We start from the raw sequence: 144,179 nt of genomic DNA on the forward strand, positions 1-144,179 counted from the left end.
GCTGCTTGTCACTGAGAAAACCTGGGAACAGAAGTTTTGCCCAGAAACCCCCACAGATGGTAACATGTCTCATGGGCCCACAAGAACTAAATCCATTACATCTTTCATCACTCTGCTTGCTACTGCCCAGCAGATGTGCATGACAAGCTGCTGGCAGGTGTGGAGGAAACCACAGCCACGAACAGGCATGGGAAACTCAACTCACTGACGAGGCTTGGAAGGAAAGATATTCCACAGAAGAGAAATAAAAGATGTCTCCTCCAGTAGAACCAATGGAAGAGACACAAGAGAATTTTAATGAAAATATAATGGAATCACAGAACTAAAAAAATTTTAAAATACTTGGAGAAAATTAAAAAACATAATTTGTTAATTAAAAAGTCAACACTCAGTGGAAAAAGAGAATGCTCTTGAAGATGCCACTAGTGGTCAGAAAAATCAAGAGGGAAGAAACGCCTTACAAGAAATGCATTAGCAGACATTCCCAGGGAGAAGGCCAAGCCACATGCAGATCAGATCCAAGGGACCAAACAAGGAGAAGCAGAGAACATGTGGAGACACAGAAATAACCAAGAGAGGAGAAGGAAACTTTCAGAACTTAAGAAACACTTGAGGCCCTGGACATCAGCACCATGGAGAAACAGGCAGTTCGGGATGGTGGAAAATTGCAAACAGAGGCACTGCTCAAAAACACCAGGGCGCTGACTCAGGGGTCTTGCTGCTGCTCAGTTTGTTCACATACCAAGGGAGACCAGTGTGTCTGCCAGGCTCCACACAGAAACATCCAACACAGACATCATCAAAGTTCTTCTGGGATCCGGAAAACTTCCCTCACTGCCTTGCCATCAGTAGCTAGCTATTAACGACTTCAGGGTTTTCATAGCAGTCTCTTCTTCCCACAGCCTATCTAATAAAACGCTGCAGCTGCCTGCTTTTAATATCATAGCTCCAAATCACTTTTATGAAAACTGAATGATAGGAAAGAGAGAAAGATTTGGAAATGAGATAGACGCTTTCCTGTTAAGAGAAAGCACTGCCCTGAATTATGAAATAATTACAAAGGTGATGTGAACACCCTTAACAGCAGAGACTGCATGGCCTGCTGCTTACTCGCTGTCATCTCGGGAAAATTATTTAACCTTTCTGTGTCCCACTTCCCCAAAAAGCAAATAAGTTAATACAAATCTGACACATAGCAACTGTTTAACAAGCAGGCTCGGTGCTACTGCTGCTGCTTCTGCTGTGGCCACAATAGGAACACAGTTTGCTTTTAGCACGCTGATTTGGGGATCAAAAGACCTTTGAGGATAAAAGCCAACTGTGAACTGGAGTTCCAGACTGCAGCCATGGCAGCCAATCCCTTCAGCTTACAGTATTCCTATCTGAAACAGGACTGTGTATACCTATCTCATTCAACATCCAACCATTCTCCCAAAAACATGAGTACCTACGACTGCATAGGGACTGGAACACAAAACAGCAGTGAGAGGCAGCTACCTCTTTCAGGAGCAGAGGCTCTAGTTAGTTTCCCTTCATTTTTTGGTGGCTTCTTTTGCCTTAAGAGAGTGAATAAAGAACCTGAATGGTCATTTGCAGTTTTTAGTACATGTATTGTGATTTAAAAGCAGGGGCACAGTGAGTTAAGCCACGGCCTGCAATGCCAGCATCCCATATGAGAACATGCTCAATTCCAGGTTGTTTCACTACTGATTCAGTTCCCTGCTCAAGTGCCTGGAAAAGCATGGAAAGAAGGCACAAATGCTTGGATCCCTGAACCCACATGGAGTGCTGGAAGAAATTCAAAGTTCCTGGCTTCCATCCGGCCCAACCCCAGGCCATCATGGCCATTTGGAGAGTGAGCCAGCAGATCACGTATGTTTCTTTCCCAATCTCTTTTTAACTCTACCTTTGAAACAAATACATAAATCTTTTTTAAAAGTTTCGAACAAAACTTCTAAACAAACAATTGATGGAAAAATTACAGCCAGTTTCCAACATATTATATGAGTGTTTTGCTATTTTAAGACAAAATACCAAGAAGCAGGTAGGTTGCTAGGAAAAGGTACCTGTGAACAACACAGCATTGTTGGGAGTGATGGGACAAGGGGAGAACAGATCAGAAAGCAGGCTAAAATATAATGGGGACATAGCGTAGTGTACAACCTGTCTCTATGAGTGACTTTTAAAATCTGACTGCTATTTTAAATAGATCGCTCTCACATCACTGCCCAAGAGGAGTCTTACTTGATCCCTTATAATCCATAGCCAACCCATCTTGGAGGGCCCTGTTCTGGCACACAGGGTGCGAGACTAAAGGGATTACATAGGAAGTTGTCTTCTTCATTCCAATAGTAAAGAACTCTTAAAAGGTTCTTGGTGTTAACAGTGCTTAGTTTGATCATCCTACATGAGTGAGTGCATCGGCCACGGGAAGGCTGGAAAAAGTTGTTCCACTTTAATCTTTGGTGAACTCAGATCAGGGACTTAAGAATGTCTACAATAACAATGGCAGACCATCACTACCATAAACAAGCTAGAGTGACCAGGACAGCCTGCATGCCTAGTCTCCATAAAGGAATAGCATCAATGTCATCAATGTCGTGTTACTATTTAGTAGCTATTTAGTATTTAGTATTTGGTATTGCACTTTTAAACTTAACAGAAATGATTGCAATCAGGATTTACCTGAATCAATATTAAGTATAATGAAACATTTGGTTATGTAGATAGTATATATTTATAGCATGATCAAAATTAAAACTTCAGAATATTTTCCTTTATTACATTTATACAACAGCATATATAAAACAATCATACACATTATTTAAAACCATGCATTTGGCTCATAATTGGCCTAAATGTATTACAAACTCAGTACAATGGAAGTTACAAAGATTATAAAGAGTGATTTTGACTTCTATGTTTGTATGAAAAATTCTAAAACCCATTAGTTTTAAAATGAATCAGACCACAGAGCTATATGAGAATGATTCCAGAAAAAAAAAGGAATATTAACAGTTATAAAGTTTTAAAGTTTCAATTAAAAAATAAATTATGTTTCAAAAGCCTCTACATATAAACTCTAATACTATTACCCATAAGTCCTAAAATAAAACAACTGGCAAAATATTTACTTACTTTTTATCCTAATCACATTTTAGAGTCATAATAAAAAACTACTGCTCATACAAAAGAAATTATACAATTTATCCAAACATTGTTACATAGGAAGTTTTAAGAAATTGCAAATAATTCTTAATGCTCTCGTTTTGACTCTCCGTCTTCTCAAGGCTATGTTGAATTTCTTTCAAACACACTTCCTGATGTTGAGCTTTCTAAACAAGACATACAGATAACCAATTAATATTCATAGCAATGAATAATTCATGAGTACCAATTCAATTTAAATAAAGAATACATCCTAGTAATTTAGAGATGTTCTTCTTCAAAATTAATAATTAAAGCACACCCTTGGCTGATACCTACTATGATAAAATTTACTGTGATATATTTATTTAGCCTCTGCTTATTATATATTTAACATGGTTCACTTAATGGACCTTGTTTGAAGCTGTTGCAATTTCCATGACATTTAGTATTTTCACACTAATTTTGTCTTTATAAAATTTTATTTTGAGTCTTTGCTATCTTAAAAATACAATTTTAGCTTTGATAATGTGATAATGTGAATAACTTAACTTTAGAATCCTTCAAAAATAGAAATCTCATCATTGTAACCATTCTTTAGCAAAAAAAAAAAAGAGCTTAAAGCCCAATTTTTTTCTAATTTATGTGGTATGCAAATTCCTAAGTAGACTTGTTCATTACAAATGGTTTAGAGAAAGCCAGGTTGCAAACACCACTTAGCTTCCAAGCAGAATGAAGACACCAGGGGAAGCTGAATCCTGCACAGTCTTCTCAATGGTGTTCCAAGGACTGCTGCTGTCTGTGACCTCAGCAAAGCCACTTGGGGGGTTGTGTTGTGTGAGACCCTGAGACACCGGGCATGGGCTGAGGCCTGGGTGGGAAGGGGCACTCAGGAGTCTGGGAATGTGAATACCACGATGCCTTACAGGTCATTATGTTTACCCAACAATCCAGAGAGAAAAAGTCACCCAAACACACTCACACTGCAGGGCAGAATGTAAAATATATGTGGCTATCAGGTGATGATGCATGAAACTTTGAAAATATTTCAGGTTTCTTGAGGATCTTCTTGAGTTAAGGCACTGAGGCCCTTTAGGGTCTGTGCATGCCTCTCTCTTCCTCCCCTGGAGGTCTAGGGTGGGAACTCAGAAGTGGCTGTAGGGTACCATCAACCAGCAGTCAGCCGCCCCCAGAGTGCTGGCAGTTCAAGTGGGGCTGAAACATGTATTTAAAGTAAATACTGAGCTGTCCCCGGAAGGCAGGGAGCACATGGCCCAATTTCTCAGCCACGTCTAAATCACTGGTATAAAATGACCAGATTTAACAAAGCATCAGATTTCAGGTGGTTTATTTCAGTAGCTGTAGTCCAGCAATGGGATCATTATAGTAAAGCCCATCTCAGTGTTTCTGAGGCTTCAATCACACAAGAAACATCAACACACATATTTTACAGCATCACAAACTATGACAGTGAAAAAGCAAGTGTTTCAGAAATAAAGGGAAGGTCTGTGGTAAATTAAAAATGATAACTGTTTTGTTCTACTCATCATAAAATTTTATGGGACTAAAACTAAACAGTGCATGTCAAAATTATTTTGCTTTTTGGACCTTTTAGACATTTAATATTTTAGACATTTAGCAATGAAAAAGGCATTTTCAAAGACTCTTTGGCTCTTGGGAAAAACAAAGTATCATTATGTGATGTCATTATTAAATAGTTATGAAGTAATTTATTCATGACTGATGCTAGCTTTCAGTGTGTCTTATGCCAATTGACTGTTTCATGAATGTTCAGGAAAAAACCATCAGAGGACTAATTTAGCTCAGTTGATCTGGTTTTCTCCTTTCATTAATGAGTGGAAATAGCACGAATGAATATTTGCTTAATACCAAATTTTAACTTTGTAGAAATAATTCGTGATCCAAGACAGATATAAAATCTAAATTTTGCTTTGTCTTTAAGGACTAAAAGCTTCATAGCACAAGGAAAACGCCAGGCTGAGATGTGAGACAGGGCCAGTGAAGACACCCTGCTAAGAGGGACCCAGGCATTTTTTTCAGCATGATCCTAACACTTGGATTTTGTGGCTTTATATTATTTGTTATTTTCAATATTATCAATAAAGCAATACCCCTCCCCTTTCTTCATAATGAAGTAACTTCTTACACTACATGGTAAGAGGTTAAATGCTACCTTAATACATTAAATCATACTAATACTTACACTGTTCATTTTGCAAATAAGTTGATTTTGTTCTTCATTTTTCTTTCTAAGCTCAGTTTCCAGATCTAATATTTTAATTTGCAAAGCCCTCTCTCGAGACGATATTTTCTCTATTTCTTCAGAGACCTGAAATTTTTATTAAGAAAATCAAATAACTTAAAGGCCTGATAGAGTTATACTGTACCTCTTTTTTCCAGATAGGCATTAGATTAATTTAATTAGAAAATACTGAAAGATGTTCTATCTTAAAAAATCAGTTTGTGTAAGTATGTATGTTTAGCTTTGTAGCAAAAATATGGTAGGATTAACTCGAGAGGGGAGGGATACCTTTCCACTGCTTTGTAACTTAGCCAGGTATTTTCACAACAGCCTATTTTTAAACATAATTGCCATTTTAAATAGTATTTACATTCACCATGGTTTCTAGGGTGGTGAGGCAGGATAGACAGTTCTCATTACACACTGATTATATACTTGGACAGAATCTGGGGACAGGGAAAATATATATACACTCTTCACAAAAACACACGGTACTGGTTTCTCATTTATTTAGTTCCACAGGAGTCTAAATTTGAGTTTTCATATTTCTGATTGCTAATTTTAGCAGAAACTCTGGCTTAGCTATGATCACCCAAAGATTAAGATATCTGGGGGTCTATTTTTAAGAATGTTTGGTTAGAGGTTGGCTCTGAGACAAGGAGCTAGAGGGAAGAACTGTCTTCTAATCTAATTCCCATGGACAAAGTTCTAAGTTACTACAAAGTGACTTACAAAGATCTCTTCTACCCAAATCCCAAAAGCACTTGGGAGTGAGTGCTGCCAAGAGAATCTAAAGCTGTGGGAAAAGGGGCATTTAGCAGAAACATCTACACTCTTGGCATTGTCCCCTCACGCAGAGAGGGATGGCAAGGCAACAAGAGCAGCCCATAGAGGGCAGCAACCATACAGTCACATGCCCACATGCCACCGCAGCAGGAGACAAATGGAGGGCACATACACCTCTGAGGACTCCCAGGAAGACTCCTTCAGGAAGGAATCTGAGGGCAACAGCCTTTTCCAGAGTCGATTCTGACTGAACTCAAAGTCAGTAGACCATGTCAATAATTGGCAATATATTTTATACTTTGATCTTCTACAGTATCTGTCAAGATATATTTAAATTGGTTTCCCAGAGCTCAAAGAGAGAGAGAGAGAGAGAGAGTGAAAGAGAGTGAGAGAGTGTGTGTGTGTGTGTGTGTGTGTGTATGTGAGAGAGAGAAACAGAGACTGACTGACTTGTGGGATAACAGCAACATTTTAAGGATGCCAGATTTTATCTTTTACAGAACTGCTATTAATGAACTTGTGGAAGACCTTGAGAAGAAGCAAATTTGAAGGGAAAATACAGAAATTACTTTTAGACATTTTGAATTGGAGGCACCCATGTTAAATACACGTGGAATACAAGTCAACATTTCAGTGGGAAGAGAAGACTGAGTGGAAAAATACATGTGAGTCATCGTGATACAGATGATAACTACTGAGCATCACTCAGTTCTTCAAAAACCTCATCACCCCATTTTAGTGATAAAGAAACTCAGGTGTAAAGGCATGAACTGAAATAGGTACAACATGCAACTGTCAGAGCCAGAATTTAAATCCTGCTCCTGAAGGCCTCCAAAGTCCAACTTTTGTTTGTTTTATTATTTTTTTTAATTTTATTTTCTTTGGGTAAAAATGTTCAAGGGCTACAGGAAAGTGGGTAAGACTATTTTTTTTCCATATTGTTTCCTTCATGTTTAAAGGGGGGTATTAAGGGAGAAGGCCCACCCAATAAGGGGACAACCCTAGCTGGGTTGAGCTTCTCACCAAGAGGTGTGTGACCTGGAATGGGTGCTGCATTCTGATCTTTTGTTTGTTTTAAACCAGGTTTTCAAGTGACTTTAAGTCACTTGCTTCTTCTCTGAGCTCTTCCTTTCTCACCCTTTCCCCTCACCTCCAGCTACAATGGCCACTGCCTCCAGTGTACCTTGAACCCACCCTCTGCCAGAGCAGTCAGCTGGGGGTGACATTCACTTAACACACCACTTTCTCCTAGACTGCAGGTATTCCGATAGCTGAGGCCAGGCCTTCCCTTCTTTGCAAATCAAGCTAATACCAAAGAGCTTGACACACAGGGAGGTACCGTGTTACCAATGATTAGTAATCTGATGATTTTAACTAGAATTTAATTGTTGCAGCTACTTATTTAATCAACAGTATATGTCAAAGGGATTTGAGCCTCAGAGCTCACCAAACTAGCCCAAATGCAAAATTTCCATTTCCAGTGCAACTTGTTTTATATTAAAAATGCAAGGTGGTTCGAGGTATGCTGCATCAATGCTACCTCCACCTAACTGCACTGGCATCCCGTATGGGTGCCTCTACCTATCCCGGCTGTTCCACTTTCAGTCCATCTCCCTGCTCATGAACTTGGACAGCAGCACAAGATGGCCCAAGTTCTTGGCCTCTGCATGCACATGCACACAGGAGATATGGAAGAAACTCCTGGCCCCAGGCTTCAGAATGAGCCAGCTCTGGCTACTCTGGCTATTTAGGAAGTGAACCAGCAGATGGAAGAGCTCTCTCTCTTTCTCTTTCACTCTGTTTCTTTTTCTCCCTCTCTCTCCACAACCCTGACTTTCCAAGCAAAATAAATAAATCTCAAAAGGGAAAAAAAAAAAATAGAGGGGGTGGTAGTGACTGGCTTCAAAGTGTTTTCCATCTCTGCTCAAGAATCTGCCACATCACCACTCATCTGAATCAGTAATGGACCTGTTTTGCTCCCCTTGGACAGCAGGCAAAAAAACAAAAATGTAATAACTCCCTTCACCCTGTCATCAGGACAAAAACCAATCACAGGCTTGGCAAGATTAGATATTGTCTGTTGAAAAACAACTCTTTGGTAAACTAATTAAAAAGTTTCTAAACAAAGGCCATCTGTACCTTTTGTCTTCCTTCCTCTAAAGCAGCTTCCAGTTGCCTGGCCAAGGCTGTGTATTCTGCAGACTTCTCTTTAAACTTCAGATTGCTCTGTTTAAGACACTCCTCTTGGTTTGCCAATTTCTTTTCAAGCTCTTTGTTTTCTGCATCCATTTGCTCCAATTTTCTTTTTCCAAAAAAATAATGTATTTTAAAATTAGTGTAGGAAAAAAAAATCTAACACTAACATTAAGTCAATTTAATACTTACTGTTGAAGGCTTTCACACTTCAACTGAATAAGGTAATTTTCCTCTTCCAGAGAAAGCTTTGCTAGATTGTTACTTCCTTCAATCTGAAAGGAAAAATTTTTTTCTTATCTATCTGTTCATAATCAATTTTCAAAAAAATAGACATGTTTCATTGCTAGAAAAACCATAAGAAACAAAAGATATAAATATGATTATTCCTATACGAAAAGACAATGACCAATGTTACAATGTTAAAATACAAATTCTTACATTTTTGGATCAGTTAAAAAAAAACAAAGTTTTCATTTTGGAAAATCATTAAATGTAAACATTTCTAGGAAAAAGTAGTTAGATTGTCCTTAACAATAATTTATGGGAAAATAATATGTATTTTATTAAACTTCCTATTTGGAGGATATTTAAGTGTCTTATTTATAGTTTTTTATTTTAATTTAAAAAATTAACTGATAACTATATCATTGAATCTGTAATTTTAAGTAAAAATCATGTTTTTGAGATGCAAAATAAATCAGCCACAGACACACTTGCCCATGAAAAGAACATTTCTGTTGACTGCTTCAAACACTGATTTATTTAAAGTATTAAGCAGCTTTGATAATAATAAAATTCACCTAGTAACTTAGGTTGACCTATGTAAAATGATATTTTTCTAGAAAAAATTCTTCTCAAGATCTTAAGGTCATCAAAATGTTGTGTGCTGTGTCTTTGTTTTTATTTATCTGATAAATTATCTGACAAATAAACACAAACACACTCACACAAAGAGAGAGAAAGAAAGAGAGGGAGTAAAAAATCAGAACGAGACAGAGCACCCAGTTGGTCCACTCCCCAACATCCTACAACAGCCAGGGCTGTCTGGTCAAGTCTTCCTCAAGAATGCAGGCACTCCATTACTTGAACTATCACAGGTGCCTTTTATGGTTTGCATTAGCAGAAAGCTGGGTCCAGGAACAAAAACAGGGAATCAAATCCAGGTATTCCAGTGTGGGATATGGGTATTTTAGCTGGCATCTCCATCCAGTAGCTAAATGCTTGCCCATGTATGGTTAAAAACAAAAACAAAAATCTTTATAATACAAGGATGAGGTCAGGCAGGTGTTCCTCCTTAAACTGCTTTGCAAATAAAAAATGAAAAAGACCTGCCACCACTCTTGAACATGCTTCTTGTGACTTTGGAAAAAGCAACTAAATAACTTATGTGATAGTCAAGGAGCTAGGATATGACTATGCGGGACTAATAGGACATACACAATATATGTTTTACCGTGATGTAGAAAAAAATAACATTGAGAAAAATAAACACTGAAAATACTTCCCAAAACCACAATACTCAATTACATTCTTTGTAAGGTAAATTACAGTAATTTACATTTACCTAACATCAGCAAATACGTAGGCACAGCTTTACTCCTTCTTTCATGCTATTATTACATCCTCAGATGTCTAAATACACATTTGCATGAAAAAGGTAATTTAACACTTTCCAATACCAAATTTTCACCATAAAATGCTAAAGGCATAGCTTGCAAAATATTACAGTGTCTGCATGAAAATGACATTTCAAACACCCGATGTATATGGGAATAAAATAATCAAGCCCTGTTCCAGGGGCGAGGCATTCCATAACCCACACAGCAGAGCTGAGGTCGCCCACAAGACACCTGGCCCTGCAGCTCCCTAACGGTGTGCGCCTGGTCCGCACACATCCCCTTGCAGCGCTGCAGGTTCTCCTGACACTCGCGAAGCCTCCTCTCGGCCGCCGTCAAGGAATCACGCACGTGCTCTAACTCCTGCATCTGAGACTCCATCTGGCCTCTCATCTGAATTGTGGCATTAGAGGAAACAAGTGCAAGATCACACATTCAGCATTAGTATTTTCACTATCGTAAGTACTAGATATGCTTGTAATGTAACAAGGGTGTGAGCTACAATGGCTTTGGCCAAAAAGATTTAATAGAACAAATGAGAATAAACACTTTTCAATTCTGACGTGTAAGAATATATATCTAAAACATGAGTTGGACATTAGCTTTCAAGCAGTTTGCTGAACAATGAAATATAGTAACATTAACTGGCAAGGGGGAAAAAAGAAAATAAATATGTTGTATCCTGACGTTATATTCCAGCCTAGACAGTGGTATTAATAAATAAATTAATAGAGCTGGTACAGTTTTTCTTCATCCAGATATTAGCTCTACGGGACTTATCACCTTTAGGAACTCAGAATTAGAAATCAGACTTCACTAAACCAGAGTAGCCTGGTCTCTCAGCTCAGCATGGTGGGTTCACCCAACTATTTCAAGACAAGAAATAGTATCAATTCTCACAAGACTACTCTTATCATTTCTGTTACGATGATGAAATCACTCCAATTTTATCTACACTGATGTCTTTGGCTGCTGTGCTTTTATGGAGATGTGACAAATAGCAACCTTCAGAAATGCCTGACTCAGAAAATAGTGGGAGCAAGAACCAAGGACACTCACAGAAGCAAAAACCAGAACTAGGTTATCTCCCCGAGTCAGGGAATACCTGGAGCTTCTAGGCAACACTAGGCATTCTTGATCAAAAAAGATAAAACCAGAACAAACTGCACCTTGTGTCCTCAAAACATCTAGGAGTCATAATAAGATTAGCACAAAGGAATGCATAGATAATTTAATCTCATTAAAACAGAAGCAAACTACTTTTCTGTAAAGTACCAGTAGGAATACCTTGTGACCTCCCAGTACCTGGCCAACAGGCTGCTGACCCTTCTGCTTTTCGAGTAGGTTCTTAAACAGGCAGAAGAGATATGTGCACTGATGAGTTTCATGAGAAGAGACCAAAGAACATGAAGTGGTTTCCCATATGTCTGCTAAAAACAGGAGAAAACCACTTTTCAGGGTGCAGGGACAGGTGCATCCGGAGGGTGCGGGTGCGGGCCAACATCTTCATGCCAGCGCCTCCCTCTGACCTCTCACTTCCAGAGCAAAGGCTCCCAGCGAATACAGAAACCCTACTACATGGGAAGTGACTGCTCACATCCCATGACCTGGCCAGCCTTCTCACCAAGGCAGCAGGAAACTCTAAGGAGAGACAAATCGTTTCATTTAAAAAGTTGGAAATATTCACAAAAACATCGTAACTTGCCAACACTAGCCTTCCCTTGATTCTCCTGCATTAAGGTAAATAAAATAAAAAATGATGGGGTTTTTTTAGAGATATAATTTTTCTCCCAAAAATGCATTCAACAGAAAATGCTTATTTTGCATTTTTAGACACAACAGATATACAAGCAGAAGAGAGAGATCAATCTGCAAACTTACAGTGGATGAAGGTTAGTGACAAACATTCTGTTTTTTAAGTCTGCTTTTAATAAAAATTCAAAAATTTATGCTGTTTCTTTAATATAAACAAATAACATTTTTAAACCTGGAAGAAATATTATTTCCCTAGGAAAGAAACTTATTCTAAGATTCAGAACTATACCTTGGTAAGAACTAGAGAAAATTATCAAAGTATACATAGTATTCATAAAGTTAAAAACATATCGGTTACTATTTGATTATTTGAAATTTTAACTTACTTTCTCTATTTTTTTATTTTTCCTTTTTGCTATTAGTTTATTTTCACATAGCAAATTTTCACATCTGCTTTTCACCACTTCAGCAGCTTCTTGTAACTTTTGTACCTGAAAAAATAAAATTACTAGAGTGTCATTTATTATGTCAGGACTTCATATGAAATAAACAACTAAAAATATGATTTTTCATTTGAAGAAATAATTATTTTCTTATAAATGATTGTCTAATGTAACTCTTTAAATATGAAATCACTAGAGGCCAATGTTGTGGAGTAGCAACTTAAGCCTTTGCCAGTGACACAAGCATCTCAAATGCATGATCATTCAGGCCCTAGCTGCTCTATTTCCTATTCAGCTCCTTGTTAATCCGCCTATGAAAGCAGTAGAAAAATGCTTGAACTCTTATATGCACACAGATGACCCAGTAAAAGCTCCTGACTCCTGTCTTCAATGTGGCCCTTATGGTCATTTGGAGAGTGAACCAACAGATGGAAGATATCTGTCTTTCTCTCTCATTCTCTCAATTTGTCTCTCAAATAATAAATAAAGTCCACATGGCCCTTGACAGAAAATAGGTTTTTTAGCCCTATTCTACGTCAACACCTTTAAATATAAAAGATAACAAACAAATACAATCAAGATTAATAGGATCATACATTAAGGTTCATATCTACATAACTAACTTAAAATATACCTTTAGGTACAGCCAATACATCCACAGGTAGTATTCACATCAAAAATTAGAAGAATCATTTATTTGGGAACTTAAAATTACCTCCTATGGCACCAGCATCCCATATGGGCACCGGTTCATGCACTGCTCCATTTCCAATCCAGCTTCCTGCTAATGGCCTAAGAAAACTAGTGGAGGATGGCCAAATTGCTTCAGCCACTGCTCATATATGAGAAACCTAGAGAACTCCCAGCCCAGCCCTGGTCACTGTGGCCTTTTGGAGAAAAAATCAGAGGTTGGGAAATTTCTCTTTCTTTCTCTCTCTTTAGAGAGTAAATCAGAGCTTGAAAATTGTGTGTGTGTGTGTCTCCATCCCTCCTCTCAATATCTCCTATTTTCAAATATATGAAACAAGCCTTTTTTTCTTAAAATTTATTTCACATATTTGAAGGGTAGAGTTACAGAGAAAGAGAGAGATCTTCCAGCCACAGATTCACTCCTTAAATGGCCACAACAGCCAGGTCTGAGCTAGATAGAAGCCAGGAGTTCATTATACCACAATACCAGCCCCAATAGATAAATCCTTGAAAGAAGAGAGAAAAGGGAAAAAAGGGGGAGGAAAAAAAAGAAGAAAGAAAGCAACGTTGTTTGGGACCTGGGACCTATCATATTATGCCACATAATAATATCCCCACCTCTCTTCAGTTTCATTCAGTTAAATGGCAAACACACACGTTATTTTAAATTATCTACCAACTTTAACAAATATTAAAATAGATGAAGCTATTACCTGAGTTTCATATACTTTAATAAGGGCTTTTTGCTGTTTTTCCACTTCTTGTAATTCATGTAGTTCATTTTCTACAGACACTACTTCATCCTTCAACGAAGCAAGTGTAGTCTAGCAAAGAATGCATAGATGCCTATAAGTCAGGAGAATGCAACCACAGCCCAATGCATTTTAATGTCTAGAATGCCTTTAATGTTTAGAATCCTAAAGCTGTAACTCACTTACCAACTAAGTTAATAATTTTACTAATGTATTATTACAATTCAAAATTCAGGAATTTTAAAGGAGGTGAATAAAAATAACACTTCAAAGAATTACATAGGAAATCACATTTTCTACAAAATTAACTGAGAAAATAAATCATATTCCTGGTTATAAAAAAAGCAATATTATTGATGTATCAGTCAGCCTTTTCCAGATTAACTTAAAAATTCATATTAACCAACCAAAACTATAACAGAAGAAATATGGAAAAACTAATTTAAAATTCACATGTACGAATACTTAAGAAATAATTTTGGTCCAAACCTCTGCCCTCTGTTCAAGCATCCTTGACCTCAAATCTCTCTTTACCCAATCCCTACCCCACAGTTCTGTCCCTTCTAAAATAAAGTTTTGTCTACTTTAAAAAAAGTTTTGAAATGAAATGTGAGTAGAGAATAAGTGCTTATTAGACATTAAAATGTATAAAGTGTTAAAGCTATTGAGACTAATTAATGATATAAAGATAATAATATAAACAGAAAAAATCCTCAAAAACTATCCTTAGCAGACAATAAAAGTTATGGTTTTAAATCAATGTGGAGAACAATTGTGTCAACATGCTTACCATAAATGGCAAGAGGACAGCTCGAGCTATTATGAGGGAAATAGGCTAACTATCGCCTCAACACTGAAGAAGCAGGGGAGGAATGACATAATACACATAAAAATATTAGTTAATATAAATCAGGGGAAATATAGGTTTCACCAAAGTGTAATGTGTATCTGCTAAACGGATATTTTGAGATTTGATTATTGTTTAAGCCCTTGTCTATATTTTTGAAGAACAGTAGGTTTTCCATTTTTTACTTGTTAAATTATTTATTTAGTGGAGTTAAGCTTGTGATTATAATGAAAACTGGAGTATATCATTGTAAAAGAAAAATGAGGAGGAGGCAACAATGGAATAAGAAGGAGTGAGGGAATGGTGGGAATTATTAAGCTTTTAAGATTGTAATAATGAAGTACAAAATTGGTATTACAAAAATGAACTTAGAAAAGAAATTAAATATTTATATATATATAATAAATCAAATACTTTTTAAAGATTACTGTAAACTGGAATTGAGGACAGGAAAACCTTTGTAAGCATAGTCAAGAAGATCTAGTGAACTGGCACCTAGGGTCGGGGATGTCACACTCTGACAGTGTCTCCTGAAGAGTCCCCTGAGTCAACAGAGCGGACTTCATCAGTCACCACAGGGACAGCATGCATGTGGATAGAAAGGCACCCTACGTCACTGCTGGGAGACATGCACAACAACTACAGAAGGCAGTATGGTGAGTGCTAAGACAACTGAAAATCGATAAATTATATGACCCAATTCATCCACTTCTGGGAATACAGCCAAAGGAAATGAAACTTATGTATGAGAAAGTGACCTGCAACCCTATGTTTATAGTAGCACGATCCATAACTGTGAAGACATGGAAACTCAGACGCTTGTCAAAAGAGGAGTGGATAAAGAAATGGTGGTGGGACAACTACTCCACAGAATACTACTCAGCCATTAAAAAGAATGAAATTCTACCATTTGCAACACAGTGGTCCCAACTGGAGAACATTATGCTCAGTAAAATAATTCAATCCCCCAAGAACAAATATCATGTGTTCTCTCTGACATAAGACAACCTTCATGCAAAAAAGCAAACAAAACAGATACATAGGTAAACATGTACCTACCAAAGGAACTGTATAATTGAAAGTGAAGATACGTTGTAATATGCATCTCTATTTCCAAATAAAAGAGGGACTCGCAATGACACTGTTAAATACTCATTAATGATACTAGATTTTCCATCATAGCCAATGTCCATAATGCCATGATACACTTAATTCGCAGAAAGTTAGACTTGTGACTCTTTTACTGAAGGACTATACTATTGTTATAATATAGGGAAACAGGAAAGGGAGGATGAAAGGGAAATCGCAGAGTCTAAGAAACTCTATTACATAAAATAAAAAATAGAAAAAAAAGATCTATTTTAAAATGCTTAAAATGAGTTCATACACATTTTATATTTACTTCTTCATTTTCTTTTAATTTATGTACTTTTTCTAGAAATATTCACTCCAAAACAGTGAAGCCAGTTTAAAGAAAAACAGATGTCATGAGTTTACATAACATTAGTTTATTATAAAAGAGGCACCGCGATTATTTACAGGATGAAAGATTTCAGAGTTTCAATGAGATGGCATCTTTATGTGATGTAATTTTCAAACAGTGATTTTAGTATACTTGTCTTCCAGTAGTCACCATCTCTAAAGGCAAAATAATCCTTGTTGTCCAGAACTACTTTAATGCTCCCATAATCCAGAAGAATTTTACCTCCAACTTTCCCACTACCTAGTTGAATCTCCATCATTTCCTTGGTGCCTGATCCAACAGGCTCCACTACTGTTGGCTGCAATGCTTTTCCTTGAGCTTTTTCTAAGCGCATAATGACACCTTTGGCTACAGTTTCTGTGACACTTTTCAGCCAACACTTTGTCAAAGAAAGAAACTTCCTAAATGCTTGCCCTGGCATGGCCCCTGTGCTAATTCCCATTCTGGTCTCACCACCGCAAGGAGAGACCAGATGTCCAGAAACATCCCTCATTTTACATTTTTAAGTAAACAGAGAAAGATGTTATTTTAGAGACAATTATAAAAAAAAAAAAAAAAAAAGAAATGTCACAGAAGATGGGCAACTGCGGGAGAGTTGGAATCAAAGATCACTTCATTTTTTCCTTTCTGTATTTCTACATTTTTTTTAACTGAGTACCTATACAGCCCTCAAAAGACAATACTGCTAAAAAAAAAAAAAAAAAGGATGAATATTGATAAAAAAAAAAAAAAGTAGTCAAAGCAACAGTATTCCTAAAGAAGCTAAAGTGAGAGAAGTAGGACCCGGCTAGTCCTCTACTTTGTGCCGTATCCTCCACTCACCCCCTCTAAGCACCACAGCCAAGGGGACTGGCACTGTCAAGTCCTACACTTCAAATTCACCACGTCAGTGCAGAGGGAGTTTATGAACCTTGCCCATTAATCTAAAGATCATGGAACTGAACAGTGAGAAAAGCAACCAATTTTATAAACCATTGGAAAGGCGTGTGCCTTCTGTTACAGAGGGTAAGCAACCACTAATTGACCATACAAGGTACAGTGCAACACCCTGCCTTCCCCACAAAGACAGACCAGGAGCTGGAAAAGAGGTCAGTCCCTGGGACAATATGCCAAAATCTCCAATGGAAAACAATTCTCCCTCTAGTACTTCCTGAAGATACAAGAGGAAAGGGGGTTTAGAATGGGTAAAGGAGACTTAGATGTATCTCCTCTTGGGAGATAGTAGGGAATTTTTGGTATTTTTCAGTTTTTGTTTGTTTTTTTTTAAGATTAACAATTAAGCAACTGAAAGCCTAGAATGTCATCATTTTCTCAGGATGGTTTCTTCAGTAATGATACGTAAAAGATGAACTGTATAATGAAGACTAGCATACTGGGAAGTAAAGATGTGCTGCAGTTATACATCTCCATTCCCGAGTAAAAGGAGGACTCCCATTGAAACTAGTAAGTATACCTTGACAATAAGATACTAGACTTTCTACCACTGTCTATACGCACCATGCCATGATACACTTAAATAGCAAAAATTGGAAGTGTGACTGTTGCTTAAGGATTATACCATTGTAGTAATAAAGAGGACAACGACAGGGAGGATATGGTAGGAGAAGAATCCCTGTACCTATGGAAACATACTATGAAAAATTTTAAATAGTAAAATTAAAAATAAGTCTATGTTTTCTCTTTTTTTTTTTAAAGATTTATATTATTTTTATTGGAAAGGTGGATATACAGAGAGGAGAGACAGAGAGGAAGATCTTCCGTCCAATGATTCACTCCCCAAGTGAGCGCAACAGCCGATGCTATGCCGATCCGAAGCCAGGAGCCTCTTCTGGGTCTCCCATGCGGGTGCAGGGTCCCAAAGCTTTGGGCCGTCCTCGACTGCTTTTCCGGGCCACAGGCAGGGAGCTGGAAGGGAAGTGCGGCTGCTGGGATAGAACTGGCGCCCATATGGGATCCCGGGCGTGCAAGGCGAGGACCTTAACCAATTGTGCCACTGCGCCGGGCCCTATGTTTTCTCTTATTAAAAAATATATAGAGGGCTTGGCATGATGGCTTCACCTTGTAAGCACTGGGATCCCATATGGGTGCTGGTTAGTGTCCCAGCTCTTCCATTTCCCATCCAGCTCCCTGCTTGTGGCCTGAGAAGCAACAAACAATGGCCCAAAGCCTTGGGACCCTGCACCTCTGTGGGAGAGCCAGAAGAAGCTTATTGTTCCTGGCATGGGATCGGTTCAGCTCTGGCCATTGCAGCCACCTGGGGAGTAAACCAGGAAAACGAAGATGTTTCTGTCTGTCTCTCCTTCTCTCTGTAAATCTTTCTAATAAAAATAAGTAAATATTTTTTTAAAAATTATAAGAGTAAGTACTGTATAATGGGTTAAGCTGCTGCTTAGGATGCTTGCATCAGATACTAGGGTGCCTAGAATCAAGTTCCCCATTTGTTTCCAACACAGCTTCCTGCTAATGTGCATGTGAGGCAGCAGATGATGGCCAAGTCTTGGGTCCCTGCCACCCATGTGAGAAACCAGGATGGAGTTCCCGGCTCCACGTTTCAGCTGGATGCAACACCGACTACTGTAGGCATTTGGGAAATGAATCAGTAGATGGAAGGCCTCTGTCTACCTCTCTCTCTCCCTCCCTTCCAACCTCTCCCACAGTGCCTTTCAAATAAATCTTTAAATAATTAATAAAAACAAACCATTGCTATTGTTACATAATGCCTACATAATTTTAAACATCCAGTAAGTTATAATTTTTTCCAAAAGAGGAAATGAGTAACTTCCTAATATGAAAAAATAAATAGAAAGGTTAACTCTTAAAAAAAGAAAAAAATGGAGTCTTAAGTGCCACACAGACACAATAAAGACCATGTAGTTGTAAATGTACTGCTAAAGTTTAACTGCTATAAATATGGAAAACCATGTTAGTCGCTAACTTCACAAACTTCTCTAAAATGTATTTTGTTACTGATAACACATTCTAATATACTATCATTTACCCTGTGCACACACACTTTATTTAATGGTTCAAAATGAGGTTTACTTTGTCCTGCAAGGAACTTCAAAAAGTTCATGAAAAAAATGGAATTAAAAGATAAGTTTGTTTTGATCATAAAAATCTTTTGAAATCTAAGCAGAGTATTTCCTATTATATATTTTCTATGAACTTTTTTTAAAAGTCCTCATATTTTCCGCCCTGCAATGTAGTGTCATGGAACTGGAAGCTATCAACTTTGGTCAAGTCACCCCATGTTACATGTCTCTCTACTCTCTACTTACTGAGAGCTCATATATCTTCTTTTTCAGAAAGTATAAAATGTTTTCCCCACTTCTTCTCTCATACACAGACAAACCAATCGCCGCTTGGATTTGTTTGACTAAGTTGGAAAATTCTTTCTGGTTATAAAGCAGCCAAGAACATACTTTGTGGTTTCAAATAGACCAGGCCTGAGGTTATACTCTATCGTAACCATGACACCTAGAAATAGTCTTACGCATTATACTTAATGTAATTTTGGATGATTCACTTAACTGCTAAAATGGAAGAATAAATAAATTTTCTTGAAGTTGAGGCATAGAGATAGTTATTTAACTTTAAAAATCTTATTTTTTACTACTGTAAGCAATTTTAGTTTTAACTTTAGTATCTGTGTATACAGCTATAAACAAAAGTACATATACCAGTAAGTATGTGTGTATATACGCATTAATACAGGTAGGTAGGACAGTTTTCGAAGTCACCTATCATAATGATACTGGTAAAGGACAAAATAATACAGGAGTATTATGTTAAACATGCTGGCTTTACAAGCCCTTCCATGAAACACAATAAACTGTGATCATACAACACACAGCACACATCCCTGCTAATACCTTTAACTTTGTATTCTCAAGATTCAGAGTTTGTTTTTCATTCTCAATTGATTGTAGTTTTCTAAGAATTTCTTCATATGAATTTTTACCGTGGGCTTCCATTTTCTTTATGTCCTCCGAAAGATTAACAATTTGCCTTCATAAAATAAATAACATAGTTGATTAAAAAAAGTCACATAAATTTTTATTCCAGCAACTCGTGTCACGTGCATTTCTGAAATCATTTTGGCAGGGTGCACCGTGTAGAAGCACATAAACAGGAAGTTAACAGAACTCACACAACAAGACAAAGAAGAAGAAGCTATCTGACATTACCAACAGAGTAATCATGACTAGAAACAACTACCCATAGGTGATGCCAATGAGAAACGTCTGCAGTACTCTCCATCCAGTAAGTGTCTCACCCACCATCCACACCTGTGACCATCTCTTTCCTACCAGTGAAGGCACACATGCACACACACAGTTGTAGGGATAAGGTGGAACAAAAAGATCACATAAGTCAATTACAACTAATCTTGAGAAAGTTTTCAATGATAAAACTGAATATACTTGAATTCTTTACCTAGTGGAGTGTTAAGCTTGAGTCTACAAAGTGAAATCAAAATATGTCATTTTTTTTAAAGGAGGGGAAGGGTGGGTGAGGAGCACTGTCAAGTGCCACCATGCAGCTAAATCTGTATCACGAAACACATGAATACATGTTCCCTTTATATAAATAAGATATAGAAAAGTGAAACATCTAAAAACAAATATTTAGAACTCACTACTGTTAACTTTCCAGTAACACATTTAAAAGCATGAGATTTTTTTTCACTCATTGGTTTTCTATAAGTCAGCCCAACTAAGAATATTACTTTTTAGAATTTCAAACCATTTATGTATCACAATCTTTGTTTCATGAAGATAAAGAGTTTGTACAAAATGGAATGAAGACATTAAGTTTATTTTGCTGCAAAGACAAAATTTAAGTCCTTTTCATGTGGGAAGGGAGCGTCTTTACAAAGCTCATGAGAATGCATATTATGAAAAAAAAACTATGCAGGAAGTTTCAAAAATGTTAGCAGCAAAAAAGTTATCTTTTAATTTCATTTTCTACAAGCTCTTTTAAGTTCCCTCATATAATCTTTTACATTCTTGTTTAATAAAGAAACATTACTGCCACTGAAGACACACTTACTATTAATATATACTAGAAATAGCTGATACGTTTAGTCACATAACTAACCTACAAGTTCAAAGTTGCAGAATGTGAAAACCAGCTCACTTTTAATGAATAATGACTTTTACTGTGTTTCATAGTGGAGTAATAAAAGCTTACAGTTACAAGTAGCAAAAATAAATCAGATAGCACCTCTGCTATATTAGAACCAAAATACAAATCACTCAAAGACCAAAGAACCAAAAACATTTCTTACTAAACAGTAAAGAAAGATCCCAAATTCTTACGTTTTCATTGTTTCAATCTGAACTTCCAATTCGGTTTTCTCTATTACAATTTTCTCGTAATGACTTTTCCAGGCATTGGAAGCTGAAACTGTTTCAGACAACTTGGCTTCCTAAAAAACACATAAAGTACTGATCTTGTAACTTAAAAAAAAAAAAATGTTGTTTTGTTCAGGGCTGTAAATACAGACACTTCCTAAACAAGTAAACATTCTTCCAAGACAGTATGAAACCCAAATGGAAAAAAGTCCAGTATACAGCATTGAATATAGGAAAGTTTTAAAGTCTACTTTAAACCGAATAGCAATATTGCTAATATTCTACATGCACATAATGATAGCTCCAAGGTAACATTTTAAAAAATGTTGATGCAGTTATTTTAAAGCAATATATCAGAATAAATGAAGATAATTTCCTTTCTATTTATTGAGCTTTTCATTTTATATCCTATATTCATAAAATGCAAAACAATTATAAAAGCTTCGGAGTGTGAGGAGGAAAAGAATCCTACTTTGGTAAACATGGGGACTACTTCTAATTCCACACTTCTTTTTTTTTGAGTTTTGAAGACGATTTATTATCCAATTAAAGCTAACTGATGACTTCAGAAACCAATGAACTGAAATGCATTTGTAAACTTATTGGCATGAACATATAATCAAAAAAAGTGTTTTTGATCAAGTGGTGATAGAATTCCATAAGTTAATTTAAAGGCTGTAAGTGACAAAACACAAATAATCACATACTTTTTGAGTAAGTTAAATAAAAATCTAAGAAGAAAGATTTAATACAAAAACTATTTAGTATGATTGTATGCATTTTCTGTCTTGGCTGCTCAGCATGATTTTATTTTAATTGACCCTTTGAAGGGGTACTTTTGAAATTGGCCTAAATGTCTTATATAGGGCAAATTTTTCATAAAAGAGTTCTTTAAATTTAGACAGTTTCTGTCCAAAATCAGCTGTAAATTTTTTTCAATAACGGTGTTTTTGTAATATATTTTTATTTTGAATTTTTAATTATGTGGTACAATTTTGTATAGGCTGGGATTCCCCCTCAAACTCTCAACCCCCATCAGATTTTTCCCATTTTGTTACACTAGTGTAGTCCTTCATAAGGAATGATAATTCTATCAGTCTCTTCTTTAAGTGTACCCTGACATTGTTGGTATAGACAATGTCAGACAGTCCAGCACCCCATTATCTAAACATGTCCAACAGTTTCGTTGGGATTCCATCTTTCGTCTGGATGCAGGGATGCATGTTCCATTATACCCCCACGTCTGTATATAATAGACCCCAGTACTCTATCACTATACATTACCATAAGTGAGAAGCCATGAAACAAGGTCAACCACTGGTATGAGTCAGAACAGCCACAGCAACTAGACATGTAATCATTACCTATAATTAGTGTGGAGAACAGTACTTGATATGACATGCCTAAAATGTAGCACTAGTCAGGGAGGGAATTACCTTCATAGAAGAGATGTCCTAAGGTAACCCACCCTTTTTCTCTTTGTTTTGGAGATATGGCACATTTAAGCCATGAGAAACACAACTGGAATGTGTCTGATTTTCAAAGAAATAAAGGAAATCATCTTCAGGATACAGAATGACAGGATATTTCAACCATGGAAGTTCTGCCCAGCACTTCCAAAATCCACATTCTTCTCTCATCTTCCTTATAAACACACAGACACACAGCAACAATCCATTTGCCTCCTCTTTTACTGCACCAGAGTTCTCTGAAGCCAGTAACTAGTAGACACTTCCAAATTCTCATTCTCTCTGATCTCTGTAAGTACTTGGTAAGCTTTGGGCATTGCATAAAGATGAGATGATATTTTATTCAGTTCCACCCAGCTCATATCGAACTACTCATGTTTTGAACTTAAGAGGCCGTTATAGATAAGGGCACTCTCAGGTGAATGGGATAGGATGAGCAAGCCCATGCCACCCAGGAGCTTACACTATAGTGGAAGAATTGCTACCAAAAGAAGTAAACTTAAAAAAATTAGTGAGACAGTTTCATGTTTTAATGAATGCTATGGAAAACAAATGTACGATTAATTGCTAAAGGACTCCTTAAGAAATAGCCAGGGAAGGTCTCTCTGGAGAGACTTCAGCTGCAAAGACCCCTGAACAATTAGATAATAAGAACCACAGAACGAGCTGTGTTGAGCCAAGTAACAGCATGAAAGCTGGAGGTAGCAGCAAACAGAACAAAATGAGCTGTCCACCTCAGAGTAACAGGAAGAAAGAGCATGGCAAGGCAGTGGGACAGCCAGACACTGGGCTGCGATGCATGTCTCACTTATCCCCCACTTCACTCAGGTGACATGAGTCGTACCGTTGTCCTATTTTATAGAAAAAAAGAAATGGAAGCTTGGAGAAGTTATGTTCCTTCTCTGAAGTCACAAGTTCACAAATGGGGAATGGGTTCTCTACTGTGACCTGGGGCCTGCGAGATGTTAGGGAAACGGAAAACTCATGAAGTCAGGGCCTCCGCAGGCTTTTACCATTCAACATTGTCTCTCGTGTTCAGTCACATCTCCAACCTTCCTGATTTTGGACCGAGTCTTCAACTCTTACCTAAATTCATCTAAACATAGGTTGAACATGGGGCCTTCAACTGTTAACACTTGAGTTGCAAAGTATTCTTTTATTTTGCATGAGTTTTGTAAAATGTTTTCATTTCTGAATGCCTCTAACAGTTCTATAAACTGTAACCTAAGTTCTTAAGGGGGGAGGGGACACCAGGGCAGCATTCATTAATTAACTGAATAAATATAATAATTTGTCAATAACAACAGTTTTAAACTTTCTTCCATACCCAAAGATGTCTTTCACATGGTTTGTTTACATCAGTATGCAGTTTTAAATGCATTACAAAGATCAAGTGAGGCAAATTACTACTGAATAAAGTCATCTGGCCTAATAACATAAATCAGCATTTCCCAAACTTATTCCTCAGAACCAGTTCCAGGAGTTGCTTTGTGGGTAGAAGAAGCTCTCTGTGGTTAAGTAAGGATGGGAAAGTCTTAGTTCAGGACCCTTCATTACACTGTGCTTCTGACAGTCTTTGCAGGACTTCAAACATGCTAATATGCATGGGAACCCACCAATGCAGGGTAGGGTTAGCCTTAGTTAACAGCCTTGACATTTCCCTTATGTTCCCAAGAACACGCCGATATAATTCAATGTGCCAAATTAGCATTTTATGTAATCTTTCAAAATAAAAGATTAAAGCAAAAAGTAGTAGGGTTTTTCCAGTATCAATCAGAACAAAACCTTGATATTAAGCATCATAACATTCATGACACAAACCCCACAAAGCACCATCTTTAGAAAAGAGCAGGTGTACTTACCTGATCTCTAATTTGGGAAGTGATGTTTTCAATGTCGCCTGCAAAATGCTCAAGCCGCTGTTTATAAATCTTAGATGCCTTTTTCAGAGCTATAGCCTTCTGCCTACTGGCTTTTTTCATTGCTACTGCCTCCTGCTTACTGGTTTTCAACTGTAAACTCCACTTGGCTATCTTGGTTTCTAAGCCCTGAAAAGATAACAGACATAGGATTTCAGAATTCTGTTTATATAACCATTTTTAAAAAACACATCATCTTTATAGATTTTTCAGTTATTAAACATAAAATTAATAAAAAGCAAAACAGTGAAGTGATTTCATCAATGCTTTTTCATAACCAGTTAATGTAAGTAAATTGAAAACATATATGCCCACATAAAACTAATATTACCCTTATTAAGGCTATTAATATTGGTGACTTTGCTACAGATACTAGCTATCTTAAAAAATCTGAGATTAACCAGAACACTTTGTGCATATTTAGAATCTTACACATAGCCCTAGTTTAAAAAAAATAGCATAACTGAGCTAGACATGATCCACATAATATGCATGCAAAGCTCAAAAGCACAGGTACCCCCCGAATGTGGCCATGCCTTTAGTTCGAAAGACAAGGACATTTTAGTAAAATCTGTAAATCATGAAGGGTTCAGAAGATATAAAGATAGACTGATTTATCCAGTTTGAATTTACCAGGATCAGTAAGCACACCCCAACTCCAGAGTTCCAGTAAGGACAACAGAAGTGCCACTTGAACCAGCGAGAGCTAAGTCATTATGACATCATCAAACTTGGATTTAGATTAGCGAGTCACTATCAGATCCCCAAGATGAGGATGTCTGAGGCAGTGTGATGTTAATCAGCACGATCGTGCCATGCCTCTCGGAGCATAATGACACAACGTTGGGTTATGGACATGATTAGCTGATGTAGTCTGATAGGTCACATTTCAAATGATTTCAAGGCTGTTTGTGCAGAGTAAAGCAGCAAAGGACGCCCCAGTGCTAAAGGCCCTGACACCCACTTGGGCGATGTAGTTGGGACCTCTTGTTCTGGCTTCGGCCTGGCCCAGCCGCAGGAGCTGCGGTCATTTAGGAAGTGAACTAGCAGATAGAAGATCAATCGCTAATTCTCTATATAACTCTATCTAATTAATTAATTAATTTTAAAGGCTTCATCTGTAACGCTCCTAAGAATGGGGACTCTATTAATTTGAAGACTTAAGATTTTAATACTTTTCTGTTTTGAAAGTAGATTAGTATTGGGGGGGGGGGGAAAGTACAAAATTACAGAATTTAGATTTTAGCCTCCAGATTCCGGTACTGTCATTATAATTTTTAAAATTTCAGAGGAATCACAGGGGAAAAAAATGTTTTCTACTAAGTTCAATAAAAACTATGCTTCTTAACTTCCATAAAATTCAGATCAAGAGGCACATTTTAAGATTCAGGTTTCATTTCTTAAAGAGTGGTTAGGTAACCTAAGAGAGGAGACAAAACATTCTTAAACTGACTTGAAAAAATCCATCTTAAACAACAACAACAACAAACCACAATGAAACACTGTAATAAGAAGCTGAGTGAAAACAGACAAGGGCATTGCACCAGATCCAAGACAAAGGAAATACAGCTGTCATTCCTACAACTGCCACAGGGTGTCAGGATGCTATCATGCAGGCTTGCTAAATGAGTTAAAAACCCATACCCCACGTGGAAGTGAGATAACCCTTTTTATAATAAGGTTCCAAACCAACTTTGATCAGTAGATTTATCAAATTTTGTACTAGGCACTACCAAGAAGCACACAGAAACTATCATATTAAACTAATTAAATAATTGCTTACCACTTGGTAAATGAATGAGTACATTTTAGGGACCCCCAAATTCTATTCTCAAAACTCTGTCACTCCAAGAGAATAATTAATCAAAAATCCCCTTAATTATACCACTGTGGCTTTATATAATTACCTGAACAGTGAAGCTGGATGAGCAAATTTAAAATTTCTCATGATTACAAACAAAAAAATCTGGTTGATTATAAAACGTATGCCAGCCCGAGTATCTGGGTTCCTGCCACCCACATGCAGACCTTGATGCAGTCCTGGACTTACACAGCTTTGGCCCAGGCCAGCCCTGGACATTGTGCCTATTTGGGGAGGGAATCAGTGAATGGAATGGACTCTCCTTTCTCCCAGTCTGTTCCTCTCTAACTATGCCTTTCAAATAAAGACATCAACCGTAAAATGTGTGTGTGTGTGTGTGTGTGTGTGTGTATGTGGTATGTACAGAAAAAAAATGCTTTAAATAAAACCTTTAAAGGAAATAATATAAGGATAATCTATTCAGTGCCCAGCGCGGTAGCCTAGTGGCTAAAGTCCTAGCCTTAAACGCACTAGGGTACCATATGTTTGCCCATTCTAATCCCGGCAACCCCACTTCCCATTCAGCTCCCTGCTTGTGTCCTGGGAAAGCAGTCCAGGACGGCCCAAAGCCTTGGGACCCTGCACCTGCACAGGGGACCTGGAGGAAGCTCCTGGTTTCAGATCAGTTCCGTTCTGGCTGCTGCAGCCACTTGGGGAGTGAATCAACAAACTAAGTATCTTCCTCTTTGTCTCTGCTCCTCTCTGTATATCTGACTTTCCAATAAAAATTTAAAAATCTTAAAAAAAAGAATAATCTATACAAAAGTATTAATAATGGCATCAGTATTTTTTTAAGTTTTTATTACCTCCATTAGTTTTCCAGGATAAACACAATTATACAAAAAGAGATTTTTAAATGTAATTGAATCACTAAAAATTGATTTGATTGGTTCTAAATATAGGTAGCATTTTTATATTAGTATTCATACCCCGATCATTAGGTGTGTCAGAAATTTTAAGATTTACATTAAATGTGTATTTGTCATGATAACACTTAAGTTCCATTTTCCAAAAATCAACAAATTTCAGAATTAAGAATGCCTTTCCATCTTTTCATTCATTTTATCTGAAACTTTAACAATGGAGACATATTAATGACCTTTATGTAGTCTTTTAACTTATCATTCTCTGCTTCTTTTTTATGAATTTGGAGCTGGAGTCGTTCATGCACGAGTTTTACTGACTGAGACAAGCGGTTTGCTTTCAAAGCATTTGCCTGTGAAAGAAAACACAAAGCAAACAGCTGTCATTTGCTTATCTTACTTCCCCTCAAATCTTTAATTGTGTCTTGATTTAGATAACAGATAAAAAGCTGATGAAACACATACTGTCTGCCCTTTGTAAATGTATTTTATATAAAGCTATCAGGAAGTTCTTTCCTTCCCCCGCTTTTATTTAATGGTACCTGTTTAATTGCCTCTTCTTAAAAATTAGCCCCACTCTGCTTGGCAAACTATAGGTTTGTCTATAGTGCTCCTAGAAATACCAAAATTCCTTCACTTAGCTGCAAATTAAAATAAAATCAAATTTGTACAGCTCTTAATTCGTACTGATTTATGCCAAGTACCTTGACAGAAACACTATACAGCTTCTTTAAAAGTTTAGATTAAGACATTACATACATAATGCGTAAAATGTATGAAATGTTCCACTCATCTAAAATTTTTTTTTTAAAAAAGTCTTGATTTCTGAGAACAGAGTCCACTGTGGGAAGAAGAAAAGAAGAAATCAACTAAAGAAAACATGATGGAATAGGGACAGGCTTTGGCACAGCAGTTTAAACAACCGCTTGGGCCACCCACAGTCCACTTCCCAGGGCCTGGGTGCAGGTCCCGGCTCCCTGCTAACACACCCTGAGAAGCAGCTGTCCCAGGGCCTGGGTGCAGGTCCGGCTCTGTCTCCAGTCCCAGCTCCCTGCTAACACACATCCTGAGGAGCAGCAGGTGACCGCCAAGCACTTCGGCATGCTGCCACCCACAGCATGAGAAATAGGAGTGAGCCCGGTCCTGCTCTGGGTGTTGTGGCCTTTTGGGAAGTAGAGCTCGCTCTTTCTATTTCTCCTCTCTATAAATCTGCCTTTCCAAGGAAAATAAATAAATCTTAAAAAAAAAACTACAGATAGAAGATGCCTTTTTCTCCCTCTCCTCCTCTCCCTTGTCCCTCTCTCCCTTCATAGAAAAGGGTATGATGAGTTAGGTAAAAAATCCAGGCTTTTGCTTACCTTTTCATCCTGAAACAAAGAAGAAAGTTCTTGGATATAGGTCTCCTTTTCCATTATTTTCTTCTGTAGATTCTTCAGCAAATGTAATATAACAGTTAGACATTTCACAGTTTGGACAATAGTAACTAATTTTATGAAGCAGAGCAGCCTACAAATAAACAAGAATCCTCAGAAAGAATGGGTGTAAGGCAAGACTTACAGCTTGTTCATCTTCATCATTGGTTAGATTCTCTGAGAACAAGGAGGAGGAAGAATGTCCTGTCTGGAAAAAGGATGGCATAAATCAGTGTTATTTCTCCACACAGAAAGGCAGAAAGCAGAGAAAGCATCATTCCAGAAAATGATACAGGCCACTAACACACACAGCTCAGATCCCTCCAGGCACTGGCTATCACAAGGATTTTTGCATAGGTGTTTAAGCCCTATCTGCCTACAATTGACGAAATCACTAAATTTGATAAATTAACCTCAGAAGAATACCCTGAAACACAGAGTGACATATGAAAGTCACAAAAATTCAGCACACAAAGCATGACAGGCCAAAACCTTCAACAAAAATTCTAGCACTAAGAAATCTAAGAGACTTGTAGCAAATTAGTGATGGACTTGAGACAGCCATTTTCTGAGTTCACAGAACCCATATTCACTTTTGCAAGGCAGTTTCCTGTTTGTGAATGTGAACAGTCTCAATGTTCTTTATCCGCAAGCTCTTACTCACACCCTGTTATACAGTGTAAAATTGTACCACAGCTTCACAGGCTTTGTGAGCTCTGAAGGCTCCACAGAGTACAGGTTAAGATTCCTTCCTACTAAAACAATATTCCATAAATGACAAAATATTAACGTTATGGTCAAAAATCAAATTACAAAGCAGTCCTTAAGAAGAGAATCACCTGGGCCTGGTGCCGTGGCCTAGTGGCTGAAGTCCTCACCTTGAACACACTGGGATCCCATATGGGCACCAGTTCTAATCCCGGCAGCCCCATCTCCCTGCTTGCGGCCTGGAAAAGCAGTCCAGGACAGCCCAAAGCCTTGGGACCCTGCAGCCATATGGGAGACCCGGAGGAGGCTCCAGGCTCCTGGCTTCTGATCAGATCAGATCGAACAGAAGATCTTCCTCTCTGTCTCTTCTCCTCTTTGTATATCCAACTTGCCTTGGGACCCTGTGCCCATGTGGGAGACCCAGAAGAGATTCTGGGCTCCTGGCTTCAGATCAGTGCAGCACCGGGGGTTGCGGTCACTTGTAGAGTGAATCATTGGACAGAAGATATTGCTCTTGGTATGTATCTGACTTTGCAATAAAAATAAATAAATGTTGAAAAAAAAAGAACCACTCATTTTTCTAAAACAATATACATTCATACACACATACAAAAGACTAAGAAAGACAAGCAAACGTGACCCTGACAGCATTCAGTACATGTCAGCCGTCCTCAGCCTTAAACGCCTAATGCATGAAATGTGTCATGTGAGTTGAGCATCTGAAACCTGAAATGCTTCCAAATCTGAAGCTTTCTGAGCACCAGCAGGATGAAAACAAGTGGAAAATTCCATACCTGACCTTACATGAATCACAGTCAGAGAGTGGATCCAACAAAGATATGTGCATAGCAGGCACACAACTCCCATGTTCCATTAGAGTCCCATTGCCAAGACATTTAATTTTGTATATTTAAATATTCCAAAATCTAAAATGCTTCAGTTCTCCCCAACATTTTGGATAAGGGATACTCAATCTGCACGGGCCTGTCAAGCAACTTCATCCCTAGGTCTATGGTCCAGAGAAGGCAAAGCATGAATTCACGCCACAGCTTCATAAATCAATGTTCACAGCATTAGCAATTGATCTGAAAGTCTACCAACCGTAAACAGATGGTGCAGTGGTACAACCACACAGCGGGCCACATTCAGCAACAACAAGGAGTGAAGTTCTGATGCATGCTACAGCATGGATGAGCCCTTAACAATATGCTAACCTACACAAGGCAGTTCTCCCAGGGTCTCACAGGAAACATCTAGCATAGACAAAGCCACAACACGAGAGTGAACAGCTGCCTAAAGCTCCTGAAGGAGGGGTGGCTGGGACAACAGGCGTACAAGGTCTACTTGGAGTGATGAAAACATCTTAAAAATTGGACTTTGTTCCAAGCTACACAATTCTGTGAACATGTTAAAAAAAAAAAAACCACTGAATTGCATAATTTAAATGGGAGAACTGAATGGTATGGGAACTATATCTCAATGAAGCCACTAAAATACACATGTGGAAACGCAATGCACACAGGAATAAAATCTAAAGAGTATCTATTTTATTATAACAAGCTATATATCCCTATGCTATTATAATTTGGAGAACAACACATAGTGAGCTCTTACAAAAGAAAATATTTTTCTCTAAAAACACTGCTTTCATAGAGAACTATTAATATAACTTAACAGTAGTAGTTCAATGATCCCTTTCAAATGAAAATTCCAAGAAGTTCTGCTTTTCAAATATATCAATATGTTAATTTCTATAGTTTGAAAACTAATACACCCTTTAAGCAAGAAATATCACTGCTAAATGAGTGCTCAGGACAGAAGCCTTACTTGTTCGCAGTCTGTGTCTCTAAGATGGTCTACAACTATGTTCTCATGTTTGAAAGCGTCTAATTCTTTTGTTAATACTTCTTTCTGCTTAGAAATCTTCAAATTGGATGCAGAAAGATCAGCCTGCCAGAAAAACCAAACACATATTTGATCATAGCATGAAATAATACACTCCAAAATACAGTAATAATAATAACTTTTTAGTGACAAAATAATTCATTTACATGCAATAACAAGAAATTCTGCCAAATTTACTAATAGTAAATAGGAACTATTACACAGGATATTCAAATAAAGTTAGATAAAAATAACAACTTAAACACAAAGTATTCGCAATACTGCTTCTAATCAAAGTTACAGGATACTCTCTACTCTTGTTCCTAGCTCAAATTTTAGTCAACCAACATTTTACTCTTTAACTACTGGAGATTTTTAAAATGTGATTTATTTATTTAACTACTCCCATTTATTTGAAAGGCAGGGGGACTTAGAAAGACAGAGATGGAATTAGATCTTCCACCTACTGAATTACTCCCATAATGTTCTCAACAGCACAGCCTGAGCTGAAGCAAGGCACAAGGGACACACAGGTAACGGGGACTCGAGGCTCTGAGCCATCACCTGCTACTGCACAGGGTACATGGCAGCTGGGTCTGAAGGGCTTCAGGACCAGAACCCAGCCATGCCGACACAGGGTGCAGATCGATCTGAAGGGAGTCAGGACCAGAACCCAGGCAGGCAGACCCAGGACGCAGGTCTCACAGCTGGCAAGCTCACTGTCAAAAACCTGAGCTTACAAAACTTACACAATATGAAATAGGTATGTTTTGTTTCTCAGGTTTTTAAATCCACTGCAGAGAAAAAGTGATCCTCTAGTTCAATTCTTAATTAAATCGAACCTCATATCAGGTGTGTACCTGATGTTTTCTTTTAGGAAAACAATTACAGTTAATGATACAGGAATAAAGAACACTGGTGGGCCTGGGGCAGTAGCCTACTGGCTAACATCCTCGCATTGCAAGCACCAGAATCGCAGCCAGCTCCCTGTTTTGTAGCCTGGGAAAGCAGTGGAGGACAGGCCAAACCCTCGGAACCCTGCACCCACGAGGGAGACCTGGAAGAAGCTCCTAGCTCCTGGCTTCAGATAAGCACAGCTCTGGTTGTTGTGGCCACTTAGGGAGTGAACCAACCGTCAGAAGATCTTCCTCTCTGTCCCTCCTCCTCTCTGTGTACCTGACTTTATAATAAAAAATAAATAAATCTTTTTAAAAAATTTAAAATAAAATGAACAGTGGTGAGTCCCTTTTGGGGGGGATCACACATGCACACGGGAGCATACCTGGCCAAGACACAGGACCTCCGTTAATGCACTCCATCTACATTAGCTTTCCATCCCACCAGTCGTTCACAGCTCCAATACTCACATTCTCAGAACTAATCTCTTCGGCGCTGTCTTTCAGTAACAGCACGAGTAACTCTGCAGGAGAGGCCGCCCGCTCGGCTTCTGTAAGTGTTTCTTTCGGGTCATTCTTTTCATTGAAGATGTCCTGCTGTGGGCTAAATGCAAACGCACAAGTACAGTTTAAGTTAAATCTATCACATAAACTAGCCATACTTTGGAGAGAAATATACCACGTCCTGGCTAAATAGTACAGTTCCATAAAATTTCTGCAAAATGCAGTTGTAAACTATCATGGAAAATGTATGTTCTGCCCTCTATATTTGTTTATATTTTCTATACTTTCTATTCACAGAAAAACATACTTTTTATAATGTTAAAAATGCATAAAATACAACATAAGCAATGTTTAAATTATTCTATGTTTGATCATTAGAATCCCTTTCTGGTTTACAAAATAATTTGTGGGGGCCCGGCGTGGTGGCGCAAGTGGTTAAAGGTCCTCGCCTTGCACGCCCGGGATCCCATATGGGCGCCGGTTCTAATCCCGGCAGCCCCGCTTCCCTTCCAGCTCCCTGCCTGTGGCCTGGGAAAGCAGTCGAGGACGGCCCAAAGCTGTGGGAACCTGCACCCGCGTGGGAGACCCGGAAGAGGCTCCTGGCTTCGGATCGGCATAGTATCGGCCCGTTGCGCTCACTTGGGGAGTGAATCATCGGACGGAAGATCTTCCTCTCTGTCTCTCCTCTCTGTATATCCGCCTTTCCAATGAAAAAATAATAAAAATAAATCTTTAAAAAAAAATAATTTGTACACAAAGGGGCTTCAGAAAGACTGGGAAAGAGGGATCACATAATGTGGAGGTGAGCGCTGTGGCAGGCAGCTCCCTGCGTTCCAAAGCCTCAGTGCCAATGATTCAGCTTGATCCAACTGCCTGTTAGTGCACTGACAGACAGCAGATGGCGCCACAGCCCTTGAGTTCCTGTTCCCAGACCCAAGACCAGGATCCTAGCTTTGCTTTACCTGCTCACCTGCCTATTGTAGGTGTTTGCAGAATTAGCCAGTGGATGAAAGCTTGATTTCTCTCTTAGATAAAAATAAACTGTTCTAAAAGGAAAGATGTACACTTTACATGTACTTTTTAAAAACACTAATATTTGCGGTTTTTTAAAAGATTTATTTTTATTGCAAATTCAGATATACAAAGAGGAAGAGAGACAGAGAGGAAGATCTTCCATCTGATGGTTCACTCCCCAAGTGACCACAATGGCTGGTGTTATGCCGATCCGAAGCCAGGAGCCAGGAACTTCCTTCAGGTCTTCCACACGGGTGCAGGGTCCCAGGGCTTTGGGCCGTCCTTGACTGCTTTCCCAGGCCACAAGTAGGGAGCCGGATGGGAACTGGAGCTGCCAGGATTAGAACCGGCGCCCATATGGGATCTTGGCGTGTTCAAGGTGATAACTTTAGCCGCTAGGCCACCATGCTGAAATATTTGTGATCTTTTCCTTCCTTCCCATCTCCCTTACTCTAAATTTAAAAAAGAAGTTTTTCTGGATTCCCAGATCTTTTCTTTAAACTTTTGGCTCTCCCTCCAGCACAATTAATGAACTATACAAAATGAAAAAAAAAAATACTACAGATCCTTGGAAACGGAAAAATCCTTCCCTTTTGACTTTAGAATATCACCATTCGAAATTAAACTGATGGGCCTGGTGTGGTAGCCTATTAGCTAAAATCCTTGTCTTGCATGCACCCAGGATCCCATATGGGTGCCAGTTCTAATCCCAGCAGCCCTGCTTCCCATCCAGCTCTCTGCTTATGGCCTGGGAAAACAGTCGAGGACGGCCCAAAGCCTTTGGACCCTGCACCTGCATGAGAGACCTGGAGGAGGTTCCTGGTTTCACATTGGCTTAGCTCTGGCTGTTGCAGCCACTTGGGGAGTGAATTAACAAACTAAAGATCTTCCTCTTTGTCTTTCCTCCTCTCTGTATATCTGACTTTCCCATAAAGATAAAATAACTCTTAAAAAAAAAGAAATTAAACTGCTGATATCTGCCTTCATGATTATGCCTTACCTAGATGCTGCCATGTATTAATAATGTAGACACATCAGACAGGGCAGATACAAGCCACATTTCCACCTCCTGAAAGTGGGAGAGTTTTCATATAATCCCTGTCAGCCAAAAGGCCATCTCCCTGCCTGTGTTCACACTCCAAACTCACGGAACGGTCATTCCAAGGTTTGAGGGCCCGCAGAAAGAGCTGTGGTACTTTCTTAAGCTTTAGACACAACCCCTGAAGTGGCAGAGAGGAAACTGCTGAAGCAAAAATGCTCAGAACACTTCAGAAGCAAGACCCCAAAGCAGGCGGGCTGTATTTTCTAACTCAGAGCTCAGCATGCAAACATTTTCTTTCATCTAAAGATGCTCCCAGGACAACACTAGAACATCAAGATTTATTAATAAGGACAATTTTGAGTCAAAAAGTTATCTTAAATGAGACTGGGTATAATAAAGACAGACTGTCTTAATGAATATATTTCACTTATACTTTTACATAATTACATGAGTTGTTGATTAGAATCTATGTATAATCAAGTTTGAAAGAGCCTTTTTAATATTTATAAACACAGTTCTAAGTTATGAGGAAACTTTGTGCTTTTATTTTTTTGCTATTTATTTATGTGTTTGAAAGGAAAGCTACAGGGAGAGAGATATTCCACCTACTGGTTCATATGACAGCAGGCCGGGGCCAGGCAGAAACTGGCACTCAGGAGACAATGGTTTATCAAGCTTCTCCACACAGGGATCCCTGGGTCTTAAATTGCCAGCTTTTCTATTTCCTTCACAAAAATGTAATAAAATGGCACATTAGCAGGTGCCAGAGCATTGGTCAGAAAAGAAGTTTAAGTAGATCATGTGCTTGAGTACCACTAGACTCAAAGCATTGGCCTACGGAGGTGCTGGCTGTCAATGACCCTGTCCCTTCTTAAAAATCATAAGCAGAAAGTTGAGAATAAGATGCAACAAAATAATATTATCCATTATAAGTTAAGCCAGAAGCTAGACTATAGTGTTTATAATGGCAGTTTAAGGTCATGGTTGGGGACAGGTGAGACTAGCAACAATAATTCACATAAATAATCAGTGTATTCCTCATTCCAAAGCAGCAAAACGCGGCAAACGTTTGTATGTGCACAGCAACCCAGGAATGCTCCGTAAAACTCGCTGGCAATGTTACTAAAAGGTGATGCACATTTTCCATGAACTTCGTTCTGAAGCTCCATTATTAACCAAATGGTACAATTAACATTCAACTATATTTCCAATACTCCATAACACCTATATTTTCATTTGCCTTAGTTAGAAAGCTTTACAAATTCTTAAAAGGTGAGGTTATTAATGTTTAATTGCTTTCATTAATATCCCAAAAAACTAGCTAGATTTCAAGGAGTAAATCTGTAATAAGATTAAATACATTGGGTCCTGCGGCGTGGCCTTGAAGCTAAAGTCCTTGCCTCACATGCACCCAGGATCCCATATGGGCGTCAGTTCTACTCCCAGCGGCCACCCTTCCCATCCAGCTCCCTGTTTGTGGCCCGGGAAAGCAGTCCAGGATGACCCAAAGCTTTGGGACCCTGTACCTGCATGGGAGATCCGGAGGAACCTCCTAGCCTCTGGCTTTGGATCAGCTCAGCTCCAGCCATTGCGGCCACTAAGGAAATGAACCAGCGGATGGAACAGTTCCTCTCTGACTCTCCTCCTCTGTGCATATCTGACTTTTCAATAAAAAAAAAATCATTAAAAAAAAAGATTAAATACATTTAGTGAATGAGTTCTAGATTTGAAGAATATTTTCTTGCCAAAACAATGCATTTGGTTCCAATAATTTACATTATGGACAAAATAAAAAAACCCTGAAATCAGAGAATTCCATTTCCCCTAATGCTGTGTACGTACCAGATGTGATGACCGTTATTGGCAGCTCCTGGCAAAGATTCTCTCTCGCACCTGCTCTGAAGATGACAAGACAGCTCTCCTGGACGACCTGCATCACTGGCGGACTTCTCCATCAGGTCGGTGAGCGGACCCACTGGTGGCCTCTGGGGCTTCACCTAAGCTGAAACCTGGGAACAGGTTAGTTGCTAAGACATCATTTGAGTAAGGATTTTTTTTTCTTTTCTGTGATTACTACATAACAAAAGATAAAGATCATGGCAATAAAAGAATAATACTTCAAAGATAAAATCAAAATTATAACATTAATTTGTTACAATAGATAAAATTGTGTCAAAATTACACATTCAATAATTGCCAGTTGACGTACACTTTCCCCTGAGGCCAGCTATTTCCCACATAATCACAGAAGTGTAGAAATATTTCCTAGCTTATTTCTTTAAAAAAAATTATTTTTATTGGAAAGTCAGATTTATACAAAGAAGGAGAGAAAGATCTTCTGTCCACTAATTCAGTCTCTAAGTGGCTGCAACAACCAGGAACTGGGTCAATCCAAAGCCAGGAGCTCCCACACAGGATTTCCAAGACTTAGGGCTATCCTCTCCTGCTTTCCCAGGCCATAAACAGGGAACTGGATGGGAAATGGAACAGCTGGGATACAAACCAGCTCCCATATGGGATCCCAGCACGTGCAAGGAAAGGACTTTAGCCACTAGGCTACCACACCAGGACTCTAGTTTATTTCTTCAAGTACTGCAATACTGCAATTCAGTGAGCCTAGAGAAATAATATCAACACCATGGAGGGAAAGCAGGTCTACAATGCTCAGCTTCATTGCGTCCGTCCAATAAGATATATCAGTTACCTACACCTGGAACTGCAGAAATTCAACATAGTTTTCAAAGTGCTTGTAACAAAAATTACAAAGAAAACAGGATATTCGGGTTTTTTCTTTTTTGGATGATCTTCATTTATTTGATTAGGGGGCAATGGGTCAAGTGCTCCAGGAAAGGGGGTAAGACCATTGTTTCCACTTTCTTTTTCCTTCTTGTACCTGGGGTAAGGGAGTAGGTAGATGGAGAAGCCACGCCCAGCCTCCCAAGCATCCCAGGTCCCCGATGTGGGACACGCTCCGAGGGCACTGCTCAACTGGTTTTGATAGTCCAACAGTTCTGAATTACTGCCAATCTCACCACTCCAAGCACGATGAAATCTCCAGAATTCACTGACAGACACGGTTTACCTGAGAGGCTCAGTTTGCCTAGATATTCACTGCTAACACTTGGCTGGGATAGTTGGTCGACTTGTTCTGTCCTCCATTCTCTGTTATGGTACCAGGTGTCCTCTGCAGGTTCTAATGTACCATCGTATCCTCCTATGCAACTGGCTTTGCTGTCTACTGTTTTGTCTAAGCCACTTAAGGAGACCTAGCTCTGACAAAAGCACTCCACAGTTGGACCATGTACCCGGCAATTTTCTCCCTGGTTGGAGTTCTGAGTCCAGCGGTTCAGTTGGGAGATCCCCGAAGAAACCTCATCTGAGGTGATCCCAGACCTGATTCTTGTGTGTGCTTGCCAATACAGGGTCCAGCATAGTCTGTCACTCCAATCAACTTCTATGCACACTGGTGGTTGTGATTGCTGAGTCGGTTCTGTCTCCAGGTCAGTTTTGTCCTCTATCCAAACAAATGGGTATTGTAACCCAGCCCAGTCCCACCCAACACACACTTGTCCACATAAAACAGTGGGAGCTGCAGCCTAGTTGGGGTGACCCGCAATAACTCCCACCAGGCCTGTCCCTGTCCTGGTTCCCACGCTTGCCAATACGTACAAGGGACTGCTCCAGTATGTCCCATATCCCATTCAGCTCTTACGCATGTCAATGGGCACTGAAGCTTAGTTCAACCCAACCAGCATCACTAGTTAGCCCACACATACACTGAAAACAGACCTCATCCTAGGATATTCTTGGGGTAATAATGAAAATAGAGGACATTATTTACAAATTTTACTAAATACTCTAATTCTTCTCAGTCACATTTGGACATGTTGTTTTGGAAATGTGAACACTGACAAATCCCTTCAAAAGTCACTCCATTTTAAATAATGAGTTAAGGGGTTAGCAGCCACTAAGGCTGTATTTTTACAAATTTAACACAGTAACGTATCTTCCTTTTTATGTTTATACAAATTAATGATGAACAATCATTTCAGATTTTTCAGATATTTACCTCTTTGTGATTTATTTAATTTTTATTTAAATATTACATTTATTACATCTCTTTGTGTCTTATATTTCTAATAGTGCAATACATATTTTGCTCATGAATACTGAATACCTTGGGTATGAAACAACGAAAATTATTTACAATCATGAATTCACAACTGAAAAACTTTTCAACAAGGCTATTAAATTGTATTTGTTTGTCTGAAAGTGATAAACATTGCAGAGCATGTATTCAGGATTCATGCCAATGAACTGTAGGCTCACTTTTTTTTAACATCTGTCCCTGAGATCCCAAGGAATTGCTAAATAACCCACAGAACGTCCAAGACGATCCATTTCAATGCTGTAACCCTGGGATGTCTATTACTTGGGCATAACGACAATTTGAAATATCTACAGAAGAATTTTTTTAAAATACAGATGTACAAAATTAAATGAAAAATCAAAGCTAGGGATTAGAAGAATGCATTAAAAAAAAAAAAGGTATACTGCTTTATTTAGCAGAGTTATAAAAGACAGCAAGAGAGAGCAAAAGAGACTGGTGCTCTCCCCTATGGAGTTCCAGGCCCCAGCTCTCAGCCCGCCCCAGCCCGGGCCACTGCAGCCATCTGGGACATGCACCAGTCGACTGAAGATCTCATCCCTGTCTTTATCTCACTCTCTGTCCCTTGCTCTCTCTGTAACTCTGCCCTTCAAATAAGTAAAACAAACTTAGGAAAGAAATGTGTTGAGGATTCATCGTGGAAAATTTGAAGCAGCTTCTTGGTTTTGTGGGCCAATGACAGCAGACATAATCTGTCTGAAGTTTAAGATAAATTAATAAAACAGAATTTTTCCATCTTATCATCTATAACTATACCTTATCATAAAGGATAAATAAAATAATTTCTGATTAGGTTAACTTTGTTCAATGACTCATTTGTACTTTAAAAATGGACTGAAGATTGGGTAAAATAGAAACTGGACTTCAAAAGTCTCCAATCTGTAAATGTGGGCTATGTACTCAAAGGCTCAAGCTCTGCTCCTCACCAAAGCCCTGCCCTGAACCCCAGCCCAGCAATAACTGTAAACCAAGATATTTTCAAAATCATAGTTTGGAACTTAACTGCTCCATAAACACTCATGATTTTTACATGTGCTACTACCTGTGTAAGAGCAGATATGAACCCCTCACTCTCTACCTCAAAAAAGACCTAACAGAGGGATGTACAGGTTAGGGTCTCAAATATAAAGTGGGGTGACCAAATCATTCAAATCAAATGTGGGCCACATCTGAGATGAAAGGGCACTCCTGGGGAGCCAAATTAATTATCCAGGAGGAATCTGAACCAAACACGGGCCAGAGGACCCGTTTTCTTCATCAGATAGAAGCATCTTCCCTTTGGCAGGATGCCAACCACTACATTTACTGAACAGGGCACTGCCTGACTTTGCTAACCTCACTGAGACATGGCTGAGGAGCTGACCTGGAATGCCTGCCTGCCTTTGAGAATACCTGGGATCAAATGCCCAAGTTGGAATCCTGACTCTGCTTCTAATTCCAGCTTCCTGGGAGGCAGCAGGTTCAAGCACGTGGGTCCCTGCCACCAGGGAGCTCCAGGCTCCTGGCTTCAGCCTGAGCCAGTCCTGGCTGTGTAGGCACCTGGGTGTAAACCAGTGGATGCAAGAGCTGTTACTGTCTCTGTCCATATCTTTCAAGCAAATGACAACGTGGTGAGCTGAGGCTGTGCTGGCTGAGGGGCTGACTGTCCTGCCAGTTCAAGAGCTTGCGTTTTCCTTCCTGAAGGTTAAGGTTCATTAGACAATCTGAAGTGGGGACTGACAGGTCAGCAGTACAGTTTTATAAGACCCAGGTGGTTGTGGTTTGGAAAACAAACCAGGCAGATGGACGGCAACAGAGTGGAAGCAGTGACGCTGCTTGGTTGGGTCCTAGAGAGAGAAAATTTCAACGTTCTTTTCCTATTTAAAAATGTTGAAGAAGCAACTAAAAATAATTCCTACTAATTATAAAACATGAAAAACAACAAGGGAATAACAATTCAATACTAAAATCGCAAGCCAGTACAAGCGGTGGTGGTCACAGAGCAATAACATTCCTCATGACGTGTGAAGACCTAAGGAGATCGCTCCACTAAAGGAAGTCAGTTTATGAATGAGCATTAGTTTATCCCTTCAAGTATCAAAATTAACTTAAGCCCCTTCAAGGAAAATCTTTGTAATAGAATCTCCTTCCTCCCTCCCTTTCCTGAACAGGGCCTACAGGTAAAGTGAAACACAATTTAACCACTCCCTGATTATTCAAAGGCAGCGTATTAAAACGAAAGGCTCTTAGGCTAGAATCACCTATTGGTAGTTCTTAATCCTTGTTAGCTGACAGAAAGAGAGAAAGAGAGAAAGAGACAGAGACAGAGAGAGGTTGGTTTCTCTTCAAGATAACAATAACCTTTGCCAGCTAATCAAACAAAACAGAAGCAGTACACGTCATGTTTGCTCTGAGTTTTAATATGAAGTCTCTCTGGGTCAGCAGCTGGGAACTTCTTTCTCACTAGAGCTTTAAAATTATTTTATCTTAAAAAAAAAAACTTATTCTGAATCAGTCACAATTCCTAAAATTACCTGAGTAGTCTGTGTGATGTCACCTCTACTAAATAATTATTGTATTTGTTGCAGAATTATTACAAATCCTCATCAGGGGCCCAGCGCAGTGGCGCAGTGGTTAAGGTCCTCGCCTTGCATGCCCTGGATCCCATATGGGCGCCGGTTCCGCTTCCCATCCAGCTCCCTGTCTGTGGCCCGAGAAAGCAGTGGAGGACGGCCCAAAGCTTTGGGACCCTGCACCCGAGTGGGAGACCCGGAAGAGGCTCCTGGCTTGGGATCAGCATAGCATTGGCTGTTATGCTCTCTTGGGGAGTGAATCATCGGACAGAAGATCTTCCTCTCTGTCTCTCCTCTCTAGTATATCCGCCTTTCCAATAAAAAATAAAAATAAATCTTAAAAAAAAAAATCCTCATCAGTGTAGTTGCAGGCTGTCAAAGAACCAGAGCCCAGGAAAAAAGAACCTTCTCAGTGGACAGATGCTAGTTCAACTTTCCTGCTATCTTCAACTCCATGACGCTTGCTCACTACACACCAAGCACAGTTAACAGCCATTTTCTTGTAGTATTTGAGTTGTGTGACGATCAAAGTATGAACACACCAACTGCGGTGCTCAAAAGCACTCCATAAACTTCATCCGAACCTTATTCTGCGTCAAATGGGGAAATTCTGAAACCCTTTCGTAGCCCACAATGTGGTGGCTATAAATCTTACGAACGCCTCCTGCTAACTGCCCCTATTTTAAGGCTACCTATGTGATACGGCATCTCCTTAATTTCTCATTGCAGGTGATTATTATTGTCCCATTTTACAACTGTGGAAACTAAGGACAGCCAGCAGAGCCCTATGAGTGGCAGAGCTGGGACTGAGTGCAGGTGGGCCTGGACGCTTCCTGGTTTGGGTCTCTAACCGGGGCTGGAACCTACAGAGAACATGGAGAGGAAGGCCCCGGGCCTCTCAGGAGCACACGCGAGCAGAAGCAGCACCAGACCGCCTCGGGGACCGTGCCGCCTGTCCGGGGACTGCAGGGCTCCGTGCTGGACAGGCCGGTCTCGCGAACACCCGCCCTCCCCGAGCCCGCATCCCTCCTCGCGGCCTTCCCACAACCCTCGGTTTCTGGGAACCGCAGGATGTGAAGCAGCCCAACGGCCTTTCTCCCCACGGGCCCTGACTGCCGGAACCGCCCCAGGACACCCCACTTCCCACACCCCAAAACGCCCCAGCCCCAAAGCCACGCCCAGGCCTCTGCCGCTGCGTCAGCACGTCGCCGGGACGTCGGCCCTCCGCGGCTGCGCTGTAAAGGCACGTCAGGCTTCAGCAGCGGGAGCGAGAGCGCCCTGTCCTACCTGTGCTCTCCGGCCGCCGGTCAGTCGGCAAGCAGCAGGACAGGAGGGGAGCGCCGTGGCTGGAAGACGGGGGAGGAAGGCCAGGGATGCGAGGCAGCCGCCAGGCGACGATTCTGGAAGGGCCGGTGGTGGGAGGGGTGCCCGCTCAGGGCGGAGAGACCGGAGCTGGTAACCGGCGGGTGGCTTCTGTGGCAACGGCCGCCCCGCCCTTCCGTGGGCGCCCAGGCGCTGCCCATTGGCTGCACTTGGACCGCCGAGCATCGCCGCTGCCTCGGTGGGCCGGGTGAGGGCGGAGCCAGACTCGGCTTCTCGTGGTGCTGACCCGGGAGGCCACTTTCGGTTGAAGGGAAAGGGCTGCCCTTGTGTGTGGTTCCCAGAGATGTTAACCAAAGGGGAAATAAAGCAAATTCCGAATTTGGTGACAGTTGGCAAAGAATCCTGCGTTTGCATTAGTTTGTTTTGTTTGTTTGTTTGTTTTTTTAATTTTGCACGATTCCATAGTCAAGGGATTTCCCTACTGTTTTCCCTCATAACTATAATATAGTCCTTAAGCAGCAGTTACAAATCCATCATCCTGCTGTTAAGTGTGTCACAACTATGTATAGACAATGGTAGGGACTCCAGCATCCTATTGTCTTGTTACGGAGAGCAGCCAGTGATTGCTCCTTCACCTCTCTTTGTATACTCTTCCTCCCCCCCCCCCATCCTAATTTGACTGGGATGTTGGATGCAGATGAGTCCAATTAGTCTTTTTAGCTACAAGCCCAGTTCCTGTTCCTTCCCATTCCAATGAGCGCTAATCGACTCCTTAGCCCACAACACTTAGGTATTCGCCCACCTATGACTCATCTATCAACTGAGAGGGGATGGTATTGCATTGTTGTGTAACCACTCCCCGCACAAGCCCCTCTGAAGGCCCATGAAATGGGGCTCAATCCCCTGAGCATGGTCCCTGTATACTGCTTTGACTGGACTTGTGATCTATTATTTTAGTATGTTCTGTTGTTATCACCAAGCTTGGTTAATAAAGACTCCTTGATAAAACCTTAGACATGTCTGGTTGATCTTGCTCCCACCCCATAACAGTCCAAATATATTCAACAGTTTTATGGGGAGTCCTGCTTTTACTCCGGAGTGGAGATGCATATGGTAACGTATCTTCACTTTTCAATAGACAGTTCCTCTAGCATGTCTGCTTTCTAAAGGGAAATTTTGAAAATGAGAAGGCAACTGTAGCCAGAGGAAGCTCCTCCCTAAGCTTAAGATTTTGGCTGACATCCTTCACTGGCCTCCGGTATTTTTCCTCTGGAGAAAGCTAGACCATGCCCCACAGGGGGGTATACAAGGTCTCAGGTTCTTGATTTTTGCGTTGCAACCAGCTGGGATGCTCTAAACATTCCTGAACAAGCAATGCAAGATTTTCTTTAGAAAAATAAAAACATATGCCAAGTCTCTAATGTTATGTTACCAGACGTACACCAACGTATTAGCTTCACAACTAATGCAACTGCTGATCAAACACTTTAATCATGTGGGCTTTTACATAATTATAGTTTAAGATTGTCTCCCATTGATGATTACAGCAGTGCTTTTTATTCCCCCAGCAGGGTGGTATCCGGCAGAAAGCTCTTGAGATACAAGTTCATTCATCATAAACACATTAGCTATCCTATGGATGCAAGGGCTGGAAAGCTCTGGAGATTGAGGTGAAAGGTTGTAACCCCTGGCAAGTCAGCCAGCCTCCCTGTACAGAGAAGGGGACTCAGGACAAGGTCAGAGCAAGAAATGTGAACGATCCTTGGCACTTTTCCAGGCTTTCTAGCTGGCCTGGCAAACATCCAACACACAGGGAAATAACAAACAGATGTTAGGAGCCTCCAATACAAAATGCTTAACTGAATTGCTCTGATATTGGTTATAATCACCTTTATACCACGTTCAAGAGGAGACAGCCTTTAAAATGTAAACTTAAGCTGTTTAAAAATGATTACGTAAGCTTCTCTGAGTATTTCAACTGAATTGTTCAAGTAAAGTAAACATGGCTTTGCTCCACATCTAAATGTAATGTGATCCTACAATCTGGTTGCATAGTGAATTTTTGAATACGAGGGTCTTTATAATTTAAATGGGAAAAATATTTTAGCTCATCCCAAAACCCTACACAATTTTTACAAATGTCTGGACCACCTAGGAAACAATCAAAATTTCCACAGGATTTAAAGAAAGGCCAAATAGTAAGTAATATTTTAGGTATTGTAGTTTTCTGTCATGCTATTTGACTACCATTGTTGCTCAAAAGAAACCACAGAACACTGTAGGTGCAGAGGTTGACTGTGTGCCAGGAAAACTTTGCTTTTGGAAAGAGAGGTAGCAGGCTAGGTTTGACCGCTAAGAAAGCAATTAATGCAGTATATATCTAAGCAATACCGAATCAGTAGCTGTGTGTTTATGTATGGAATGCAAAGCTGCAATGGTGGGTGGAAGTTGTGATATTCTTCCTCATAACCACAAATACATAGAAACAGCAAACAGATGTTTGATTAATACAAATATTTCAGCAAAATAAAAAAAATAGTTTGGTTGTGTCATAAACTACAGCATATACACAATGCAATACTCAGACAGAATAAAACACAGACGAAGCCTTGTCATTCTCCGCAACATGGATGAAACAGAAAGTCACTATGTTAGATGAAGTAAGCCAAACGTGAGAAGATACACATGTATAGTTTCACTCATATGAAGTGTTTAAAAAAAGTGGATCTCAGAGAATTAAAAACATAATGGAGATTACTCAGGGATGGAAGCAGGAGGAGCCAGGAGAAGCGAATCAGTGGATAGCTAGATAGCAGTAAGAAATTCTGGGGTTCCTAGGGTCAGAACTGTGACATACGAGGCTAATAGTCTGCCTGCAAGACACCGTCATCCCATATGGGTGCTGGTTGTGTCCTGGCTGCTCCACTTTTGATCCAGCTGTCTGTTTAAGGCCTGAAGAAGAAGTAGAAGATGGCTCAGGTCCTTGGCCCTTCCACCTGCATGGGAGGGCTGCCTTCAGGTCTCCTGGCTTCAGATCACCTCAGCTGCAGTTACTGCAACCATCTGGAGAATGAGCCCACAGAGCAAAGACCTCAGGGTTCTACTCCACAGTAGAGTGACTATAATTATATATTACTGCATAAAAAAGAAAAAGTCAAGAAGGAAGGATTTTGAATATCATGCTATTAAGACATATTATATGTGTGAAGAGGTAAATATATTTATCCTGATTGCACTTTTTGCAGCTTGCTCTCACTCTCTCGGTGTGTGTGTGCCTGTATGTTTATTGACACTGAACCCACGTCAAAAATAAAATTTAGAGCCCAGTGTGATGGCTCAGTAGGTAAATCCTTACCTTGCATGCACCAGGATCCCACATGGGTGTCAATTCTAATCCAAGGTGCCCCTCTGTGGGGCTCAGGGGCAAAGAGGTCACCAAGTCAATAAGATGGTGACTAACAGTCCAGGTCACTGATGGGCAAGATGGCAGCCAAGGACAGAGCCCTGGATGTGAAGCAGGGCAGGAGTCACGTAGCTCCAAGGAAATACTGATTGACCAGGGCCATCTCGCTCTCCTACCCCTGGCCTATGGGAGGTGGCTTTCGCAGTCATTCTTCGAGTAATTGGCTCCTAGTTTCTCCCCTCCTGGAATTCCCGAAATTCTTGGCCTGAGGCTATCCCTTACCCTATATAAGAAATTGAACTTCCCCAATAACTAGGAACTGCTTAGACAGAACCCCTGTCCGACTGTTTGTCTCTCATCCCCTCTGGCAACAGGATACTAAAGGAATCTGTGGGGAGACCCTGCACTCCACTTCCCATGCAATTCCCTGCTTGCAGCCTGAGAAAGCAGTAGAGGATGGTCCAAAGCCGTAGGACCCTGCACCCACATGACCACCTACCTAAGGTAGTAGATGCCTGAGGCAGATGGTGAAAGCCCAACGATGTTCCTGGCTGAATGCAGTACTGTGAGTGACTTTAGCCAACACCTTGATCCAAGGAAATACAGGGTGAGATAACTTTGAGTGGATAACCCAGTGTACTACAGACCAAACAATATTCACAGTGGAAGCAGTGAATTGAAGGATTTGCCCTCCACTCTGAATTGCATGTGCTGTTTCCAGTGGGGTTTTTTTTTTTCCCCCCATTGCTGTTAAATTGAGTAATTTAAAACAACAACCATTTTCTTTGTTCATGATTCTCTGGTTCAGAAATTCAGGATGGATGTTTTTTTCCTTCAACATGGTATAACTGAGGTCTTACCAAGCTGCATCTAGATGACCACTGAAGGTAGTATCTAAGATGTTCCAGCTCCCTGGTGACATTGATGGATTCTGTCAAGCATGCAGGACCCTCCTTACTTTATCATGGGGCTAGCTTAAACTTGTTTTAATAACTGATGTATCCCAAGAATCAATGCATTGTATAAGCCATATTGTGCAGCTGGTTGGAGTTAATGCCTATGCTTTGAAGGCAGCAGGAAAATGTAGCAAAATCCTGAAGTTTCAGAGATATACCTAGGTCAGAATCAAGGCAAGAAGGAAATATAAGAGGACACTAGAGGAAATGCAGCCCTGACTTTGGGCTTCTACTTCGATGAGCTGTTCTCTGCATTTCTACAATCCTCCTCCGCACCCTCTGCTTATTTCTGCATTCTCTTTTTTCCTTCTCTGAAAAATACTGATAATAGTAGTGGCAATACTTATACCACATGTTGCTAAATCCGCACATAATAAATATAGCAATATTTTATGAAAGGCAATTTTATGCCTATTTTGCAAAGAAGAGAAATCCCACACCCTGTCTCTCATTTTCTTATTGAGTTATTCAAAGTAATTCTAGTTTATTCATTTTGGTGAATATTAGAGGGAAGGCATGTGTTTGTGTGCATATGTGTGAAATAATCTGCCTAGCTGCTGTTGCACTGAATTAGATAAAGGATGTGAGGAGAAAGAATCCCATTAAATTTGAGATCAACCTCCTGTTTCAGAGGTGGCGAAAGCAAACCTCACGAGTTTCAGCGATGTGAAAAGATCCCGCAGCAAATGTGTGCAGCCAGGCTCTCCAGCAGTTTATGCTGCATGATATACTCATAAGCCTGGAATGCGTTTTGCAGAACTCATAAGCTCAATCTTTGCCTTATATGGCAGACAGATATGATGGGGGAATGGCAGTTTGGTGTAGTGGGTAAAGCTACCACCAGCAATGCTAGCAACCAATAAAGGGCACCAGTTGAAGTCCCAGCTGCTTCACTTCAGATCCAGCTCCTTGCAGATGTGCCTGAGAAAGCAATGGAAGTCAGCCTAATTGTTTGGGCCCCAGATACCCAAATGAGAGAGACCCAGAAGAAACTCCAGGTTCTTGGCTTCAGACTGGCCCAGCTCTGCTATTGGAGCCGTTTGGAGAGTGAACCAGTGAATGGAAGATTCATTCTGCCCTCTCCTTATTAATTCTTCCTTTTAAATAAGTTAATTAATTAAAAAAAAATAACCACCCCTACGCTTTAAAATAATTTTCACAAGAGAATCCATAAATTCCTGTGACTCAAGAGGCAAGATGTATAAAAGGGCTTCGAGACTTGTGAAGCATAAGATAAAATCTCAGAGATGGTGTCCAGCGGGATTGTTCAGTGATTAAACCCTCCCCTTGCATGCACCGGGATCCCATACCGGTGCTGGTTTGTGTTCCAGCTGCTCCACTTCCCATCCAGCTCCCTGCTGTGTCCTAGAAAAGCAGTAGAGAGTGATCCAAAGCCTTGTGACTCAGAATGCATGTGGGAGACCTAGAAGAAGCTTCTGGCTCCTGGCTTTGGATCAGCTCAGCTCCAGCTATTGTACCCACTTGGGGAGTGAACCAGTGGATGGAAGACTTTTCTCTCTGTGTGTCCACTCTGTAACTCTGCTTTTCCAATAAAAATAAGTAAATCTTGAGAAAAATCTCAGAGATTGCTTCTAATACTGTCTGGGGTCCAAAAGCCTTTATCAGTAGGGAGATTTTCATAGTATCCAAATGCAGTGCCTCCTTCTACCATGTAACATTGACCCTTCTCATTCAATAGTGTGATTTTTTTACCTGTAGACTCCCAAGCACTCACCACATCTTGTGCTTGAATTCTGGAGTTTAGCCGCCTGCTGGTGACTCAACAAACAGCAATGTTTTCCAGTTTCTATCTGTACCCTCCCTTTCTCTACTTCGCTTTGGAAATGAGTATACATTAGAAGTAAATGGCATGGAGACATGAAATGTGCCATGTGGGTCCTGGGCAAATTTAAGTTCTGTTTAAAGTCTAACTCTCTCATTCTATTTTGACATATCACAAACATTACATAAATTGAAGTTCTATAAATCAACTACAGGGAAATCTTCAGTTTCTTCTACTAAATAAGATGGTTACAGCAATAGCCTGAGAGAAAAATAATCCAAATGTTCATGGACTCTTCAGTATGTCAAATCTCTTCATTTCTCTGACGCCACTGGGAGACTTAGCCACTCTTGGGAGGTTTCTTGGAGATTTCATGGAAAGACATGGATGCTTCTGGAGTAGGCTAAACCACAAATTCAAGCAAGGAGCAAAGCTGGACTTGAGACTCTTCAGTTACTGAGACTGAATGACTCTCACTTTCCTGAGAACAAATGAAAGAAGAGTAGATTGCTAGTTTGTGGTATATCAAAATAAACACCTAAAATTGCATGCAGAGCCACAATGTTTTGTGGCATGGTCTTTAAGCCACTGCATATGACACTGGCATCCCATACTGGAGTGCTAATTATGCCCCAGCTGCATACTTCTGATTCAGTTCCCTGCTTATGCATTTGGTAAGGAAGCAGATGATAGTCCCAGCACATGAGAGACCCAGATGGAGTTCTTTGCTCCTGACTCCAGCTGCTTCTAACCTGTCTCTTCCTTTCTCTCTGTCTGTTCCTCTCTTTCTGCAACTCTGAATTTCAAATAAACAAGTAAATCTTTATTTTTAAAAAAAGCAGAGCAGAAAAAAAGTCATTTGGGACTGTCAGCTCAGGCTAAGCAAATTCAAGTGTGTTTGTTCAGGTTTTAATGCAGATGATATTAGACAAGATGGTTCATTCGTGGTTGTTCTTTACAAGTCACCTATCTGCACTTTCTGACCAATGCTGTCCACCTCCAAACCCTGAACAGGAGCCATTGCAACTGTTGACAAAAACAGAGAACAGCGCTTAGTCAGTCCTCAATTGCCATGACCAGTCAACAATTTATACGAGCACACGTGGTGACAAGAAACTCTTCTTCGCAAAGCTATTTATATAGTGTGCTTGTGATCTTACTTTTCTTTTTTTATTAATTATGTTGCATTATGCGACAAAGTTTCATAGGCTCTGGGATTCCCCTCCCCCCATGGTGGATTCCTCCACCTTGTTGCAGTATTACAGTTCAAATTAAGTCAAGATTCTTTCTTTGCAAACATATACCAAGCATAGAGTCCAGCATCTTATTGTCCAGATAAATTTAACAGTTTCTTGGGGAGACCATCTCTGGTCTGAAAGTAGAACTGGCAGAATATCATCCCAATCACTTATTACTTTGCTGATGGGAATGGAAGTTTTTCTTAAAAACAAGAGATCGTTATAAGGACACCAAGTTCCAAGAGAAATGGGAAAGAAGTGCAATGTTTTGCTCAGTGAGTCAGTTATAGGAAGAGCCTTTGACATTGCCACACCTCTGACCTTCCACTTTGCAGATGCCATATGAACCAGTGGAAAAAAACCCAGGTCTGGGAATCAGCGTCAGAGTACATGGCAGCTAAACCGATTTCCAGGTTGCAGGGTGAGCCACTTTGACAGCCATGTGGTAACCAAGAGCTTCCCATCCTCCAACACACCCAGGGTGAATACTAATTACTCAGGCAAGGTCTGTCAAGAGGGAACACCTTCAGAGATGAGCCCGCAGCAGGAAATAATGTGTGGGGCTACATGTCTCAACTTAACCCAGTGATTCAAATGTCTGCCTTAGTCTAAGAAAGGTCTTCATATCTGTGACTATACATGGAGCTCCTAATCACTAAGGCAGAAGAGAAAGAGAGGTCCTAGAATAAAATGGTGATTGAGACAGAACATGATACAGGGACAAACTATGGGACTGGTGTCAGAGAGAGGGAGAGACACAGGCAGAAATATTCCATCTGCTGGTCCCCTTCCTATATGATGGAATGGCCAGAGCTGTGCTGATGCTAAGCCGGGAACCAGGAGCTTCCTCCAGGCCTCCCATGTGTGGCCCCAAACACTTGGGTCATTCTCTGCTGCTTTTCCAGTTGCATGAGCTGTGAGTTAGATTGGAAGTGGAGCAGACAGGACTTGAACTGATATCCATATGGGATGTCAATATAACAGGCAATGACTTTATTACTACACTAAGAACCAATCCAATGATAATCGTCTTAACCTTGAATACATTTAGATCTTCTTCTTTTAATTCTGTTAATTTTTTTTATTAGAGAGAGAGAGTGATCTCTTCCATCCACTGATTCATTCCCCAAATGTCCTTTAAAAAGTCTGGACCAGACTGAAACCAGGAGCCTTGAACCCAATCAAGGTCTCCAAGTGGACAAAAGTAACTTAAGTATTTGATCTATTCCCTGATGATTCCCAGGGTGCAATTAGTGGGAATCTGAAATCAAAATCAGAGCCAAGATTTGAAATTATGCACTCTGATATTATAATAATCTCTATGATCATTATCATTGTGTTATAATCCAGTCTAAATTACTTAGGAAACCTGATATACACAAGATGCTAAAATGAACGCTGGAGAGATGGAAGACTGGCAGAGACTTGCTGAAAAATAAATCTATTTTTTCTTCTGGTGTACAAAGGGTAATAAAGGCCTCTGTGTCTTACATGGTCATCCATGCATGTGACACTTGGCCATCCCTGGGGGACACCTGACACCTGCACCCTGGCCTACACAGGAGCGATTGCCCACATTGCCTCACCCCGGTACCCCAGGGACAGGCCTGCAGGGCGGATTTCCAAGCCTTCAGAACAAAGGACTCTCACAAGCAACAAAACCTGACCTGAGTGCAGTGGGGAAGCCATGGGAGGCCTGATGGGGGAGGTTATCAAGCACAAGAGGAAAACTACAGTGCATCTCTGCTTTTCTACCACCAGGAGGAACCAGCAATCTAGGGATACCGACTGCCAGCCCAGTCAGCCAGGCCTGCTGCTTTTAAGCTCCTTTTGTCTTCTTGTCCTCTTCCCTCTGAGGAGACTGAAAAAGTGAATATGTAGCAGAAGATTTCTTGCTCAAGTATGATTCAGGAGAAAGCTCAGCCACAGAACAGGCCAGAGTGGCATTGCCTTAGAGAAGAAAGACGTGTCGAGGCAAGACTGCAGTTGATCCACCCCAGATTTTCAGAGAAAGCACCTCCTTAGAGTCAGACACTCTAAGAGCTCCGAAGCTCAGGAGGCAGCCATCAGCTTTGACACTGATCCCCAGCTACCATGTGCTCAGCAGACCCTTTGTAAGTTAACCAGAAGCTTCTCTACAACATGACCCACAGGGGCAATGCAGGTCCTCTCTGCAGCTGGAAGGTGGTGACCATCCTGGTTGCCCTAAGCGCAGAACTCCGATTTCTGGAAGCTGGAATACAACTTCGAGACAATGGCTATGACGGAGTGCTTGTGGCAATAAATCCTCAGGTACCTGAGAGTCAGATCCTCATCTCAAACATTCAGGTGAGTGGCAGTTTAGAAATCAACACCATTATCCCATTGAATCAGATTGGTAGTTTTCTTTATAAAGCTAACAACCATGCCTGGTTTCTATGTGAGTAGTTTGAGTACAGCAGCACTTGAAGTGGGCACCCAGAATTAGAGCATGACCAAGATCACTAAGGGTTGATTTAGCCTAGCCTCTTTTTGTTGTCATTGGTCACTACTAAGTTTAGTCTTCTTGTTTTCCTGCCTTAACTGTGTTTGGAGTAGCAAGGAAGAAAAGTAACAACCCATTGCAGAAGCAATGACTAATTTTTTGATGAGTAAGCAAGCTAGTGCTTATTAAAATCTTCTTAATGAATTCCATCCTGAGAGTGAGAATTATCAGCTAGAGAAGGTGAGAAGTCATGCAGAGTGCCAAAGAGTAAAAACCTTTCTGCTCACCCAGCTATTCTTATTTATTTATTTTTTAATTTGCTTTGTTATGGCAAGGGAGGATCATACTCAGCAACTTCTTTTGATATTGCTTGAATGAAATCAGGTCATAAGGGTGTGGTTTCAAACACATCCACAGGTGTGATGTAAGAAGGATTTGTTCTGCTAAAGCTTAAACTGCTTTCACAAAATCAGGAAACTTACGAAGGCAAGTCCAGACACTCAATTAGTGTACTAAAATCTCTTCCAGATAACCTTTTCAAATTTTTCACTTTATAGATTTTTCCCAAAGTAAAGTGTTTTCTCTAAAAACATGAAATAACAGAAAACCAAAGCATAAAGAAGAGGCAAGGGATAAAAGCAAGTTTTCTTTTGTCCTTCCTAGGAAATGATAGCTGAAGCTTCTTTTTACCTATTCAATGCTACCAAGAGAAGAGTTTTTTTCCGGAGCGTACAGATCTTAATACCTGCCACATGGTCAGCAGGTAATTACAGCAAAGTGGTACATGAATCATATGATAAGGTAAGAATGAGAGATTTCATTCAGTGAGCTTAAACTTCTCCTCCTGGAGGGGAAAAAAAATACCAAAGTATGTTGTGCTTAAGCTCTGAAAATGAGGATTTAAGCAAAAACAAACCACTTCTATTGATGCAAAAGTGATACTACTGGGCAGAATGCTGTTCAGAAAATAAATGAATAACACCTAATTCAACCACACAACTGTACTGTTAAGGCATTTTCATTTTTAAAAGTTAAAAAAGTGAGAGCAAAATAAATAATTGCAAATTACATGATAAAAATAATTGAGTAATATGCCTTTGTCCACATAGCTTCTCAGAAGATCAGTTTACTTTATAATTTAGTCTCCTGTCTGAAGTTTATGGTTGAGAATCAAAAATCAATTTCATGCTGCTGAGGATGAGCTGGGATGTGACCAAGCCCAGTTATAGCTTTCTTCATTTATGTTCTGTCAGAAGCAGCGGGCATGCACATCTGCACAGAAACTGGGACCACCCACACACAACAATGTAACTGTTCTCATACCTAATTAATGGAATTTCGCATTGGTTCAAATCCAGGATGTTGCTTTAGAACAGTAAAGCAATAAGAATGCAAGAAGTGTGTGTGTGTGTGTGTGTGTGTGCTGGGGATTAAGTACGTGTATGGGAGAGTGGGATGGAGGGCTCTTTTTCTGTCTCAACACAAAAGAGCTTAACCTTAAGGACTTCATAAATTTCAAATCATGGTTAACCATGGCAGCATATGCTGAAATATATACTATGAATAAATGTTACATGAGTTGGTTTAAAGATATATTTATTTATTTGAAAGACAAGGAGAGATTTTCCATTCCTTGTATTCCTCCTTAAGATAACAAAAGCCAGGTCTAAGCTCATTGAACAGAGCCTGAAGGAGTATGTCCTGTTACCTAGCACGGTGATGGAATCTGTGGAAAGTTGTTCGGAAAAGCCCAAGACACTTTATAGCACTGTCCTGAATGAGGTATAAGTGCTCTTAACATTTCCTCCAGTATTTTTATTTTACTTCCTTATGTTTTACAATACCAGACCATCACAGTCCTTATTTCTTACAAAGATGTATTAATCTAGAAATGGAGAGGTCAAGTGAAAGTAATGTAAATTAGCTGAGCTCTTAAAATAGAAATGTTTGTGCAAGTGCTGACTATCGATTTTTTGGCTGTAAGTGAATTCTAAACTCCATGGGCAAGCCTCCCCCCCTCCCCCCGCCCTTTAATCTGTTTTTAAATTAGAGTGTGGCTTTGCACTGGGAAAGGCACAGACCTCAAGTGTATTGTTCAAAATGCTTTAACAAAAGTACACATTCGGTCACCAGCATCATAGTTCCAGGGGTAGGGTCTTAGGTGGCACTTTTGTTTATGCAGGCCAATGTCCTTGTGACTGACTGGAATGGAGCACATGGAGATGACCCATTTGTCCTGCAGCACAGAGGCTGTGGACAGGAAGGAAAGTACATTCATTTCACACCTGCCTTTCTACTGAACGAGAAACTTACTGCAGGCTATGACTCACGAGGTAAGTACTGCCTTTCCAGCGATGTTTTGATCTTGTAACTCTTAAGTGTTTTGTCATCCTTTCCATATAAATACCACATTCTACACAATGTATTTTATAAAATTCTTCATGTAACTTTATCAAATCTGTTCTTGCCCTTGTCACCATAACATGGTGATAATCCTTGCACGAACATGGCTTTCTGAGCACCTCTCACATCCATGAGCATTCACAAACTTCCCTAAGATGTTCATCGTGGACAATTCCCATCCCTTTATTTATCCTAACTCCAAAAACTGCACAGTGTGCCACAGACTGAGTCAACTTAGCAGATATCATTGGTTCCCAGAGCTTAACACAATTAAGAAAGGGAAGAAGGCAGGAACCAGGAGAGAGAGAGGGAGAGAAAGAGAGAAAGAGAGGGAAAGAAGGAAAGGGAAAGGAAGGGGACCTGAAGGGAAGCATTGTTTTGGGAGAGGATATTATTCGGAAAGCTTTTGTGGAGAAGTCAATTTCGATTTAAATTTGAAAAGAGATGTATAATTTAGAGGCTAAGAAATAAAGTTGTAACTGATTTGATGCTTGGGATGGGGAGTTCCATGAACCAAGAGTTGGAAATAAACATAAGCATGAAGAATAAGGGATACAATAGAACAGACCACCCACGCTGGAGAGGAGCCTTTTCTAATCCTTCCTCCTTTCCTGACCCTTCAATTCCAATCATTTCTGCAGACAGAATTCTCTACCAAGGAGAAGGTATGCTTGAGTAGCAGCACTAAAGATGACAAAGGCTCAATTTGCTTTTCACACTGTCTTTTTTCTTTCGAAAGATTTATTTATTTTCATTGGAAGGCAGATATACAGATAGCAGGAGAGACAGAGAGGAGATCCTCCATTCAATGACTTACTCCTCAAGCAGCCATAAAGGCCGAAGCTGAGCCCAACTGAAGCCTGGAGCCAAGCTCCTCCTGCGGGTCTCCCACGCAGGTGTAGGGTTCCAAGGCTCCGGGCCATCCTCGACTGCCGCCCCCCGTCCCCCAAACTCCCGTCCCCCAAACCCCCGTCCCAGGCCACAAGCAGGGAGACAGATGGGAAATGGGGCCTCTGAGACTAGAGCCGGTGGCTTCATGGGATCCTGGCACGTGCAAGGTGCAGATCCCAGCAGATAGGCCACCACTTTGGGCCCCTCACTGCCTTTTTATGATGTTGGGGGTAGAGTAACAGGAACCGGAAGAGGAAAGTGGGATAGGTAGTTGGACTTCAACTCTTAGGTGTGGGTTCCTACAGAGATGTTACATTATGAAATGCTTAGCGAGGATCCTCGCTGAGATGGCAGGAGCTTAACAGCCAGAGTTCTCTCTCCCATAGGCAGAGTGTTTGTGCACGAGTGGGCCCATCTCCGGTGGGGTGTATTTGATGAATATAACAATGACAAGCCCTTCTACATCAATGGACAAAATCAAATTAAAGTAACAAGGTTAGTACTTTTAGTCATGTTTAAGTTTGTCATTATTTACTTGATTCTAAAATTAAGTTTATAGTGGCAGCTTAAATTTAAATAAGGAGGATAGCTTTCTACTTAGTTTTTTAAGTAAGTAAATATATGTGTGGTTCAATAGATAAACATTATAAAAGATTATACCTTAACTGTCTGACATTACCCACTGTCTTAAACCTGTTCCTCCCATAAATATACTTGGATTCCCAGAATTAAAAAAAAAAAAAAAAAACTCGTAAAAAAAGAAATGTGAGTTTTGGGAGAGAAGTTCATCTGGAAAGCTTATTGAGAAGAAGTAAATTTTAATTTCAATTTTGAAAGGAACATAAGATTGAAGTCCCTTTTTAATTTGTCTCTTTGGCTTTTCTTAGTTATTCAAATTCAAATATGAATGTATAATTTACCTTATTCTGTTTAAAAATAGCTAAATAGTATTACACTATGTAAAATTTATCAATAATTTATTCAACCAATCCCCTGTTATTGGACAAATGTGTTGTTCGCAATATTCTGTTACTATCAGTAAAGCTACAAAGCATAACATTGTACGTATGTTATTTCTCATGTACACAGGCAGGCAGGATTGGGTATATACTTAATGCCTTCAGAAACAAATGGGTCAAAGAGTTCCTTTAACTGCAATTTGAACAAATACTATTTGATCCTTTCCTGAAAGTTGCACTGTTTTTCACTTCCACTGACTTTTGTGATTCTTATTGAAGAAGGAAGTCTTTAAATCTCATTCTCTGTTCCCCTAGCTGTGCAATCAAATTAAACTCAAAGGAGCTGTGATAGAATGGTGGCCTCCTTGGGCTTCCTGGGTCTCCCACAGGTCATCTGGGTAACTGTGAAAGCCCCTGGCAAGCAGGCGCCCTCTTTACGGGGCTTTAAAATTCGAGTACATTTCCAAATTACATAAACTTCTTAATAGAGCAGTTTTTGCAATGTTTTATGCGTACCTAGCAATCTACTGCACTTCAAGTAAATAACTATGTAAGGTAGTTGAAAACTCAACTATTTCTATAATAAACCCAATTTCAAGTCTCTCTGTTTTTAGGTGTTCATCTGACATCACAGGCATTTTTGTATGTGAAAAAGGTCCTTGCCCCCAAGAAAACTGTATCATTAGTAAACTTTTCAAAGAGGGATGCGTGTTTGTTTACAACAGTACCCAAAATGCCACTGCTTCAATAATGTTCATGCAAAGTGTGTCTTCTGTAAGTATGGCCTTGGAATGGCAAAAATCCTATAAAATTCTATCCTTGGTTAAAACATATGGATATGCTTTAAGTATTTAAACTTCAAAGTAATCAAAGCTCGCTATATCCTACTTTCCTTTTTTGTGAAGATTTATTTACTTGTTTGAAAGGCAAAATAGCAGAAAGAGAGAGGAAAACACAAACTTCTGTCTGCTGATTTACCTCTCAACTGACTTCAACAGCCAGGTCTAATCCAGGATGAAGCCAGGAACCAGGAACTCTCTCCTAGTCTCCCTCATGGACTGCAGATTCCAAAATATTTGAACCATCTAGTTCTTCCTTCCAGATTCTTTAGAACAAGCTGGATCTGAAGTGGAGCTGTTGGAGCTTCCAACCAGCACTCAGATGTGGGATGCCAACAACACAGTGAGAAGTTTATCCCACTCTACCACAAAGCTGAGTTCAGGGTTCACTACATTTTAGAACCTAGGACATCTTAGAGTTCATCTAGTTTTTTATTCTACAGAGTTATAATTTTAAGTCTCTCCTCAAGATAATTACCAAAATAAAATACCTTAGAAAACTAATCATTTGTTCTCCAGGAGAGGTGAGTTAGCTAGATGACTCTGGATACTGCAAAATTAATTGTTTGTATGGTGGGGTTCCTTGTATCATTGCATAGGAAGATGATGAGGGAATGATCGGGGGGGCAGTATTGGGGTTAGTGGTTAAGACCCTAGTGAAGATGCCCCTGTCTGAGGACCTCGCTGCTGGCTCCAGCTTCCTGGTAATGTGGACACTGGAAGGCATTGGTACTGGTCAAGTAGTTAAGTTCCTTCCACCCTCATAGAAGACCTGGATTCACTTCAGCTGCTGGTTTCAGCCCAGCTCGACCATAGCCCCATAGCCACCTGTCATGGGCATTTGAGGAAGGAGCCACTGGGAAGGAGTGAGCTTTGCCTGTCTGCTTCTACCTCAGTCCCCCTGGAAAATAATATATTTTTCAAACACATTGAATTAGTAAGAGTGATATACTTTACATCTACTCTTACCTGAGGTAGCAAACCACTCTATTTGCAATTCCTAATTCTCTTTTATTTTGCATAGTATAGAAATTAAATGGAAAGGTGAAGTCTCACATGAAGTCTTATAACTGTTACTCTACACAACAGAAACTCAGCCCTATTAGTGAAAAGACACAGTCTAGCGTCCAATTCTAGAACACTGATTTGGAAATCTCTATTTAAAAAGCGTGTGATAGCTGTTGTGAGAGAGAGGGGTGTCTTCCTCTCTTGCCGGTTCATTTTCACTGTGAGAGCAGCCATAAAGGGAGTGGTGAGATTCTCAATGGAAGCCTGCCTTGAGAACAGGGAATCAGAAAGAAATAAGCTGCTTGAGTGAGAGCTGTGATCCTTCTGGGTCACAAAAACCTGCAAAGCCTGCCTTTGTGTCACCCCTCTATGGGTTGTACTGGGCTGGGCTGGGCTGGCCCATGGCCGTTGAATTAACACATTTTGCTGCTTGAAGATCTTTTATTATTATCATTATTATTCAGTCTAATTTTAATCAAGACTCCGAATTGTTTTGTAACTTGAAGATTGGTTTGCCTGTTTCTTGTCCCATTTACTATATTCTTAGTTGCTAGCTTATGTATCGATGCCAACTCAATTTCATATGTTTGGTCCCATTGTTTTTAATAAGGTACAATCTTTGTGATCAACATCCAATCAGAATGAACTCCCACAGTCTCTTAGCCACAGTTTGGGGAAAGAGAGATAAATGAAATTAAGCCAAACCAGCTTCTACCTATTTCCTTGCCCAACTAGCAAGCCACAGCTGCTTCTTCAATGAAATCAGAGGAGAGATTAGAGAATCTATGATATAGATAGAGAATCTGTGTCCTGTTAACAGACAGTATGGAGGCCTGAAATGAGACAAGCTGTCAATTCTGTTCCTTGCCAGTGCAAGCCACATCTTTTAGTGGGTGCTGACATGGATTGGTGTGTATCAATTGATCACGTTACCTCTGTATTTTAAATTAGGAAAAGGAGGTGTCAGGAAGTAGATTTAAGTTGTATTTTTTATTTGTATATCTTGTTGTTACAAATCAATATTTGAACTAAACCAATAAGTGGTGACTGATCAATCAATAAAGGTGCAGCAGTCATTCACTATTGATTCTATGGAATTGTCCAAAACAGATAACATCTCCTGGGCTGTTTTCTTAATACATCATGCTAAGGAAGGAGGAAGATCATTTTGTTTTCTTAAGACTAAGGTATACATACCTGGTCTGCTTTCTGTTAGCCAAGTGCAAATAAACTTTTAATGGGAATCAACATCACCCAGGTGCTCAGGTGTCAGAAAAGAATGCCAACATTTATTTGCAAACCAGTTCTCATTCTTGAAGGAAAGAAGTGCTTTGTTGTAACACTTCCTGGTTTGCTATTCTGTCTGCGCACCTTGTCTTTCTGTCCAAGTTACATAAGAATGAGAAACATCTCCAATACTGAAGGGGTGCTCTTCCCAGCTCATCAACTTTGCTCTCTTTGCAGGTGGTTGAATTCTGTAACACAAGTAACCACAACCAAGAGGCTCCTAACCGCCAGAACCAGATATGCAGCCTTGCAAGTGCTTGGGACATAATCACAGCCTCAGCTGACTTCAACCACAGCACTCCTCTGAGGGGGTCTGAGCTGCCGCCTCCTCCCACATTCTCCGTTGTGCAGGCTGGTGACAAGGTGGTCTGTCTAGTGTTGGATGTATCCATCAAGATGGCAGAGGTAACACTTCGAACCAAAATGATTGCAAACCATTTATCATTCCCTTCTCTATTAGTTCTTAATTCTTATTTAAGAGGGTAAGGATGAGAATGGGAGATGCAAAGGTTTGGAACAATCACAACTTATTTTCATGGAAATGGGAATAAAATTCAGAATGTGTCCCAGAAATCTGGACAATGCAGATAAATGAACTACACAGATAATTCCCAACCTTCATTTTTGCCATTGATGGCAACTTGTTTCCCACCAAGACTACTTTCTGAAACCCTGATACATAAGAAAAACTCTTGCAACAGCGACTTTGTGTAAACAAGCACATTGGTAAGCAAGCATCTGTGGTTGAAAACAATAGTTGGAATTTGCAGTAGCTTGACTCACATTGTGTGTATATGTCCTGTAACCTCATATCACATGACCATAGCTCAGTCACCCAACAACCTAGCCAACTCCCAACAATCTGTACAGAAACTTCAGCCCTAAATACGTTCAAAGGCATAGTCTCTGATACCAGGCAGGTGTGCTTAAATCCTGGATCCTTTACTGTCTGTGTAATTGAAAGCAAGACAAGCTCTCTGAAGCTTAGCTTTCTTCTCTATAAGATAAAATTATAATACTGGCTTCTGTAAGAATCAGCCATTATGCCTTTAGCAAACTTGCAAGCCAGTTGGTAGACACAAGTATTTTTAGAACTTAAAACTGTGTATCTTACAATTAAGTATACTAAACAAATGTATTAGGTGCTCAAAATCCATCACTTCCTAGTTTTTTCTTTAATACTAGCTTTACTATTATTTACATCTAGGATTTGGCTAGAAGTATTTTTACATTTTAAGTGGTGAGGAAAAATTTCTGGAGAATAATGTTTCTTGACACATAAACATCATATAAAATTTATTTTCCAGTGTCTATAAGAAAAATAATGTATTTGTTAATGTACTATACCACCCATGGCCACTTTGGTGCTATAATGGCAGAGTTGAGTAGCTGCAACAGAGAATTTTGGGCTTATGAAGCCTGAAGTACTTACTATCTAGCACTCTAAAATCAAAACAAAACACAATCTGCAGAATCCTAATCTATATTATCTTAAGGTTATTTGTGATTTTATTATATCTGTACAAGTGTGTTACTGTACTCCTCTTTCCAACTCTGTATTTGGTAATGTTACATTGTTAGCTTGAAGTCAGCAATGGTGGGAAACTTTACCCCCAGGAAATGGCAGCTGCTAGAGATGAGGGCATGCTCCTTCTTGTCTTCCTATTTGCCTTCCTTCCTTACATCCCTCTCTTCTTCCGACTCCCTACACTCCTGTTTGTCATTCCAAAAAGCTAAATTTTAAATACTTATTATCCTACCACTGCCTATATCATATGAATATTGACAGAGAATAAATGTGATAATAAATGTGAAGTTTTTGGTTCATAATAACTTATAAGCAGCAGCTTTTATTTTGATTGTATTGCACATTGAAGAAGAGCATTTTTGAGCTGCTCTGGTCTGTGCCTCATTAGTCCTAGAATATTTGCCTCTACATGGAGATGTGTATGGGCAGGGAGGGGGTGCTCACCTGAAATTTTAAGAACTGTGCTGATGAGATCAGCAGTTGGATAATTTTATAGTACCGTCTCTCTGCCAGTGACTAGGATAGGCTTTTCTCAGTCATGATCTCTTGGCAATTATATGGACTACTTGCCTATGTTGAGGGAAAATGGATGGAGTTAAAAAAAAAAAAAGATAGCTGCACTTAAGACATGAATCAAGCAGGAGAGAAATAAGCCCCAAGCACAAATTTATTTCAAAGTCACCCTCCCTTTTCCTGCTCATACCATCATTGATTCATTGTACCCATTCATTCATTTATCAGGTGCCTATTCTGTGCTGGCCTGTGGGATAGATATGGAGAACAGGGCCTCTGCTCTAAAATGGTTTGGATCTAATGAGGGAGCCATACACGTGAATAAGTTTGACAAAGTCTCACAAAGGTGTGAGTTGCTATGGGAACATTTAAAAAGGCAGCATCTATTGCTGTAGAATACAGGGCTCAAAGTAGACTTTTACTGAAAAGGATGAACTTGGAGTTGAAGGATTGTAGGTGCTTGTTAGGTCAGGAAGTCATTGTAGGAAAGGAAACTGTGTGTAGTGGCCAACAGTTAGAAATTAAGAGGACTTATTGAGAGAAAGGGGACTGATGGGCATGGCTATCATTAACACTGGGTAGATCTGAGGCAGAGGCAGCAGAAAAGAAGACCTGGTATGGATCTGAATGAGATGTGACACATTGACTGTTAGGTTCTGTTTAAAAATATGGAAGCCGCTGTCAGAGGAGTGGTAGATCTCTGGCACATCTACTTGGGAATAGAGGTCATGGTTGGAAATGATGACGGCAATGATAACTATTGCATTCTGAATTTTACTTAGTTCCATTTTGCAAATGAGAAGACAAGAAAGAATTTTTCAATGGTCACAATTTCAACAAAGGTTAAAGGCAGGATTCAAGTGCTTGTTTTGCAGACTCTACTAAGTGCTGTAAGAGAAACAATATTTAAGAAAATCGGAGTGTGTAGTTTGAGTTACCTGGGAGGATGATGAATATGAAACACAGGCCCTGGCAGGAAAGGAGGTATCTGGGTTGGACACAGAGGTCAAAGACATCCCCGAACACCTGGCCCTTGGAACTCAGCTTGCTGCTGCTTTCCCTTCTTCCACAGTCTTCCAAATGACTTCAGTGAATTAGTAGGTAGCATCATCTACCCAAAGCTGAGTGTGAATATTGCATTTGGTGAGTGCCTCATTGTATAGCTGCATTATCATATACTCACACATCTTTCAGTTGATCTTCAGAGAAACTTTATTTTACTAAGAAAGAGGAGCCAGAATTGTGGCAAACTGGTTTAAGGCTGCTATCTGCAATGCCAACATCCCATATGGACACTGGTTCATGTCCCTGCTACTACACTTCTGATCTAGCTCCCTCCTAATAACACAGAACTTTATCTTGTAAAAATTGTACCAAAAATTGAACAAACAAGATCCTAGCATTATGACACTCAAAAAAGTGTGACCCAATGTTTCTGAAATATCAGCTGAGATATTTGCTAATTTAAATCATCTTACTCATACTTTCAGTTACCGATCAAATGTTCATATGTGCTTTCTCCTTTTTGGGACATAGGCTGACAGACTCCTTCGATTGCAGCAAGCAGCAGAATTTTATTTGATGCAGATTGTTGAAATTCACACCTTTGTGGGCATTGCCAGCTTCAGTAGCAAAGGAGAGATCAGACTGCCGCTCCAGCAAATTAGCAGCCAGGATGATCGCAAGCGGCTTGTTTCCTATCTGCCCACGGCTGTGACTGCTGAAGCAGAAATCAGCATCTGCTCGGGACTAACGAAGGCCTACGAGGTGCAGTAGAGAATCCTAAGTCTCAATCTCCATGACTTTCCTTTTCCTGCCTTTTGTACCTGAGCTTCCTTCTCATTAGTGTCAACCTGCTATGAAATGCTCAAAGCATACCTAGCTTTTAGAGGAATGATATATGATTTTTAAACTCAGAAGCCATTGCTCACCATTGGGCTCTTTGTGCTTGCCAAAGTACTTGGCATGAGACAATTGCTTCATACATACTTATTTAAGGCTAAGGAAATTAAATAACATCTGGACACTTTCTAAACTGTCCCCATTCATTCTGGGACAGTCTGGCTGTGGCTATTGTTACTGTCTAGACCAGTACGTCTGAGTCAATCCAGACCAAAGGTATGCTTCAGGAATGACAGAGTTGTCTAATCAGCACAAGTCTGTATTCTACATGTGGGATGCAGCCATGCAGCAAACACCTGATTCGCAGTGAGACTCATCAGCTATGGTTGCTGCTGCCCATGGGCAAATGTTCCTTAAGCTGGTCTGCCCACTGAAATCCCCGGGAGCTTTAAAATTGCTGATGACTGGGTCCCACCCCTAGAGATCATAGCTTAATTCATCTAGAGTGTGGCCTGATCACCAAAATTGTTCAACTCTTCAACTCCCCAGCTAATTCAAATGTTGAGAAGCATTGCTCCAGGCCCCTTTACTGGTCGCTCTCTGGATCTCAGAGGCAAGACTCTCACGTGTTCCTATGGCCTCTATGGTAGACACTAGTCTCAACTGGGGGTGCATCACCCTGCCTCTTCTATGGGGAGCTACAGGGAACCTCAAAGAGGCTTATGCAGTTACTGTGCAAAGCGGATTCTTCAGCTTCCATTTCTTTTCAAATGACTGATGTTTTATGTTCAGGAGGTGGAAAAACTGAATGGCAAAGCTTCCGGCTCTGTGATCATATTAGTGACCAGTGGTGACGATGAACATATTGGCAGCTGTTTACTCAGTGTGCTCAGCAGCGGCTCAACCGTCCATTCCATCGCACTGGGGTCATCTGCAGCCCGAAACCTAGAGGGATTGGCACGTCGTACAGGTCACACACTTTGTAAAACTTGTCTTTTTAAAAATATTTTATTTGAGTGGCAGAAAGACAGAGAAGGAGAGGAGAGAACCTGAGAAAGAGAGAAAGAATTCCCATATGAAATTGGGAGCCAGGCTTAATCTAAGTTTAACATGGGGGTGCCAGGAACATGATGACTTGAGCCATCTCCTACTGTCCTCTGTCCATCAGGATCTGCATCAGCAGGAGTGGAATCTGGAGCTAGGTATCAACCCCAGGCGATCAGAGGTGGCACAGGCATCTTAACCCCAGGACAAACACCTGCCCTGAAAACTCATCTTTTAGATCACGTCCTTTGAAAGTAAATATTATAAAGCACCACCACGAAACTCAAATTGTGGCTTAATTGAAAAGATTGCCTTAAAAAGCACAAAAATCACTGCTAAAATCTGTAATTTGGGATTTCTGTTTTGTTTCTATTGTTTAGTAAGTCTCAATTTTCCACCACTAGCAATATGTACTAATTCTTTTATCATTTTTTTTTTGGTTAAAGCAGCCTTGAACATATAATTATGGAACTAAAAATGATGTTTGAAGATTGAATCCACTAACATCAATGACAAAAGACAGAATTGTCACATATATAAACATATTCAATCTAAGTGAGGCACAGAATTTTATTTTCAGTAAAAATTGAGTATACCAATTTTTCAATTGAAAAATAGGATTTATTGAATTAATTTTAGAAAAATATGCTTTCTGAACATAATTATAAGCAGTAGTGTAAACAGATAGCAATCCAGGTGAGATAGGAATTGCCTCAAACTGTTCAGTAAGTGTTTATTGGGTTCTAGACCCTGTTCCCAGAGGCTGGACAGAACAGCCAGAAGCAGCCCTGGGGCCTCTGACCACGTGGTGTGTAGGATGCCATGTCAAGCCCACCAGGACAAGTCCTGCTTCCCCACACCCACACCCTGCAGCTAAGAAAGCAAGTTGGAAACAATACGACATTTTGTCTTATTTTGTCCGTTTTAACAGCTAACATCCCAATCATATATTTCAGGAGGTTTAAGCTACTTTGTTCCGGATCAATCAAACTCCAATAGCATGATTGATGCTTTTGGTAGAATTTCCTCTGGAACTGGAGACGTTTTCCAGCAGAGCATCCAGGTCAGGATTTCCTGGGTGTTACATTTATGGAGGGGTGGGTTAGTGGATGAAAAAATAATATGAGAAAAAGTAAAATCTCTTGATAAAGAATAATAAAATGGCACTTGTTTTAACTGTAACAAAATATTTGTAGCAACTGCACATATGTAATGTATAATGCTCTGTTTCTGCAATGCATTTTCACAGGAAAAAGTTATTTATATAAACAGTATATGTCAGAATTAAATGATTTTTATCTTTGTCAATTCTTATTTTTCGTGAAAGAAAAAGAGAAAGGTCTGTTTATGCACGGGAACTATACATTCTCTTTAACAGATTGAAAGTATGAGTGAAATTGTTAAACCTCACCATCATCTAAAACACACTCTGACTGTGGATAACAGCGTAGGCAACGAGACTATCTTTTTTGTCACATGGCAAACCAGCGGGGCCCCTGAGATTGAATTATGTGATCCTGATGGAAGAAAATACCACACAAACCATTTTATCATCAGTCCAGCTTTCCAGACAGCTAGTCTTCGGATTCCGGGAACTGCTAAGGTGGGTGCTATGAGCTTGTTCACAGTGACAAGGAGCCAGGTTTATGACTTTCAACTGGATCATGTGATCAGTGCATTGAATATGGGAACATGTATTCTAATGCTCTGTATTAAAACCACTTTAAATTTATGAAGCAATCTGTGACTATCGAAAGCAAGAGAAACAACTAAGGTATGGACTGGGTAAAGACTTTGCAATTCAGGGATGGAAACGAATACTTTTCACAGCTAGTCCGAATAATTTTTCTAGTGTATATCTTTATTTAATAATTTATATGCACATATTTGTCTCTGTGCTGGGGAAAAAATCTACCTAGAATTTATGATAGGAATACATGCAATGTGTTTGTTTTTGAGCACCTACTGTGTGCGAAGTCTTGTTCTAGGTCATTTGCAACAAAATGCTCTAATGGGAGTAAGCACAGGATATTATCAAAGCATACAGAAGGGACAAAAAGAGAACGCTTCCTGAAAGTAAAGGCTCCAAAACAGAAATATGACAGATAAGAAGGCTGGTAGGTGTGATGATTTTCTGATTATAGGAAACCAGCACACAGAAAGGTTTGGAGAAAAAGAACCTGGCTATTCATAGAAGTGTGTGAGTAGCTGATACAACTGAATGACAGCATAACCTGAGAAGATGGTAGACAGGAGAAAGCAGAAGTCACATCTGCCAGGGCTTGGCATAGCTAAAAGTGGGTAGAGGCTTGAATATGGAAGGCGAAGGGAACCACTGAGGATTCTAAGGAGGGTTGTAAATTGACCATATCTGTTTCTATATGCCTGGATCCCTTGCTTCATCACAACCTGCCTTTACCAGCCTTGTTGGCAGCCTCTTAGCTGGTATCCTTGATTTGCACCTGGCACCCTCCTCACCTCCCTCACTCTTACCCTCTATCCAAGTAATCCTTCTTAAGCATAACTCTGACCCACCAGCCTCCTGATCAGAAACCACTGGTGCTTCGGGATAAGATCTGAGTGGTTACTGTGACACACAAGGCACTCGTGTTTGTTTTCTGCTGAAGATTGTTTTTTACTCTTGAGATTATCTCTTCTCCTAATCGTCCTGCTGTTCCTTCAGTAGTAGGAATACTGCTACTGAACATTTTTCTCCAAATCCATCATGTTATTTTCACACCCACATTCAAAGTCTGAGAACACTTTACATACTTCTTGTTCCCTTTGACCACTTAGCCTGGATTAGGTGCCACGTAACAGGGACATTTTTCATGTGAAGGTTCCTGCCATTGGTCTGTTACCAAGCTTGAGCCAAAAAAGAGAACCAAAGGAAGATGGACAGTCAGAGTAATAATGCATAACAAGTGAGCTGAGGATAGGAAGATGTTTAATGGATTATAGATAGATGGATGAATAGATCTTGATGGCTAAGCACTTGAATCTCTTTGAAGATGTTTGTTTGTTTGTTTGTTTTATGTATTTTACAAAACAAAAAGTCTTTGCTTTGCAGCCTGGACCTTGGACTTACACACTGAACAATACACACCATTCTCCTCAAGCCCTGAAAATGACAGTGGCCTCTCGTGCCTCCACCTCAGCTGTGTCCCCAGCCATTGTGGAGGCCTTTGTAGACAGAGATGACACCCATTTTCCTGACCCTGTGATGATTTATGCAATTGTGAGAAAGGGTTTTTATCCCATTCTTAATGCCACTGTAATTGCTACAGTTGAGCCAGAGACTGGAGAGCCTGTTACACTAAAACTTCTTGACAATGGAGCAGGTGAGTAACAAGCAATGTTACAGGGTCAACGTCTTCGTGTTCTCAAGTGATGGTATGTGGTAGTAGTGACATTAACTCTACCTGTAAAATTCCACCAACTCCATTATTTCTCTTATTCAAACTTTTCCAACCCAAGAGTCTCCTCTAAGAAGCTAAGAGTGAGCACCATTTGGAAGAAAGTTACTTGATGCCTTGGTCTAGGCTTTCTTAAGACCAATGACACTGTCCACTCTTACTTCATGTGGTCCCATGCTTATATGTCCTTAGGACATACCCTGTTCCTTCCAGGATTCACCAGTTTATGAAATAGTCAGACAACTAAAATAGCAAATGGAACTAAAAAAGAGAGATATAGACGCAGATCATTTCATTTCTCCCCCCACCCACCCACTATTCTAAGTGTGGGAAAACAAAAAAAAAAGGAAATTGAACGTGTGACTGAGTTGGGTCTCAACTATTTTTTGGCCAGGTAGTTGGGTTGATGGAGACATAGCACAGTCATGCCTTTAAAGTGTGTGATTTAGTCCCCAGCAGAGTAGAGCAGCAAGCCTAGTGGAATCACAGTATGGATTTATCTACTGCTGGGAAAACCAAGCAGCCCAACTCCCAAGCTTTTGTTCTGCACACAGAGCCCAGAGCCTCATTGTTCTACAGGACAGCCGGTGCAGTACAAGACCAGGAAAATAGCAACATTTGGACTTTTTCCCACTATTTTTTGACTTTTAAAAATAAACTATTTTGTTATTCTACCTTTCTATTCTTTTTCCCCACTAAACCAAGTATTCAGGGTGAGAGTAGACCTAAAAGGTTTATGTTGGCAGTCTCAAGTGCTTCTTCTACCAAGAAGATTATTTCTTTTACTCTGTTGTTTTTCTCTGCTTATTTTTTGGTCATTGGATTTTATTTTCCCCCTGTACATCAGGTAGGCAGCCTATTGGTGTCTTATGGCATCTACACGTGGCATTTATAAAAGAAAAGTTCATTCAAGAGCTTGTCATTCAGATCTCTCTCTGAGGGAGAACAGAGGAGTTTTCATGTTGTGCCAATTGGAAGGGAGCCAGATGAACCCCTGGGTCTGTGCTTGCCCATCCACAGTCCAAAGCTATGCACTTCACAGAATGCTGCTTCTTTGTCACAGTCTCTGCACTGGCTTAGAAGAACAAACCCTGTTCTCCTAGGCAAAAACACTTGACTCACTTCCAAGGTCTTCTCCCTGGAACCGTTCCATGCACTTCATATCTTAATTTATACCAAAATGAAAGCAACAATGAAAGTACTACTTCAGCATGAAAATGTAACTTTGGTTTCCTCCTCTATTAATTTCTTTCTGTCAAAATGATTGACAGAGGTGTACTTGTGTGATATGAAGAGAATTTCCTTTGCATTCTCTCAGCAAATAAGCACCTTCTTACTAATCGTGGAGTCACTAAATACAATTTTTCTTTCTTTTCCAATAAGCACATTTTTTTCAGTGAGGTGTTTCAGCTCTTCCTATTTTATTTGAATATGTCCCCACCTTTTTCCTTGTAGGAGCCCTGCTTCTGTAGTAGAGAAAGGGAATTCTAGAAAACTTTAACAACATGTAATACTGACTTACAGGATTCTGTGTGTTGTGAGAACTGAATTGATTGCTAGGATACAAGAAACTGATTACCCTGTATGGCCACCAGTATTTGAATAGTGAATGCTATCTATACTTGAACTAAGCTGGATCTCCCATTGCTATCTTGAGATCTAGGACTTTCTGCCATTCAGCAATGGACTTGGCTTGCAGATGAACTGCTCTCTGAGGAAGAATAAGAAAGCAAGAACATCTAGTATGGATCAAGCTTTCAGTATGCCCCCTGAAGCTCAGGCACAATAGGCAGAACTGCAGCCTGTCCAACTCCAGTTCCGCAAGCCCCTGGGAATCTAAAGCAGCAGTTTTGTGTACTTTCCCATGAGGAAATTAAGGAACTTCACATTATTGTATCATTGTTTGGCCACCATAGTTTTTATCCATAAAACACTCAACATATAAAAATTCATATATTTGTATATATATATATATATATATATATATATATTCATTTCCTGGGGAACAGAATAATTTTTGTTTCAGAAGCATCTGTGATCAAAATCAATTTTAAAATTGTGCTTAGTTTCATAAAAGACTAATATTCTGTTCAGTGGTAGGGATGAAAGTACTTTAAAGATGATTTTTAAGGTTTTTAACACTGAAGTAGATACAACTGATTCATCTTTAGAAATCATGGAGTTACCAGTTTTCAATCTCTTAGCAATATCAAAGCAGCTATGAGTATGACAACACATGCAAAAATGCAAAGAATGAGGGAAATGCATTTTATTTGTATTACCTTATGTGTTTTATGAATCAATAATGAACTTTGATGACACATGCTGACACTGAATTTTGGTGTGCTTATACAGGTGCTGATATTATAAAAAATGATGGAATTTACTCGAGGTATTTTTTCTCCTTTGCTGTAAATGGCAGCTATAGCGTGAAAGTACGTGTCAGTCACTCTCCCAGCACACATATCCTAGCGCACTCCATTCCAGGAAGTCATGCTATGTACGTACCAGGTTACATAGCAAATGGTAAGCATCATGACCACTTTTATTTGAATAACATGATTTTGTGTGTTTATCTCTGATGTGTGTGTACGTGTGTGTGTTACAGAGGCAGAGATGAGAAAAACACATGGAATTTCTGTTTCCATATTTAACTCTTTATAATTGAGTCAGTGTGTAAACTGCCGCCTATCTTGTCAGTCCTCAGCGATTCTTGGGTAGCAGATATTGGGAAGGCAACAGCTCATTCCCACAGGATACTCTTCCTGCCTTCATTTTAGTCATTATTTTGACCTCTATCATGTGACTGCTTCGTTGGAATTACTAACAGACACACAGACACAGAAATTGTTTGAGTTCTCTCAGTTCTTAAACCTGTGTTTCATCTATAGCAGTCTGATGAAGACAGAGGCAAAAAGTCATTAACAGCTGAAAGACGAAAACCAATGGCCATCACCCCAAAAACGTGTTTGTGGTAAAGATAAACTTGGATGTTACAGACATCTGAGCAATTTCTGAGTCTGCTTTTCTTTCAGATAAAAATGTCAACTAAGTAGAAGAGAAATATATTTTTCTTTTTAATGTCACTTGTTTTTAGTTTCAGGTGGAAGGTGATGTTGGAAGTCAAAGAAAAAAATGTATCATTCTGTAGTCTTTCAAAACTGTCAAAACATTTCTAAGCACTTTGATTTCCAAAACTTAGTATTATTTATGTAAAACTACACGTGTGTTTTGATAGCTGTGATCAATCATTGGGACTATTCTACAACATGATTCTAACATTCTTTGTGTATTTTCCACTACAAAATAGTTAAGATCCTTACAAGGTTTTTTGCATCTTTCTGATCTTTTTTTGTGTCACATAGAGCACAGTTTACTCTGTGTTAGATGATTTAGATTTAGATGATTTCAAATTTAGATGATTTCAAAATTAGTATCAATTAACTCCCACAGCAACATACTTTGCTTAGATATGATTTTTGTATAATGTATGCAATATTTTGTTTCTAGATGGATATTCCTTTTCTAACATATATGTAGCATTTCTGAAAGATGCTAGATGACAGGCTTAATCCTAGCAACTTGAGATACAAAACAGAGGAAGAATTTGATTTTTGTCAAGGAGACTTCAGATGGTCTGAATATCTCTTTAAAGGCATGGATGCAAGTATCAGTACTTATGATACAGTAATATTAGAAGTATTCAAGATGGTTTAATTTGCACTACATCTACACCATTGAGATCACACGGAAAAGAAATGTTAGGTTTCCTTTTGCTTGCCTAGTATACAAAAATATTCCCTTTATCAACTCATCTTGGGGCAATGACTTTAAGGAATCTCTTCACTGAAAAATAGCAGCCGCTCTATTTCTTTTTTTTTTTTTAAGATTTATTTATTTATTGGAAAGTCAGATATACATGCAGAGAGGAGGAGAGACAGAGAGGAAGATCTTCCGTCCAATGATTCACTCCCCAAGTGAGCTCAACGGCAGATGCTATGCCAGCGCGTTCAAGGCGAGGACTTTAGCCGCTAGGCCACACCACCGGGCCCCAGCTGCTCTATTTCTGTACCACCAAATAAATCTCCTAACACAGCAGCAACTGTATCCTTTACCTCTCAGCGAACAGCCACTCCTCTACTCCTTCCCATCCAGTTCCCTGCAGTTATCCTGGCCCTGAGGACTATGCCTTCCCACCTCCAGTTAACTGTTCTGCTCTCTGCCGTCTGAGTTCCACTCTGACCACTCCACTGGGCTTGCTGTTATCCTATTCCCAAGTGGCCACCTGGTTCCCAATTCTCATTCTCTGAAATGTTTGGTCAGTCCTTTGTTCCAGCACCTCCTTGTCTGCTGGATCTGTAAATGTTGGCAATTCTCAGAGCTCAGTCCTAACCTTCTCATGCTGCCAGCTGAGCATCAGTACCTGGATTTGAAACTGACTCCCCCCATTTACTAGGTGTGTAATGTTGCAACTTAGTTAGCTTTACCAACTGCAAAAGTGTGGGGTAGCAATTGCACCCATTCATTGTCTTGCTCAGAAAATTAAATATCTGCTACATCCAGAGTAATTAGAGTAATTATTGGCACAGAGTCATTCTGGTACATTGTAGGTACTCAAAAAATACGACTTATCATCAGTCTCTTTCTGTTTAGCATACATCTTTTCTCAAATAGTTAATCTTCCTTCATCATTCCATATTTGAATCCACCAACATTTTCTTCTGATTTTGTCTGAAATACATTTTTCTTGCCTCCCTCATTGCTATCATCTAGCCCACCTGCTGTCTTCTCTCAATGTGAATTTTTTAAAAAAAGAATTATGTACTTTTATTGGAAAGTCAGATATACAAAGAGCAGGAGAAACAGAGAGGAAGATCTTTCATCCATGGATTCACTCCCCAAGTGGCCTCAATGACCAGAGCTGAACCAATCCGTAGCCAGGAGCCAGGAGCCCAGAGCCTCCTCCAGGTCTCCCACATGGGTGCAGGTTCTCAATGCTTTGGGCCATCCTCAGCTGCTTTTCCAGGCAACAAGCAGTGAGCTGTATGGGATGCAGGGCTGCTGGAATTAGAACCGGTGCCCATATGGGGTCCTGGCATGTTCAACGCGAGAAATTTAGCCACTAGGCTACCACGCTGAGCCCCAATTTTGTTTTATTTGTTTTGAGAGTCCAACCATCTGCTTGTCACAATGCCAGCAATAGCTGTAGCAGTACCGAAGTCAATGCCAAGATCCAGGATCTCCATGTCAGTCTCTTCAGTGGGTTCCAGGTACTTGACTCACCAACGCTGCCTTACAGGGAACATATCAACAAAAGCTGGCATCAGCAGCAGAGCCAGGACTTGAACTCAGGAACTTCAGCATGGGTTATTGTTGTTTCAGGGGTTCTTAACCACCAGGGCAAACACCCACTCTCACCTGAATAAAAGAATGGCTGCCTGAGTGGCCTCTTTGCTACTGCTCTTTAATCCACTTTCCACCAGGTAGCCAGAGTGACTTATATTTTACTATTATTATTTTGAATTACTTAATTAATTATTCCATGGTACAGTTCCATAGGCTCTGGGATTTCCTCCCTTCCTCAAATCCTCACCACCACACACACACTAATTTCCGCCATGTCATTACAATAGTATAGTCTTTCACAATCAGTCATAAGTCCATCATTCTGCTATTTAAGTTAGCTTGGCATTGTAGGCATGGACAATGGCAGAGAATCAGCATCCTATTGTCAAATTTCATTCAACAGTTTCATTGGGAGTCCCACTTTGATTTGGAGGTAGAGATGAACACTGCATTGTATCTTCACATCTGTATGTGATAATCTGTACCACATAGTTACTGTACATACACTTAAATGAAAAGCTGTAAAGCAAAATTAACAATAGAGAGAAAAACAGAACATTTACCGTAACATGAATACCATCACATCACTGTCTGCTTCTCTGTAGGATGTAAGATTAAAATCTAAATCCAACTACACTGTCCTGTAAGACTCTCTCAAACTATCCTCCTTATTTCTTTATTTTGTTGGTTTGTTTTTCCTAGAAAACTCTTCTACAAATTGGAGTTCATAAGCAAGCTTACTTTTTACTGGAATGTTCTATATCTGTTCCTTATCTACTTCACTTCAACAACTTTCAGGAAACATTTAAAAGATTGCTTCCTTTATAATCAACCTAAATGATACACCTGTGTTTTTTCCCTCTCTCTCCCTGCCTCTCTTATATCTTATCACAATGATAAATGTGAATTATTAACATGATTAATTTGACTATAAGTTCATGAGGGATATTATTTGTAATGACTGGTACAGCTTGTGTGAATGGATGAATGACTGAATAAACAAGTTCAGTTATTCTAAAGATACATCAAGAAAAGGGCTTTGGAAATGGTACTTAATCTGCCACGAACAAGCTGTTCAACAAGGATGTAATTTGTGAGTTTTGGCTGGTTTCTTTTGTGTCCCAGGTAATATTCAGATGAATGCTCCAAGAAACTCAGTGCGCAGCAAAGAGGAGAAAGAAAAGTGGGGCTTTAGCCGAACAAGTTCTGGGGGCTCCTTCTCAGTGCTGGGAGTCCCAGCTGGCCCCCACCCTCATGTGTTTCCACCATGTAAAATTATTGACCTGGAAGCTGCCAGAGTGGATGAGGAGGTGACCTTATCCTGGACAGCTCCTGGAGAAGACTTCGATCAGGGCCAGGGTAGGTTTGCTGACTTCATTACACGTTTTTCACCTACTAAACAGCATTTCCTGTAACTAAAAGGCTAAGCTGGGTGGAAACACCTTGAGAGTTCAGAGCTGAAAAAGCTACAAAAGGTTGTCCTGAGAAGCTTTGCATTGCTGCTAAGGCAGCGGTTCCCAGAGGCCAGCAAGTGAGTGAGGTCAGTGGCACCTCCCAGCAAGACTAAGACTGTGGGTAAATTGCAGTCGCTGATCCTACAAAAGTCTTCCTCACTGGCAGACAGAGAAACACAGATCTCTCTGCAGTGGTAACAGAACATGTGCTTCCAAATCCTAGAGGTGATTCATCTTCTCAAAGTAGGACAATGGATACCGTTCATGATTTTACAAGTCAGGTGTAGAGAAGTTTCCTGTAACTCATACAAGCCCTGGATCCCTGGCCCCTCTCACTCAGCTGTCCCTTTTTTTTTTTAGGGATTTTGGAAGCTGTCTCTTGAATTATGGCTGCCTTATCCTTTCTGGCATGGATGCTGATGAGTGCTACTTTATATTTTCCTTTTGTGAGACCTCTGCTAACATTCATGTTTCCTCTTGTACCATCTTTCTTTTTTCTAGCTTTTTGTCTAATTTTCAGAACACAATTTATGGAGACAGTTAAATTTCCTTCAACTATTTTTTATTATATTTTTGACAATCCTTAAATAGTTAATTAGGGTAAAAAGGTTCAAGGGCTATAGGGATGTGGGTAACACTATTATTTCCATATTGTTTCCTTCATGTGTCTGAGGTAAAGGGGGATATAGAGGGAGAAGCCCCACCCAGTTTCCCACCCACCCCAAGTCCCGGATGTGGAGCATGCTCTGAGATACTTGCTCAAGTGGTTTTGATAGTTCACCTTTTATGAATTGCTTCCAATCTCACCACGCCAAGCACGATGAGGTTGTTGAAGAATCCACTGATTGACACAGACCCTCATGGAGTCTCCATTTGTCCAGTACTTCACTACTGACAAATAGCTGAGGTGGTTGATTGACTTGTTCTGTCTTATCTTGGTTAGGGTTCTGAGTCCGGCATTTTGATTGCGGATGTCCCCAAAGAAATTTTGGGGTATTCCCAGTCCAGGTTCTTGTGTGTTCTAGCAAGCACAGGGCCCGGCATAGTCCATCGCCCCATCAGCTGGTGGTTGCAGTTGTTAGGTTGGTTCTGTTTTCACTCCCGACTTCCACTGGAACCAATGGGTGTTGCAGTCCAGCCTGGTTCTGCCCAGCACACACTCGGCCCTCACATAAATCAATGGGAGCTGCAGCCTAGTTGGAAAGACCCACAATAACCCCCACCAAGCCCACCCCCTACCCTGGTTTGCCAGTTTGTGTAGCAGACTAGTCCAGTTTGTCCCACATTCCCTTCTGCTCTCATACATGTCAACGGGTATTGTAACCTCAGTTCATCTAACCAGCTCAACTATCTAGCCTTCACGGATGTTGTTGGGTGCCTCTCTGTCTAGCCATCCCAGCCCCTGTCCTAGTTTTTGTGCCCTCCCGTGGGGGTGGCAACCCAAGAGGAAGGAACCCATTGTTTCCCTTCCAGGTCACTCGCACTCCCAGACTGTGCTCTCTCCAGGTGGTTCTGTGGTTTAACTTGACAGATCAAGCCCCCAGTGCCAGCTTCTGCCAGCTGATGTTGTGGCTAACCCCCAATAACCCTAACCTAATTGGTGTAATCTAATTGTAGATTGCACCAGTAGGAATAATCAGCCTAGCCTGGTTTTCCCCTGATCTGGTCCACATGAGGCACACAGGTGCTGTGTCCCTGCCTAGTCTGGTCTACCCCCATCCCAGCTCACACTCCCCAGTGGGAGTAGCTGTTCAGCTAGGGAACCACCCCTTAATCCCCTGCCAGCTCTGCCCCCTCCCTTCTTGGTTCTCATGTGAGCTGATTGGGTGCTGCGGTCACATCTGGCACAGGCAACCTCACTGTGGCATTCCATGTTGTGTACTGCTTTTGTTGCGACCAAACCTGGTTCGACCCACACTCTGTTCTGGCTTTCGGGTTTACCAGTGGATGACATGAACTGATTCAGCCTGGTCTGCCCTGACCCATGCCAAATGTATGTCAGTGGGATACTTTCCATGACCTCTTGGCTGTTTTCTTCCATGCTTCTTGCGCTTACCTGCAGGGTCTGTGTCCTGCCAGAGGATTTGCCTGGGCTCCTCCTTCAGAACCCCTCCAAGTGCCAGTTTTCAGGCATACCAGTGGGTCCATGTGCCAGTACTACTCAATTCGCCTCCTGTCCCAGCAGGAACAGTGGCTTTTCCTAACTGGCCTTCAACCCATTCTGGTTCTTGTTGTAGGATGTTTCAACCCAGCCATGGCTCGTCCACACCCCCATATAGCTCATATATGACTCAGTAGGGGTTTGAGACCTAGCCTAGTCTGTCCCACATCTACCCTGGTCCTCCAGAGCACCAGAAAGGTGTTGCAGTCTGGCCCAGCCTGGTGCATCTAGTCCCAGTCCACACTGTGCCAAGGGAGACAATAACTGTATCCTGACCAGAACGCAGTCCCATTCACCTGCTGCGACACCTGCCGTAGACACTGTGGCTCAGCATCTGTGGCTCATGCAGACCAGTTGGTGCAAAAACCTAGCTGGGTATGTCCTGGGCTCCACCCTGGTTTCTAATCTTACTTGAATCACCAGGAATTTGTGTCTCACCTTCACTAAAGCTGGCCTTATTCATGGGTGTCCCTAAGCTGCTATTTCATGTCCTAAAAACCCCAGAGCTCGCCGCTGGGCAGCCAGCAGGCAGAGCCTGGCACCATTGGGTGCACTGGCCACCCAAAGTCGAGGACTCAGCCGCCACCTTGTGGGCGGCGGCTTTGGCCTGAGTTGCTGGTCGGATTCTGTCAGGCAGGGCTCCTTCAACTAATTTGAAGGAGCCTTTATAATGACCCAAGTTACTGAATAGATTTTGGTCTGTGTTTGAATTTACATCTATTGAAATTCGAGTAGATGGTGTTTTTTGCTATTGAAGTATTACAGTAGTTTTCTATTTGATAAGGTTAATCCTTCTCCCTAGTAATTGTTTAGATTTTTATATAGCCACTTTGAATATTTTCAAAGAAGGAATTGCAAGCATTATTATTTCATTCATTTGAGAGAGAGAGAGAGAGAGAGAGAGACCCTTCCAAATGATAATTTACTCCTCAAAAGACCAGAGCCGCCAAGTATAGGCCAGGGTGAAACCAGGGGTCAGGAAGTCCATTCATATCTCCCATGAAGGTGACAGGGCCCCAACAATTTGAGCCATCATGAGTGCACATAAGCAGAATGTTGGAATCAGAGGCAGAGCCAGCACTGAAACCCAGATGTGTCAATGAGAGATGGGCCTCTCAGGTGAGAACTTAACCACTGTACCAAATGCTTGCTGCTATTGGCCTTTTTAACAGAATCACATGAAATTCACAAGACAAGATGGGGGAAATATCTTTATTATTCTAAATCTGGCCTTTCAGAAAATGTAAGTATTCTTGTTTAAGTTTCAAGGAGTCCTAATGAGATACTTTAATGTTTGTTCATAGTCATATCTCTGGTTATGTTTAGAGTATTTTATTTTGTTGTCATTCTCATTCATCATTACTAATAAGCTAGAGAACTTAAGTTGATATAACCATCTCATTGTATTTTTTCATTTCAGCTACCAGCTATGAAGTAAGACTGAGTAACAGTCTTCAGAATATTCGAGATGACTTTAACAATGCTGTTTTAGTGAATACGTCAAAACTAAGTCCTCAGCAAGCTGGCACCAGGGAGCTATTTACATTCTCACCCAAATTTTTCATAAATAGATCTGAGTATCAACTTGGTGAAGAAACCCAAAACAGCCACAGAATTTATGTGGCCATACGAGCAATGGATAGGAATTCCTTGAAGTCTGCTGTGTCTAACATTGCCCAAGTGTCTCTGTTTATTCCCTTGAATTCTGTTCCTGTACTTACCAGAGATCATCTTATACTAAAGGGAGCAATTGGTTCAATAGGAATGGCGTGCCTTATTATAGTTATAGCACATTGTGCTTTAAACAGGAAAAAAAGAGCAGACAAGAAAGAGAATGGAATACAACTACTATGAAGAAACCTACAAACCCTACAAACCATGTTCTTTCATAGATGTAAGACCTATGACCTTCATACTTTGTAAAAATTCACTGAACATCAAGTTAACATCAAAGCAGTATTTAAATGTATTGTATTTGTACATACTACACAGATAGAATATTTGCATGATAGACAACCAAAAATTATTTTGTAATACTTATTTTTGGAGGGTAAATTAGGGAATCCCTAGGCTTTGGCTACGGAAAACCAATAAAAATTGCTCTTGATCGTAACCCTGTTAAAATGCAAGGGCAAAATTAAAGTCAAGAAATGGATGATTTATTGAAGTGGAGAAAGGGGGATAGGTTTAGTGGTATCACTGTCTATACGAGGCAATTGTTCAGTTACTTTGATTAATTTTTCTTTTGTCCTTATCTGTACAGAACAGATTGCTTGTTTATGAGTAAAGATCAAGTTGCATTTTATATAGGAAGCCCCGATCGTAAAGTTATTTGCCTCTTACCTTTTGGATAACTATCCCACAGCTAACTCCATTATTACACAAAGAGATCTTTCTTCAACATAGGAAATAACTTTAAAATATTGGTATTATCCTTGTCCCTTCACAATGGTGTTGTAACAAAGGCCTATTGAATTTATTGTTTATCAAAGTAACTGTCTCAGTTTCTGCCTTGAGAAGTATAGGATGAAAATGTTAGAGCTCTCCTAAGGCTTTGAGTAAAGAATAGAGAACATTGTTCCGAGCTTATTTTACTACATATATGACTCATTTAGTTTTGTTCATTTTCAACCAAAGAAGTCAGGTGGAGAGATCCATATGGAAATCATTAGCTGATTTTGTGTTGTGTTAAATAAGGCCTAGAAATCCTTTTATAGTTAAGAGCTATTTACCAAGAGCAAGAGAATGGTTAAACACAGGTGCAATGACATAAAAACCCTCTTTCATCTAGTTTTACTTCCAATTTTTTAAAAAAGATTTTTTAAAAAGATCATTCAGTTTCAGAGACCTTAAGACTTTTTTGAAGAAATGTAAATAATAGCATAAAATAGATTTCAATTTTATAACAACAGACAATTAAGAAAAAAAAATTGATTATGCTTTGGGGAGGGAAATGTTGGGAACAAGTACAAAAAGAAAGGGACCATATAAAACCTGAGTGAGACTCGAAGCAGTGATGGGGAGAAAGCCAGCAACATATACCTTGCTCAGGCTGCCTCTTTGAACTTTACAGCCTATGGTGAACCTGCCTACTTTGCCCTCTGAGTCTCACAGTGTCTGCATCTTTACAGAGGGGAGCTGAATAAATGACAAAAATAGAAACACACTATGTGACAGTAATATATCCACCTTTGAGTTCAAAATATAGTATGTGTAAATATGTTAATATATGAGGTGAATAAAATATTAAAACTGTTACATCTATATACTTTCTGTACTCTTTTTTGTACTTTTATGTATTACTTGAAATCCTTTCCGATACAAAGACAAAAAATATAGAAACAGAAGAATAGGACCCAAAACAATGAGGTTTGAAACATTGGTCACTAGAGGGATGTTACATAACTAGCCATATCACTGAAGGTTTGACTCAGATTACAAGAGCAGGAAAAGGGTATGAGAGTAACATAGGCAGTCACTATTATCTTCAAGGGTCAGAACAGATATTCAGAAGGCAGAATTTTTTTTCTGAAAGTTGGAGTGATATCTCATCATATGTTTTTTTTCCTGTCTAAGGGATTACATTTTAATGAGAGAGACACAAGAGTCAGGTGTAGCAGATTTCTAAGGGTGGCTGATCTGTGAAGCCTGTGTACTGAGCTGATGCTTTTAAGCAAGCACAGTGGACTGCCCCCAGAGTACCTTGGTGCTTTCATGGTAATACTAAAAAATCAGATAAAGATTATATTTGCCTTTTGTTATAATGTAATTATTCTTGGAAGAATTGACCTCTAGACAGGACATGAACTTAAAAGTCAATGTAACATTCTATCGTACTAATAGTGAAATTCCTCACTTTAAACTCAGAATCCTGCTGCTAACAGTTCTACCTCTGAACAAATATAAAACACAACACTTGAGAGCCCTGGGCATTGACAAAAGTCAGACACTGGAAGAGTTATGATTTAAGAAAGGGTGAAAACTCGGGTGAGATTCACATTTAATGAGGTTTTCCACTTGGACCTCTCCCCATTTTGCATGAGAATCTTGGATAGGTTGCAAGCAGAGAGCAGCAGTGTTACTAGGCAGACAAGTCAGAAGCATGAGTTCTGAGAAATCAGAAATTTAGGAAGCAAATTGAAAAAGGAAGCAACCACTGAGAGGGTAGTCCCAAAATCTCATCCCCCAGGCCTCGTGTGTGTCTTCCACTGCAAACGAACCTGGTGGAAAATAAGATCCATGAGGCTAAAACAACTAAGAGATGTCTGTGACTGCCTAGTTCCAGGGTGAAAGTGGGTAGGGTTCAACACCACCTATGTCAGGAGGGCTTGGGAAGCACATTGGTGTTACAGTTTGGATGACAGATTGGATGTTCACCAAAGGTCCAGAAATTGGGGGTTTGCTTCCCCAAATCTTGGGTCAGTAGTTACTGTATTAATAGTAAAGGTCAATGGATTGAAAATGGAGACTTGACATATTTACAACGTACATGGATGGTGGGTCCAATGGGAGATCTTTAAGTCACTAGGTCATATCTTTGAAAGGTAGTTCTGGTGAGAGTGCAGGTTATGAAAGTTGAGTTACATGTAGCTTCTTTCTGCTTCCTGACTTGCCATGTGATCATCCCCTTGCCTGCCTTCCTCCATCCACCATTCTCATCAAGCATCAGACTAATGGGGCTGTCCAGTCTTGGACAGCGAACCTCCAAAACTCTGACCCAAAATAAACTTTCTTCCTTCATGGGTAGGTGTTTCTTCCTCCTTCACAGGTGTTTTACCCATAGCAATAGAAATTAAAAAGTATACTTGGTTTTCTGTTGAAATGATCAAAGGAAAACATTAACAATGAGGGTTTATGTCAGCTAAATAAGAGGCCATTGAACTAAGGGCAAAATTAATGCCAAGTCTCCACAGAGCCCAGATGATTGTCCAACATTTCACTTAGTACTCCAAGTAAGATGATGTAATACAAAATATCTACAGTAAATTATCCAGAATACTAATAGACTTTTGAAAGTTGGTGTAAAAATGTAATTATCAGCTAAGTTTATCTCAATGAAATTTTCAAAATTATGTGTCATTAATACACATTTTCATGAACTTTTTGAAGATTTTTTTGTATTAAAGGATTACCAGACATGCCAATGAGTAGGAAATTGGTCAATTTACAAAAAGATTCAAAAAGATCCAAATTTAGAATTACAATGAAGAACGCTTATTATAGATATGAGAAAGACAATAAGAAGGGATGGATATAAATTATTCAAAGAAAATATGTGGAATTGTAAGGTTGAAAATATATGTTGAAGAGCTTTAAGCACAAACCAACTGATTGTCACTATAAAAGACAGGATCAGAGGGCAAGTAAAGCAATCACTTGTGCTCTGATTCATATATCATGCTGGCCCTGATTTGTCTCTTGGCTGCTCCCCTGGCAATTCAGCTCCTCAATGATGGCCTGACCCAAGTGCTTGGATTTCTGCCACTCATATGGGAAACCTGAGAGCTGGTCTTGTAAGTCTGCGGAAATAGGTGAAAAAGATAATAGGGAATGGAAGACAAACCTGGCCTAGATCATAAAATTTACATGTGATGTAATCTGACTACTGAAAAACTCAGGCCAGTAAGCATTCTCTTTTTAAAGTCCTACAGGACAATTTGAAGCAGTTTGTTGTTTTACCCAGTTGCAAAATGCTCTTGTTCTTAAGAAGCTGGATGTAATTAGGGAAAATGATGCAAATGAGATTCTTTAGATCATGCTGAGAGCCTCATTATCCCTGTACTAAAGTGATGCATCGTTTTGCCTCTTCTACCTGCCAAGTAACCATTTCTAAGTTGAGAAAAATTTGAGGTCTTTATACAGCATTTTTCATTTCATTTTAGATTGTAAGCTCAACGTAGGAAACCATATCATTTTTTAAAAAATAGCAATTACTACATTATACTCTTGGTGCTTAATAAATATCTAGTTATTAATAATAAAAATAATAACATATTTATATATCAATGATAAAATTGTTGCGGAAGAAATCATGAAAGCAATTCCATTCATACCAGTTACAAAAATTTTTTAAACATAACATAGGAATAAAGATAACCAAATAAATAAATAAGTAAATAAAATTTTAAACCCTAATTAAAGAACTTGAAGAAGACATCCCATGTTCATGGATTGAAAGAATTAATATCACTGACATGTCCATAGTTCTCAATATTATCTATGGGCTTAATGCAATACCCGTGAAAATGGCAATCTCATTTTTTCACAGGAATAGAAAAGTAGTCTTAAAATTTTTATGGAATGGGCCAAAAATCCAAAACAGTGCTGAACAAGATTAACCTGGATTATTAAAATACCCAATTTCAAAATGTACTACAAAACGATAGTAACCGAAACATCATGGCATTGCCATACAAAAGGATACATAGACCAATAGAGAAAGACAGACAACTCAGCAATAAATCCACATATTTAAAGCAACTGATTTTCAATGGTACAATGGCTGGTGCAATGTCTCTGCTGGCTAATCCTCCACCTGCAATCACCAGTGTCCATGTAGGTACCATATTGTATCTTAATTGCTCCATTTCCCATCCTGCTTTCTGCTTAGGGCCTGGGAAGCAGTAGAGGATGGTCCAAAGCCTTGGGACCCTAAAACCACACAGAGAGCAGGAAGAAGCTCCTTGCTTCAGATTGGCTCATCTCTGGTTGTTGTGATTATTTAGGGAATGAACCAGTGCTTGGAAGATTCTCTCTCTCTCTCTTTCTCTCCCCATCACCTTCTCTCTGTAAATCTACTTTTCCAATAAATGTAAAAAATCTTTTAAAAACTACATTGAACAAAATAGTCTGTTCAAGAAATAGTGTTGAGAAAGCAACCATATGCCAAAAAGTTAAACCAGACTCCTACTTCCTACAGAATACAGAAATCAACTCAGAATGGACTCACAGCTTAAATATAAAACTGGGAACTTTGAAACTACCAAAAACATGTTTAGGAGAAATGCTTCAGGACATCGGTCTAAGTCGAAGCAAAGATTTCTTACATATGGCTTCAAAAGCAGAACCAAGAAAGCAGATTCCCAAGACGATTATTGAACTAAAATAAACCTGCACAGCAAAAGAAACAGTAGAGTGAGAAGATAGAATACAGAATGAATAAAGTGTTGTCAAACTGTGAAACTGATTCAAGGATATAGAACTACATTTTATGTGGGAGAAATATTTTTTGATGCCAAGAATAAGTAAATATACAGAGACAGAAAGCAGATAAGTAGTGCTTTGTGCTAGAAAGCTGGGTAGGGGGAGAGGAAAGGTAGAGAACACGGAATCATTCAGTTTAGTTTTGAGCATGAAAATGTTCTAAAGTTGGTGATGGTCATGACTATATTATGAACAAATCAACAACTGATTGTGCATTTAAGTTAGGTGAATTTTGTGATATATATATAAGAGAGAAAACCAACTCTTCTATGTGCTGATTCACTCTCCAAATAGATGCAAGATCCAGGCTATACCACGCCACAATCAGGCCATCTGGAAGCAGGCCAGAGGCTTCCTTGTGATCTCTCACACAAGCGACAGGGACCCACGCATGTGAGATCGGCTGCTGCCTTCACAGGTGCATTGACAGAAAACTGGATCAGAAGCAGGGCGGTCGGATCTCGAATACTTCAACCGCTGCTTTGATATGGAATTCTGGCTTGGCCAGTGTTGTCTTAACCCATTGTGCCACAATGCCAGCCCCTAAAGCTTTCTTCTTGTTATTATTTTTTACATAAGAAAAAAATCCAAGTGATGCAGAGTAAAGGATGTAAAGTTATGTGGATGTTTCATTTTCTGTTAGGATCTTTGTCAAGATCCTTGAACAGAGGCAGAGGGAAGTCAGATGAATTGTGTGCTCTGAAAGAAAGAGGAATTTGACTTCTTGTGTATTTCATAGGGAACTGAAAAAGCATGGGTCAAACACAAAGAGAAAGAAAAAACAACACGTGAAAGTTAGGGACACAGACCACAGAGTTCTTGATGGCAAAGAGGGAAGCCCTCAAGGACACACACGTACGAGTGGAGTTGACTAGGTCATGTCCCTGAAAGTTGAGAGAATTACCTTGCTCTGTGAATCCCTGCTGCCCTCGGGATGGAGAGATCTTACAAGCAAGAATATTCCTGGGATGGGTGGAAGGTGATCAACCTTATTTACCACTCCTTACCACATACTGACCTCTGAATCTTACCAAAAACTGCTCTCCAACAACAACTCCTCCAGGCCGTCTGAAGGAGAAAGTTATCGCCATGTAGTAGGCAACTGCCTTTCATCTTGAATTGATGTGGAAGTGAGACAAATGAACAAACACTCAAAAAGAATAGACTTAAGGTTGACATAACCAATACAGGAAAAAAGCAAGAACGTGAAAAAGATAAAAATCAAAGGAAAAAGTGACATAAAATAGTTACAGGAAACGATGCTTAAGAATAGAGAAGAACCAGAAATAATGTTCTTATTTTGACTTGTTGGAATTTCAAAGTGATGGTCTTCAGTTTATTTTTATTTTTTTACTTAATTTATTTCGAACACATGCTATTATAAAAGTGTAAACAGCTAAGTGAGACAGATAAATATAGTAAATATTAAACAAGCTTAATGATTTACTCCTTTATCAATAAGTATTTGGGTGATTTTATCTCTTGCTTCGTAAAGTAGGCTTTATGAGACAGGCTTGTACATACAATTTTATGAGCCTGGGGTGAATTTGTTCCTTGTGCATGTCATCTTGTGCACCTATGAGTGTCAGTAGAGTCAGTTCCTAGGGGTGTGATCACTTTGTTAAAGGCACATGCTTAAATTTTCATCAAACTTTTGCATGCATTTGGTGTAAGCTAGCAGGCAAAAATCTCCTTACTTCTCTGTCTCTCTAAAAAAAATAAAATAAAATAAAATGTAAACTATACCTTTACCGTTCTCATTTGATGATCCTACTTTTTTTCTGTTGTATTGACTCCTTTTCTGCCTCTTGTACAAGGCTAAGGTTTTGGTAAATGACAAGGAAAGGAAATATAAAGGCACTTCGTTTCTTGAATGCAAATATTTGCTTTGTATTAAATGATATAGTATTTCAGAAATTATATGATAATGTTGAAGCAATAATCTTAAGGAAATTTACGAAACTAAAAACAGTTGTGTACAAACTGTTCTGAAGATAGAAAAAAGAGAAAATATCTTAAACTCATGGAGAAGACCAGAACTCCTTGATAGTAGTACCTGGCAAACACCTTATGGGGAAGAAAAAGTAGATGAAAAAATTCTAACAAAATATTAGCAAAAGATTTGAAATCAAGCCAGGTTTATTTTAAGAAGGTGGAGGTGACTTAGCATAGAAATATCAATCAATATTATCATATTGACTGAATAAAGAAGAAAATTGATCATCAACTCAATAGGTCCATTAAAAAGTAGTATTTGATAAAATGAAATATACATTCATTATTTATTAAAAATCAGCAAGTCAAGCATATGGAGTTACCTTAATCTGGTGCTGTCTATAAAATATCTCTATATAACACATTTAACAGGGAAATAGAGAAGGTTTTTTCCTTGAGGCTGAAATTTAAAAGTAATATCCATTCTCTCCATTTGTACTCAATGTTTTACTAAGGAGTTTAACTAGGGCTGAAGAAGGAACAGAATATGTTATTATTCACAGATGATGTGTTTATACACACACCCACTCTAAAAGAAGCCATTAACCATTTAGAATAAAGTTAATTTATCAACATGACTGAATTTAAGGTTAATGCATAAAGATTCACTGCATTTTTTCTTTGGCTTTGTTTTATTTGAAAGTCAGAGTTAAAAAGAGAAAAGGAGAGAAAGAGATCCTAAGTTGTGTGGTTTACTCTCCCGATGCTTACAGCGGCCAGCCCAGGGCCTGGACGAAGCCAGGAGTTCATTAGTTCTACAAGGCAACAAGAGCCCAAGGACCTGGACCGTTTTCTGCTGATTTTCCAATGTCATTAGCAGAAAGCAAGATCAGAAGTGGAGCAGCCAGACACACACAAGCAGCCATACAGGATGTTAGCATGGCAGGTGGCAATTTTAACCACTATACTGCAATGCTGATCTCATATTTCTTTTAACATTTATTTATTTATTTATTTATTTATTTATTTATTATTTGAAAGGCAGAATTAAAGAGAGAGAGATAGAGAGATCTTCTGTCTGCTAGTTCACAGCCCAGAGCTGGACCAGGCCAAGGCAAGGATATTGGAACAGAATCTGGATATTCCACATGAATGGCAGGGGCCCAAGCACTCGGCCCTAGCACGCTTCTGCTTTCCCAGGTGCATTAATGAGGAGCTAGATCAGAAAGAAGCTCCAACACTCACATGAGACGCCAGTGTTGCAGGCAGATGCATAATTGCTGCACCAAACACCACCTCCAAGATCTTATGTTTCTTTGTACCAGCAAGAAGCAAATTAAAATGAAATTTTGTAAAAATCCTGTCTGTGCCATCACCAAAAAAGCACTCTACAAATGATTCTAATGAAAAACAAAGCATGCACATGTGTTGTGCCTACAAACTACAAAACATGATTGACACAAGTCAGCAACACGGAGAGAATGCCACATTCATGAATGGAAAGAAGCAATCATTACAAAAAAGGTCAAGTCTTGCAAAGTTGACCTATAAAGTAGGAACTTTTCCATCAAACATAGCAGTCAGTTTGTCAGTTTTCTTTTCTTTCTCTCTTTCTTTTTTTCTTTCTTTCTCTCTCTCTCTTTTTCTTCCTTCCTTCCTTCCTTTCTCTTTCTTTTTTCTTTCTCTCTTCCTTCTCTCCCTCACTCACTTCTTCCTCCCTCCCTCCCTCCCTCCCTTTCTTCTTTCCTCCCTTCATTTCTTCTTTTCTTTCTTTGTTTATCTTTCTTCTCTTTAATTTTTTATTTTATCTTACTTTAAAATTTTAGATGTTGTTAACATAGTTGATCAGAGTAGGATGGATCAAGTTTTAAGGAAAAGTGGCTGTGATCATTGTTTCCAAATTTTCTATTTCTCCTTCCTGTTTTAGTGGCTGGTTGGGGGGATAAGGGGAGAAGCCATACGTAGCTTTCCAACTGCCCCAGTACCTAGGGATGAGGAATAGCCGCCCAGTATCAATCCAGGGTCTCAATATGGCACATACTTCAAGCATTCTACCCAGGTAGTTTTGATAGTTCTAAAATGTTGTCAGTTTCGTGGAAACAAAGATGAGGGTACCCTTTCAATGTCCATTGGCTGACATAGTTGACTGTAGAGTCTGAATTTGCCCAGGTGTTTGCTGTCATCATTTGCCTGGAGTAGCTGTCCACTGTTCTATCTTTCTTGCTCTGGGATGGTACAGATGTCCTCTGTAGGCCTTAATGGGCTGCCATATCCTCCATGTGGATCTGGGCCAGCTGTCCACTACTCTCTTCCACTGAGGAGGACCAGTTCTCACAGGTGGACCAAGGACCTGAGCCAGTCAACCAGGGCCCCACCGGAACCTACCTCCCAGGGCTCACAGATCCAGCACCCATTGCACAGGCAGGCCAAGAACCTGGGCCAGGTGACCTAAACACCTCTAGATACCCAACACTCGGGGCTCACAGACCACCACACAAGAGGTTCCAAAACCTAGGCTAGGCGACCCAGGCCCTGCCAGATCTCCCACCCCCAGAGCTCCTGGCACCCACTGCACAGGTGGGACAAGAATCTGGACCAGGTGGCTCAGGCCCATTGGGCCCACTGCTCCCAAAAGCTCATGAACCTGGCATCAATTGCATAGGAGCACAAAGGACCTAGGTCAGGAGACCTGGACCCCTCCAGATCCCCCACTCCTGGGGCTTGCAGACCTGGCACCCACTGCACAGGCAGGCCAAAGACCCAGGCCAGGTGACCTGGGCTCTGCCAGATCCCCCTCTCCCCAGGGCTCATGAACTTAGCACCTACCAAGCAGGCAGGCCAAGGACATAGGCCAGGCAACCAGGGCCCTGGCAGACCCCATGCCCTCAGAGCTCATGGACCTAATGCCCACCTCTCCCTGACTGGCATGGCTCACCTTACCTCAGTATCCACCAGCATGTGTTGCAGCTTGGTTTAGTTGAGGCTGCCTCGAGTTCCAGCTCATGCTGGTGGATGCCACAGGCTAGCTATGTCCAGCCAGTCATCAGTCCCAGCCCTGATGTGAAATGACTGCTGTTGTGGCCCAATTCAGCCCCTCCTGCACCCTGTCATGGTTCTCAGATTTGCCAGTGGATGATATGAACTGGCCTAGCTTAGCCTACCCCCAAACTTGACCATGTATATTGGTGGGCATTGTAACCTAGCCTGGTCTGAGCTGCTCCCACCCTTGGTTCTTGATCGCATCTGCAAGGACTGTGTTGTGACAAAGGAGTTTCCCAAGCTCCTCTTTCAGGTCTCCTCCCAATGACAGGTGTTGCATACACCAGTGGAACATTGGCCCAGGTTGATTTTGTCTACCTTTTGTCCTGGCAAGAGCAGTGGCCCTCTCAACCATCCCACACCCATTCTGGTTCTCACTGTTAAGTGCTACAGCCCAGCCACACCTAGTACATGCTCAGACACAAAGTTCACGTGGTTCAGTGGGAGCTAAGACCTAGCCCATCCTGTTCTACACCCATGCTGGCTCTCACGAGTACCAGTGGGTATTGGAGTCTAGCCAAATCTGGCACTTCCCAGACCCAGTCCACACCCATGCCAAGTGAGTCTGCATCCTTGTCCAACCTTTGCACTCACCAGTGGGAACACCAACCCAGCTGGGGCTTCCCTTTAGCTCCCCAACCCGACCTGTTCCCAGCCACAGCTCTTGCTTGTGCCAATGGAAATTGTTGTTCCAAAGGGGTGAGCACCCATACGCCCTCACAAATTCTGCTTCCAGTCCTGATTCACTCACATGTTGCTCAGTGTCATGGCCCAGCCATACATTATCCATTCCCTGCTGTGACTCTCAGTAACAGGCACCTTGATCCAGCCCTGCCAGAAAGGCTCCAATCCCAGCCTCAGTGTGTGACTGTGAATGGTATTTGGTGACAGTAGATGCTAACTACCCCAGCTGAGGTCTCCCAGGTGAGCTGGTACTTTAGTCTGACCCTTAAAGGTCTCCTTACCCAACTCCAAACAATTCAGTCTCAGCACCCTTGTTTACCTGCTAGAACAGTGGCAATGTCCATGGAAGTCCCTCGGAAGTCATTCCTCACCTGGACACGAACTCTCAGGTTCCTGCATGAACCCACCTGTGCCATCCACCAGACACCTTATAGACCCACAATCCCGAGTCCCCAGAGCTCACTGCCAGGCACCTGAGGGCTTCCCCTGTGCCATTGGTGCCCTGAACACCTGACCTTGATCCCATCAGTAGTCTCTAGGCAGCTGGCGGGTGGAAATCCTGGTTCATGCCTCTTTTTTTCTTTCTTCTTTCCTTCCTTCCTTCCTTCCTTCCTTCCTTCCTTCCTTCCTTCCTTCCTTCCTTCCTTCTTTTCTTTCTTCCTTTCCTTTTTTTCTGAGAAGGAGTTGCATTGATGAGCTGATTCTATGTGTTAAACTGACATGTACCTGAAATAGACAAACAGTTTACAAAAGCCAATCTCTGGCACTTGCATATCCCAATATGAGAACTCACAAAGAAGCAGTAAGTGAGATAGTATGGTGTTGAAGTCTTCATGGCCACATCGTAGTCCGCTGGGACAGGGAACAGACTGGGAGACATAGCAGCAGCCGTCTAAGATATAGTCACATCACTCAGGCAAAACCACGACAGCAACTCAGTGAAGGAAACGATAGTCTCTTACGTGAGTGACCTGCCCTCACTGGTTGTCCACCTGGAAAAGAAGAACCAGGTAAAACCATGATCCTTATCTGATATCACCTCCCCTCAAAATAGAAAAGTCAGAATGATAATATAACAAGCAAAACAATGAAGCTTCTAGAATTGAATATGTATAATGTCTTCACCTTAAATATGAAAAGTTGTACATAAAGGAGAAAATGAAATTGAGTTCCACTAAACTTAAAAAACTCTGCGAACTAATAAGCTGGGAGGAGACACCAGAAATGCATATATGCAATGAAAAACTCAATATGCAGAACATGTAACAGACTCCTATAAATCAAAAAGAAAAGAACAACTTAATTATGAATCGAGTGAAAAGACTTGAGCAGGAACTTTAAAAAGGGGAACATCCAAATTATCAGATGTGCATTTAAAAGTGTTTAGCAAGTCATCACGTAAAGTGCAACTCCAAGCACAGAACATAGCAACTCCACTCTCAGAAACTGCGGAGACGGATAGCACCATGTGCTGGCGGAAACGTGGAGTGACGGATATCACTGCTTTGCAGTGTTTGAGAATTCAGTTAAAGCTAACAGAAAAGTGATCCCTGCACTTGTTCAAGATGCCACGAGAGATCATGGTGATAAGTGTAGGGCCTGCTTCAGCAAGGGCTTGCAGCCGAGGAGGAGACACACTGGGCTTCCCTTCAACTCTCACCTTGACAGGTAGGGATTTGTAACCAAGGAGCAGGATGGGGTCAGTGGGTAGAATGTTTACCAAGAGGAGGCAGCAAAGATAATGGGTGTCTGGTTATCCTGACTTGACGGGATTATTGCTGAAAGAAAGCCAAGGTGATAATATATTGAAGGTATCCAAATACCAAGGGTGGGGGTATTCCCCAAACTTACTTGGCAGAATTCTTGCTCCAATAGGATTCTACAAGGTCAGAGAATGAATCCTTGGTCAGGCCCAGTCACAAACGACTTCAGACTGTGACTGAAGTTTTGATGTAAAGAGAGTCTTTGTAACTAGGCAAAGTTAGAAATTTACTCTTGACATACACCCAACCAAATCAGGGTTTACATCTATGGCAGTTTCATTCATAAAAGTCCCAACCTGAAAGGAATCCAAATGCTCATCAACAGCAGATGGAGTGTAAAAGGAACATATTTCTGCTATGGGTACCACATAGCTGAATCTCACTTGGAAAATGTTCCATCAGGAGTGTGAGGGTGCATTGTATATTCTGGTTTGTAGGAAGGTGAGAAGCAGGCAGCATTAATTGAATGCAGCAACAGCATGCAGAATAGTGATTGTCTCTGGTTTTTGCTTGGGAGGAAGCACAAAAGAGGGAAGGTTGTCCTGGCACCCCTGGCACCTCTGGTTTGTGCTGCTTGGCCCATCTGGGCAGCACTGACCATGGCTCAGTGCTTCATCTGTTCCTGACCTCTGAGCAGATGTTCAGGCCAGACTAGGTCACCAGGGAGAATGAAACCATCACCACAGCCTACACAACAGAAGGGACACACTGGGCTGGATCCCTTCTCTGGGAGAAGTCAAGAAGACCCAGTGGTGGTAGCAGATGAGCAGTTTGCAGCCAAGGTGAGGTCAGCAGGGCAAGCCAAGAACACCTGCTGGAGCATCTCAAATGGAAGTGCACACCAGTCACGTGCAATGACAGCAGATATAAACCAACAAACGCAGGGTGGCTGAGGGTCCCATTGAGGCAGGGAGGGTGGAAATATCATACCTGATACTTAACACAAATCAGCCACAATACTGGGCAGGAGCAGGGAAAATGCATATGTAGGAGGGAGATAATCCACTCTTAGGATGGCCTTGAGACCAGCTGTTGAAACATCAGGCACTGTCATCTATTTCTACAACTCTCTCGCCTGGCTTATTTTAGGAGATCCAGATTGGCCCCCACTCAAAAGGGAAGCCTTGTATCTTCTCTTAGGGGAAAGATGAGAGCTTGAACTCTGTCAAACACACAGCCCAAACCCTCTACTGGTAAGTTGGCAATAGTTACAATAAAAACAGGTCTGCGTAGTGCAGAGAGCTGGCCTGTAGAGCATTGGTTTCATTGAACCTTCTGGGATTGTCTTGATCTGCCATTGATACCCTTAGTCCCTTGCTTCACTCAGATGTCATCTCTGCCTTGCAGACTCAAATCATTCTGCTGCCTGAGCTCAGCCTGGCAGGAGTGGAAATCCTTGGCTCCTTGAGCATCAGGGCATGGCCCAAAGGGGCCATGAAACTCAACCGGAAGGGCCAGGGAAGGCCATTGTCAATGGGAGAAGAGAAGGGATCCAATCCAAACGCTTTCCCTTCCTGGCTCCTAGGAGCAAGCCTGGTTCCTTTGTTTCCTGATCTTGCGGAGTCACCCTCCCTGGCAAGGCAGGTGGCTGGGCCTGCTGGGTGTCCCCACTGGCTGGCCCCTCCAACAATGCTTTGCCTTCCTGCTGACTCCCTGCCCCTTTCCCTTGCACTCACTGCTCTGGGCTTAATTCTCACATAAACCAAGAGTACACAAGCTTGTTGTAGGTTCTGTTTTTCTAGGAAATCTCAACAAAGACATTTAAGTTGGGAGTCTTTGTATTTTGCAATCTATTTTTAGAATTTCATATGTCAATAAAGGTGTACCTGTTTTCATACAGAATTATGTTTCTGGATCACCTGGATAATCATTTAATAATTTGTTACTTCCACACTATTTCAATGCTTTACCGTAAGTTTATGTTTATATGCTTAAGGTTATATTGATAATAGGTAGTTTAATTTTTATGAGCCATTGTCAAAGAAAGTAGACACATGAGATGAAATCAATGTTTACTGTTTGCTAAAGACGGAATAAAGTGATTAATCAAAGAATCTAGTAATCTGAGAACACGAAAGTGGTAAGCGTGTTTGCATTTTCATCTGAGGTCTGGTGAACTTAAAAGAATCTATGTCGGGACTGGAAGCCCATATTCATATTGGAATGACACTTAATTTCAGCAAAATGATTTATGTTAATTTGAATTTTGTGACTGGCAGAAGATGTATAACAGAGAACGCAGGGAATCTCATGAGGAAACTCGAGCAAGAAATTCTTTTCGTTATAAATTATTCTCGTCTTCATTATAAACTCTCCTGGAATAGCTGTATTATTTGCTCATGAGTTGGTGCCAGTGGATTATCTAAGGGGAGTGCTGAGGTTAAGGTTAATTTGGGTAACAACAAAAACCACCATAAAGAAAAACTCAATATTATACTTGCATTTACTATTTAATGAATGTTTGTTGAATATGCAGAAGAGTGAAACTTCCACCAAGCAGCTGGGGCTTGAGGGTGGCGGTCCATGAGTCAGCCGGCTGGGCAAACATGTCAGAAGTAAACAACCTTCTCTATGGCCAAACATCCAGGGGCCCGGATGTGGGCTCTCCACCCTCGCTGCAGCACCTGGTGTGCCCAAAGGGGAGACCAGCACTCTTTTGAAATGGGAACACAGAGTACACAGTGAGAGACTCTGGTTATCATCATCTGTTGACGAAGGATGCCGTCGTGACACCATTTTATCTCAACAGGCTAAAGTCCTCTGATAAACAATGTGGGAAAACTGTGTCCACATTTTGGTAGAAGTGTATGTATATATATAGTGAGATGAGAGGTACAGAGAGACAGTTCCATTACCAACTTTTCCTGAAGGTGGGTTTACAGCAATGGGGTCATTCAGAAGTTTCCGCTTCCTCCTGATCCTGTACCTGCTAAAAGGGACCCTGAGCAATTCACTCATTCAGCTGAACAATAATGGCTATGAAGGCATTGTCGTGGCCATTGACCCAAATGTGCCAGAAAATGAAACACTCATTCAGCACATAAAGGTAAGTGTGGGATGGCAATTACCTATATACTTCGGTAATGGTAAGCATCACTGTAAGCCTCGTGCCATGAAAAAAAGATGTTTTTTTTTTTTGTCTGAGCCTCAGTTTTTTCATCTGAAGAATGGAAAGTATAGCACTTCAATAGTAGGATGAGAAAATAAATGCCAGATATATGTATGTATCAGAGCCTGACACATTTTTTTGGTGCATCAAATAATGTCTGTATTTGCTGCTGTGGACTGAATTATTCATTTGGAGCCTTAAAAAAGTCGGCTACATAGGGCAGATGCACAGAAGCTACTGCTCGGTTTTTACCATGGACATGTATCAGATTCTCCTTTTATTCTAACTGTAAACCCTTTCCAGCAATACTAAATATGGGCTCAGAATGAAAGCTCTGGATTTCACAGAGCCTCCAGTGAGCCACACGGGGGCAGCACCTCACCTTGTTACCGTTAAGGAGCCAGGAGAGGCAATTTGCTTTTAGTAGTCAGGCAGAGAGATTAGAGAGGCTAACAGCCAGGAATAACAAGAAAAGTAAAAGTTCGGAGACAGAGTAGTGTAAGAGTGATTGCATGTCTGTAAGAGGCAAGTAAGTACCCCTCTCATCAATTTTCTGAGAATCAAATATAGAAAATGCATGCATGTAGGGAGAAGCTGGAAATTCCGTGTGATTTCATGACAAGCAAATCTGAAATGATCTCAAAGTTTAAAAAAACATTTATTTTATTATTATTATTTATTATTTTATTTATTTGCCAAGCAGAGTTACATAGAAACAGGGAGAGGCACAGAGAGAACAGCAATCCTCTGGTGTTTCCCAAATGGCCTCAGCTGCTGGAGCTGGGCCAGGTGGGAGTCAGCTTGGGCTCCAGTCTCTCCCACCGAGGACAGGGGCTCACATCACTAGCTGATATTAAGTAATTGTTATTCCTAGTGCTCCACTATTAAGTTTATCACAACCTCATCAGCCAGTCTCTACGATATTTTCTATTTCGTAAACGGGAACAACCAAAGTTCAGAATTGGAAAGCGCTAAATGTTCTTTAGCAAATGGTGGAGCCAGGACCAGCATCTGCCTCTAGAGTGTGCCTGGCGAAGGGTGTGGTGTGACACGGGGTGTGTGTGTGTGTGTGTGTGTGTGTGTGTGTGTGTGTGTGTGTGATGCCAGCAAGGACCGCTGGGGCCGTTGCTGACAGTATCCGCAGCTCTGGCTCCGGGAGTGTGGAATGCAGGTGTGACCTTGAACCATCGCGCTGTTCTCAGTCAAGAGCACTACCTGTGTTTTCCTCCTCCCCAGGACATGGTGACTCAGGCTTCTCCGTACCTGTTTGAAGCTACAGGGAAAAGATTCTATTACAAAAATGTTGCCATTTTGATTCCTGAAAAATGGAAAACAAAACCTGACTACGTGAGACCCAAACTGGAGACCTACAAAAATGTGAGAGCATCAATACTTTCAAAACTGATTGTTTCGTTTTTGCAATGCATGGCTTTAAAATCAAACTACTCTGGAATTAAAGGATGTGCTTTTCAAATACCCCAATGTGGATGCGGTCCCAGTGCTGGCTCAGACCCCACGGTGACAAAAGCCTTTTTGTTAAATCACAGGCCGATGTCCTGGTCGCTGCAGCTCAGCCAGGAGGGAATGATGAACCCTACACTGAGCAGATCGGACGGTGTGGAGAGCAGGGCGAGAGGATCCACTTCACTCCCGACTTCCTGGCAGGAAAAATGCAGACTCAATATGGACCGCAAGGTACGGAGCAGATCAAATCCTCCACTGCATGTCTCAGGATGTAAGAATTCTGTTTTCAAGATGAGTAATAATGGCATTGCCTGTATAAGTAAGCATATAAAATTCAACAAAATAGCTACATATAGATTAACTGAGACAGCATTTTCTTTTACTTATAATGGGGATTAAGAATAGTCCAATTGGGTCCGGCGCGGTGGCACAGTGGCTCAGTGGTTGAAGTCCTCGCCTTGCACGCCCGGGATCCCATATGGGCACCGGTTCTATCCCGGCAGCCCTGCTTCCCTTCCAGCTCCCTGCCTGTGGCCCCGGAAAGCAGTCGAGGACGGCCCAAAGCTTTGGGACCCTGCACCCGCGTGGGAGACCCGGAAGAGGCTCCTGGCTTCGGATCGGCATAGCATCGGCCGTTGCGCTCACTTGGGGAGTGAATCATTGGATGGAAGATCTTCCTCTCTGTCTCTCCTCTCTGTATATCTGCCTTTCCAATTAAAAATAAAATAGTCCAATTTTCATGTAAATTTTATTTCTCAATTTTACACATTTTAAAAATGGTATCTTAATTTTGTCAATTATTGTCTTACCACATGATACTTGTAAATTAGTAAATTTCTGTGCAATTGCATGGAGACTCACTGCCTGCAATGTAATCTGCCTGCAATTTGTGTTGTGGCCACCAGATGGCAGAATTGCATAGGGCACGCAGATTACATTGCCATAAAAGGATCTCTTTAAAATTCAAATTTCTTTTTTTTTTAAAGATTTATTTTAATTATTTTTTTATTGGAAAGGCGGATATACAGAGAGGAGAGACAGAGAGGAAGATCTTCCATCCGATGATTCACTCCACAAGTGAGCGCAACAGCCGATGCTATGCGGATCCGAAGCCAGGATCCAGGAACTTCTTCCAGGTCTCCCACGCGGGTGCAGGGTCCCAAAGCTTTGGGCCGTCCTCGACTGCCCTCCCGGGCCACAGGCAGGGAGCTGGAAGGGAAGCGGGGCTGCTGGGATTAGAACCTGCACCCATATGGGATCCTGGCAGGGTTCAAGATGAGAACTTTAGCAGCTAGGCCATACCGCCGGGCCCTACAATTTTTTTTGTATCTATTTACTTGGAAAGCAGAGTTAGAGAAGGAGAGAAATGGAGGAAAGGAGAGAGAGAGAGAAAGAAGTCTTCCATCTGTGGGTTCATTCCTCAAATAGCTGCAATGACCTGCGCTGAAGCCAGGAGCCAGGAGCTTCATCCAGATCTCCTACGTGGTCGAGGGGCACAAATGCTCGGGTCATCTAGCATCGCTTTTACCAGGCCATTATCAGGGTGCTGAATGAAAAGTTAAGCAACCAGACTCAAACTGGGGCAATAAGATGCCTGCACTATTGGCAACAGCTTCACCCGCTACCCAACAGAGCAGATCCCTTGAATTTCTTGAATGCAAAAATGATTACTATCCCCCAGAATTATCTTGATTTATTTATTTAAACAAACAAGGTAGCAAAAACAAGCACAAGAATCCTTGCACCTTTATGCTCCACTTCCAAATGTACAGGGACACTTAAAGATCTTTTTAGAAAGGGATTAAACACTTTACTCTGTTGTTCGAGAACATTCTTTCATCTCCTTAGAAGGAGTATGAGCTAAGTGTATGACTCAAGAGATACACATTGAACCGATTTTCCCAACTCGTCTTTCCGAGTTTCCTCACACCATCATGACCACATATAGTGTCATCCATTCACATTATCTCCTTCCTGTGTTATCAACTCATCCCTTCTCCCTCACAGTATTTCCTTATCTTTTTTTTTTTTTTTAAGGAGAGAGAGAAGTTATTTATTGAAAAGCAGAATTATGTAGAGGGAGAGAGAAACGGGGGGTTGCCATTCACTTTTCACTCCCTGAAAGGCTACCATGGTTGGCCCTAGACCAGGCTGAGCAAGAAACCTGAATATCCATTTGGGTCTCCCACACATGTCTTGGGAGCCCAGCTCTTGGGCCATCTTCTACTGTTTTCTCAGGCACATTAGCACAGAGCTTGATCAGGAGGGCAGCAGGCAGGACTCCAATTGGTACTGTGACGTGCTGTCCTGACATCACACGCAATAGCTTAACTCACTGTACTGCTAGCCCCTTCCCTCCTGTTTAAGGGACCAGTGGTTACACCTCAGCACCTACGAAATCAAGTCCAAACCTTCAGAGCTGGAGAACTAGCACTTCCTTCATATGCCCCTATAACCAGGCCCTTTAAATCCAAACTACTTGGAACTTACGCTCCAGAAAAACTGAAGCCTCTAAGATTCTTCCAAAATTAAGAAGCACTCACTGACCCAGCTGGTAAGTTCCAGATACTGTGTGCCCAGCAGGGACAATACAGAGATCCGATTTGCTCTTCTTAGGGAGAAGACAAGTGTGCAGCATGCAAGACTGGCCTTTAAGCAGCAATGGCAATGGAAGCTGGCAAGTGCCACAGTGAGATACAATTTTATTACATCTGGTCAAAGGATGTCAGGGAAGGTCTAGATGAGACCAAGTTTGAGTTTGAAAGAAGAGTAGGACTTCTCCAGGCAGAGACGTGATGTGGCAGCTGGGTAGGGAGATTCCAAGCAGAAAGGGGAAAAGAATCAGAGATGAGCAAGTGCCTGGTGTTGTCTAGCAAAGAAAAGGATCAGGAGTTCATCACAGTCACAGAATGTTGAAGGCAGGTGGTTAGCGGCGACCATTAACATCAAGGAAAGGGATAGCGCTGAGTCAGCAGGGCCCATGCCTGTAATGAGCCAGGCAGCCACCTGACTCTGCGACGCTCCCCTGGGCTGAACATGAGCACTGGCCGCTGTTTCAACTGAGGGTGAAGAACTGCGCGGCAGTTAACAGGTGCCAGTACATGACACAGGTAGCATTTACGAATCACAGAAGCGTAGGTCTTTCCAAGAGAAGCATGCCTTCAGTGAATTGTTGTTACTATCAAAGCACCATGAACCTGAAGACTGGGCTTCCCCCAGTGGGAGAAGGCATTTTGCTATTGCAGTGGTAATCGGGTGTTTACAATATCTTCACACAGGGAGAGCATTTGTCCGGGAATGGGCTCGTCTGCGATGGGGAGTGTTTGATGAGTACAATAACAAGGAGAAATTCTACTTAGCCAGCGGGAAAAACGAAGCTGTAAGGTATGCATGTTTTAATTTTGCTTTTCCCAAGCCACTTTAAATTGGAACCACATTTTCATATTCATTGATGAATGTTAAGCTAGCAGTCTTCTGTTGTTCTAGCTCTAATTTCTTCTTAGTGCTTTCTTTTTCACATTTCCACAAAGTTCTAACTTTGGTTTTCAAATGCTTCAGTTAGTAAAATTCTCTACTCTAAGGCAACTAACTACTTGCCTTTTTAAAAACTTGTGTCAGCCACCGCTCACTGCTCAGGGGTTGTGCTCAAGGCTCTGTCTTCCTGTGCCAGGGTCAGTGTATGAACAGTGCTAACCGGGCTCTCAGTGGCCGGGAGGGCAGAACCGGGCCTTGGTGGACTTGGTCGGTGGGAATGGCCCTGGTAGCAACTGTGAAACTTACCTGGAAAATAATCCAGCTTTAAAACACCAACACATTCCCTCGTGGACAGTTCTAGACCCTGTATCAGCAGAAAGCAAGCTCAACCCTGGAAATACTTGACCTTGCCATGGTGCCTTTGGCCAAGTTCTTGTAACCTTGTAACCAGCCCTTTCAGTGCGTGTAGACTGCGCAACAGAACAGACCTGAGCCATGAGGGACTTACAAACGTGCTTCACTAACAGGGGGAAACAAGACTTTATTAACTTGAGAGGGGGAGGGAAAGAGGGAGAGATACAGATATGAAGAGAGAAAGACCAGTCTTTTATCTGCTCATTCACTTCCCAAATGACTAAACAGCCGGGGCTGGGTAAAGCATGCAGGCACACGCACCATGTTCCTTCCATAGCAGCCAAATGATGTCTGCTTAAAATTACCATGTCTTCTTAAGTTAAATTTGTTGGGGCTGGATCTGTGGTGTGCCATATGAAGTTGCCACCTATGGAACCAGCATCACAAATGGACACCAGTTAGTGTCCCAGCTGCTCCACTTCCGGCACAGCTCCCTGCTCATGCTCCTGGGGAATCAGCAGAGCATGGCTATAGCACTTGAGCTTCTATAGAAGCTCTATGCATGAGGGAGACCCAGAGAGGGCTCCTGGCTCCTGGCTTCAGACCCACCCAGCTCCAGCCATTGTGACCATTTGGGGAGTGAACCAGGAGATGGAAGATTGTCTCCCCACTACCCTATCTTTCTCCCTGCCCTCTCTGCCGTTACTTTGCCTTTCAAATAGATAAATAAATGTTTAACATAATTTTATGATTTAATAATATATTTAATATTTAATAATGTGTGTTATTTATTCTCTAAGCTTTTAAATTAATTTTAAGACATGAAAGTAATCAAGGGAACTGTTTAAATGACGACAGCTACTTAAAGTGATGTATTGCATAGAGAGACATTCGCAGGGGTTGGAGATCACTATTACCATCATTATCTAAGTTTGTTTATGAAATTGTAATCAATGCAATAACACATGAAACTATGCAGATTAAAAAAGGGATACTAGAAAATAGAAAATGGCTTTTACTCAGATGGCATTCGGCTGACTTGGAAAACCCAAGAGAATAAGTTGAAACTAAAATTGATAAGAAGTCAATAAGATGACCAAATAGAAGATAAATACTCAAATTATTGTTGCTTATGTAAATAACAGCTAATTCAAGAATATAATAGAAAAATTATTTTTTCTCAAAGTAGTGATTAAAGGTATAATAGAAGTAGGAAAAATTATAATAAGTGTGGAAGACATATTTGAAAAAACTGTGAAATTCTTCTAAAGGATTTAAAAGAAAATTAAGGTAAATTCAGAGATTTCCAATCCATGGAACAAATAAATTCAACTAAAATTGCAACATAGGTTTTATGAAACTGGTCAAAAGGGTATTCATGTTTAGCTTATTTTGAAAATCCTAGGAAGTCCCAGAATTCATTCAATAGATAATAGCTATGACAAGTTTTTGAAAGATGAATTTATTTATTTACGTGAAAGTTAGAGGTACAGAGAAAGGTAAGGACAAAATTAAATCTTCTATTTGTTGGTTTACTTCCCAAATTGCTAAAAGGCTGTGGCCGGGCCAAGCTAAAATCTAGATCCAGGAGCTTCTTTTAAGTACTCCAGGGATCCAAGCACTCAGGCCATGTCCTGCTTCATTTTCCAAGGTCATCAGCTGGGAGCTGCATCAGAAGCGGAGCAGCTGGTTCTCGAACCAGTGCTCATGTGGGATGCTGGTGTTACAGGTGGGGGTGGCAGATTTACTTGCTAAGCTGTATCACCAGCCCTATGATTGACATTGTGACTTCATAGGGACTTCATCCACATGCTTTAATTGCAGTACCAACAAAGGCAAGTTTTGAAAAGAAACACTAATAACATGGACTTGATTTTCCAAAGTGTAAATATATTAGAAATTGTATTAATTAAAACAATACGGATTGACAGATATACAACTATATATCTATATACACAATTTACTTTCTTAATATAGAAAGAATTATGAATCCACGTGGAAATATAGGATTTTTTAAGCATCAGTTGAAGACATTTTTAAGACATCAGTTTAGTATGAACTGTGTGAAGAAAATGAATAAATTCCCTTATAATTGCGTAGACTCATTATTTTCTTAAATTGTAATGAAAACCAAAAGAACATTAAGAAATAATAAATCTCCACAGAATGAATGTCTTCTTTGCATTCAACAATCGAAAAGAAAATTTCTTGGCACACAAGCCAAACATAGCTCAATAAAAAAGTAGACAAACAAAAATACAGAAAAAGATATTTGTAAAAAAAATTTTAAACCAAACTTTCAATTAAAACCAAGCTTAAAACCAGGTTTGGTACATAAAGAGCCTTTGAAAATCAGTAAAACAATAACACCTGAATGGAAAAATAGACAAACAAAAATGAATAATTCACAAAGGGAAAAATTAAAATGGAAATCAATCTTATGTTGCAACAGGTTAAGCCACTCCCGTGATGTCAGCATCCCATCTGGATGCCAGCTTGAGTCCTGGCTGCTCCACTTCCAATCCAGGTCCTTGGAAAGCAGCATTAGATGTTCCAAATATTTCAGCTCCTGCCAACTACTTGGGAGACTAGGAAGGAGTTCCAGGGTGGAACTTTGGCCTGGACAAACCCCAGCTCTTGCAGCCATTTGGGGAGTAAATCAGCAGACAGAAAATTTCTTTCTCTATCTTTCTCTCTGAAGTGCCACCCTTCAAATAAATAAGAAAATCTTAATAAGGAGAGAAAAAATAAAAAGGGCCAACGAACATACAAAATGCTCCTACTTGCTAGTAGTCAAAGAGATGTGAATTTGACAGATTCATTTATTACCTAGTAAGTTTCTGTCTGTAGGATGAGAGCCTAGAGGACTGTTGGTGATGTTTTCTAAGAAGTAATTTGCGTGTCAGGTATCGAATACCCATCGATTTTCTCATTTCTTGACCCAGGAATTTCCTGTTTGCAAATCTGATTTAAGGAAAGGATAAGACGAGCCTTATCAGTTAGCTTTGAAATACCTAACCTGTGGGATCTGATAGCTTAGTCGGTGAATCAATCATGAGGCAAACTTGGAAATGCAGTCAAAATATTACTCATAATTTTGTTTATTCATTGATATTAGTGCATCCTTTTATTATTGAAATTGTGCAAAACTGAAGCAAAATAGACTGAATGCATACTATATATAGTATCAATATATATGAAAATATTAAAATCACAAATGACAAATATATTTCAAATGGAATCATATATTAAAGATTTTTTTTTTAAGATTTATGGATTTTTGTAAAGAAGAGGTGCAGAAAGAGAGAAAGAGGGAGATCTTCATGTGCTAGCTCACTCCCCAAGTGGCTGCAAAACATGGGGTTTGGCCAGACGGAAACCAAATCACAATACTGGCCTCTCAATATGGAGTCTTTTTAAGGTAGAAAGCAAAGCTATATGTGAGATACACTGATATATAAAAACAGGAGAAAATACTTCAACATGTCAATAGTCACTTATTTCTCATAGTGAGACATGATTTTATCTTTTTATACTTTTCACTAATTTTCAAATTTGCAGTATTGATATTATTTATATTTGCAAAATATAGCTAAAATATAATAATGGGAGAAAACAGCTCATTCATACTATTAGCAAAACTCATGAGTATGTAGCATAAGTGTCAACATCAACAATTATGAAAATGCAAGAACTTTGCAAAAACCTAAGCAACAAATTAATTAGAAAAGGAACAGAAAACAGGAAAATGTCAACAAGCGGTTTGGAGAAAATGAAAGAGAACTCCTGATTTTTCAGGAGCTAGGAGGTGCCGAAGGACTTGGAGCCTAATTAATAATGCAGAGTCCTAAGCCAGATGCAGCTTTCTGTTGCATAAAAAAAAGTTTTGGGGAGCCCTGAAGATACTTTCTGAGAGACAGAATGTATGCTGCTGATGATTTCATAATTTGGACCTGCAAGGACACGTGTTTGTTTCTTGGGATGTGAGTAGAGCAGGCCATTTCAGAGCCTGATCCTTTGAAACTCTCCCATGATGTGTTCCAGATGCTCAGCAGCTGTTACTGGTAGGAGTGAATTCAACAAATGCCAAGGGGGCAGCTGCATCAGCAGGCCCTGCAGACCCAACGCCCACACAGGACTGTACGAGGAAGCCTGCGAGTTCCTCCCTGACACGAAACAGGAGGCCAAGGCGTCCATCATGTTCGCACAGAGCATCAGCTCGGTAAGCACCTCTAGGCTTTGTCCCTTACATACGCACATGTGTGGTGAGGTTTTCTGGCCAGGCATTCTCAGGGAGATCAAAGGTACAAGGGAAACGAGGAAATCATCAGTCTTAAGGTAAAAGTCAGCAGCTCCCAGCTTTGGGGTGAGTCGGGGTCCAGTTCTCCATTTCTGTCTCACTAGCATTTAGTTTAAGAGCTTAGAAGTACTTCAAATGCTCCTAAGAGTATACAAGGTTGCAAATTCTTAGGTAAGTAAGAAATTTATAAGAAATAAGCGAAAGTTCTTTTAATTAGTCAGTGAAAACTTAACAGGAAGTTTTTACTTGAAAGAGTTTTTTTGTCTATATATTTGCCTTAGATGCTAACTGAAAATGGTTTTGAAAGAGTAGTGGTGCCCTTCAAAAGTTCATGCAAAGTTTTAATAACTTTAAATAATTTAAAAGTATATTTTGCTGCTTTTTATCTTTTTCCCACTTTCTTTGAAAGGCACAGATATGTAAAGAGACAAAAACAGACATGGAGAGGTGTTGCATCTGTTGATTACCCAAATGCCCACAACATCCAGGGCTGGGCTGGCTGGGGCTTAAGTGAGAGTACAAATCTTAATCTAGGTCTCCCATATGGATAGCAAGGATTCAGCTGTCAACTGCTGCCTCCTACAGTGCATGTTAGGAGAAAGCTAGAAAAACAGCAGAGGCAGAACTGGAGTGCAGACACACACATATGGAATGCACGCAGCCCAAAGGGTCTGTTTAACAAGTATACTAAACACCTGGCCCACTGCTTTGCGACTTTTATTTTTAAAACAGTTTATTTGAAAGACAAAATGACAGAGAGAGAGAGAGAGAGAGGGAGAAGTGAGAAATTTTTCCATCCGTTGGTTCACTCCCCAATGCCTGCAACAGTCAGAGCTGGCCCAACCAGAAAGAAGAACCAGGAACTCCATCTAAGTCTCCAACATGGATGATAGGGGCCCACGGACTTGGACCATCTTGCATAGCCTTTCTAGGCATATTAACAGGGAGCTGAATTGCAAAGCAGGTAGAACTTGAGTAGCACTCACATGGGATGCCAACATTGCAGGTGGCATCTGCAGTACTGCCCCTCCTCTACTGCTATGTTAAATGACTGACTACAGCGGTTCATTGTTGCATCATGTAGGTTAAACCACTGCTTGTAGCAGTGGCATCCTATATCAGTGCCAACTTCCCCTGGCTTCAATTTGGTCCAGACCTAGCTACTGCCACATAGTAATGAAACTTTCTCTCTCTCTCTCTCTCCCAGTCTACTTTGCAAATAATATTTAAGGAACCAAAACTTAATGACACACATTTCTGCTGTAACTGGATCTAGCACCCCCATATAATAGTATTGAAGTTCATGCAGAGTACTGTGAGATCAAAAAGGATTGAGTGGTAGATTTCCAGGGAAAAGAATAGGAAAGAGAAAAAGCAATTTGGAAGTCACCTGTGGCTGAAAGGTGAAGGGAGAGTTTGCAGTGCAGAGGACAGAGGAAAAGGAGGAGGAGGAACTTCCTGCCCAGTAGGAGTCATGAGCAAAAGCACAGAGGCAGAAAGTTCTAGCAGGATTGTGTCCTGCCAGGCTGGAGAAATTAGACTTGTAAATACAGGCAGAACGATGGAGAGAGAAACAAAAATCCCAGTCACTGAATGAGCATTAACTGTGCAAGGGAGTACCTTGGGTAGCACAGTCACGTGACACCATGAGCTGAAGGATAAGAGGACTTCTACTAGTTTGTGGAAAATGGACTTAAAAGGTAAGTTTCATTTAGCACAAAAAGTTCAATGTCAGCATCCATTCTTTTTTTTTTCTCACAATATGTGAAATTCCATGAGCTTTTTTCTTGCTAGAGTAAGAAAGCAGTTGTGGGATCAATCAACTGGAGGGGAAATAAGACGGAAAAGGCAGAGGAGTCTGCAGTAGACTGAGGGAGGAGCCATGATGGCTTAGACAAGGTTGAGTCTATCATGGCAGGAAAAAAAAGTTAATATGCAGGAGAGGTAGAATGTATTGAATTTTGGCTAGTTTGCAGGGAGCAGAAAGAAGGAAAACTCCATTCATTGATTTGCAAGACTGGGCACAGAGTGGTAACACCAACTAGAAGTGTAAGTAAGTGGGAAGGAAGAGGGGTTTGGTAGTGCAAGGATAGAGAAAGATGCTAGCAAAAGTGTGTTCCAAGGATGGCTTGAAGTTTGAAAGTGGGAAGGAAACCTCCAGGCAGGCGGAGGGGTTGCTGAGATCTGTAAAGGATCCAGTGAGGCTGAAGATTTGGTTTGCAAAAAGAAATATGAGCTGCTTCTATAATGTTCTGTAGTGATTGTGGATTATAGAGGTTGTGAGATTGAGTCAAGATTATGGTTAACAGAAGACTAAGGATAAGAACAAAGGCTGAAAATATTTTTGAATAAGATTGGAAATCTTATTTAAATGACCTGAGACTCTAACTGTGATTTATCATTACATATATAATTTTGTTGACAATTGCAGGTGGTAGAATTCTGTACAGAAGAAAACCACAATAAAGAAGCTCCAACCCTTCAAAACCAAAAATGCAACCTCCGGAGCACGTGGGAAGTGATCAGCGACTCTGAGGACTTCAAGAAAACCACTCCCATGACAACCCAGCCCCCTGCTCCCAGCTTCTCACTGCTGCAGATTGGGCAAAGAATTGTGTGCTTAGTCCTTGATAAGTCTGGAAGCATGTCGGTATGTTCGATAGCCTTGGTCTTCTGGAAGTTGGCTAAAGACATGTGTGCAGTGTGATCAGGACCACAATTTGTTCTGGGGATAAACACAGACCCAAGGCATTGCCATCAGAATCGCCCCTCCAGCTGTGTCCATCAAAGAGTTAGCACCACTGACTCATTTGCCAAATTAGTTTGCAGCTATGAGCAAAGATCTGATGAGTGACATGAGTTTGACTTTGTCTATGCTTCACTGACAAATTTTGGGGCTAGAGGCACACATAGAACTTACCTAGAACCATTACAAAAGCATTGAATCTGAATGACTGTGTAATCTGGCTTTACACTTTGCTATTTATACTAAACCCCTTAAATTCTACCTAAATTTAATGATGCTGCTAAGTATAAATGAGAACCGTTGTCCCAGAAGGATATGTCTCAAGTAAACTTGCTATCATTATTCAATGCCAAATCAGTCACTTCCAAATCCTTCCCTCCTGTTCTGAGCTTGTCCAGGTAAAGCTAACATGATCTCTCCTCCTCCAGAGTGACGACCGCCTTAAGCGACTGAATCAAGCCGGCAAGCTTTTTCTGCTGCAGATTGTTGAGGAGGGAGCCTGGGTTGGGATGGTGACCTTTGACAGTGTCGCCTATGTACAAAGTGAACTCAGGCAGATCAAGAGCAGCGCCGACAGAACTGCGCTCACCAAAAGCTTACCCACAGTGCCCGCGGGAGGGACGTCCATCTGCTCTGGCCTTCGAGCGGCGTTTTCAGTAAGACACGTTTCTCTATCATGCTTTGCAACAACTGCAGTTTATGTTTCCTAACACATTTCTTTACACACTTAGCAAATCACTGAGTTGAACAACCAAAAGCAGAACATTAGCTCAAACGCTGCAAAATGCAGGCCTCCAAGACGTTTCTTATCAAATCTCTTCATGAATTTGTGTGTTCTGCATCTGTTCACTCATGCCAGCAGTGCAAATGTTCCTAATGCACCTATTGTGTGCCAGGCACTGTGCTGGGCACTCCAAAAACCTGGAGGGCAAGACACCACCCCTTCTTTCATGGAACTTATTTTTTATTGGGAGAGCTGCACTAATCGCATAGTAGCAAATAAATCCACATGCACAAACTATAATGATAGCTAAGAAGAAGTAGCTCAACCCAGATATGGTTGAGCTCTTTATTCAGTAGATCCATAAAGTGTTTGGTTACGCTGCAATTTAAAAATATGCAATCTCAAAAACATTAATTTTTTTAAAAGAGCACACAAATACAAATTATATAATACATAGCATAAATATAGGTGTAATCTATATAGCACATGTGTATATATCATTATATATAATTATATGTAATATATGTCTATATTATGGATATATAACATTATATAGCATTATATTTTTGTGTGTGTATGTAGAGAGAATATGGTTCAGTTTTGAGATGTTTGAGTATTCTAGATTTCTTAGCATGTTGGATCTCCTTTTGGTAAAACAAATGGCTTATTTATGGAACAAGAGGAGTTAGAAACTGCATTATTTTATTGGGATCCTATCTAAAGATCTCACCTGATTATCCACATTATTCCTCTACTTAGATATCACTGTCTCTTCATTTCAGTAAAATAAATTATGAACTCTCCATTAAACAGTCCATGTATTTCATGATAAAACTCCTGCCCGCCTTTCCAGGCTCCCAGGCTCTCTGTGCCCCAGCACATTGGGTCACCCATCCTTCGGAGTTTCCATACTTCTGCCTGACTCATCCTTAACATAAGTACCCCTCCTCCTTTCTTCCACTTCAAAGCTCAGCATCTTGCAAAGGCTCATTGCTATATAACCTATTCCTGACATCCGTCTTGTCCCTAAAATTCTAGAATATCTTTCTAAATCCTATTACTCTTTTCCTAAAGATATCTTAATGACCAGTAAGCTCTTCTGCCATATTCTAACCATGTTTTTCAATCAAATAAAGCTTCTTTGGGAATAGAACTTATCTCTCCCTCCCAGACTGTGGAGATAGTATCATTTAGTCAGGAGGCTCTTAATAAATAAAACTGAGTCAAGTTCTTTAATGCACTAATAATAGCCGATGCTCAATGGCTACAAATAGGTAATATTGTATTCTAAACAAATACCCAACAATCTCTATTTGTTTAGAGTCCACTTAACTACAAAGTGAAGAATGGGAGGCTGAAAGAGGCTACTTGGCTAGTCTCAGAATCTCCAAGCATGTTAGCAGTTCTGTCTTTTGCCTGCTCTTTGGTCACAACACATGTCAATGGGGCTTGTGCACTTTCCTAAGCAGCAGTAGCTTCCAGACAGCACTACTTCTGTGCAGAATTAGACCATCTCCTTCAGGTGCTTCCTGTACCTCTGGCTGTTATATTTCACCTTGAAAGTCAGTTTTCTTAAAGGAGTTTCTGTTGTGAATACCATCCGCAGCAAATCCCTCTTCCAGAGCCTGGACACATCTGGGTTCCAGTGCCTGTGTCACCCACTCCAGCTTTAATTAAAGAAGCAAATTATGGGAGAAAACAGACATGGAAATCGCTGATTTAAACTTCTGCTATGCAAATCTCTGGGAGAGATGACGGTGTCCAGGACGTGTGGCTCTGTACTTTCCATTTAGATGGGTGACAGGGAATGTGAGAGATGCAACTGGAATGTAGAAACACCCTCTCCTCGCCTCCTCTTCCCCAGGAGTCTGAATGATGAGGCAGGGGCCTTAGATCCTGCATTTTGTTCAAGCCCCTGCTTCTGGCTGTTGCAAGACCCTGTTCGGCTTTCACTTAGGCTCCTTGCAGCAATGTCTGGCGTAGAACCTTGAGAACACCGAGTCTCCAGGCAGGTTATACATAGCTCAGCATCCACTACAGCACAAGGAGTTCTCTACCTGCCAAACATTAGCTCGGAGCCTCTCTCTGCTCTAGGCTGCGTGCAGAGATTTCTGCCCATTTTCCATGACGCATAGCCAATGACTGGGAGGAGGACATGGCAGTCCATACTGCAACCTCTTTATGGCTTTGCAGATCCTGCAGCTGGAACAGACCAAGGCCAGCACCAGAATTGACATGATCCTAGTCTCTGACTCTGTGACAGTCATAGAATTCCTCTTCGTATTTCATCAGAAACTGCTATAGGGGACAGTCTCATCTCACACTGGGGCAGAAGCCACCTCTTCACTTAACTTTCTTAATTGAGGTTCCTTCCCTCTCTGAGATTCTCAATTGGAGAGGAGAAATTATGGGATTTAGGATTGACTCTTTGTTCACTTTATTTCTGGATCTTTCCTGCAACTGTCTCTGGGGAAGGTAACCCTCATCTTCTTAAACGGATAACAGCATTCTTTTATCTAATTTTCTTTCAGAGTCCTCTTCAACACTGGCCAAAGAAATAACCTCTCTAGGCCACTTAAAAAACATATTTAATCTGATTCTACCTGGAAAAGTGGAGATGTAGGTGTCCTAGGACAATTAGGAACTAGTAATTAAGAGGAATAAATTATCTCATTTTAGACATAAAGGATATAAAAAAGTTTTAATAACTCCCATTACCTGGGTAATGTTCAATCAGAATTAATATATCCCCCAAATATAATCTCTATGAAATGTGAGTGATTTACTTTCTCCTGCTTTGTAAGAATTATTTATTTATTTATTTATTTGAAAGTCAGAGTTACAGAGAGAGAGAGAGAAACAGATCTTCCACCCATTGATTCATTCCCTAAATGGTAGCTACAGCCAGAGCTGGGCCAATTTGAAGCCAGGAGTCAAGAACTTCTTCTGGGTCTCCCATATGGGTACCATCCTCTGCTTCTGGGAAGCACTGTTGATTCCTAGGACTAATCTGAGTTTCACAGTTCCCTCCCTTTGCAGCTGTTGGGCAAATAGAAAAGAGGATGTTCATGGTCCATGAATGATGCTGTTTTATGTTCACAAAGTACACAGTTACTTCAACTCTCCTATTTGCTCCCTTGAACATTTCTTTCTTGTGCTCCTTAAGTATAGCTTTCATAAATATCCTGGTCACCCTCAATGCTGTGGTTGTTGTCCTTAGGTGATTAAGAAAAAATACCCAACAGATGGCTCTGAGATTGTGCTGCTGACTGATGGGGAAGACAACAGCATAAGCAGCTGCCTGAAGGAAGTGCAGCAGAGTGGTGCCATCATCCACACCGTGGCCCTGGGACCATCAGCAGCTCTGGAACTAGAGGAGCTTTCCAAAATGACAGGTGAGAGGGTACCAGCTGAGACTGTCACACAGCCTCTGCCCCTGGACTGTGAGCACCAGTGAACTGGGGCTAGAAGAAAGGAGAGAGGGAAGGAGCCATCTTTGCCACCCAACTGCCCTGACACAACACTCCTCCACTCCCCGTCAAGCAGCCATGAGAATTAATGTCACCGATTTATTTCGAGGCTTTGATTCTGGGAGTGGACAGTCTAAGGAAAATAGGGCCAATACAGCACTTTGCTGAGAAGGCAGAGCTCCCTTCTCAGGCATGTTGTAAGAACCAGGAGACATCCAACAGGTTAACCAAGAGCCATTCTCTTCCAAGTTGACAGCTGGCCAAGAGACCTCGGATGACAGATGACAAACTTCTAACTACACCCTAACCATGCTATGGGTGTTGTGCATGGCAAAAACAACGAGGCACAAAGAACTTTTCACAGGAAGGAGGGTCTGAGACAGAGAGATAAAGTAGCAAAGAGGAGGGCAAATGACCTAGTGACCAATGTAAAATGTCATAGAAAATATAGTTTACAATGTGATTTTCTCATAATGCATTAACATACGGTGCACCTGACTCACAGACACAGACAGATTGTTCAAATAGACCCTGTGTGTTCCTGATTTCTTTAGCAGAGTAGATGAGCAGCCTTTATTTCCTTTGTTGAATGTAGAGATAGTGTTGTGACTCTCAGTGATCATATTAAGCAGTTATCTTCTGTGGCAGGACTATCTGAGTCTAACGTTATCTGTGCTAGACTGGGCTTCCTAGTAGCAGAGCCTGTGACAGGGATTTTTGTGTATGTGACAGAAAGAGAGCCAGCTCTCGGGAGAACAGGAAGAAGGGCAAGACAGGGTGGGGCAGGAGCTTAGTGTGGATGCAGAGGTTGTTGGGGTCTAGCTGAAGCTTGCCCCACAGGAGACTCAGCATGAGGAGTGAGTGCATCACAGACTTGACTGCATCATGCTCAGTGACTGGCTGTGGATGGCAGGGAGAGGCAGGGACCGTTACTCTAGGTAGGGTGGCTCCTTCTGGTAAAGTAGCTGCTTGGAAAAAGGAGCAGCAATAGCCATTAGCAACCAACATTTAGACAGGTGGGAAAAGATGCACTCATGCAGGTAAGGGAGTTTGGGTAAGAAGACATCAACCGTGTTACTGAAATATTTCCCTAGCAGTTTATTTTTAAATTAATTTATTTAAAAATCCACATTGAGGTGTCACCACAATTAAAATAGCTACCTTCTAAAAATCAAAATAATCATAATAAATGCTAACAAGGATATATGAGACAGGGACCATCATACACTCTTGGTGGAAATGTAAACTAGCACAACCATTATGGAAGACAGTATATATATTCCTCAGAGATCTGAAAATTGATCTATCATATGACCTAGCCACCCCACTCCTGGGAATTTATCCAAAGCAAATAAAATCTGCATATGAAAGTTGTCTGTAACCTCGTTTCTACCAGCTCAATTCCCAATAGCTAAGACATGGAATCAGCTCAGGTGGCCATCAATTGATGACTCAATAAAGGAATGATAATGTATGCACACAATGGAATATTACTCAGCCATAAAAAAGAATGGGATCCTGCCTTTCAAAATAAAATGGATACAATAGATCATAGAGATGACTGTGCTTGATGAAATATGCCAGGCTCCCAAAGATAGAAATCATGTTTACCCTGACTTGTGACAAAAATTCATAGATTATTAAAAAGTGACATTAATATTTTGAGATTTGATTATATTCGCTTTTGAAGAACAGTGATTTTCTTGTTTGTTCATTTGCTATTTGCTGAATTATTTTTATTTAGTGGAGGATTAGGCCTATGAGTATAAAGTAAACTGAAATTTTGTCATTATAAAAATTAAAAATAAGAAAGGCGGAAGATGGGAGACTGGGAATGAGAGAGGGTAGGGTGGAAATACCATTGTCTTCTTAAAGCTCACATATGAAATGCATAAAGTGTATTTCCTTTACATTAAACAGATTATAAATTATGTATATATGTACATGATCAGCAGAGTTGCAGAAAGAGAGAGAGATCTTCCATTCACTGGTTCAGTCCCCAAATGACCACAACCGGCGGAGCTGGGCCAGGCCAAACCACAAGCCTGTGACTCCACCCAGGTTTCCCATATAATTCAGGAGCTCCAGCACAAGGACCATTTTCTCCTGATTTCCTGGGTATAATAGCAGGGATCTAGATCAGAAACGGAGCAGCTGGAATTTGAACTGGTACTCATGTGGAATGCTAAAATGACATACAGTGGCTTACCCCACTTAAGCACAATGCTAGGCCCCATTTTTAAAAAGTGTTTTCACATCACTTGTCCTAGTTATGCTATTTTTAAATAGTCCAAGAGAGCTGAATCTGCTGTATAATCTTATTATTTTACTACATACCAGAATTTTCTGTAACTATTTCTTTACCCATTACTATTTCTTGCAACCACAACATAGCATGCTTTCCTTTATTAGAAAGAATGCTGTTTGTTAGAATTATGTCTCAAATTAGAGAAAAGTGGGCTCCACGTTGTGGTTTAGTGGGTAAAGCAGCCACCTGCTCCACAGGCATCCCATTTGGACATCAATACCTGCCCTGACTGCTTCACTTTCAGTTAAGCTTCCTGCCAATGGCCTGGGCAAAAGCAGTAGGAGTTGTTCCAAGTGCTTTGGTTCGCATACCCATGCAGGATACCTAGAAGAAGCTCCTAGTTCCTGACATTGGCCTGATGCTGCACACGTTAGGGAAGTGAACTAGTAAACAGAAGCTCACTTTCTCTCTCTCTTTAACGCTCTCTGTTTAACTGTGACTTTCAAATAAATGCATTAATCTTTTAAAAAGAAGAGTAAAGTGAAAACCTTAAACTTTGATGGATTCTCAAACAAGAAGGGCATGACTTGTAAAATGTATAACTTATGTTATTAATTTTGTCTTGTCAGAGATTGAAGTTGTTTTGCAGGAAGGTGCAGTAGCCAGATGACAGAGATGTTGCTGAAACTATTATCAGCTTGAATTAAAAATTCAGTAACAAAGAAGAACTTTGGCACAATGGATAAAAATCACTGCTTGGGATACCCACATTCCATATTGAGTTACCCAGGTTTGAGTATTGGCTCTATTCTCCATTCCAGCTTCCTGCTAATGTGTACCCTGGGAGGCAGCTGGTGATGGCTCAAAAACAGGGTGTGGGGTTCCCTGCCACTCACATAGGAGACCCAGATTAAGTTCTTGGCTCCTTCAACATGTACCAACCTTGGGTATTAGAGGCACTTGAGGAGTAACTAGTTGATTGGAGTTCTCCTTCTTTGTGCCTTTCAAATAAAATAATTAATTTGAAATTTTAAAATAGCATTAACTTCTGAGTTAATCTGGGTACATAGTTCATGTCACCTACTTACACTTTAGCAATATACTCACAAAGATTTATTTATTTGAAAGGCAGATGTACAGATTCAGGGGGAGATACAGAGAGAAAAAGATCTTCCATCTATTACATCTGTCCTACAATGTTCAGGACAGGAGAGACAGGAGCTTTGTCCAGGTCCCCCACATGAGTGCAGGGGCTAAGAACTTGAACCATCTCTTGCTGCTTTCTCAGGCTGTTGGCATGGAACTGGATCCAAAATGGAGCAGCTGGGAATTGGAACTATGCCCAAATGGGATGTTTGTATCACAGGCAACAGCAGCTTTGTATTGGCCCCATATTCTGCAATGCTAACCACTGCTGAAATGTTGCAAACATTTGCTTTCTGGAATGTGATCTCTGATGATGTCATTGCATTTTAGGAGGTTTACAAACATATGCTTCGGATCAAGTGCAGAACAACGGCCTCATCGACGCTTTTGGAGCCTTTTCATCAGGCAACAGCGCCGCCTACCAGCGCTCCATCCAGGTCAGGGTTCTTCCTTGTAGGGTCTCATGTCTCTGTGTAGTCGTGGCCACCATGGAGAATTGAATGGCACAAAATTTTAGGTGTTACATTCACTCTTCCAGTAATGAGTCAAAATGGAAACTGAAGGTTCTACCTGATGTGAGACATTATTTCTAAGATCAATTCATGGTTACTTGTTTGGAAACATTGCCATGAGAATCCTCAGAAAACCAGCAGCATAATAATGGGCTCAGAGATTCTTTCATAGCATCTGCTCCCAGACACAGCAAGATGAGGGTAATTGAATAATTGGCTGGGATTTTTCTCCAGAATAAGTCATCTCAATCACAAGTTCCTGAAGTAAGGGTTCAGCAAGGATGAGGGATTTTTTGCTCTATTTTTCCATGAGCTCAAATCCCAGTTAAGTGCCAAGATTTTCAAATAATGAATGGAAAGCACTTTTTACTATGGAAAGTCCATGGTGTGAGTCCAGATACCTGGATCGTGGTCCCGGCTCCCCTCATTCACTCTCGACCTTGATTGAGACCTTCACCTCTGGAAGCATTAGATTCCTCACTGGGTGTGAACCAAAACCCTTCTAAGAACCCATCTGCTCCAAAAATTCAAGAAAATCGAATTGTTCTTCAAAAGTCCTGGGGCTATTGAAAACACAGACAAAAGTATTTTTAAAGATTTATTTTATTTTAAATGCAAAATTTTCAAGGGAGAGGAGAGACAGTGACAGCGAGAGATCTTTTATTCACTGGTTCTCTCCCCAACTGGCCACAGCAGGCAGAGCCAAGTGTACTCAAAGCCAGGAACCAGGAACTTCTTCAGGGTCTCTCAAGTGGGTGCAGGAGCCCAAGGACTTCAGCCATCCTCTGGCACTTTGCAGGCCATAAGCAGGGAGCTGGATCAGAAGTGGAGCAGCAGGGGATGGGATGCCAGTGCTGCAGGCAGAGGATTAGTCTGTACACTACCGCTTGGCTCCAGGACAAATATATTTTAGAAGGTTCTTTTTTCCAGTAGTTGTAGAAATTATTCACATACTTTTTCTTAAAGATGTATTTTATTTGAAAGACAGAGTTATAGACAGAAAGGGAGAGAGAGAGAGAGAGAGAGAGAGAGAGAGAGAGAGAAACAGAGTGATCTCACATCCATTGATTTATTACCCAGATGGTGGCCAGAGCTGAACCAATCTGAAGCCAAAAGCCTGGAGTTTCTTTCAGGTCTCCCATGTGGGAGCAGGCGTCCAAGCACTTCAACCATCCTCTGCTGTTCATCCAGGAGCATTAGCAGGGAGCTGGATCAGAAATAGAGCAGCCGGGACAGGAACAGGTGCCCGCATGGGACTCCAGCATCACAGGCTGAAGCTTTACATGCCACACAACAATGCTGGTCCCAAACATGAGTTTCTAGAGAGAGAGTAAATAAGTGACATGCACAACAGTGTGCATTTTAACTTTTATTGTGAAAATTTGAACAAAAGTAAAAATCCAATGCCTAAAAAGAAGAGATTTAACAACAGGAAGGTTTCTGGTCTGATGCAGTACTTATTTAATCTAAGAATTAAATACACTTGGGTTACCCTGTTGAAAAGAATAACATGTCAAAGAAAAATAAACTCATGGGGGGACAAGTTCGCAGCCAGGTAGTTCCTGCCCATTGTGTTTCTGTTGAAGAAACCTAAGATGGAGAGAGATAGGGAATGAGCACGTCATTTACTAACCTGTCACAGTTTCCAGATCTAAGACATCTTCACTTTATGATCTACTGTGAAACCGGAAAATTAGCTACATGGCCAGGCCACTCCATCCTTGAATGCTACCAATTTAAGGACAGTTGATCACTGAGGAAGAGCTAATCCTCAAAATTATGTTTTCTCCAAAAACTTTCTTAGTCCTCCCACCTCAGACCCTAATCTGTAACGACTCACTTCTCTTCTATATATGCATATCAGCCTTGGCCTTAGCCAAGGGATACTTGACCCAGCAGTTACTTTCCTGTAATTCCGACTCTCCCTATGTGAGTAGAAAGTTAGACTCAACCAGCCCCCTTAAGAGTTTACAGACTGACATATGAGATGCGCTGTGCGTATTCCCTACTAGGAAAAAACACTGTGATACATATCAGAAGTGTGCTCCAAAGAAATCATATGGATATTCTAAGGAAGGATGCTCTGTTGTAGTCGATCAGAGAGATTGACATCTGAAAACATTGAGTATGAATTATACAGATGGGAAAGAATGTCAAGACTTCTGGAGAGGAGGAGAGAAGCAAAGGCAGAGATTCGTGAAAGTCATTGGGGTATTGGCCTTGTGTGGGTGGGAGAGGCAAGCTGTGGGTGCAAAGGCTGTAAATGTGATTTAGAACTAGACCGGTTATGGGTCTAAGACACTAAACCAAGGGCTCAGGCATTGAAGCAGGATTTTTAATAAGGTCATTCTGACGTTAAGGATTGAATAGAAAAACACACACATGCGCGCACACAAACACAATAGGAGCTTTATTTTCTAGGAAGTCATAGCTGTTTCTCTTCACAGCTTGAAAGTAAGGGGACAACCTGCAAGAGCAAGGAGTGGATGAATGGCACAGTGGTGGTGGACAGCTCAGTGGGGAACGACACGCTGTTTCTTGTCACCTGGACATTGCAACCTCCCCAGATCCTCCTCTGGGATCCCAGTGGGAAGAAGCAGAATGACTTTTCAGTGGACAAAGACACCAAAATGGCTTACCTCCAAGTCCCTGGCACTGCCAAGGTATGAAATCAGCTCTTCCCCTTCACACAATTTGATTAATTGTTTTGTTTTGTTTTTACAGAATAGTTGTGGCATTTAAAATGCTGGTATTTTCTAAAGGGAAAGGCACTCCTGAACCAAAGAGAAAAAAAAAATCACTCAGTATGCCAGAGAGTCCAGAGAAAGGAAATGAAGGCTATTCCCAGATATAAAGGGGGAACCTTCCATTGGCAGAACAGGCAAGGTGCCAAGTTGGTCCTTGAAGCTTTGGGATCTTGGACATTGTTTTTTGTGTCTCAGGAACTCCCTTATTAGAAAACCAAGGCAAAATGATACAGATACCACTTCTGGATCTTAGTGTCCCCAGTAAGGATTTTACTGATATGGGAACAAAGCAGTTCATCCAAACACATCCAAAATTCCCCTGGCTGATTGAATATGAGAGACGGCCACATCTTCTTTGAGATGTTTACAACATGCTTGTGTCAGATGAGCTTCTTCTGTATGTAATATTGAAGTCAAGCCTATGTCATCTACAGTTCATGCACTGGAATATCTCCATTTGTATTTGGACAGGTGGGCATTTGGAAATACAGCCTGCAAGCAAACTCACAAACATTAACTCTGACTGTCACCTCCCGCGCACCAAGTGCTACCCTGCCTCCAATTACAGTGACTTCCAGAACAAACCAGGACACAGGCAAATTTCCCAGCCCTATAATAGTTTATGCAACTGTTCACCAAGGAGCCTCACCAATTCTCAGAGCCAATGTTACAGCTCTCATCGAATCAGTGAATGGAAAAACCGTCACCTTGGAATTACTTGACAATGGGGCAGGTAACCACTTGAGCAATTGAAACATATCTCTTTCTCTTTGCCAAAAGCAAATAGGGGATGGCAGAAGGGCATGGCCTGGTGGGCATAGTTAGAGTCAGAGCCCAGGACTGTGGGCTCTCCACTCTTCCTGCAATCCCTACATTCAAAGGTGTTGAGAGAAATGTTGAGGACCACCAGCTCTGTCAAGCCCAAAATGCATTAGTGGTTCAAACCCAGTGAACTCCAAGACTCTTGAGATTTGTCAGAGCTCCTAAAAAAAGAGAACAACCAAAACAAATATCTGTCTTACGGTAGACGTGCAAAAGAGTGTGCACCTGCACATGTGAACATGCGTCCAAGAACTCTTACATACAGATACACATATATACATGTCTGTCTGCTATTATCTACATATCCAAAAAGGCTATATTTCAAGATATGTGTGTATACATCTTCATCTTATCTTCATTACATAGTTTTCCAGTATGATTATATCTTTATAACAGATGAAGAAACTGATGCTTTGCTATTTATTTAAAGATTAATTTTTTGAAAGGCATAGTGACAGAGACAGGAAAAGACAGAGATTTTTCTGTTAGTTCACTCCACAAATGACGCATACTAAAGCCAGAAGCCAGGAACTCTATCCAGGTCTCCCACATGGATGTCAGGGACACTATATTTGGGTCATCATCTACTGTATGTCCAGGCACATTAACAGGAAATGGGATTGGAAAGGAAGAAGCAGCAGCATTCAATATGGGACACAGGCATTGTAAATGGTGGTTTAAGCCCTGCTCCGCAATGCTGGCTCCCAGGTTTCCATATTTTAAAAAGCAGTAGGAATTATTTTTAGCACAGTTTTATATAACTTCTGTATTTATATAGACTCCATATTAGCCTGCCCCCAACATGAAAATTCTGCCTTTTATTTTATTTTATTTAAGGAGTCTGTCACAGAGATTAAAGACAGTTCCACATTTCCTTTTAGAAAGTATGTCTGATTATTGTGGTACAAGCAATTTCTCTGAACAAATTCTTTCAACAAATTCACTTAAATCTTCCCTAGGGCGTGCTTGTGAATTTTGCATCAAATATTTTCATCTGCAGTCACATTCAGATATTCAATTTAGTTCAACAGATTGAGGAGTTACCATGTGCTTTGCTGAATGTAGCAGCGACTCATAATAGGATCTCTGATTTCAAAAACAAAAAACAATTCAGGAAGAAAACATGGACACATATAAACCCACACAAACATATGAACACATACAAGTGAATTAAAAATAGAGAGCTCGTTTTTAACATGGTTCATCTTAGAATCCCTGGGAGGTAATGCTAACCTTCTCTTCTTTGAAGCATTTTGCCTAGCCATGAGTCGGAAATATACAATTGCCCACTTACCTTTAGGATTTTGACAGATGTCTTCATTTGCCTGTGCAGGTGCTGATGCTACTAAGGATGATGGTGTCTACTCAAGGTATTTTACAGCTTACGACACAAATGGTAGACACAGTGTAAAAGTGAGGGCTTTGGGAGGAATTAACACAGTCATACAGAAAGCAACACCCCAGCAGAATGGAGCCATGTACATTCCTGGATGGATTGAGAATGGTAAGTAATCTGTAGCTACACATCTGGCTGGAGTAAAGCAGTTGGAACCAAGAGAACATCATATCAAGCCTCTGGAGTAGAACTGTATGTAATCGAAACAGGGTTTCTCACAGCTTTACTGACATTTTGGTCAGATAAAAGTTTGTTAGGGGCTCCCTTTATCTTGTGGGGATGGTTAGCTGCTTTCTTGGTCTCTACTCACACATGTTAGCAGCAGCCTGCCAGTCAAAAATGTTTCCATGTAGGTGTCAAGTCCCACATTAGAGGGCTTGGGCACTACTGCTCCAGTGGTTAGGTTTTCTCACCATACATGGGAGATGTGGATTGAGTCACCAGGTCCTGACTTTAGCCCAGCCAAGTCCTGACCATTGTGGGCATTTGGAGACTGAATCAGGAGATGGGACCTCTCTCTCTCTCTCTCTCTCTCTCTCTCTCTCTCTCTCTCTCTCTCTGTGTGTGTTTGCTTCTCAAATGCAGTTTTCAAAAAATTTATTCTCTTCAGTTCCCCACTGCTCTCTAAGAGTGTGAAATAAACCTCAATTGAAAAACCACTACATAAAAAAAAGAAAACCATTAAATAGAATATAGCTTTTGACTGCCTTGGTTCAAATCCCAGCCTCTACTTAGTAAAGCATAAACTTTCTGTTCTTCACTTTCCACATAGTAAAAGAAGGATGACAACAGTAACTACTTCATAGGATGGTTCTGAGGCCTAAACAACAAGAAGATACACTGAATAAATTGTTGCTGAAAAGCAGTATGTGTTCCATACATATTTACTATTTTTAAACAAATCTTCAAGACATTTTGTAATGTAGCTGCTTCCTCTGATACTGATATTTCCACAGGAGGTAAAACTAATGAGGGATCTGTTCTCTACCTCATTGTCATTTTCACAAGTCTATTGTTTTCCTCTCTAACACTGGCAAACCTGCTGAACCAATGCAGAAGGAAGACCATGTCCATGAGGCATCGAGTTTCACATCGCCCTTGGTTACAGCAAGAAGTCATGCCAAGGCTGAGTCCTAACAGGTTCCTTGTTTTCCATCCAACTCCGCTGTGTCCCAGGCTGGCCTTTCCCTATCCTGGGTTAGGGTACAGAGAGCAGCACTTCCTTGAAGCTTCCCAATGTCTCCTGTTCCTGGTTGCATGCTCAGTAAAGGGGAAAGTCCTGAGACATGTGGCATCCATCCTGTCCAGTAAAGGGGTCCATGGTATCCTCTGAAAGACACGGTGACTTCCACCATTCTTTCACGTTTTCGAGCTTTTATTCTCATTTTCTCCTCTTTCTGAGTTAGGGGTAGCAGAAAGCAGTAGACTGGACTAGTGACTAAGCCTATCTCTACCTAGTATCTAATTAACAGTAGGGCCTTTTATCCTCCTTTCAGAGAAAGGGAAATCAAGGACAGAGCGGCAGGGACCACTAAGGCTAATAGTGGTAGTTCATGGCTTGGCATTGGAAAGTCATGGTCCTTCCTCAGCTCAGGCCCTTGATGAGACTTAACACCCAAAGCAGTGGTTCCCATTGATGAATTTACTGCAGTGTAACTGGTAAAGCTGCTTCTGGTTTCCCACTCAGGTACCCATTCATGCACTAGCTGCACCACTTACAAACCAACTCCTTTCTAATGTACCTGGAAAAAGCAACAGAAGGTGGCCCAAGTGTTTCGGCCTCTACCATCCCTGTGGCAAGCCTGGAAGAAGCTTCTTGTGCTTGGCTTTGGTCTATCTCAGCCCTGGCTGCTGCAGCCACTTGAAAAATGTATCAACCAGTGAATGGAATATTTCTGTCTCTCTGTCTCTCTTGCTCCCTCTCTTTCTCTGTAACTCTTACTTTCAAATAAATTAATAAATCTTTAATTTGAAAAAAAAACAGTATAAAATTTTGGATCTCATAGTCTAAAACATTTCATAAGAACTGCAATCTGGACCTGGTGCGGTAGCCAAGCAGCTAAAGTCCTTGCCTTGTACACACTGGGATCCCATCTGGGCACTAGTTCTAATTCCAGCAACCCTGCTTCCCATTCAGCTCCCTATTTGTGGCTTGGAAAAGCAGTCGAGGATGGCCCAAAGCCTTGAGACCCTGCAACTGCTTGGGAGACCCAAAAGAGGCTTTCGGATCAGCTTAGCTCCAGCCATTGTGGCCGCTTGGGGCATGAATAAGCAGACAGAAGATCTTCCTCTCTATCTCTCCTCTTCTCTGTATATCTGACTTTCCAACAAAAATAAAATAAATCTTTAAAAAAACTTAAACAAAAAAGAAACTGCAATCTAATAGGCTAAAATACAAACAGGGAGAAAAGAGAAAGGAACAATGTATAGGATAAATGATCAAGGTAATTCTGGAACTTCTAAATGATTAATTAGTGACAATTTCTTCATGCAGATGAAATAAAATGGAATCCTCCCAGATCTGAAATTTATAAAAATAATCTTGAAGACAACCAAGTGAGCTTTAGCAGAACATCCTCAGGGGGTTCTTTTGTGATTTCCAATATCCCAAAGACATCCCCACCTGACCTCTTCCCACCCTGTCAAATCACCGACCTAAAGGCCAGAATTCAAGGAGAAAATCTCATTAATCTGACTTGGACGGCGCCTGGGGATAATTATGATCAAGGACAAGGTAAGCTGAATGGCTTTGGAGCTTGTAAGGAGTGGCCCATCCATGCAGAAGGGCATCCCTGGGTGATGAAGTGGGTGGGAGACAGGCAGAGGTCAGGAGGGATTTTGAATATGCTCTGAAATGAAAAAGTAAAGCTTTTTAGACAAGAGAGGTTTAGCTTCTGAAAATCCAGCCTCCTTGGGAGAATAAGAAGGTGCCGCCACAAAAGACGGACCTCAACGTCTTTGGGTTTTTCTGATGTCTTGTCCAACTGTCTTTAGGAAGCCCCATTCTCAATAGTGAATTTGGAGGAGAAACTATGAGTTTCTATGGAGCAGACCTATCCTTTAATAAGTATAGTCTGTGAACCATAGTGTGGGTACCCCATGGATGCTTGTTAGAAATGTGGAACTCTGGGTCCCAAACCAGACCTGCTGTGCCACTGTCTGCTTTTTAAGACCCTCTGCGTGATTATATGCAGATTGCAGTTTGAGAAGCACTGATACCAAAACTCCTCAACAATTAATAAAATATGAAGTGATAATAAAACAAGTCCCTCTCTCAGCCGTGCCCTGTAATGCTGATTCAGGCTCTAAGTGATGCCCAATCTAGTTATATGCTTATCACCTTTCAGGACACACAAACAAGAGTTGTGGAAGAGTTACAGCCCTTGCAAATATGGGTTGTTAATCTAATTTATTCACTGAAAAGTTTGGGGATGTCAATGTAAGTTCTCGTATGCTTTGAAAACTCCTTTAAGCTTGAATAATTACAAGGTGTATTGTTTTCCTCTTTTATTTCTTTTTAGCTCAGAAGTATATCATTTGTATAAGCACGAGTGTTCTTGATCTCAGAGACAAGTTCAACAAGTCTGTTCAGGTGAACACGATGGATCTCATCCCAAAGGAGGCCAACTCTCAGGAAGTCTTTGTGTTTAAGCCAGAAAACATTACCTTTGTTAATGGCACAGATCTCTTCATTGCTATTCAGGCTGTTGATAAGGTCAATCTGAAATCAGAAATATCCAACATTGCCCGAGTATCTTTATTTATCCCTCCCGAGACACCTAGCATTGAAGTCACTCCCACCTGTCCTGATATTAGTATCAACAGCACCATTCCTGGAGTTCACATTTTAAAAATTATGTGGAAGTGGATAGGGGAATTGCAGCTAACCCTAGGTTCAGGCTGAGTTTTTCATGAGATTAAATAAATGACCCAAACTTCTTTTGATTATATAAAATTTATTCTATATTTCCTTTGGTGGGTGACACAATTAAATGAAATACTAAGTAACTGGGTACCTATGTATAAAAGCTATGTTTAAATCTGAAAATTTGTTTGTCAGATCTTTTGTTAGTAATTTTGGATACTATAAACAATGCTTATGGGAATATGCTTAGATGGGTTTTAAAGTGCTCCCCAGTTAAAGGAGACATGTAATTGCAGTTCATCTAATTAAATTATTAACAGTTGTTTGGTTTCTGTTGAAGGATATCACATCATTAAATACAAAAGGCATTACTAACTCCATTGGTACTCAGATCACTGTGACTATGAGAATTAGACACTAATTGAGAAATAAACATTCTTGTCTATGTTGTGCCAAGTGCTCTACTAATGTCTCATTATGCATTACAGTATTTAATGTAATCAATGTATTTAGTGTAATTCCTTTCTTCCAACAAATACGCATCAGCTGTCTGTTCTAAATCCTGAGGATACAAAGGTAAATGTTGGTCTTTGTCCAGCAGGCAAGGAAGTGTATTTGAGAACTTACTTTTAAAACCAGGAGGCTGAGGCGATCAGAGAAAGGGAAGTTGGGGGAGAAAGGGAGCTGGATTCAGGTGGGATTAAAACATGACCTATAAAGGAAGAAGAGAGGAACAGGAAGAGGGAATAAAAGCATAGAACTAGCAGTATGGCATTCCCCATCCAGTTTCGCATTACTGATGTCAGGATCCACAGGGATGAATATTCGTATGAAAAGCCTTTTGAATTCTCAGCCCCTTAACAAAATAACTTTAAAATGTACCTCCCTGATAGAAAACAAAATATCTGGGCTATTGTTTCTATGCATATCCAAAATTTATCTTTTCACTTCTAAATCTTCACTTTCAAATAGGATTTGAGACACCATAGAAATAGAAGCACAATTCAAAATGTTCATGAGAAAGTAAAATTAGAAGGTGCATTAATTTTGGTCCAATTCTGAAATGCATGCAGGATTTTTCAGGATATGCACGTTCTTTGAACTTTGTGAAGACCCCTTGTATACATGGACTAGAAAGGTTTTTTTGCAGCAAAGTAAATTTAACTGTTAGTTCCGTTCCCATGAACTCTTTGAAGTACTTTTATACATACAATAAAAGCATAAAAGTATAATAACATCTAGAGTAAAGATCAGTACATGCAGTGCATGGTATAATATTCTGTGCAGTTGCTACAGCCAATTCAGTACATTTCATTTTGACCTTTCAAGTAGGCAGTACAAAAGGGAATGTATATTGTAACTGGATTAGCAGACTCCACAGTTCAAAACAATCCAGAGATTTAGGGAGAACATGGGTTTTCCTACTCCTGATACTCATGAGAAGTTGCATCCATGAATCATCAATAAATTAAATTAGAGCACCATAATATTAAGAACAGCAGTTTTAACAACTTTCCTATAATAATCCATCAGAAGTCTAATATTCTGCTAATCACATCCTTCTCTGCAGGCCAATGGAGGAATTCCTTAGTGTTGTTTAGAAAAGGCAATTCTACAGGAGCCCAAATGTGAGTCTAGAAAACAGCCCTTGAGCCTACTGCAAGGATAACATTTTGAGTGAATGGATTGTCTTTCAGGCTGTTTTCCAAGGCTCATGTTCCTTACATACACCTTTTTTTTCTAATGACTGAACAGAAGAGGATTCTAAGGCTGGGAAAACACTGATGTCCTGAAAGAATGCTTACTAAGGTATATCCAGGTGCTTTGGCACCCGTAAGATCAGAGGGTCAGAACAATCTTTTCCAAGTTACAAAACCAATTAGGACACTTATCTGGCAAGAGAGACATTTACCCCCTTTATGTGGACAAATGAGTCTAAAGCCACACTCAGCTCCATGGAGCATGGCTACCAAGGGCTTAGTCTGGAAAATATCTAAAACTCGTTGAGATTTTCATTCCCACTTAAGGAAAACTCTGGAAGGTACCATGGGACAAAAAAGAGAACTGCATAGGTGGATATGGTGAAACTTCCAATAGGAAAAGAGATAAATGTCAACATGAGAATCATAAAGAAAAAGGCATTCTTGGGGCTGGTGTTTGGTGCAGCAATTAAGACACCCACATCCCACTACGTCATAAGTGCATTGCTTCACATTAGTTTTTCGAAAGTTTCATACTGTGCTGTGCATCAATGACCTTCATCCATCCTATTTTACCACACATTAACCTCATCCAGCCAGTACTTGAATCACATTTTTTCCCTTTCCCTTTCTGAATAATATCAGAATTATATACATGAATCAATAGCTTGGTCTCAAATGTTCTTGAGCTTCATTCTAACTTTCTTAGACTTCAGCATGCCTTTGAACTGAATCATAAAAATGCCTTCATGCAAGTTTAAAAAATGAAAGATTATGGTGATTGCAAATGATTTGACCTCATACTCCCAACCTCAGACTGTAGACCTATTAGCATCCTGAAACAGATCCACTTGTGAAGTCTTAAATATCTGGTGTCCCATGCATGCTACATCCTTCTCTTCCTGAGTGGCTCACTTTCCTCCCCCACTGGCTTTGTAATGTGGTGGTGACCCTCAACAATCATTGTATCTTTTCATCTCCTCCAGCATTCCCTACATTCCTCCACAAAGCAAGCCCGGCCTCCCTTAACAGCTCTCTAACTCCCTCATCTAATTATTATTATTATTATTATTATTATTATTATTCTGCTCTCCACTTCCATGATTTATTTTAAGTATATTGTCTGTGTGCTGGGTACATTCAACACTCAGTTACACATTTAAAAGTTATTTTAAAAGAAACATTATTTTTAGTATTGTTTACATAGTTGAGAGAGATGCATGCCCATATTAGGCTCTGAATAGGGTGAGGAGGGTCGTGTATGGAAGAAGGTGGGTGGGATACAAGTTTCAGTCATTTTTTTCTCCTGTGTCCACAGGGGAAAAGGAGGGGGCTGATCTTTGCTGTCAAACTACATCAGAACCTGATGATGCCCTAGAGACCCTGATATAAGGAAGAGTGTTCCAAGGGTGTTATTTGAGAGGTTTTCATAGTCCTGACACATCTCATTGTTCCAGGGCTGGGAAAATATTTCCAATGTCTACTTGTTCACAAAGTCCATCTTAGTGTACCCACAGATTCAGGAACATGTGACGAAGCTTGGTCAGGAGAATTGTCTAAACCACTCTGTTTTCCATCCTCTTACAAGACAGTTGGCATTGTCCACTGATCTAGATGAGCTGGCTCTCATATCTGCCCCATGTATCTGGTCATGCTGTCCATTGGACTGAATTCAGCAACTGAGGAGGCCCAGTTCTGATACATGTACTACAAGGTTGGACTACACATTCTCTGATTTTCCCCGTGACTGGGATCTGAATTCAGTGATAAAGTCAGTGAGTCTCTCAAGAGACTGAGACCTCACCTGGGTTGACATCAGATTTGACTCTTACGTGAGCCAACTGGTGAAGGGTTGGGTGCACTCTGTCACTTGCACCAGCCAATGCTCATATCAGTGGATGGAGTTTGGTCAGTTTTGAATCAGCTCCCTAACTCACAGGAACCAGCATGTAGTATAGCCCAGCACCATCAGCCCACCACAGACCCAATCTCACACATATTAGCTTTGTCTTGGCCTAGTTGGGGCAATCTCCAATAGTCCTCACCAGATCCACCACAGCCTTAGTTTTTGCATGTGTCAACCTCTGCAGTGGCCTAGCCTGGCCCAGTCCACATTCCATCCAGCTCTCATGCACACCCATGGGTGCTGTGGCTTAGCTCAGGCACCTCCACCTTGTCCAGTTTGTCCCACCCACAGCCCTGGTTCTTGTGTTCACCAGTGAGGGCGCAGCCTAGCAGGGGAGTGCCCCCAGCCTGGCTTCCATGCTCCACAAAGGGAGCTACAGACTAATAGGGGAGTTCCCCAAGATCCCGTAGCAGGTCTGCTCCTAGCCCCAGATCCCATGTATGCCAGCAGAGCAGCAGCCCTGCTTGGCATGATCTGTCTTCAGTCCTGACCATTGCATGTGCCAATGGGTGTTGCAGCTTGGTACCACCTGACCTTCTGCCAGCCCCAACTCCCACAAGTATCAGATGGATTCCTGTTAGGTGAGTTTTGTGATCCAGCCTGGTTTGACCTGTAACTGCCCCCAGCTCTCTATATAAGCCAGTAGATGATGCAGTCCCTCAAACTGAGCCTAAGTCCCCTACAGAATCTGCCTCCAGATCTGATTCTGTTGTATTCTTGTGGGTACTGCTGATCAGGCTGACATGGCCCAGCTCCTGCTCCAACACTGGCAGGGGGTACTATGGCCAGCTAGGCATGTCCCCCAGCCACAACCTTTGTGAGTGCCAGTAGGCAGTGGATGATGCTGTTTAGCCTAGCCCAGGTCTCCAACATGGGTGGATATACTGGCCTGACCCAGACATGCCCTCCAGATTCTGCACTCTAAACTACTCCATCTCAGCTCCCTTGCTTATCTGTGAGTGCAGTGGCCCAGTCCAAGGAAGACCCCAGAAGTCATTCCTTCTCTGTTAAGCATGCCCTAAGTTATTCGAGTTGCAATACATCCCCAGATTCTCTTTCCCGGGCAATCTGCAGCCTCCCCACCAAGGGTCTTGGGTGGAATGCCTGGAGCTAAAGTCTCCATCTTCCCCACTTGAAAGGAAGAAAGAAAGAAAGAAAGAAAGAAAGAAAGAAAGAAAGAAAGAAAGAAAGAAAGAAAGAAAGAAAGAAAGAAAGAAAGAAAGAAAGAAAGAAAGAAAAAAGAAATAAACACGTATGTATGCTGGCATACTACTAGAGTTAACACAAATGTGGCATTAACCAGGCCCAGAATGCCAGGCAGCTATTGGCTGCTTCTCTCCCAGCAGTGTAACACTTGCCCAGGTCAGGTTTTTCAACTACCCATATTGCATACCAGGCTCTGTTATATAAAGGTTGAGAACATAAGCAGGTAAGGTATGATGTCTGTTCTCTGGGCATTTACATCTACCAACATGCCTATGAATAAGAAGGTAGCTAACAATGAACAGAAGGTAGGTGGTATTTTAGGGAAGCAAATATTGTGGGAAGCTATGGTTTTGATATTCGATATTTAATAAGCATTTGCTAGGTGCCATAGGAAATAGTACTTAGCTTTCATGCCTTAATGTAAGTGCAAAACGATTAAGAAAGAAGTAATGACCTTAATCAAATCTTCAACTTACTCAGTATTGCCATATCTTGGAACTAGTCATGTTGAGCAAAATCTATTTCCAGATGCACTTTGAAGATTTATTTTTATTATTTTTTTATTGGAAAGGCAGATATACAGAGAGGAGAGACAGAGAGGAAGATCTTCCGTCCGATGATTCACTCCCCAAGTGAGCACAACGGCCGGTGCTATGCCGATCTGAAGCCAGGAGCCTCTTCTGGGTCTCCCACATGGGTGCAGGGTCCCAAAGCTTTGGGCTGTCCTTGACTGCCCTCCCGGACCACAGGCAGGGAGCTGGAAGGGAAGCGGGGCTGCTGGGATAGAACCGGCGCCCATATGGGATCCCGGGCATGCAAGGTGAGGACCTTAACCACTGTGCCACTGCGCCGGGCCCTCCAGATGCACTTTGAAATGACTCCAGGAATCTATTTTTGTACTGTCAACCTCAGCATGAGAAAGTAGATACAAAAGGATGGGGAGAGAGAGAGAGAGAAAAAACAGGAAGAGAGACAGACACACAGAGAAAAACAGACAGCACATAAGAAAGAATATAAATACTGGGTTGTAAAAATGAGGTCTGGTGGGTCTCAGGACGGGGCATCTCATGCCTGGATCCCAGACAGCCGCCATGTGCACATGGTGAGCTGTTCCCGGGTTGCTGGGCTCCAGGGGCTGCGTCCTTCGGGGTGAGTAGACCGAGGCGGGGAGGTCTCCGGAACTGGGCAGGTCCGGGACCCACCTGCCGCCTTCATTGGGTGGTGAATGGGATTTGGGAGTGGTGCGACCTTGGGCCTGGGAATTTAAACCTCCAGCAGCCTCCTGGCAGCTGGTGGGTCTCAGGACGGGGCATCTCATGCCTGGATCCCAGACAGCCACCATGTGCACATGGTGAGCTGTTCCCGGGCTGCTGGGCTCCGGGGGCTGCTTCCTTCGGGGTGAGTAGACTGAGGTGGGGAGGTCTCCGGGACTGGGCAGTGCGCCATTTGGTGCCAGGCTCTGCCTGCTGGCCGCCCAGCCGGTGAGCTCTGGGGATTTGGTTCTTTGAGTCGCTGCTTAATTAGCTTCAGGTTGTTCTTCTTGGACCGGAAACAGGTAGTGACTCTTCCTTTGTAAAACTTGTAATCACTGATAATGCTGACCACCAAATACCAGTCCATGCAGAAGCTATGGCTTGGGGCTTGTCCTGCAAAAGTAGCTCCAACAGCTGGCTAATGTGTCAACTGGTAATGGAACAGAGTAGATCAGGCACGACTGAGTAAACCTTAGCCCACAAGTAAAACTAGAAACCAGGACGGAGCACAGGTCATGCCGAGCTAGGCTCTTTTACCTACTGGTCTGCGGGAGCCAGGGACACTAAGCCACAGTGTCTAAGGCAGAGTTCGGGACAGAGGAGGGGCTGTGCCAAGCTGAGTCAGAGCATCCACTGGCAGGCAAGTGATCTATGGCTGGGAACAGTCCCGGTTGGGAAGCAAAGGGGACAACCCTAGCTGGGCTGAGGTTCCCACCAAGAGGCGCATGGGCTGCAAGGGGGGCTGCGTTCAGATCTGTAAACAGTTGTAGTCTCCCTTGGCACAAGTGTGGACTGGGATTGGATGCACCGAACCAGGCCGGACCCCGACTCCCCCTGGTGTCCTGGAGGACCAGGGCAGATGTGCGATGGACTAGGCAAGGTCTCAAACCCCTACTGAGCCATGTGTGAGCCATATGTGGGTATGGACAAACCATGGCTGGGCTAAAACATCCAACAGCAAGAACCAGATTGGGTTGAAGGCCAGTCAGGAACAGCCACAGTTCCTGCTATGACAGGAGGTAGACTGAGTAGGGTTGGCTCATGGACCCACTGGTAAGCGTGAAACCTGGCATTGGGAGAGGTTCTGATGGAGGAGCCTGGGCAACTCCTCTGGCAGGACACAGACCTGGCAGGTAAGCACAAGAAACATGATAGGGAACAGCCCAGAAAAGGCGATGGGAAGCTACACACTGGCATACAATTGGCAGACCTGGGGGCAAGACCAGGCTGAATCTGCCCACGTCATCCACTGGCAAATCCAGGCACCAGTGTGGGTCAAGCCAGATTCGGTTGCAACAAAGACTAGTGCACAATACGGAATGCCAAGGTGAGGTTGCCTGTACCGGAAGGGACCGCAGCGCCCAACCAGCCTGAGAACAAGAAAGGAAGTGGGCAGAGCCAGCAGGGGAATAAAGGAGGGTTCCTTTGCAGGACAGCAACTTCTGCAGGAGAGCATAGGCTGGGATGGGGGCAGACCAGACTAGGCAGAGCTACCACACCTGTGTGCCTCATGTGGACTAGATCAGGGAAAAAGCCAGGCTGGGCTGATTATTCCTACTGGTACAAACAAAATTAGAGTGGGCAAGGGTTGTTTGGGCTTAGCCACAGCGTCAGCTGGAATCTGGGAGTGGGAGAGGCCTGGGAGGGAAATAGTGGGCTCATCCCTCTTGGGTTACCACTTCCATGGGAGGACATAAAACTAAGACAGCGGCTGGGGTGGAATGGGGTGTGGGACAGACTGGATTACTGCTACACTTACTGGCAAACCAGGGTAGGGGACGGGCCTGGTGGGGTTTATTGTGGGTCACTCCAACTAGGCTGCAGCTCCCACTGGTTTATGTGAGGGCCGAGTGTGTGCTGGGCAGAACCAGGCTGGACTGCAACACCCATTGGTTCCAGTGGAAGTTGGGAGTGAAAACAGAACCAACCCAGCAATTGCAACCACCAGCTGATTGGTGCGATGGACGGTGCCAGGCCCTGTACTTGTTAGCACATACAAGAAGTTTCTTTGGACTCAGAACCCTAATGAAGAAAAGAGAGTAGACAGAACAGGTCAACCAACCATCTCAGCTATGATGGACTATGTCAATCAGTGGAATCCTCAAGGACCTCATTGTGCTTGGAGCGGCAACATTGGCAGCGATTCATAACTGTTGAAATATCAAAACTTCTTGAGCAAGAACCTCGGAGCATATCCTACATCTGGGGCCTGGGGAGGGTGGAAAATTGGGTGGGCCTTCTCCCTTCATACCCCCCTTTAAATATGAAGGTAACAATATGGAAAACATACTAGTATTATCCACTTTCCTGCAGCCCTTGAACCTTCTTACCCTAATTAACTATGTAAAGATTGTCAAAATAAAAATAAAATTTCAATAAATAAATAAATAATAAAAATGAGGTCCAGCAGATGTCCCTGCAAACACCTCAGTGCAGTTCCACCCCTCAATGCATGGACATCCAACAACTCCATTGTGAATTCTATAATCAATTGAGGCATTGTTATTTGCCCCTGAGGAGTTGTTGGTTTTTACAACCAATGTGAGCTTGGAAGTTCATAACAACTTGGTAAACTGGCCTTAGAACAATTCATGCTATCTCAGGTGCACCCATTGACCATATGGCTGAAAGAGCTCAAGAATGTTTGCAAAACATGCTTTTAGACTAATCTAGGGTTGTTAAGCCCATGGTTGTAGTCGGAATTTATGTTTAGGGTTTTTTTCCTTGATCTTTAGATCCCTCCTTTTATCTGCATTTCATCCCATAACTGGTTTAAGATTAAGTTGTAGAATGAGGATTGTAGCAGGAATGTGTTACTGATTGATATGTCTGTTGAAAAATTCCTGACCACAGGGTCAGGATGGATAACATTCTGCTTTAAGGTGAAATAAATGGCAGAATTATCCTTGGAGACACTACTTGGCCATGACATAAAATGTCTGTGCCAGAGTTTGTGACTGCTTCTATATAAATAAAGGGGACAGCTTTCTTGCATTGTCCATTATGATCATGAAATTGTAGTGGTCCATCTTTTCACTATTTCTTTTCTCTTTACGCTTTCACTACGCACCCTTCTCAACTTCCAAACTTGGCTGGAGCTGGCCTCCAGCACTGGTCAGCATCTGGGTTTATTCCATATCTTGGCTGTTGTGAAGTCAATTGCTGTAGACTTGGGGATACAGATGACTCTTTCACATGCTGATCTCACTTCCATTGGCTAAATTTTCCAGAGTGGAATGGCTGGGCCATATGATAAATCTCTTTTCAGATTTCTCTACAATGTCTTCCATAGTGGCTGTACTAGGTTACATGCCTACCAACTAAGTATCGTTTATCTCACGTCCTAACAAGCACTTGTTATTCTTTTTGGGGGGGCAGGTAATAGCAATTGTAACAGGTGAAACTAAACTTCGTTGTGGTTTTTCTTCACATTTCACTGATGGCTAGAGATCCTGAGCATCTTTTCATGAGATTGTTCACCATTTATTTTCATCTTTTGAAACATAGATGTTCATAATTTTAGCCCATTTCTTAAAATCTTGAGGAAAAAATAAGGAGAGTTCGACCTTGGGACTTGGGTGGTGGGAGGTTCCATTAGTGTGGTGGCTTCTGGCGGTACCTGAATCAGGTTAGACTCAATGCTTAGGGCCCTGGCCATGGTCACCACTGCCAGGTAGTGAGTGAGTCTTGGGATTTTGAGTTCTGCCCCATGGCCACTCGGCAGTAAGCTCTGGGGTCTTAGGGGTGTGGAATTGCTACCTAGGGACATCCATGGATAAGGCCACTGTGCATGTAGATGAGGAATCAATCCCGAAGGACTCCCAACAACAGAGTCACTGTACTTGCAGGTAAGCAAGGGGACTGAGACCTGGTGGTTTGGAGAGGGGAGACCAGAAGATCTATATGGGTCAGACAGATTCACCAGCCTGCATATGAGTCCTGAGATGGGCTTGTTACCTTGGAACATTGCTGACCACCACCTGCCAGCCCATGTGAAAGCTAGAGTTGGGGACCTGTCTAGCAGGACTAGATCCAAGCACCTGGTTGAATGTCAGAACAGGAGACAGATCACGTTAGGCAGGACCATGACACTAAGCAGTACACAACAGAACCAGGTCCAGTGGTAGATTCTGTGGGGGATATGTGGGCCACACCCTATGGAAATACTAGTCCTGCTGGTTAGCTTAAGAGTTGGGGTGGGAATGGGTTGTGCTAGGTGAGACCATGGAATCTGCTATCACTCATGGGTACAGGGACTGACAACAGTCTGGGTAGATCCAGGTTGCAGCAACCAAATGTGCATCCTAAAACAGGGTGTGGTATGCTTCAATGTTCACCAGCTCATACAGGTCCACAATGGAGAGGCAGGCAATGCCGGGCAAGAACCTAACACCCACTGGCATGCATGTGATCTGGATCTGGGAGTTGGTCAACTGGGGGAATGAGAGAAACTCCCCTAAAGAGTCATAGCTCCTGCTGGTGATCACATGGTCCAGGCCTAGAGGTTGAGCAAGCTGGGCATAGTAGCTCTAACTATTGGCAAATGTGTTGGTAGGATTTGGAGGCGGGGGTAGACTGGGCAGGGCTAGGGAGATCTTAACTCAACGACAACAGCAGAAGCCAGGCTGGAGCACAGGTCATGCCAGGCAAGGCTGTCACACCTACCTATTTACATAAACCAGGGATGGGAGCAGACTGAGCATGGCCAGGTTCTAGAACCCACCAGTGAGAATCAGGACTAGGGACAGGCTGGGTCAGGCAAGGCTTCAGCATTCAAAGCAAAGGTCATGGCAGGTGAGGGGCTATGCCAAACTGGGTCCAAGCAACCACTGGCATGCACATGATCTGTGGCTGGGAACAGGCCTTGTTAGGGAGCTAAAGAGATACCCTGGCTGGGTTAAGGTTCCCACTGGTGAGTGCAGGGGCCAGAGTGAGAGCCGCATTCTGTTCTGCATATAGCTGCAGTGTCCCTTGACACAAGTGTAGACTGGGACTGGGTGAACCAGACTGGGCTAGACTCCAGCACCTAATGGTGCTCGTGAGAACCAGGGCAGGTATAGAATGGGCTAGGCTAGGTTTTTCCCTCTGCTGAGCCAGGTGTTAGTTGTGCCTGCGTGTGAACCAGGTTAGGCTGTGTTGTAACACCCAACAATAAAAACCGAAATGGGTTGAAAGGCCATAGTTCCTGCCAGGACAGGAGGTGGATTGAGTAGGGCTGGCCCATAAACCCACCTGTGTACATGAGATCTTGCACTGGGAGACGTTCTGATAGAGGAGCCTGGGAAACGCCTCTGGCAGGACATAGTCCCTGTGGGTGAAAGCAAGAACCATGATAGGGAGCAGCCTAGATCAGGCCAGGGAGTGGGGGGAGGGGGGAAAGCCAAGAGAGGGACTGCATGGGGCTCCCCTGCTGGACCACCACACCCACTGGAGAACATGAGTTGGGATGGGGGCAGACCAGGCCAGGCAGGGATACAACACCTGTGGGCCTCATGTGAGTTGGATCAGGGAAAAGCCAGGCTGGGCTGACTGTTCCTACTGGTACAAGCATACATCAGAGTGGGTGAGGGTTGGTTGGGCATTGCCACAGTATCAGCAGGCAGAGGCTGGCACTGGGGCCTAATTCTGTCAAGTTAAATGGCAGAACCACCTGCAGAAAGCATGATCTGGAAGTGGGAGTGGCCCAGTAGGGAAAAAGTGGGCACCTCCCTCTTGGGTTACCACTCCCACTGGAGAGCATAAGAACCAGGACTGGGGCAGGCCTGGCTAGACAGAATGGCACTCACCAGCACATGTGTATGGGCTGGAAAGTAAGGCTGGTTGGGTTGAACTAGGCTTCAATGCCTATTGAAATGTATGAGAGCTGAAGGGATGTGGGACAGACTGGACAAGTCTGCTGCACATACTGGCAAGCATGGGAACCAGGGCAGGGGGCAGGCCTGATGGGGGTTATTGGGAGTCACCCTGACTAGGCTGCAGCTCCCACTTGTTTGCAGGGGTGCCAAGTGTGGGGTGGACAGGATCAGGCTTGATTGCCATACCAATTGGTTGGTTCATGTGGAAGACAGGGCTAGAAGCAGAACTGACCCAGCAAATGCAACCACTAGCAGATGAATGGGCTGGTTGGGGCTACAGTCTGTGCCAGACCCTGCACTGGCAGGCATGCATGGGAATCAGGTCTGGGATCACCTTGAATGGGTTTTCTAGGGGGTTCCTCCAGCTGGACTGCTTGACTCAGAGCCCCAAGCATGAAAAAAGTTGTGGATTCTACAATCTGAGTCCTATCATGGAATACACGTATTGGATCTGGGTCTCCTCAGTGGCTTGCATAGAGCAATACATGGTGCACATAAAGGATGGAGCATGTCTAGGTGCACATGGAGGATACAGCAGTACATTAGAACCTGCAGAGGACACCTGGTGCCATGACAGAGGACAGAACAAATCGATCAACTAGCCCAGCAAAGTGTTGGCAGTGAAAATCTGGACAAGTAGTGATTCTAAGTTGGACTATGTCAGTCAGTGGATTCTGAAGATTTTATTGAGTTTAGAATGGCAAGGTTGGCAGCAATTCAGAACTGTTGAACTATCAAAACCATTTGAGCAGTGCCCTCAGAGCAAGCCCTTCATTGGGGACCATGGGATGATTGGTAAACTGGGTGTGGCTTCTCCCTTTGTCTCCCCATTACCCCAGAAATAGGAAGGAAAAAAGACATGTGGAAACAATGCTCGTACCCACCTTCCTGTAGCCCTTCACCTTTTGTGCCCTAATCAACTATGTAAAGATCATCAAAATAAAATATTAATAAAAATATTGAGGAAAGAAATAGGAGACACAAAAAATGGAAAAAATGTTTCATTTTATGGATTAAAATAATTAAGATCATCAAAATTTCCATAGTACCCAAAAACGACTTAGAAATTCAGGGTGATTCCAACTAGAAATACCAAAGATATTCTTCTCGTATCTAAAAAGAATTGACTTTAAAATTCATGCATTATTACAAAACCCCAAATTGCTAAGACAATCTTAAACAACAAAAATAAAACTAGAGGCAGCACAATACCAGATTTCAAGTTATATTACTTGGCAATTATAATCAACACACCTTCATACTAGTACCGGAACAGATGTATAGATACACTAGTGGGACAGATTCCCGGCCCCACTAATTAATCTATACATCAGCAACCAAACTATTCTTTGACAAACAAACCAAAACAACTTCCTAAATAAAGGACAGTCTGTCCAATAAATGATATTTGAAAAACTGGATCTCTACATCCAGAGTATGAAACACCTATTCCTTCCAACTTACACAAAAATCATGCATCAGGTATCTAAACCTAGGAACTGAAACCATCAAATTCCTGGGGAAAAACGTTGGGAAAACACTGCTAACTATTGGCTTGGGCAAGTGCTTCTTGGATAAAATCCCAAAAGCATAAGGAATAGAGGCACAAATAGATTTGCAGGATTACATCAAACTAAGAATTTTCTGCACAGCAAAGAAAATACTCAACAAAGAGACAAATGACAAAACACTTATAAGCTGTGTATCTGGTAAAGGATTAATATTCAGAACATGTGAGGATCTCAAAAGAACTCAGCAACAGCAATACCAACTTTAAATACAACTATAGAGCACTTATAGGATGTTTACAGTGTGTTTTGTGACCCATATAATCATTGTACTTTGTTCGGCCAGATCTATAAAAAAATACTTAGCAAACATGACTACATGTTTCTAATTCATTTGAGAGGCTCATTTCCCACTCTCTCCACCTTTGGCTTACTAATGAGTCAGAAAGGAAGGAAATAAAAAGAAATTATGGAGTTTCCCAGGTTTTCTTTTTTCTTGTTACCAGTTTCCCCACAATCAGCAAAATGAGGAAGTAACCCATAGAAATAAGGATAAATAGAATATTTTGGTTACTTAGGCTTCTTAGGATGTCACTGCTTGCTTTCTTTTTGAATCAAGTTCTGGTTTGAAGTGAAACAGTGGCCTCTCATGCTCTCAGGTACCTGATTACTGGGTCCTAGAATGATGTATTAACTTACAATCACTTTTGAGTCTCTCCAACACATGATGAGTTCAGCAAGATTCTATGTTCATGCGGCATCACAGAGCTAATCTAGATATGAATAGCATGGCAAAGAGCAGCAGGCACACACATTGCAGCTATATCTTCTGCTGCAGCACATTTTCCACAGCCCTGTCAGGCTCCCTCACAAAACGTGAGTTTCAACTTTAATTTATTAAGAACTTTAAGACAATTGCAGTACAGCATTAAACCAAACACAATGTCCATCTGAGTGCAGGATAAGTGATTGCGTAGGTCTTGGTCTGTGACTTTGGCCATTTGGGAGGCATAGCCAACAAAGGTCCAGACTATGGCCTAGTATTGGAAAAGATGTCCTCTTCAGAGCGTACCTAAGAGTGTACATCCCTTCAGCTCTCATACATTTCAATAGGCATTGAAGCCTAGTTCAACCCAACCAGCCTTACTTTCCAGCCCATACACATGTGCTGGTGAGTGCCATTCTGTCTAGCCAGGCCTGCCCCAGTCCTGGTTCTTATGCTCTCCAGTGGGAGTGGTAACCCAAGAGGGAGGTGCCCACTTTTTCCCTACTGGGCCACTCCCACTTCCAGATCATGCTTTCTGCAGGTGGTTCTGCCATTTAACTTGACAGAATTAGGCCCCAGTGCCAGCCTCTGCCTGCTGATACTGTGGCAATGCCCAACCAACCCTCACCCACTCTGATGTATGCTTGTACCAGTAGGAACAGTCAGCCCAGCCTGGCTTTTCCCTGATCCAACTCACATGAGGCCCACAGGTGTTGTATCCCTGCCTGGCCTGGTCTGCCCCCATCCCAACTCATGTTCTCCAGTGGGTGTGGTGGTCCAGCAGGGGACCCTTTCCATTTCCCTTACTGGCTTTCCCCCTCTCTGCTTGATCTCAGGTGTGCTAGTCCAGTCTGGTACGGGGCCACCTCGAATCAGCATTTACCAGTGGGTACTGTAGCTTGGCCCAGCCCACCCCCAATTCTAGCTCCTGCTGATGGGTATTATAGCCTAGCCCAGCTGGCACCCTGTCCTAGCCGTAATGTGTAGTGGCATGTATTGCGATTGAAACTTGTATGACCCACACTGCTTTCTGGTGCTTGGATTTGCCAGCGAGTGATGTGAAATGGTTCAGCCTGGTCTACCCACAGCCTATGCCAAATGTATGATGGTGTGTACTTTCCCTGGCCTGATCTGGGCTGCTCACTGTCATGCTTCTTGCGCCCAACTACAGGGACTGTATCCTGCCACAGGAATTTCCCAAGCTCCAAATGCCAGATTTTGTGCATTCCAGTGGGTCAATAGGCCAGCCCTACTTAGTCTACCTCCTGTCCTGGCAGTAACAGTGGCCTTTCCCGACTGGCCCTCAACCCATTCCAGTTCTAACTGTTGGATGTTTCAGCCGAGGCTCGTCCATATCCAGACACAGCTCATACATGGCTCAGTAGGGACAGAGACCTAACCTAATCTGCTCTACATCTACCATGGTCCTAGAGAGTACCAGATGGTGCTGGAGTCTAGCCTAGTCCCATGCACTAAGCTCCAGTCCACACTTGTGCCAAGGGACACTGCAGCCATAACCAGACCAGAATGCAACCCTCTCTGTGGCCGCCGCCGCACCAGTGGGAACCCCAACCCTGTCAGGGTGTTCTCTTAGCTCCCCAACCAGGTGTGTTCCCAGCCATAGATCACACATATGCCAGTGGTTGCTCTGACCCAATTTGGCATAGCCCATCCCCTGTCTGGGCCTTTGCCTTTGATGCTGTAGGCTGGCATCCCTGGCTCATGCAAACCAACCAGTCTAAGAGCCTAGTTTGGCATGACCTGTGCCCCATAATGATTTCTGTTCTTGCATGTGAGCCCTGTTTACCTCCTTCCATAACCATTCCACACATTTGCCAATAGTTGGAGCTACTATGCTCAGCCTTCCTGACCCCCAGGCCTAGACCATGTGTTCATCAGTGAGAATTGTGACCCTTTAGGGGAGTTTCCCACATTCCCCCAGTTGACCAACTCCCAGACCCAGATCACATGCATGCCAGTGGGTGTTAGGCCCTTGCCTGGCATTGCCTGCCTCTCCATTGTGGACCTGTATGAGCTGGTGAACTTTGAAGCCCAGTCTGCCATACACCTTGTTTTAGGATGCACATTCGGTTGCTGCAACCTGGAACTGCCCAGACTGTTGTCAGTCCCTGTACCCATGAGTGATAGCAGATTCCATGGTCTCACCTAGCTCAACACATCCCCACCCCAACTCTTAAGCTAACTAGCAGGACTAGTATTTCCACAGGGTGTGGCCCACATATACCTCACAGAATCTACCACTGGACCTGGTTCTCTTGTGTATTGCTTAGTGTCATGGCACTGCCAAATATGACCCATCCTCTGTTACAACACTCAATCAGGTACTGGTACCTAGCATTGCCAGACAGGCCCCCAGCCATAGCTTTCATGTGAACTGATGTGTGGCAGTCAGAGATGCTCTATGCTAACAGCCCATCTCAGGACTCACATGTGGGCTGGTGAATCAGTGTGGCCCAAATAGAATTTACAGACTCTCCTCTCCAAACCACCAGGTCTCAGTCCCCTTGCTTGCCAGCAAGTTCCGTGGCCCTGTTGCTGGGAGTCACACAGGATTCATCCCTACATACACACACACATTGGCCTTATCCATGGATGTCCTTAGGCAGCAATTACAAACCCTAAAAACCCTAGAGCTTGCCACCAGGCAGCCAGCAGGCAGAGCCTCTTGCCAGATAGGTGCACTGGCTGTTCAAAGCCTAGGACCTGCTCACTGCGTGGCAGTAGTAACCATGCCTGAGCCCCAAGCATTGGGTCCGGCGTGACTTGGGCAACTCCCCACAGCCGCCATGCTGCAGGAACTCCTTTTCACCCCAGCCTCACAGATGAATGCTTCCCTGGCTCTTCCTGCACAAGATGGTGGTGTCAGGATGGAGCCAGGGGCGTAATCCCATTCCTAAGATTCCCTCATGGTGTGCTTACCCTGAGGGAAGAAATCTCTTGGGTCTGGGAACGCCTAGGACTCGCTCACCACGTGGCAGTAGTGACCATGGCCTGAGTCCCAAGCATTGGGTCCAGCCTGGCTCGGGCACCCCCAAGCAGCCGCCATGCTGCAGGAGGCTCTTTTCACCCCAGCCCCACAGCCGAATGTGTAATCTTTTCCGTGCCATCGTTCCATGTAGTCTTTACCTATGCTAGAGTCTTGGAGAGTTTCCCCAGTGTTTTTCTCTAGTAATTTGATGGTTTCAGATTATAGATTTAGATGCATCGTGAGCTGATTTTTTGTGTAACATGTGTGATAGTGGTCCTCTTTGATGTTTCTGTGTGCAGAAATCCAATTTTCATAACACCGTTTGTTGAAGAGACTTTCTTTTTCCCAGGCATTGATTTTAGCTTATTTGTCAAAAGATTAGTTTGGTACAGATGTTCACATTAGTTCTGTGATTTTTGTTGTGCTGCATTGCTCTCCATGTTTTTTATGCCACTTTCAGGCTGTTTTGATTATAGCTGCCTTGAAGTGTGTCTTGAAATCTGGTATTGTGTTGCCTCTAACTTTTTGTTGTTTAAGATTGCTTTAGCTATTAAGGGTTTCTTGTGTTTCAATATAAATCCCAGCACACTGCCCAAAGACTCACACAATCACAGAATGAGGGCCAGATCTCTCACAGTCACAAGGGGGCAAGGAATCCACTCTCAGCTACCTACCCTGCCTACTGGCAGAGCCATGACTTTCCCAGAGTCAGCTGCCTAATTCACAGGGGTTGGTTGATGATCCACCTAGGTCAGTTGAGTCCAGGCAACATGATGGAGCGAGGAGAGGCAAATTTCACCTGCTCCCAAGGGCTTCCTGCTCCCCTGTAACTCTTCAAATCAGGCCCAAAGTCAGTGGGGTTGCAATTTATCCTTAAATCCCCTAGCTGCACACTGACCACAGCAGCATCTACTTACCTTATTAGGATGATGTTTCTTCCCTGCTGATTGCTAGGTGCTTATCCATGAAGATGGTGGTCACTCTAGCTGCCAGCTACCAGCTATAGGAGTTACCAGCAGCTTCCTGCTTACTGTGGGGTGATTGTAATATCCCTGCCCCACAATCTCTCTATGTATATCCTCTTTCTCTCCCATTCTCCTTCTCTTTTGATAGAATTTCCACTGCAAACTTCTCTCCAACTGTCCTCTGGGAGTGCAGTTCCTCTGCTTCTCTTTCATTGTCTTTCTGTGATTTGAATCAGCAGTTTTTCCCCCTGTTCAGCCATCTTGTCTCTCTCCCTTATCTATATTTAAGACACAACCAGGAAATAATAGATAAAGGGAAATCTCACTGACTCACAAGACTATGACAAAGGACTTGCTTAACACAGCTTTTGGCTTTATAATTACATGCCAATCAAATTTGTTATTTCACATGGTTACGTTATTGATTGCCCGGCTTAGTTTCTTTTGAAATAATACTGTGTGTCCATCAAATCTACCAATTATATATAACAGTTATCCAGTTAGCTTTGTTGCTCTGTTTTTCTGCTACATAAGATTAGATTAAGTGAACATGTGTGTCAAATACAAACACCAGGCACTCAGCCAGTAGCTCTTAATAACAAGCAATGAGGAAGGTAACTAACAAACAAAAGTGTCTAAGCATGTGAACCCAACGCTTCATTCAGTTTCCTCATCTCAGTGTAATGAGTGTTCTCCAGCCCTCATTTTCTACCTACCATGAGTAATCTTAATGATTGTTAATAGAAACAACAGAATCTGTATTAGCAAATTTAGAAATACAAAGAGAACGTTGTTTTTACTTTCAATTTAACAAAGGTCACTTAATTGTTAATTCTGAGGAAATGCAATGAGAACTATGTTCTCAGACACAATCTCTAAGATTACAAATGGGCCTTGTCTTTCCGATAAAGTTGAGGGCCATAAAATTAATAATGATAAGAACCAAAAAAAAATCTTTCCTTATATTCAGGCATATAAGGAAATAGTTGAAATTGAGAACAAATCATTCATAATGGTATTACATGAAAGATGCTCAATGAGGAAAATTTCAGCAGTTACCAATAAATATAAGTTGTGATAGGCGCCGGTTTTAATCCTGGCAGCCCCACTTCCCTTCCAGCTCCCTGCCTGTGGCCTGGGAACGCAGTCGAGGACAGCCCAAAGCTTTGGGACCCTGCACCTGCGTGGGAGACCCGGAAGAGGCTCCTGGCTTCGGATCGGCATAGTATCGGCCATTGCGCTCACTTAGGGAGTGAATCATCGGATGGAAGATCTTCCTCTCTGCCTCTCCTCTCTGTATATCCGCCTTTCCAATAAAAAAAATAATAAAAATAAATCTTTAAAATATATATATATAAGTTGTGATATATCCATGTGATGAAACTATCAAATCCCTCAGAATAGAATTTGTGAAAAAGGCAATTGACACAACAAGTTGCTTTAAATAATGCATCCACTTAATATCATGTAACATTGGACATACTGATTTATTTTTCTGTGTATTTTTTTTCTTTATGCATGCTGCAATGGAATATTAAAGTGCTA

At 41.4% G+C, this 144,179-nt stretch overlaps 5 protein-coding genes across 5 annotated transcripts; 3 read left to right on the forward strand and 2 right to left on the reverse strand.

Moving 5' to 3' along the window:
* Nucleotides 1-2,718: 2,718 nt before the first annotated feature.
* ODF2L (outer dense fiber of sperm tails 2 like) lies at nt 2,719-42,942 on the reverse strand. The gene is made up of 17 exons (XM_040987385.1): nt 42,915-42,942; nt 36,750-36,909; nt 32,819-32,951; nt 31,395-31,517; nt 29,005-29,067; nt 28,806-28,877; nt 27,684-27,800; nt 24,667-24,852; nt 21,300-21,409; nt 19,851-19,986; nt 13,610-13,720; nt 12,150-12,254; nt 10,243-10,401; nt 8,582-8,664; nt 8,336-8,498; nt 5,372-5,497; nt 2,719-3,335 (listed from the first exon to the last, which is right to left on the reverse strand). The coding sequence occupies exons 2-17, from the start codon at nt 36,860-36,862 to the stop codon at nt 3,207-3,209; spliced, it is 1,929 nt and encodes a 642-aa protein (XP_040843319.1). The 5' UTR covers nt 36,863-36,909; nt 42,915-42,942; the 3' UTR covers nt 2,719-3,206.
* LOC121161081 (10 kDa heat shock protein, mitochondrial-like) lies at nt 15,941-16,417 on the reverse strand. The gene has a single exon (XM_040987386.1). The coding sequence runs from the start codon at nt 16,397-16,399 to the stop codon at nt 16,073-16,075; it is 327 nt and encodes a 108-aa protein (XP_040843320.1). The 5' UTR covers nt 16,400-16,417; the 3' UTR covers nt 15,941-16,072.
* On the forward strand, nt 42,502-43,086 carry LOC121161031 (uncharacterized protein C10orf95-like). The gene has a single exon (XM_040987253.1). The coding sequence runs from the start codon at nt 42,502-42,504 to the stop codon at nt 43,084-43,086; it is 585 nt and encodes a 194-aa protein (XP_040843187.1).
* Nucleotides 43,087-52,465: 9,379 nt separating this feature from the next.
* Nucleotides 52,466-79,339, forward strand: CLCA2 (chloride channel accessory 2). Its single transcript, XM_040987243.1, has 14 exons — nt 52,466-52,658; nt 53,458-53,595; nt 54,977-55,127; nt 56,475-56,583; nt 57,662-57,821; nt 60,359-60,586; nt 63,759-63,989; nt 64,857-65,034; nt 66,065-66,171; nt 66,487-66,711; nt 68,179-68,449; nt 70,880-71,050; nt 74,996-75,229; nt 78,906-79,339. Exons 1-14 carry the CDS (start codon nt 52,473-52,475, stop codon nt 79,337-79,339), a joined length of 2,823 nt encoding a protein of 940 aa, XP_040843177.1. The 5' UTR covers nt 52,466-52,472.
* Nucleotides 79,340-94,993: 15,654 nt separating this feature from the next.
* CLCA1 (chloride channel accessory 1) lies at nt 94,994-124,525 on the forward strand. Its single transcript, XM_040987244.1, has 14 exons — nt 94,994-95,155; nt 96,455-96,595; nt 96,766-96,913; nt 99,961-100,066; nt 104,555-104,732; nt 107,242-107,460; nt 107,985-108,212; nt 111,501-111,675; nt 115,475-115,581; nt 118,104-118,319; nt 118,875-119,136; nt 120,559-120,729; nt 123,116-123,355; nt 124,143-124,525. The coding sequence occupies exons 1-14, from the start codon at nt 94,994-94,996 to the stop codon at nt 124,523-124,525; spliced, it is 2,736 nt and encodes a 911-aa protein (XP_040843178.1).
* The last annotated feature ends 19,654 nt before the right edge of the window (nt 124,526-144,179 follow it).

This window comes from Ochotona curzoniae, unplaced genomic scaffold (genome assembly GCF_017591425.1).
Source record: "Ochotona curzoniae isolate NIBS_2020 unplaced genomic scaffold, NIBS_Ocur_1.0 contig_4612, whole genome shotgun sequence".
NCBI lineage: Eukaryota > Metazoa > Chordata > Mammalia > Lagomorpha > Ochotonidae > Ochotona > Ochotona curzoniae.

Bases quoted from the DNA above. Each gene is read 5' to 3' on its own strand.
- LOC121161081 (XM_040987386.1), bottom strand. From the start codon at position 16,399: ATGCCAGGGCAAGCATTTAGGAAGTTTCTTTCTTTGACAAAGTGTTGG.
- CLCA2 (XM_040987243.1), top strand. From the start codon at position 52,473: ATGACCCACAGGGGCAATGCAGGTCCTCTCTGCAGCTGGAAGGTGGTG. The intron at 57,822-60,358 runs GTAAGTATGGCC...CTCTCTTTGCAG, and splicing joins TCATGCAAAGTGTGTCTTCT to GTGGTTGAATTCTGTAACAC. The intron at 66,172-66,486 runs GTCAGGATTTCC...TCTCTTTAACAG, and splicing joins TTTTCCAGCAGAGCATCCAG to ATTGAAAGTATGAGTGAAAT.
- ODF2L (XM_040987385.1), bottom strand. From the start codon at position 36,862: ATGGAGAAGTCCGCCAGTGATGCAGGTCGTCCAGGAGAGCTGTCTTGT. The intron at 13,721-19,850 runs GTATTAGCAGGG...ATTCTTTGCTAG, and splicing joins TTGAGAATACAAAGTTAAAG to ACTACACTTGCTTCGTTGAA. The intron at 8,665-10,242 runs GTGTCTTGTGGG...TTTTCCTTTCAG, and splicing joins TTAGGGAGCTGCAGGGCCAG to ATTGAAGGAAGTAACAATCT.
- LOC121161031 (XM_040987253.1), top strand. From the start codon at position 42,502: ATGGAGAGGAAGGCCCCGGGCCTCTCAGGAGCACACGCGAGCAGAAGC.
- CLCA1 (XM_040987244.1), top strand. From the start codon at position 94,994: ATGGGGTCATTCAGAAGTTTCCGCTTCCTCCTGATCCTGTACCTGCTA. The intron at 115,582-118,103 runs GTCAGGGTTCTT...TTCTCTTCACAG, and splicing joins CCTACCAGCGCTCCATCCAG to CTTGAAAGTAAGGGGACAAC. The intron at 118,320-118,874 runs GTATGAAATCAG...GTATTTGGACAG, and splicing joins AAGTCCCTGGCACTGCCAAG to GTGGGCATTTGGAAATACAG.